At 36.9% G+C, this 106,650-nt stretch overlaps 7 protein-coding genes across 11 annotated transcripts; 6 read left to right on the plus strand and 1 right to left on the minus strand.

Moving 5' to 3' along the window:
* The first annotated feature begins 346 nt into the window (after positions 1 to 346).
* LOC137953299 (protein transport protein SEC23 D-like) lies at positions 347 to 19,887 on the plus strand. Of its 4 annotated transcripts, none has more exons than XM_068800631.1 (14): positions 347 to 749; positions 840 to 899; positions 1,983 to 2,036; positions 2,189 to 2,361; positions 2,489 to 2,675; positions 3,769 to 3,914; positions 4,016 to 4,170; positions 13,183 to 13,264; positions 13,366 to 13,481; positions 13,571 to 13,666; positions 17,021 to 17,144; positions 18,159 to 18,277; positions 18,380 to 18,594; positions 19,286 to 19,887. In XM_068800631.1, the coding sequence occupies exons 1-14, from the start codon at positions 422 to 424 to the stop codon at positions 19,495 to 19,497; spliced, it is 2,067 nt and encodes a 688-aa protein (XP_068656732.1). In that variant the 5' UTR covers positions 347 to 421; the 3' UTR covers positions 19,498 to 19,887. The 4 variants fall into 4 exon arrangements, with proteins under 4 accessions (XP_068656732.1, XP_068656731.1, XP_068656730.1 ...); XM_068800630.1 differs by having other exon boundaries at positions 348 to 749; positions 17,027 to 17,144; positions 18,003 to 18,277; XM_068800629.1 differs by having other exon boundaries at positions 350 to 749; positions 18,003 to 18,277.
* A 990-nt stretch (positions 19,888 to 20,877) lies between these two features.
* LOC137953078 (general transcription and DNA repair factor IIH helicase/translocase subunit XPB1-like) lies at positions 20,878 to 32,731 on the plus strand. Its single transcript, XM_068800286.1, has 21 exons — positions 20,878 to 21,385; positions 21,474 to 21,517; positions 21,600 to 21,672; positions 21,775 to 21,943; positions 22,030 to 22,252; positions 22,380 to 22,439; positions 22,978 to 23,124; positions 23,205 to 23,285; positions 23,382 to 23,469; positions 24,799 to 25,136; positions 25,711 to 25,786; positions 25,890 to 26,083; positions 26,872 to 27,035; positions 27,123 to 27,195; positions 27,468 to 27,581; positions 29,657 to 29,737; positions 30,249 to 30,308; positions 31,220 to 31,303; positions 31,388 to 31,530; positions 31,810 to 31,911; positions 32,060 to 32,731. The coding sequence occupies exons 1-20, from the start codon at positions 21,373 to 21,375 to the stop codon at positions 31,898 to 31,900; spliced, it is 2,316 nt and encodes a 771-aa protein (XP_068656387.1). The 5' UTR covers positions 20,878 to 21,372; the 3' UTR covers positions 31,901 to 31,911; positions 32,060 to 32,731.
* A 5,503-nt stretch (positions 32,732 to 38,234) lies between these two features.
* LOC137953549 (aspartic proteinase CDR1-like) lies at positions 38,235 to 40,678 on the plus strand. The gene is made up of 2 exons (XM_068800979.1): positions 38,235 to 38,343; positions 39,286 to 40,678. Exons 1-2 carry the CDS (start codon positions 38,235 to 38,237, stop codon positions 40,608 to 40,610), a joined length of 1,434 nt encoding a protein of 477 aa, XP_068657080.1. The 3' UTR covers positions 40,611 to 40,678.
* A 7,538-nt stretch (positions 40,679 to 48,216) lies between these two features.
* On the plus strand, positions 48,217 to 52,497 carry LOC137952946 (probable protein phosphatase 2C 78). Its single transcript, XM_068800077.1, has 4 exons — positions 48,217 to 48,679; positions 49,099 to 49,472; positions 51,572 to 51,808; positions 51,891 to 52,497. The coding sequence occupies exons 1-4, from the start codon at positions 48,424 to 48,426 to the stop codon at positions 52,143 to 52,145; spliced, it is 1,122 nt and encodes a 373-aa protein (XP_068656178.1). The 5' UTR covers positions 48,217 to 48,423; the 3' UTR covers positions 52,146 to 52,497.
* Positions 52,498 to 56,418: 3,921 nt separating this feature from the next.
* Positions 56,419 to 58,011, plus strand: LOC137952947 (probable esterase D14L). Its single transcript, XM_068800078.1, has 2 exons — positions 56,419 to 56,884; positions 57,419 to 58,011. The coding sequence occupies exons 1-2, from the start codon at positions 56,517 to 56,519 to the stop codon at positions 57,861 to 57,863; spliced, it is 813 nt and encodes a 270-aa protein (XP_068656179.1). The 5' UTR covers positions 56,419 to 56,516; the 3' UTR covers positions 57,864 to 58,011.
* Positions 58,012 to 61,781: 3,770 nt separating this feature from the next.
* Positions 61,782 to 69,561, plus strand: LOC137953439 (sm-like protein LSM4). Its single transcript, XM_068800858.1, has 8 exons — positions 61,782 to 62,094; positions 63,129 to 63,168; positions 63,693 to 63,734; positions 63,813 to 63,911; positions 63,989 to 64,066; positions 67,893 to 67,932; positions 68,040 to 68,207; positions 69,163 to 69,561. Exons 2-8 carry the CDS (start codon positions 63,166 to 63,168, stop codon positions 69,183 to 69,185), a joined length of 453 nt encoding a protein of 150 aa, XP_068656959.1. The 5' UTR covers positions 61,782 to 62,094; positions 63,129 to 63,165; the 3' UTR covers positions 69,186 to 69,561.
* A 496-nt stretch (positions 69,562 to 70,057) lies between these two features.
* On the minus strand, positions 70,058 to 106,194 carry LOC137952933 (suppressor of RPS4-RLD 1). 2 transcript variants are annotated; one of them, XM_068800055.1, is made up of 23 exons: positions 105,929 to 106,194; positions 105,738 to 105,847; positions 102,093 to 102,481; positions 101,698 to 101,742; positions 101,428 to 101,529; positions 101,269 to 101,349; positions 99,152 to 99,218; positions 98,868 to 98,968; positions 88,907 to 89,014; positions 88,658 to 88,728; positions 88,469 to 88,525; positions 80,417 to 80,525; positions 80,248 to 80,328; positions 77,719 to 77,802; positions 75,813 to 76,019; positions 72,629 to 72,942; positions 71,645 to 71,731; positions 71,366 to 71,465; positions 71,170 to 71,261; positions 70,947 to 70,985; positions 70,775 to 70,865; positions 70,576 to 70,673; positions 70,058 to 70,420 (listed from the first exon to the last, which is right to left on the minus strand). In XM_068800055.1, the coding sequence occupies exons 1-23, from the start codon at positions 106,048 to 106,050 to the stop codon at positions 70,135 to 70,137; spliced, it is 2,841 nt and encodes a 946-aa protein (XP_068656156.1). In that variant the 5' UTR covers positions 106,051 to 106,194; the 3' UTR covers positions 70,058 to 70,134. The 2 variants fall into 2 exon arrangements, with proteins under 2 accessions (XP_068656156.1, XP_068656154.1); XM_068800053.1 differs by having other exon boundaries at positions 77,719 to 77,805.
* Between the last annotated feature and the right edge of the window lie 456 nt (positions 106,195 to 106,650).

A 106,650-nucleotide genomic window follows, 5' to 3' on the forward strand; every position in this document is an offset into this window, starting at 1 on the left:
CTTGGGTTTTCCCAAATTTGACCTAAACTTGATGGAAATACCTTATTGATATTTTTTAAAAATTAAAATAACATATATATAAAAATTATCTATTATTTTTATTTTTACATTGTATAATAATTTTATGCATTGTATTCTTTAACTATTTTATATTTAAAAAATATTTTAATTGGAATGAGAGACAATGGATACTGTTCGGTTTCCGAGTTGGGGTTCGGGTTCTCAAAACCCGATCCATGCTTTCCCCTCTGAATTAAACCGCTTTTTCTTTGGCCGGACCAGCTCAAACGGCGTTTACTAGATCTCTGGTTTAGACGAATCGAGCCAAGCAGGGTAAGAAGTCTGTGTTTTTTTTCCTCCCTCATTATTTGGGTTTTTATCGACCTCGCGACTCTGCAACTCTGCTGCTGTCTTCTCGTCGATGGCGGTTAGGGCGACAGTATCTCGTTTCCCGACCGATCCCGATGCACAGGAAGCCTCCGGCCTTCCTTGGGGAGTCACCGTTACGCCATTTTCTCCAGTTGACGAGCTTGGTAACCCCCCTGTTTCCGGGTCCAACGGTAACCTTGTTCCTCGCTGCGATAATTGTTGGGCTTATTTCAATTCCTACTGCGAGCTTGAACAATGGGCATGGACTTGTTCTCTCTGTGGCACTCTTAATGGGTTAACGTCGGAAACAATCGCTCGTTACTCTCGACCGGAGTTATGTGCAGAGATGTGCTCTTCCTTCATAGATCTCGAGCTACCTGGTAGAGTTCCGTTTTATTATAATTGAAACCGAGTTTTACTAGATCATTTAGCTGTGAGAATTTAAGGCTAATAGCGTTTGATCTTACCAGACGACGGCGAGGAAGCTGTGAAGGCTCGGCCGGTTTATGTTGCAGCAGTGGATCTTGCATGTAAGATCCGATAGTCTTTGTGATCATACCCTTTATTTCATATGCGAACTTTGGTACATTTTATCTTTATCGATGTTACTACTGCATTTTACTTTTTTCGAAAGTGTTTATTAGTTCCTTATATAGAGTTTGTATTTCCTAGATCGAGGTGTAAATTGTAGGGGTGTCTTCTTTTGTTACTGTTAAATGTTTAACCATGGTTTACTGATAAGATGGCTCATGTATTGAGGTGATTATGTTGCTATGTTTGTATGTGTTTTCCTTGTCGAATCTGTATTGACTTGTACAATGGTACTAGTTATGCACTCGATGTATCTGAGTATTCAAATATTTTTATTTTATCATGTAAAATTTTTGATGGTAAACAGCGTTGGCAGGATTACATATTTATCCAGCCAAGATAAATGATGAATTCTTGATTCCCACTTTGGAGTGTTGTATCCAGACGGAGTAATGGTAACTTATGCAATTGATGAAACTAGTTTCAGTCAAGCTGCATTATGTCCAATCATTTCCTGTATTACGTTACCTGTTAGGAGCCAAATGTTGCATGAAGATTTATTGGGAGAAAAGATAATTGACATTCTTCTTTTTTCTTTTTTGGTATCATCAAGCATTAACAAATGGCTACTTCATTAAAGATACCGTTCATGTTTCAGGAACATTGTATAGTTCAATCACTTGAATGCTCATCCACTAAATATTTATGACCCTACATCCATTATGGTATTGCATTACAGTTCTTCTAACCTTTTTTATTTTTTCTAAATGGATCATAGTAAGCAAAACTTTCTCAAAGATGTCTCAAAAGCCCATCTAAAAGTTGTTTGCGGCTGTGATGCAAAAGCAAGATGATGAGGGTAATCTTGTGTTCATGGTTATCATTCATGGATATTACATGGAGGCGGAATTATAATCATAAATCTTGTCTTCTACAAGTTCAACATGATGAGTTGGCATGAGGCTCAAAACTGTATTGATTATTTTGCACATTTATTAGTGATATAAAAATTTTAAGTTCTCAACATGCTCTATCCCTTACATTGTGCTAGTTTTTTGTTGTACTTCTGAACATAAATGCAGCATCTGAGGAGTTTTTGGAGTTGATCAAAAGTGCACTACTGGCTGCTTTAGAAGGTGGGCAATTGTTTATCTCAGTATTGGCCTTCATAAGGTGATCAATATTTTAGAAGATCACCCTCAGCTTTTCACACATTTGTGGTTGCATTGGTAATTATTATTCTTGTTTATGATAATGTTTTAATACCAATTACCTTTTACATTTGCAGCACTTGGGCCGGGTTCTCTGTTTGGGCTTGTTACATTCAGTCATAAGATAGGCTTATACGATGTGCAAGGACCCATACCAGTTGTCAAAAATGTCTTCATTCCCCCAGATACAGATGCTTCATTGCCCTTTGAGCTTGAAGATGCCATGCCATTGTTTTCTTTCTTGGCTCCTGTATGTTTATGATGGACAATGTCAACATACCCTTGACTTCAAATTGTTAAAAAAAAAAGAATCTCTACCAACACTACAATCAATTGGAAAATGGATTTTAGTGAAGGTTTGGTTCATTCTCCAACAGGTAGATACTTGCAAAGACCGAATAGCTGCAGCCTTGGAAACACTGAAACCTACAACTTCATGGGAAAGAACTACAGCTGCTGGACAAGGACTTGATGGTATATTATTGGGTGGCAGAGGTTTTGGAGCTGCAATGGAGGCTCTAATTAACTACCTTGGATCAGAATACGGAAATACATTTGCACTGGGTATGGTAAAGTCCAATCCTTACTTCCCTGTGCTTCTTTTACATTATCATGGACCAAAATAAATTAACATATGTTTCTTTTATAGTCATCTTTGTTCTAACTATTTAGTGATGTTTGTTGAAAATCAAGTAAATGCATATTACCTGTAAATGGATTTACAGAATGACATTTTGTTTCTTAGGAAGTGGTCTTGAATTGCAAAGCCTCCATCCTTGGATGAGAAAAGGCTTCTTGTTCCCATTGAGGATGGAGCAGTGCTATGAGGAAATTTTGGTTAATCTTTCAACTTATTGACATCTGGTGGCACCAGATTTAGATCATCAAACATTCTTGCAGTTACTGCCACCAAAGTGTGTCATCCATGTTTGATGTCTTCCTCTTTTCCATGCACAAGATATATCTGGTTCTGTTTTCCTTATGAGTAGACTTATTCTTTCAACTAAAATCTATCATTAATTTTTTTCTAATAAAATCTTTTTCATTATTGAAAAAATGGCCTGTACCCCTTATTGCTGGATGCTCTCTCTTTAAAAAAGTTGAGTGTTTTCATTGTTCTTTTCCCATTGATGTTCATTAGTCATATGCATGCAACTTATTGTGAGGGATAAATCTGGAGAGTCATTCCTTGTTTTTCTATTCGTATTTTTGAAGATTTCTGCTTTGAATCTAGGATTGTCTTTATCCCTCACTATGAAAAGTATATGTTGCTTCTATTAATTATGTCTTGTGAAACCATAATGGCTGGAAATGAGCTAAATGTTGCCAATTGAAAGAATTGGTTTTTTAATGGTTGATTATCGGTTTCCTGGAAAAGCACTGGTCACAATTTTTTTGGATACTTCCTCTTACCAGGTAATAACATTGTTCTTTTCCTTGGGTGGAGTGTTTCCTCTCAAGGGCGACAATGGGGGCCTGGAAGAATATCTTGTCTCAATTTACCTTTCTGAATTTTGTTTTCTTAAAATTGACTGTACTAATTGCATTAGTATTTATAAACATTCGTTTATTGGTTATGTGGCTCCAAAATCGACTGCATTAGTGACTATCAGCATTTGTTTATTGGATATTTATGTGGGTCAAAAATTGATTGCAGCTAGGGTTTTTACATTTTTGTCTGGTCCTCCTGATTATGGAGCCGGTCAATTAGATACAAGGCGTTATGGTGAGCAATATGCCAGTAAAGGAGAGGATGCAGACTGTGCACTGCTTCCTGAGCAGACACCCTTCTACAAAGAACTGGTAAATTGCCTTATGCCTGTATATACACCAAGTGCTGAAATGGTTGAGTTTTGTAGAATCTACAGATCTTTGGAAAAATAACCCATGATGACTTTGCACAGGCAGCTGTTGCTGTTCAATCGGGGGTTTGTGTGGACATATTTGCTGTTACCAATGAATATACAGACTTGGCTTCATTAAAATTCCTTAGCATCGAGAGTGGCGGCTCACTGTTTCTGTACTCTAATACTGATGACTCTACACTTCCTCAGGACATGTAAGTTGATTTGCTTATATCCATCATTTTGAGGAATCATACTTTTTGTTTTTGTTTTGAATGAACGTGGAATCACTTTTTTTGAATGATTGAAGAATGACATTTTTTTTGAAATGATGGAGAATGACATTAACTGTTCATCTGCAATGAAGAGTAAAATTCACACTTAATTACTCAGAAAATATTTTTTTAATAGGGATCATTTTTTTGTAAATCGATTTTGGTGAGACGATTTGGCCTGCTCATTCGTTCATGGGGTGCCATACTGTGAAAAGATCATGCTTGTAATGTTAGAGCTTAGGTGTTGCATGGGTTCAGTTATGCAGTGGAAAGTTGAATTTACTTACCTGTGTCGGCCTAGTTGCGTCCTTGGGATAACCCACACTAGTCAACCTCCCTTGTATACAAATAGTTGGCACACAATAAACCTTTTCTCATATACACAAATCTGTCTACATACAAGATATTCGTGCGCTCCTTTGAGTCTCTATGTCAATGTCTGATTGATTGGCACTTATCCAGCCCCCCCCTATATATAGTTGGGGAAATTGCTGGCCACATGCCCCTTCGAATGGTCATGTGCTTCTTGGCGCATGCCTCCTCATGTACAACCGCCCCAGCTAACACCCCATCTCCCACGTGACTAGAAACCGTTTAGGAACCATTATAAGCTGAATTTTGATGGTAGCGCCTTTGGGAACCTGGGTTTGGATGGTTTTGGCGGGGTGATTTTTTATCCGGGCGGCACTGCCATACTCTCGTACTGTGGCCCTCTCGGAATTGCTGACTCGACCATTGCTGAGCTCTCTGGTCTCCTTCACGGCTTGTGTATTTTTAAGGATCGCTTTCGTGGTCTCCTTATCATGGAGGGAGACTCCAAGGTCGTCATCGGATGGTGCTCCACCTCATCCTTCCCCCCGTGGTGTCACTGGCAGATTTTTCTTGATATTTTGGACATTGTATCCACCATTTCTTGTACTTCGTCTCATATACTTAGATCAACCATTTCGGTTGCTGATTTGTGTGCCTAGGTCCCCCCTTCAATCTCTTGTTGTTAGGGGAGGTCTCCCTTGATGTATCTTCCCTTTCTTTGAAATAAGTTTATCATCATTAAAAAAAAAAGTTGGCTGCCACTAATCTGACTTGCCTCCATGCCTTGGTGTTCAAGCACTAGTCCGTATGTGCCCAGCCTATACGTGCAGTGCCTAGGGGTGGCATCGAGTCGAGTCGAGCCAAGTTTGAATCTGCATATGTTCAAGCTGGGCTTGATTTAAATACTAAGAACTCAAGCTAGAGCCGAGCCCAGCCTTAAGCTTAAAATTGGAATTGAGCTTGAGCAGGGTTCAAGCGCCAACCTACATTTAAAACTTTGCATAAAATACAAGTCAAATAAATTGTGCATAAAATTATGCATAAATTTTACTTAAAATTGGGCATGACCGTTGTACATAAACTCTGCATAAAATTGTTTATAAACACTGCATAATATTATGCCAATGTGACTTGTATAAAAACATGACCTATATACAAAATGTGACTTTTATATACATTTCCCACTCTCTTGAGCCTAGCCAAACTCGAACCTATATATGTTCGAGCTTTGCTTGATTTGAATACTTTGAACTAGAGTTCGAGCTCAAGCTTAGCTTTGAGTCTAAAATTGGAATCGAGCTCAAGCCCAAGAATTTTAACCAAATTTGAACTCAAGCTCGAGTCGGGTTTGAACTTAACCTACATTTAAAAATTTCCATAAAATACATATTTAATATTAAGTTCAAAGAATCCTAAAAGTATGGAAAACAAATAGAGATAATCTTGCATATCAGAGTTATTAAGAAACGAAATATGACTAGATCTATAACTCATAAAGGATCTCAAAATAATTTGTATTGCATAAATTTTGTACTACATTGCATGGAGAGAATAAGGATGAAGGAGATCAAATGGGAGAAATGAGCTTACCTGTGGCTGACATATATTCCGTGACTTTCGTCTGCAACGCCCAGGTCAGCAATGCCTAAATGCTGTTGTGCGATGAAGAGATTGAAAGCGTTGATGATGGAACATGGCGGAAATAGGTTGAGGAAGGACTGAAATACGAAACTTCCCTAAAAATCTGAGCATGCATATTACCTGTGGTTGGTAATATGCATGCTCTCTTTTCTTTTCTTTTCCATTTTTTTTGTGCATCCATACAAGAGAAACCACATTTCTCTTTTTTTTCTCTCTTATTTTTCATGGGCATCCGAACAAGAGAATCGATCTTTTAGTCCCATTCCTTGTCTTGGGTAAATCTTCCTCAATGTACGTCATTTCTGAATAATTGGTGCGCCCAACACTGTCAATGATACCATACGGTTTGACATTGTGCACAGCCCCTTTAGGGAAAAACCTCGCAGAAGGGAGCCAGTCCTGGTTATGAAAAAGCTGAGTCTCGTCCCGCTCCGACCACTGCTTGTAGCCTCCAGAAAACTGAGACCTGTTAGCCAAAGCCTTCAACTGCTTGTCGGCTTTGATGGAAAAGAGAGTTGGGGCTCGCTCAACAAACCTCCCACGGTCGCTCAAGCTCAGAAACTGCGGCTCTAAGTTCCGCCCTCTGCCTCATTTTGTAAATCTGGCACTCACGGCAAAGACGGGCCTTTAGGAGCTGTTTGGCTTTTTTGGCCTGCATTTGCTTCCACTGCCATTTTGAGACTCCGCCGAGTTAGGTACAAGGCCCCCCATCCAGTTTGTCACGAGGTCAGATGAGCCTAAACTCACTTAGGCTAGCGGAACTCCAACTCCCGTGATGGCCTACCTTCAATCCGTCAAAGGTAGTACAACCTCTCGCCCCTTAGATCAACATTGCAAACTCCTTCCTCTCAAATGAAGCACGAGCAATGAAAAGATAGAAAGACAATGGAATAGGAAGAGAAAGTAACCTTGTATTAATACTAGAGAAGATTACAAGAAGTGGTCGTCCAAGGTGGAAGGCCAACACTCTACAAAAACTCTCCCTCTCGTCTATGCTGAATGAATCTACAAGGGTTGAATGCCTTGGTATTTATAGGCTTCAATCCCTCCCTTCTCTCATGAATTCGTAAGCCCCTTATCTGGTTACACAAGTAGTCTTCCCCTCGTCTCCTTCAGTAATCCGGACTTGGTAATAACCACTTCGCAAATCCAATTTGGAGAAAACTTGCGCCTCTTTCAACTGATCAAAGAGATCTGCAATAAGAGGAATAGGGTACTTATTCTTTATAGTTACCTTGTTGAGCGCCCTACAATCGATGCACAATCTCATACTTCCATCCTTCTTAGTTTGAAGTAGTATAGGGGCCCCATAAGGTGCTTTGCTTGGCCTTATGAACCCAGCGTCGAGCAGCTCACTGAGTTGTCTTTGCAGTTCGTCCAACTCTTTGGGCGCCATTTGGTATGGTGCTTGTGCTGGCTTTCTTGCTCCGGGTTCAAGCTCTATGCGATGGTCCACCCCTCTCCTAGGTGGTAACCTCGCTGGAAGTTGTTCAGGCATGACATCTCTATATTCATGCAGTACAACTTGTATCTCTTTAGGAGTAGGCATGACCTCTACCTGCTCTATAGCACAAATAGAAGCAATGTAAGTAGAACGGCCCTGCTTAAGACCTTTCTTAAGCTGGAGGGCTGATAGCATTAAGTCCTTTTTTGTTACATCTTTGTTGTCAAGTTCAGAAATAGTACAAGGATTTTGCTCGTCCATAATCCCCACTACTCCAACATGCGGCATTACAAATGCCTTACAAACTGTGAAAAACTCCATTCCCAAAATCACATTGAAATCTTCCATGACAACAATAGTAAAATTCAGAAATCCAACCCACGTGCCTATCTCCACCGGGATGTTCTTGGCAATGCCTTGGACTTCACGAGCAGCAGAATTTACAGCTTTCATTTTGCTCCCATCTTTCTCTCCTCGTATATTTAGGTGCCTAGCCTCCTCCTCCGAAAGAAAGTTGTGGGTGGCGCCAATGTCCACCACTGCTCTAACAGTACGTCCAACAAGTGTTAGAGTGATAAAAAGAAGTTTTCTTAAGGGTCTTACCGGAAGTGGAGCAGCCTTCTCCTCCTTTGAACAGACAACAACATGGAGAAGTGTTAAAGAGCCCAACCTAGGCTCAATCCCTCCATCGTTCACCTCAGTTTGAGCAGCATTGAGGAACCTCTTTCTAAGACAATCCCTCACATATGAAACAATGGACCTTCTTTTTCTGTTTGTCCCCTCATTTCTTCTCTTCCGGCCTAGCCTTGGCGTCCTTTGCCCATGACTTCTTCTCCCCTTTCTCCTTCTTCTTAAAATTCGTTTTACCATTGTTATTTTCCTTAGATACTTTGTGAGCCGAATAATTCTTTCTCTCATATTCGGTTAACTTTTCAGCAGTAGATAAAGCTGAAGTTAATGTCTTTACTTCCCGTGGGCTGAACAAGAATTGAGAAGACGGAAAGTAAAACAATCTGTCTAATAAATTGGATATCGAATCCATCTCAAAAAATCATTGAGTGGTTTATAATTAACCACTAATCGAGGAACACCTCGTTCCTTCTCTGCATTTTTATTGACATAAAAAGCAGTACAACTCCATGGGGAGTAAGATTTTCTAATTAATTTCTTTTCCAAAAGAGTTTGGATTTCCTTTTTGCATAGGTCCAATAAAGCATGTTTCATTTGACTAGGCCTTGCTTTTGTAGGAATGGTTCTTTCATTGAACCCATCAATATATGGTAAAGACACAATATATATATGTCTATCCCAAAAAGCTGTAGGAATTTCACTACAAATTTCTTGGGAAAATACTTTCTGAAGAGAACTAATTTTTTCTTTCATAGCCGTAGTTTCCAGCTGCTGTTCAAGTGTAAAAAATTGTATTTCTTTATGCAGGAAACTAAGATGATGTACTTTGACATTTCTCAATTCTGAAATCTCATTGATGAAGCTAATTTGAGGTGGAGATTTGAAAGAGAAATATATAGGTTTATTATTAACCTCACCAAGAATTCCATGGTTATCAATGCCTTTGATTGTTATGATTTTCTCCAAAAACGGAGTGCCTAATATGACTTGCTGGGTCATAATCTTGACTAACAGAAAATCTGTCATGATGCATTGGTCCCTAGGGCATATGGAGGCATTGTTTAATTTATACTTAAATTTTTATTTTGTGTGGTTTTCTCAAAGTACTGGGTTGGAATTAACCCTTTCTGGATGCAGTTTAAATCTGCTCCACTATCAATCAGAGCTGTCAATTTGGGAATGACAGAGTTCTGATCAATAACCAAATTAATAACAGTATGCCATCTTTGATGGATGACTTTGGTGATTTGATTAAGAAATGACTCATCAGATTTCTCATCAAATTTCTTTTCTTGATTGTCATATTTTTGTTCAAGCTTTTTATACAAGGATTTTAATTCAAGCTTGATTTCTTTAATCTCTCCTTGTAATGAGGAGATGGATACTGGTTGTTTTGAAGAAGAATTGGTTTCTTCATAACGACCAATAATTTCCTTCAAAGTATAAGGTTACTCCTTGAATGGGAGGTGTCTTTGATTAAATATCTTTGGGTTTGAGGATCTTCCTCTTGATCAATGTTCTTAAGCACAAGTTGTTGTTCATTCATAAGAACATTAATCTGATGCATTTGTGCCATAGATTGTAGATGAGAACAGCTACAATCTTGGTCTTCTTCTGATTGGCTGGATGAGGCATAATCAATATCATCCCTAGAATTAGAGTTTAAGAGAATTTTGGCCAACTGAATTCTTAATCCTTCATCAATCTGAAGTTGGTTAAGTTTCTCTTTAGTTTTGCATCTATTTGAATAGTGGCCTAATTTACCACATTTGTAACAGACAATTTTCTTTTTGTCTGGAGGATTTCTTCTAGGAGGTGGTCTCTGACGAGGAGGAGGTCTCCTAGATTCATGACGAGTCTTTTGATGAGACTGTCTTTTTGGATATCTCCTACTCTGGTGTGAATAGGGTTCATGTCTCTTAGAGTGAGAGACTTTACCTTTTCCCTTCCTTTGATTGGAAGGTGATGGACCTGTGTCACAAGCAAATTGTTCACAAAATTCACCAAGTTTACGCTTTCCAGTAAAATTTTGTTTCTTAAGCTGAGCTTGAAGCTTTAAATCATTACATAAGGTCAGCCCTTCTTGGATGATAGCACTGGTAAGGAGACCATATGTATATTGATGGTAGTTTATAATTCCTACCTCATTACCTAACCTTTTTCTTACCTTGCTGGCAAAAAGAGTTGGTAAACCATCAATAAATTTTGCTTTCCAATATTCATTATTGGCATCTGGTCTTTGCATAACCTTAGTGAGGAAAACATCTTTATACCAGCGAAACTGGCTAAGTGTTCGACACCTAAGATTTTGCAAAACCTCTCTTCCCTTATCTGATTGGGAAGTCAGATTTCCAATGAAATGATGAACAATACAGGAAATCAAGGTATAAATTGCATCGTCCTCACCTAGGTAGGCTTGGCCAGGTTCAGTTTTGATAACCTTCTTTGAATTATAAATTTCTTGATGTTGTTTAGGGGTGAGGATATTATCCCACCAACCTTTGAGAGTTCCAGAAAACCCTGCAGTAAGCATTTCTGCAATTCCTTGATCGGAATTCTTATGTTGCCGACAAATTGTACAATACATAACCATTCGGTGACAATGTTCCAATATCTGATATTCAGATAATCCATCTATATTCCATTCATAAAAGGATTTGCCATCATAAGCTTTTTGATCTAAATAAACATTCTCTTCATACAATAGGTCTTGAGGTGTAGGCCTATGGTAATAAAATTTGTTAGGTAGATCCCATTTCCGAGTAGACTTTTTCTCATAATCCAATTTTTGGATACTCGGATCTTGTATAATGTCTTGAAGAATTTCTTCAGTCTGATTGACATTGGTTAAACCTAAATCTTTTTGGTTAAACCTAAATCTTTGAGATTAGAGTTTTGACCAATATCAGAATTAGAATATGCTGAAGGAGTTAAATCCTCAGAATTTTGAGATGAAAAATCTTCATTTAGATCTTCGTGAGATTCTAATGTTTGAATACTTTTCAGAATCTCCACAGCTTTTGCTTCTTTGGCTTGTTTTAGTTGCTCTTTAGAAAGATTCAATCTTCCAAGCCGAGATAATAATTCATCAACAACTTCTGAATTATTATCCAATTTAAAGTTCTTAATAGGAACGGGTGGTTTGATGAGCGGTTTATTGTTCATCAACAAAGGTAATTTTCGAGAAGATAAGTCATAAGGATTTTGACAATATTTCTCTGGATTACCTTTTTCCAACAAATCTTCAATACGAATTAGCTGTTGGCCAATTGTTTTGAGATTTAAATTGGTAAAATTGTTTTGTCTCCTGATTTGACTCATAGGATTAAGAGTGGAGAGAGAGAGAGAGAGAGAGAGAGATGCTCGTGCTTGTCAGCCAACCAGATGATTATTGTCGGAGAGTAGACAATTAATGACCCTATGTGCTCTCTTTCCAAACCATGAGGTCAACAACCTGTCCTAAGAATGTATCTGTTCTCAAGGTGGTTAAGAAGGTTTCTTGCCTCATCCATCCCAGTGTTGGTCAAAGCACGCCTCTGATTAAGGTCTCAAGGACAAAATGTACCACTGTGATGAAGGGAATTTTGGACCTTAATTTGAGTGTGTTTGGCATATGCATGTAGACCTCTGACCCAGGATCAAGCAAACATCTGGTGAAGTTATCTTTCTGGACATCAATTCGTAGTCCACTAAAAAAACTGAGTGAGCTTGCAGATGGATTTCATAGCACTAAATGCAGAGTGAGGGAGGGGATGTGGAGGAAACCATGAGACTGTTCAAGCATTGTGGCCTCTGCTTCATGGTTTGAGGCTGTCTAGAGATTGCTTTTTCATCTTGCTTAGACTTGAAGGAGCCTCTTCAAATGTCACCTAGTGGGCTTAGGCTAGATCCCTCCATTTTGGAAGCTCTCACATATGTTTAAGGAGATCGATGACAAGTTCTTTTAAAAAAAAGTTCTCTTGCTGTTTCTTGGGTATGCACCCCTTGCTCAGCAATTCTCCAAGATATTTCTTTCGTTGGGAGTGGCTACAGCAGTCAATCCTATCATGGGTGATTGCATTCCCCTTGTATAGATGGACTGGCGATGATGGGCTCCTTGCAGTCATCTAATGTTTTTAGTAGCCAGCTCATGTATCTATTTCTCTACTATCTAAAATAAAAATGACAGAGAGAAGGAAAAGGAAGTGCTGTGCAGTGATGGGGAAGATGCAGTCATTAGATTTTGTTGGTTCTCTTATAAATGTTTCTTGGGAAGGGGCTTAGAAGCTCTGTCTGTGCACCAATTGGTGTATTGGTCTCTGTTTCACCCTTATGATGTTATTTGTGGTTGTGATTTGGAGCTTGGATGCAGGTGGTATGAAGCTGAAAGCTGCTTAGCCTTTGCATGCATCCGCTCTTTGCCTTTGATTTCTCATAGTGGAAGACATAAAGGCAGATTATGTTGTTGTTTTTCTATTGAATTTCTTTAATATTACATAAAAAATTTATGGGAGGGGAAGGGAGGAGGGGAAATTAACAGATTAGTGTCTGGAGTGCCAAAAAATGTAAAAAAGGGCTTGTTGTCTTTGCTGCCTGCCACAATGGCAATGAGGCTCTGTGCTTTCATGGACATTTTGATTGTGTGGTCACTACCTTCTCCATTGATTACATGAAAATTTTGCGTTATCTTTATTCTTCAATAAAACATCTATGAGTAAGCTGATTGGTATTGAGTGCTAGATTACCCTCAAACTGGTTTGTTTGACTGTTTTATTAATTGAAAGAGGTTGAAGCTTTATTCCGATATTACATGTATGACTCAACACAAGTATATGACTCATAATGGGCAAGGATAAGCTATAGTCCACTACTTTCTATATTTTGACAGTTTCATGGGTCTGTGGCTTAATCTAAGTTCATTTTTGAAAATATAATTGATGTTTCAGGTACCGGATGCTTAGCCGTTCATATGCCTTTCGATGCATACTAAGATTGAGAACATCCTCTGATTTCCAGCCAGGACGCTCGGTATGGTCTTGGAGATCTTCAAAAACATTAAGTTTTGCTTCTGATTCATATCTAACTAAGAGCTGCTCTTCTGTGGTCTGATTTACTTTTTTCTTCTATAGTATGGTCATTTCTTTGCAGATCCTCAGTATGAGAACGTTCAGCACATTATATGTTGCGACTCTTATGCCACTTATGGTTATGACTTTGATTTTTCTAATTCTGTGGGATTCTCGAGGTATTCAGATCCTGTCTTGATGTCATATACTGAGAAGTATGGGTCTTTATTTTAGAAATATGAAACAATATGTCTTAAATCATGTACAGACACACAGAGCCTCCTGTGATACAAATTGCTTTCCAGTATACTGTCATTGTGCCACCTGAGGAATCTTCAGTTTCAGGATCGAGTGCTGAAAACAAGTACGTATAACCAGTTGCCATGTGCTAGGAAGTCTTTGTCTTTTCATTTGTGGTCATTCTGTGTTTTAATTGACTCTAAAATTTATAATTGCTCTTACCTACAGTTAAAGTTGTGTAAACATCAAAGTTTTTTTAATCCAGAATCATATGTATTTTAGGTTTCTTGTACTATGTCATCACAAGGATTTCTCTGGTTTTTCATATTATATTGTAATTAGTATTATAGAAGCAGTGTATGGAGATCAGAACTTGGTCTAATATTAGAGTTTCTTGGGAAGAGGAGTAATAAGCTGTTCTCTATCTCTCTTTTTTCTTTTTTTTGTATAAAAGCGAGATAGTAATTTATTAGTAGAGAGAGGTACAAGATGTTAAAAGCAAACTTTAAAAGCATACAACTGAATAGTTATTAGAGGACATTAAAGAAAACAAATACAATAGCACAACCAATCTATTACAATGTTAAGCAATGGGAAGGGAATCTCCCACAATGAGTTGTTGTTCCAAGAAATCAGTTAGATGATTCACATCCCCATAGAGTGGCATCCAACTCCTCCATCAAATGCCTATAAAGGTCTACAATTTTCTCAAAAATCAGAATTAAGCATCAAGGTGAGGACTTCCCTGAACATCCTGCTTGAAACAACAGCCAAATCACCTCAATGATGGCAGGATTAGAAAAAAGAGTTGGTAAACACTCTTAAGGCCTATGAGGAGGATCAAAAACTCTGCCTCAATGGGTCACATTGCATCCACCAGCTAGGCTATGATTGCTCTGAGATCAAAATTGTGCTTTTACCACCTATTCTATGGTGGTGTCTACTCCTTGATTGTCTCCATTCTAGCAGTTAAATGTGAGGCAATCAGCTTTCTGTTTCTCTCTGAATGGATCCAAGGAGATGAAAAAGGTCAGGAATTTCACTGGACCAAAATTTTATGTAGTTCTAAATCTTAGTTGATTAGTCAATTTGGGAGGTCCACTCCTCAACCTGTAGACCTTACTGTTTTCAAGCCTAAACTTATCGGGACTTATTCTTCTCTCTCTGACCGGACCTAACATCTTATACTAAGATGAAGACTATCTTGGCAACTAATTCAACTCTAGCCCTCATAGAGCAATAAACAACACTGTTATGCTGGAAATTTGCTGCCATTTTCATCATTACTTTGTTTCTCTTATTCATTCAAATCTTTTTTTAGGGGATTGTTTGACTTTCTTCAAGCATCTTCTAGGGGGTTTTGTTGGCAAAGAAATGAGTTTTGCCAGCCTCAACCGGCAGTTGCAGCATTTGATAATTACTCTTTGCTTTGGTCAATGCTCTTGTTAAAGTCACGAAAAAAATCTTGGTCATTGTTATTGTAAAATAATCAGATATGAGAAAGATGAAGTTTTGGAGTGAAGAATAGCCAATTCTGGGAAGTCTCACTTTGCGTCAACATTGATCAACCCCTATAAAGATGTCATTGAGTTGATGTGCAGAGCAAACATACCATGTTATAATCTTGCCACTCATAATTGCATCGTGAATGAAATGACAATTTGCTTCAATGTATTTAGTTCTCTCATGAAATATTGGATTGTTAACAATAAAACTAACAACCTAATTATCACAAAATATTGCCATAAGTTTTCAATTGGGAACCCAAACTCTATTGCTAAAGACTTAATCCACATTATTTCACAAGCTGCATAAGCTTGACCTTGCTAGTATAGTTTGTTTTGGTACTTTTTCTAGGTCACAAGGTTATTGCTCATAAATGTGCAATAACCACTTACTGAGGTTCTACTAATTTTAGACTTTACGTTGTCAACATTTTGAAAACCTGATTATTTCTAGATTATGGTGTGGTTTATGAAACAATCCCTGTCCACATTTTAAATACCTTAATATCTGTTTCACAACTTCAACTCCTTGGGTTTTCCATAAACTGACTGACAACACCATCAACATAGGAAATATTAGGTTGAGTCTTAAATCAGCTTACCAACAAGTCTTGTAGTATTGGGTCTTATCTTTAGGTATTGGAGTCTGACATTATCAACATAGGAAATGTTAGGTTGAATCATTGGATCGTTAATCAGTTTGCTAACAAGTTGTCTATACTAGGTCTTATCTTTAAATATTGGGTTTTGTTCATCATGCAAATTTGCATTTGTTTGCATCAGATTCTTTGTTGACTTTGCTCCAAATAAACCTCTCTCAGCTTATCTCAGTCTACATATCAGTTGTATATTTCCTTTGTGTTCGTATAATTCTCTCCTTGGTTCGTGCAACATCAATATTGAGGAAGTAATTCAGGTGTCTTAATTCCTTGGTTTGAAAATGTTGTTTGATATTCTCACTTTCTTGTTGTGTAGTCATCTACATAGACTATTAAGATAACAATATTTTTGTCCCTCTGGAGAACAAAGATAAAGTGGTATGAATGGCTCTTTTTAGACCCCAAGCCTATCATCGTTTGACTGAATTTATCAAACCAAACTCTTGGTTCGGTTTTAGACCATATATTGCCTTTCCAATCTACAAGCCCTATATTTCTCCCCTTGAGCAACATATCTAGGATATTGCTTGATATAGGCCTTTACAATAATATCTTCACAACAAAAAGACACTTTTAATGTCCTACCCTTTATTAACAGTAATAGAATTGGATGAAATTTAATTTGACATCAGGAGAGAATGTTTCATAAAAACCCAGTGACAACTACAACGATGTGGCTCTGATACCATTAAAATAATCAGAATTAGGAAAGATGAAATTTTGGAGTAAAGAATAGCCAACTACAGGAATTCTCTCTTTGCGTTAATATGAGATTAGGATATATATCGAACCTTCATCCCTTAATAAATTTGTCTAATGAGCTTTTACAAGATGAGACTAAAATACCTGTGAGTAAAAGCCTACCTGTCACTCAGAATAAGTTGAGGGACTGAAATACCATTACCTTAAAAAGTATGCTCTAAGCATAAACCACAATAACAAGAATGCCCCTGAATTATAAGAAACACCTGTCCACAGTTGTTAAGAAAATCTTATTTGCCTTTTAGAAAGAAAAAAATATGAACATTGATGTTAACAATATTTTGTGGAATTGGATTCTTTTGACTGATGATTGATAGGTACTATTATTTAATTACTCGAGGAAAGAAAATTTTGAAACTGTTTTTTTTTTTTTTAATTCAAAGATGTTTGTTGGTAACTAATCCATGAAAAACTATCTCATATATTGTTCCACTCATAAAGAGGAGTGTTTTGGCCTTTTTCATTGTTGAAATGTAGTTGTCAATGCCTTCCCCTAACTGTCAACATTCTTCTCACTGCATTTTTTATGGCATAACAATGTACTTTCTTTAGGTCCAGATACTCCCTTAAGCGGCACTTAAGGATAAGGACATTTCAATATGCTACAGCTGCAAATATGAATGAACTTTACGACAGCGTTGATCCTGAAGTTGTGTTGTCAATCCTTGTTCATAAGGTTGTTTCGTATCAAATTTTTTTTGCTGTATTTTATTATTAGATTTCATTTATTTCTTAGTGTAGAACAAGCTAGTTTTATTGAGAGTTTGGAATATCTTGGTTGAGTAAGACACTTCTGTATTTGAGAGGCCTGATATGCATCACCATTCTGAATGGCTTTTTGAGCATTGGCGGGAAATTTGGTTTAAGGCAACAATCTATACCTGAAGCTCATCTAAACGTTTTGGGTCCAAAACAGTTAGTGTTGTTGGATTAAAAATTTGGACCATGGGTTATGGATGTAATAGAGTAAAGTAAACTCTTAAAATGGCAGGTTGAACTCAAGTACACATGAGCATTATCTAGGTAAAAGGGGTGTTACATCTTTTAGGTCAGCTAGAGATTGATGCATTGGTGCCTTTTCCGTGTGATACATTCTGTAAATTGTCACTGTTGATGAGTGTGTGTGTGTAGATATATATATTTGGTTTTGTTTTCTTGTTAGCAATTTTTTTCTTTGTATGCATTTAATAATATGGAATTGACCATTTCAGAAAAAAAAGGGAATTTGTCAAATGCTTAGTTATCTGCAGAATTTTTTGGACTTGATTGTGGTAATATGGTTTGTGAACATGATTTCTCTGCCATTGATGTTGAATCATAAATTTCCTGTGCCAAATATGCCTTCTGGTTTACTATACTTCTTAAAGTTCCATCACATGTGGAGAAGGGAAAAAGAAGGAAAACTGTTGTGTTTTCGAGTCAATTAAACTAGTCAAAAACATTAAGGTCAGTCCTGACTGGAGACTTGAGTACCACAATCTACTTTATATTGATCCTTCCTGCTCATTTGCCCTTGTTTGCCACAAATTTTCAGGTAATTTCAGCTTCTTTGGAGCAAGGAATTAGGGAGGGTAGGATTTTGCTTCAGGATTGGCTTGTTATTCTCACAGCACAGTATAATGAAGCCTATAAACTTGTTCAACATGGAAATGAATCTTTACTTTCTCGCGTTGATGTGGCATTTTCTCAGTGCCCTCAGCTGCAGCCTCTGTCTCGACTTGTGTTTGCTCTGCTTAGAAGCCCACTTCTCCGCTTGCATGAAGAAGGTGTTCATCCCGATTATCGCATATATCTTCAATGCCTGTTCAGGTACTTACTGGATATATTTGACTGTTTCTATGATTTTTTCTTCCACTCGAAGTTAAACAAAATTCTGCTTGACAATTTTGTTAACTGAATGTGTTGATGCAGTGCACTAGAGCCAGGTTCCCTCCACCGAGCTATATATCCAGTATTGACATCATATACCACTCCTGACAAACAAGCATATCCACGTCACTCATTGAGCCGTGCAGCACTAATAACAAGTGGAAGTCCAATCTTCTTTCTCGATGCTTTCACAAATTTAATTGTATATTATTCCTCAACAGCAGATCCGGCACTCCCCTTTCCTCCTCCACAAGACTGTAAGTTATTTCCTTTTTGGTTCTTCAAATACTGATGCTAGGAGGAAGGCATAAAATTTGGGTTTACATTCCAGGTTTTGGAATTTGATTCCTACCTGTAGAGGTTGCTATCATATTCCTGTAGTTAGGATTTAAAAAATCCTTTAGTTGTTAAGTTTGATTGTGAGCTCATAAATATTTAACTAAGTTATTCTAACTGCACTGTCACAAGAAATGTGTTTCCTTTTTGTGGTTCATCAAGTAATCATACCAGGAGAAGGCCCTAAAATTTAAACATAAGATTTGGGGGTTAGAATCCAGTCATTCTGTTTGTCAAGTCCCGTAAGGATGTTGTGTGACATCCTTGTGCAGAAACAGATCGATATATGTGATCTTAACTGGGGTCATTTTCTTGCAATCACGTGTTAAATAGATTATGTTTGTTGAGTCTAATGGTGGGTTTGGAAATATTTAGCTCAAATGCTGCAGGGTTACAAGAAAGTAATCCTGACATGATGGGGCCTCCGAGTGGAAATCTAGGATCATCTGATTGCTCATTTTTCTTGGATTATATGCATAATCTTTTTGGAATGACCAGCCAGATGGACCCTACTCTCTCCTTTGGGTTCCAAACCTTTTTTAGTTAACGATTTCAATAACAGTGTTTAGATTGTTTTGCTTCACCTTCTAATACTAATGTTATTTGGTGCAGGCCTCTTGCGAACAACAATTAACAAACTGAAACAAGACAGAAGTATCACTCCAAAGCTCACATTTATTCGAGGGGGACAGGACGATGCCACTGTGTTCGAAAACTATCTCATAGAAGAGCAGGATGTTGATGGTAATGGTTTAACAAGTGTGGTAGGCTTTGTATCCTTCTTGGATGAAGTGACTCAGCGGGTGGCCGAGTATCTTGCATAATCTGTCCTCAGAACTACAGCCAGTTGAGGAAAATTGCTAAAATCTTTGATAGTGGTGCTGCCAGTGTAGTCAACTGAGAGGTTATAAGTTAGCAAATATTCTTCTCTATTTTTTTATACTTTTTGTAAATTATAGCAGTACTGGAGGTGCTACTTGTTTTGTGATGATAAAGAGTTCCTTGCAAGTGAAATAGGTGTTACTATCTTGTGTAGGAATTGTTTTAAAGAGGTCGGCTCCTAAGTCCTAAACTATAACCAAGACATGGTAATCATTAAGCAAATCATTTAGCACAGAGTTGCTTACTTCACTGTAAACTCCTGGATGGGTTGGGACCCTTGTTTTATTGTGAAATTAATGATTGATTTTTGGTTGTGTTTGGTTCCCTTTTTTTGTACTAGCCTTCTTGAAAGACTGGAAGAATTTTTTCCAAGAAGATCATTTTAGGAGATGAAGTGTTATTTGGCTAAGATTGCATGTCAAAAAAAAAAAAAAAATCTTCTATAAAGTTTAGTTATAACTATATAATATATAAGATTGGTAATTCCCTTTAGGCCACTCACTGGAAACCCATGAATTTGTCTTAAATCATAGACTAAGGTAGGGTTGAGAGATGACAAAAAATATTTTAAAAATGACAAAAATGACTTTATTTGTACCTCAGGTTGTATGATAAATTGAACATAGTCAATTAAGTAACCAACTTAAAGGCTAGAATACAGACCTTGTAGGTCCCATGTCACAAGTGTAGACCTATGTTAAGTAGTCCAAAATAAATTATAAAAAAAATACCCTTAGTTGTTGGTTAAGTTTTATAATAAAATAAATGTAAGAGATTACAAAATATGTTTAAAGGTAAATTATTTTAAAAAAATATTTTTATCCTAGTTTTATAACAAAATTGAAAATAATAAAATTTACAACCAATTTAAAGGTTAGATACAAGCCGATCAATTCGTAATTCGTAGGATTAGTGGTTCCTATGTCCCTTGTGTATAACCTATTTTGTGCATAATTTGTTTGATGGGGGGGGGGGGGATTTTTTTAATATTATATTGGCATTTATCAAATAAATATTTATTTTCTTCTATTTTAAAAGAAAAAAACCTCTTTGGATATGTGCTTAATGATGATCAGTTCTTCTCTATTAAGGGTAAGACAAAGCATCAATTATGGCTTGAATTTGTGATTTGCTGACTAAGCATGCCACGGAAGTGTCTGGTTATCCGTGGAGGGATTCGTAAATATACGGGGCAAGTTGGGGACGTCGTTGGTACTTCATAGATAGATAGATAGATAATATGTAGATAGATAAATGTTCTTGCTGTACCAAATCACGCTTTGTGTCAAAACCCATGGAGCAGCCTTTGATATCGGATTGGTATTCTGCTTCCTCATCTTTTAGTTTCGGCTCTTTCCAGAGGCGGTAGTCAGAAGGGACGACGAACGAGTCGTCCACCCCTGTAATCACTTTCGAGTGAAGAAAGAAATATTGATATCGGATTGGTATTCTGCTTCTCATCTTTTAGTTTCTGCTATTTCCAGAGGCGGTAGTCAGAAGGGGGGACGAACGAGTCGTCCACCCCTGTAATCACTTTCGAGTGAAGAAAGAAATATTGATATCGCATTGGTATTCTGCTTCCTCATCTTTTAGTTTCTGCTCTTTCCAGAAGCGGTAGTCAGAAGGGGCGACGAACGAGTCGTCCACCCCTGTAATCACTTTAGAGTGAAGAAAGAAATAGGTCCCTCTTCTGTAGAGTGAGCGACAGAGAACTAATTAGAATCGAGAATACTGAAACCGAAAAGTATTTCTTCCCTTTTTAGAAGCAACTCGTTCGTTTTGACGGTTACTACGTCGAACTGTGGGACTCATAAAATATGGCTGGACATGGTACTACTTTCTTTCTTTCTCCTAATTATTCAATCCTATGGTTCAATTCTCTGCGAGCTGAAATGTTTTCATGTCTCTTCATTTGCAGGGGAAAAAGGTCGGCCTAGTAAAAAGCTCAGGACTTCCACTAAGGTTTTATAATTTTGAAAACCCCAACTCTCGTTCTGTATTTGGTTGCTCTCCTGTTCTTCCCCTGATTGTTTTTTCTTGGCAGGAGGATTATCGAATTGCTGTTGTTGATGATGATGTTGATTATGCTGAAGATTTTGATGAGGATCGTCGTGAAGGTATTACTTTTGTTCGTTTTTTCGTTTTGTTTTAGCTTTTTGTTTTTAGTTTACTTTAGGTGCTTGAATTGTGTTTATGGGTACGGAATATGGATTATGAAGATGAAAGCGAACCGACGAAGAGGGATTTTTCTAAACTCGAATTAAAGCCTGATCATGCAAACCGCCCTTTATGGGCTTGCGCTGATGGCCAGATCTTTCTTGAGACATTCTCACCGTTGTATAAGCAAGCCTATGATTTCCTCATTGCAATTGCTGAGCCCGTTTGCCGGTATTTAAGATGTCCTTCTATTTTCTTCTACTTAAAAACTCTGTGTGGTTGCTCATTTTCATTTTTGTTGGAAAAATGTTGTGCAGGCCAGAGTCTATGCATGAGTATAACTTGACGCCTCATTCCTTATATGCTGCTGTTTCTGTTGGGCTCGAGACTGAAACAATAATTACTGTTTTGAACAAGCTATCAAAGACTAAGCTCCCTAAAGAAATGATTGATTTCATTTATGCTTCAACTTCTAATTATGGGAAAGTAAAACTTGTACTTAAGAAGAACAGGTACTTTGTGGAGTCCCCTTTCCCGGAGGTGCGAATTTGGTCTCGTATTCTGACACAAGTGGTTTATTATTATTATTGATGTTTTTATTATCATTATTATTATTCTTATGGTGATGAGGGGAATTTGGAACTTATGCTTTACATGATACTTGCAGGTGCTGAAGACTTTGCTGAAGGACGAGGTTATATCTAAAGCGAGAATTTATTCCAATGAGGTAATTTATTTTGCTGTTATTTTCTTCATGCATGTCCACTATATTTTTCGGAGGTGTTATTCTGAGTTGTGCCTTTTTATATTTAGTCTTTTCTCTTATCTTTTTGGCGAGTGACAGAAAATTTACATAGGAGTTTCTATGGATTCATCTATATGCCTATTCTTTACATATTTTACTATTATTCAAAATGGTTGCATTTACCATTTAAATCATGAAGTTGTTTGCTTGTTACAGTGGAAGAAAACAACTTCTGCTCTTTTTCTTTTTCATAGAAGGGAAGTGGAGTTTGAACATCTCTTTTGAAAAAAAAAAACTGTGCTGTTAAATAATTTAATCATTTTTTGCTTGCATAGTGAATCAAAACTCATTTTGAATTGAAATTATGAAATCATCTCCAAAGCCACTATCACACTGCAGCATGGAGAAATTATTTGTCACTATGGCTAAACCTTCAGATAAATGGTTAAATTTCTATGATAGATCATGAGAACTCTGACACAATTCTGATGGTGATGCAAACACTTGATCTACTGTTTAGGGTTCACAAGGAAGTGATGTATTTACAGTTAGCAAAGCTTTGAGTGAAATGGATGGTGGTGGTCATCAGGAGTTGTTCACTGGTGCTGATGTGGCAGCAGTAGCTGAAGAGAAAGAAACCCATTCTTTTGAAATAGATCCTGCTCAGGTAGGGTGGTCTATGAATGATGATGTATATTTAAGTGATTAGTGGTTATAATTTTTTTGACCTAACTTAAACATTTACAGGTTGAAAGTGTCAAGCAAAGGTGCTTACCAAATGCATTAAATTATCCCATGTTGGAGGAGTATGACTTCAGAAATGATACAGTAAGCTTTATTTCTTACAAATGCTTGATGTTCTGCCTGTTTTGTTCCTTGCCACACATCATGGGTATGCTGTTGACTTGATGTTGCTTACTGCAGGTGAACCCTGACTTAAACATGGAATTGAAGCCTCAGGCTCAGCCACGCCCATACCAGGAAAAGAGTCTCAGTAAAATGTTTGGAAATGGTGAGGCCTATTGTAAGACAATATTTTCATGTCAATATAACTCTCCAGCAAAATAGTTGAGACTGTTGAAGACATTGTGTAGAATTCTCAGAGAGGCTACATTGGCTAGTGCACTAGAACTGGATATTACACACATTGGTTATCCATGATTTCATCCAATTTCATGTATAATCTTACTTCATCTTGGTAATGTGATTATACTGATTGTCACATAGGCCAAACATAATCATGCTTACCAGTGGACATCTCCATCATGATAGGTGCAATTTCAACTGATTTTTCTATTACAAAAAATTTAAAGAATCATGTAGTTGGAAGTAGGCTGCTCTCTTTTGTAGTGTGGAATACCAAATGTCTGACATGGTCTATTTAAAGTAACTTATCAGGAACTTTGGTGGTGATGCTATTGGATGAAAAAATTTAAATGTCAGAACTTCCGTTGTGGTTGCCAGTCATTTGGAGTTGTTGTACTGACATAGTGCTTGGTGATATCTTATATCGTGATCTATATCATATAAGATTCTATATCAAGAATATGTTAACGAAGCATAATATTATCATATCCATTCTTGATAATCCTTTTCTACATTTGCTTTCATTTTTCTCCTATCAAATAGTCTGGCTGTTCCATGTATTTCTTAATAAATTCTTTCTTTTTTCTTGTTGTCATTGAAAAAAAATTCTTGTTGTGCCTTGGTTTTTGTGTTTTCTGCCACAAATTAGTTGAGCTGCATTTTACTGATTGGTGTTCTGCATATTGTCCAAGCATATTGATTTGTTGTACGTTTATATTTGAACTTTTCTTCTTATATTACTTGACCTTGTAGATGCAATGTCGAGAACCTGTGTGGCTCGATTATTTGCTATTTTGTCAGCTTTGGATGTACCACCCAAGAGGTGGCCTAGAGTTGGTTGGTCAATGCTACCACATGCTTGCACTTGCAAAGACATCATGCTGCTGAGTTATGTAGGAGTTTGTCCTATGTAGAGGATTGAATAATGTGGCAATGATGAGGCTGTCAATTTGCTCTAACATGAGCGAGCCTCTTCATGGTATGAGCCCTCAATTGGTGGGTGCAAGCTGTCGATTGTCTGTTACTTGTTAGAAATAATGTTGGTTTTGAAGAAGACCACCTTGGATGTGTATACCCTGAGGCTTTCATTTAAGAAGTGATCTCTTAAATAGGATGCTAGGTTCACACCTTTCTTTAAACATTTGTGTCTTAAAGTTGAGATTTGATTATTTTCTTTACTTCTCTGTATAGCTTGGTCTTTTCTGTTTCGATTATAGATGTTTCAGCATGAGGGTGAACTTGTAGTAAATTGCAGGAAGAGCAAGATCTGGAATTATAGTTCTTCCTTGTGGGGCCGGGAAGTCTCTTGTCGGTGTCTCTGCAGCCTGTCGAATACGAAAGAGCTGCCTCTGTTTAGCAACAAATGCTGTTTCTGTAGACCAGTGGGCCTTCCAATTCAAGTTGTGGTCTACTATTCGAGATGATCAGATATGTCGTTTCACTTCTGATAGTAAAGAGAGATTTCGTGGTAATGCTGGTGTGGTTGTGACAACTTATAACATGGTTGCTTTTGGCGGGAAAAGGTCTGAAGAGTCTGAGAAGATAATTGAGGAGATAAGAAATCGAGAATGGGGTTTGCTTCTCATGGATGAGGTACATTTCTTGTGTAAAGCTATATTTTAGTTATGTGTGTATGCTTTGGAATTATAGTAGGTGTTTAATGGAAGAAAGGAAAAATTGATGTCAATGGCAAAAAGCTACATAAAATATGAAATAGAGTATGGGCTATGATCCAAAAATCTCACCTATTAGATAATTTTAGTTGTTAGACCATGAGGGAAAACTATTTTGAACTATGACCTAGACCCTCTTGCTGAGTACAGGTTCTTAAGTGGATGATTTTCGGAGCAACTGCTTCAGCGTAGCTAAGTTGTTTGTTGTATATATAAAGTGCATTTATGCAGCATCATTTCTTGATCATTTTGGTTAGCGAATTGTGTGTTGTCACTATTACGTGGATTGCACACAAGGCTTGTGAGGTTAAGCAGTTCCTGACATGGATATATGATCTTGGTGCTCTTAAATAAAGATTTCACTAAATTTAAACTCTTTCACACTGTTGATTTACACATTCTTTACTTTGGAGATTATCTACCTGCTTCCTGTGCTTTCTAACTGAATTTTTCTTACTGTTTCCTTTTATTTGGGTTTCAAACGGTGTTTTCAGGTACATGTTGTCCCTGCACATATGTTTCGGAAGGTCATTAGTATCACTAAATCTCATTGTAAACTTGGGCTAACTGGTCAGTATTGGTATTTGATGGATTTTGGATCTGCCCTTCTTAAAGAATGTTGTCTTCACTCTTCATATTTGCTGGGAACTGACTTTCGAACTTCATACCACAGCAACCCTCGTGAGAGAGGATGAACGTATCACAGATTTGAACTTCCTTATTGGCCCTAAATTATATGAAGCGAACTGGTTGGATCTTGTAAAAGGAGGGTTCATTGCAAATGTCCAGTGTGCTGAAGTATGGTGTCCAATGACAAAAGAGTTTTTTGCAGAATATTTGAAGAAAGAAAATTCTAAAAAAAAACAGGTTAGTTACACATGCTCTCTGCACTCATTTGTATTTTCACCTTTCTAGATTATTCATAAATTTGGTTATGTAAAAAAACAGTTTCTGATTTTGATTGCCTTAACTATAAAATATGTTATGTCCTATATTTCTTATTGACAGCTGTTATGCATTGTGAGAGCTTGTGCCTCTTAGCATTTAGTATTTTTACATCTTTAATTGTATATCAATTGACAATGCAATTTTTAGTGACATTACATTTTTCCAACAATTTCGAGGTGTTAATAGTCCTGGTTCCTAGACTAATTTAAGTGAATTGCCATTTTAAAATGACTAGCTAAATATACTTTATTTTTTCAAGTGGATGGGTTTATTAATTTAATCTGCATGAAGCTGACTTCGTTAATGAATTGCCCATAGTGTTGAAGTAACTTGATTTTGACTTCAACCAATTTAGATCTCTCTTTTGTTAGGAGTCGGCATATGTAGAAGTTCACCTTTCAGATGAGTATGTCATGATTTTGGTATTGAACAAGTACAATCTTTGCAGTTTTATTTGTTGTACTGGGGAATTTCACACTGAAATCATGGAAATGCACCGTCATAAACTGATTGGATTGTTATTAAAAAATACATTGATACTGTGTTTATGTCATCATGCTCTTATTTTTAGGATGTTAACAGTCTGTGTCACCCAAAGCGTATTTCTATTAGTTACTCTTCTTTCCTGTTTAACTGTTCTTATATTTTATTTTCTGAATAAAATTGTGGTCTTATTTATCTCTTTGCAACGGTCTTTGTTCTTTCAGGCTTTATATGTAATGAACCCAAATAAATTCAGGGCATGTGAGTTTCTTATCCGGTTTCATGAACAACAGCGTGGTGATAAGATCATTGTGTTTGCTGATAATCTTTTTGCACTTACTGAGTATGCTATGAAGCTCAAAAAACCAATGATCTATGGTGCAACCAGGTTTGTCTTATAATATTCCAAATCATTATTCTTCCACTATTATATTTTGCACGTATCCTACTGAATGGTTTTTCTTTTCATTCATAGCCACAATGAGAGGACAAGAATCTTGTATGCATTCAAGCATAGCCCTGATGTAAACACTGTTTTTCTCTCTAAGGTAAGTCTGCACAAATGTTGGATGCAACTCTAGATCATCTGCCAATTAGATCTCCAAATGAGGTTTCTGTTCAATTGAGGACATTATTTTCCAAGTGCTTATATTACTTGTATCTTTTTTTCTTTTTATCTTTTCATGTTTGTCAACCAAAGCTTCAAATAATCGTTCTTCTTGAGCTTAAAAAACTGCAATTTATGGTGGGCCAAGTGGTCCTTCAACAGTATTTGGTTTGTGTATGTTTGAGATTAATATGCTTATTCTGGTGCTTTCAGGTTGGTGATAACTCAATCGATATTCCTGAGGCTAATGTAATTATCCAGATCTCATCACATGCTGGATCAAGGCGTCAAGAAGCCCAGCGACTTGGACGTATTCTGAGAGCAAAAGTGGGTATTTTTATCATTTGCTTTTGTACTTGGAGTGCTTAATGATACTTGTGGTTGGTAATAGAAAACTCATCATCATTGTTGTTGTCGTTGTTATCGTTGTCTTTGTCATCATTGTCATCACTATGACAAGGATTAGTTGCAACCATGTGCTACTTCTGTAATGTCTCAAGCTTTTCTCATCTCTGTCCATGCATTTTTTGGCCTATGATCCAGCATGCTTGTATCTGAATTGAAGTCATGATCTGAGTGGAGGCTTTATTTTTATACTGGCTGTCAACCAACCTAAAGCACTTGAAATTGGCAACGTAACAGGCAATGTTGTTTAAGGTATTTTGCACTTGTCGCCCTTTAGCGCCATCTGTCTTAATATAGCCTCTCTGTTAAAATCTAGTGGACAAATATGATCCAACTGTTACTGTGACTTGAAGAAGTTAAGGACCAAAATGACTAAATTACATTAAAGTTTTAAAAAATTATAGTTGAGAGAGAGTTTATCTGAGGGAGAGCTGACTCTTCTTCATTTCCCTAGATAGAAAAAGGGGAGTGCCAACACTCTTTCCCTTACCCACGCGTGGAGGGTTTCTTCTGCATGGTGAGCAGGTGAGGAGAGGGCTGTCACTTTCTCCTCTTCATTCCTAATTTATTACAGCCAACAGAGAGGCAGGGTGTCATTTTATGTGTTTCTTCACGGAAGGAGAAGTTTTTTCTCAAAATATGTAAGTTGTTAGAATTGAAAAGAGATAAATAGACTAAATCTAAAGATTAGTTTGTCTCATCTTGATACGTGAGTTCTACTCCATCTTTATTAATATAGGGACAAAATAGTGCAAACATTATACAATGAGCCAGGTTTACTATTCTATTTTAAATTATTCTTTAGATTTTTTTCTTAATGGTTCCAGATCAAATGTGAGATAAATGTTCTGTCTCAGCTTATTTTGCTCATAACAGCCGAAACATCCTGGATTTGAGGATACTCAAGACAGTATCTGAGACTGAGTTGGTAAACCCTGACATTTGGAATTAGGTCACATTTAGATATAAGGCATTTAGTGGCTATATTGGCAGGAAAAAAAAGGTTTCTTTGAGTGCTGTATTTGGAGATTTCCTTATTGTTTATTGAGTAACAGCTAAATGACAATCTCATCATCAATGGTTAAAACTACCCATTTTGGTTACAGCCTAAACATTTTTATTTGTAACCCTATCCTTTAAAGTGCAAAACTGAACTGGAAACCGGAGCAGAGTCGACCTTAAAATTATTCTTTAGATTTTTTTCTTAATGGTTTCAGATCAAATGTGAGATAAATGTTCTGTCTCAGCTTATTTGGCTCATAACAGCCGAAACATCCTGGATTTGAGGATACTCAAGACAGTATCTGAGACTGAGTTGGTAAACCCTGACATTTGGAATTAGGTCACATTTAGATATAAGGCATTTAGTGGCTATATTGGCAGGAAAAAAAAAGTTTCTTTGAGTGCTGTATTTGGAGATTTCCTTATTGTTTATTGAGTAACAGCTAAATGACAATCTCATCATCAATGGTTAAAACTACCCATTTTGGTTACAGCCTAAACATTTTTATTTGTAACCCTATCCTTTAAAGTGCAAAACTGAACTGAAAACCGGAGCAGAGTCGACCTTAAAATTGGAACCTTTGCTACTTAAATTTGTCTTCGGCAAACCCCTTGTTTTGGAGCCCATGCATTGTTGACATGTTTATTACCTTTTTCTTTTTAAACCTTAAAAGAGCAACTTATCTTGGACAATAGTCAAAGGAGATTACCCAAAGTTGACCTCCTTTTATCAAGTTCAGCAATATCCAGTGGATGTTTTTGAAAGATTATATTATGACCTGCATATATTTAATAAGCTATAAAAATTTACAACACTCACCTTTCAAAGAAAAAAAACATTAACAAACAAAGGGAAAAAACAACTCTATGCTACTGATGTTGTCAACATCATTACATCACAATCTGCAATCTTTTCCATTGGCATCATTTGGGCTTGTCTTCCTTTTAGTATTGGGAGATATCATGATATGTGCTGATACTGTTCTGACTGACAGGGTCGACTTCAAGATAGAATGGCAGGAGGTAAAGAGGAATATAATGCTTTCTTCTACTCTCTTGTATCTACTGATACTCAGGTGTGGTGAGAGATCCTCTCTCAAATTCTTTCACTGTGTTACAGCATATGAGTTCTTAAAACATCTTTTGTATGTGTTAGTAAGTATCTTTTCGGACCTTAATGGAGTTCTGTTCCTTTGTGTCCCTTTTTTTTCTGTGGCACACTGTTAGTACTACCAAGCCAACTGGTTAAGGCAACATGGGTGCTGTCTTTGTTGCTAGACCTTTTTTCCTTTTTAACATACCATCGTTGATGCGAACAAAGGCTGGTTTTACTCTGCCGTGGTTCGTATCAATCGTTGTCATGAGAAGACTCAGCTTCTCTGACCCCAATTCGAATTGCCATTTTTTATGGCAAAGGAATCCCTCTTTTATAACAGCACAATATGCATGTGGGGTCTCACCTGATCATATCATTAACCCTTATGGTACAAGGGGCTTGCATTAAATTGTTGAGCTTGTTAAGGATTTTCTACTACATCTATTTCTTCTACGGTTTATCTCAAGATTCTTGCTTCCCTGACGGTGCAGGAGATGTATTACTCAACCAAAAGGCAACAGTTCTTGATTGATCAAGGTTATAGCTTTAAGGTATTCTTCTTTTATGTGTTGTCAGCTTTTTAATGCAATCCGACTAGGCACCATTGGGTACCTTAATAAGTCATGAAATCAAGTGACCAAGAAGACGTAATAGTTTCTGGATAAGTTTTTCACTGAAATTGTTCAGTGAATTGAAATTCTGCTATGCTTATCTTTTATTTTAAATGTAAGGAGAAATTTATCCTGTACAAGCCTGAAGTGACATGTAAGCCTTGATGTATAAACGAATTATAATGAAAATATGGGTACATGTTTAGCAACTGCAGATCCAAAAATAGTAGGTCTAACTTGATTTGCCCTAGATGCTTGAGCTGGTTTCGTTTCTGAATGTAGTGTTTTTTGCTTACACGGTGAAAAGTCCCTTTACTATATCCACAATGACCTTTTGACCCACCTTCTCCACAGTATCCTTGAACTGGAGCTAGAAAAATAAATCCAGTGTTTGAACTTTCCTATAACTGGGCATGTATTCACATCAACTGGGAGAAGACAATATAATCTGTGTATTGACTGGATGAAGGAAGGGTTTCAAGTGAGTGAGAGAGCTAAGATTTAAAAATCAGTTCTTCCTGCTTCTTTATCATGTCAGCTGCATAAGAAGTTTATGACTTTCTCCCTAAGGATAATCTGTTTTGCTATTGTTGTCTTTTCTTTTATTATGGGTGCATGATATTTACATGTAAGGATAAAAGTGCCCTTGCAAATATGAAGAATGACAGAAAAAGCCTACTTGTCTTAGGTCCATAATGTAGTGAACAAATTACAGAAAAAGTACATGGCATTTGTTGAACTTTAGTAAGCGCTGGGTATGGTTGAGATTCTGATCCTGACACATGGTTATTTTTCCATCTCAAAAGTATATTTTCTAATTTTAGAAGTATGTGAATTAAAAAAACTTGTAGATCATTACAAGCTTGCCTCCACCTGATTCGGGGCCTGAACTTAACTATCATCGTCTTGACGAACAACTTGCACTTCTCACCAAGGTTTGTCTTTTCCACCATTCTGCTTTTATTCTACTATTGTAGCAACATGGAGAGGTTGCTGATTTGGCGATCGTGTTGCAACAGGTTTTGAATGCCGGTGATGATGCAGTAGGTTTGGAACAATTGGAAGAAGATGCTGATGATATCACTCTCCTGAAAGCTCGTCGATCTGTGGGCTCAATGAGTGCAATGTCTGGTGCAAAGGGCATGGTCTACATGGAATACAAGTATGGCCTATTCTCTTTTGCCCCTTAAAATTGGAGCGATTTCTCTCATTATTTCTGCTAGGCTAGTTCCATTGTCCTTTTATGTCACCAGTACCACTTCATTGAGAAGAGTATTGGAGCCTTTACCTGTGCAAGATTGGTACATATGGTCTTATGAAGTCATATCCTCTTGAAATTTAGAAAGGCTCCACAACCAGGGCATCCAATCTTTTTATTTTCCTTTAGAAATCATTTTTGCTAGCTCTTAATCTATGAGAACTGGGGTTTCCTCTTTGGCAGCTCTGGACGGGGTAAGCAGGTTGGTCAGCTCAAAAGTAAACCGAAAGATCCCTCCAAGCGGCATCAATTGTTTAAGAAGCGATATGGTTAAGGTCTTGGATGGTATGTGATACTGATTATCCTTGTTGCTTCTCTAAGGCCAATTTTATTCTTTCTTGGATTGTTAAACTTGTGAATTTTACACTTTTGAGTGTTCTCACCGAAGGATTAAGTTCCCTGGTTTTTTTTTTTTTTTTTTACTTTCTTATAGAGATCAGTTCTAATACCAATCAGGAGAATTCAGTACATCTCCAGAAAGAAAGAAAAAGGAGTACTGCAACGTAGGTGTTTTCTGCCAAGTCTTCTGTTAGCATCACTTTGAAGGCCTCTTTGACTACTGTGACATGAATTTTGAGGAGGCATTGGAAGGATGGTGGGGATACTGTGAGCTGTTCTCCCTGTCTGCTCGCACTACTGTAAGGGTGGAAATTTGTGCTATCTTTAAGCACGACTGTAAAAAACATGTTTTATACGTGTATCATATGTGACAAATTACAAAGAAGGGTTCTGAAACGAAGGTGCTGTTTTGATCCTCTTAGAGGTTATTGGCTACAAGGCACACAAGAAAGGGAATGACCAGTATTTAACGAGAATAAAAAGGAAAGAAATTAGAAAAAAATGAAGAGAACGGAAGAGAAAATAAAAGAAACATTATACGATCGAGAAGACAAAGAAATTGAACCTGTAAAGGGCAAGAAAGAAACTCTGCATTTGGCGAGAAAAAACAAAGCATGAAACAGATGAAAATAAAAAAAAAATGGAAAGAAGAACGAAAGATATTGAGATCGACAGAAAAAGAACGGAGACAGAGAAACGGAAGATTGGCGAAGACTTAAAAAAAGAGACTCACCACCATAGCAGTTATGGGTTTCTGGAGAAGGAGGCGGAACGATTTCTTGCGACGCCTACATCATGCTTCCATGCGAAGAGGGTGAATTGCTACCCTCGTGTTAAAAAAGATCGAATAGAGAAGAACCAAAGAGTAATAAGAGAACGAAAAGAGAATCAAATGGACTGAAAGAGAAATCCATGGACGTAAAGTATTGGGGGAGTTCAACACCTGGCACCAACCACTTCCTTGTCCAGAAGTTTTTTTACCAAAGCAGTTGTGGCCTTCTGGAGAAGGAGGTGACCGGCGCAAGGTGTTGAGCCCTATATCTCGGTGGCTTCAGAGTCTTCTAGCAGGTGGCCGAGGGGAAGAAAGAATACTCGGTTACGAGTTCCGGACTTGATACTGTCACTCGGATCCCATTAATAGTACCGGTTAGATTTAGGTCGTTCAAAAATACCTCTATAAAGGCCAACCCTACCCCCATCTCTGCTAAAAGAAGAAAAACAAAAACAAACAAACCATGAGTTCATTTATTTTTCTTCATAATAAACACGATAAGATACTAGTTCATTTTCTACCATTGAAACTCATATGAAACCTAGGCAGCTCTTGTTATATGTTTGTTGATTTCTTCCATCAACTACAACAACTAGTATAGATGCATGAAGAGATTTGTGAATTTTCGTAAGCACCATTTTAAAATTGTTGGTTGAGAGTTTCCATTGTATTGTTCGAGTGTTTGGAGATTGATTTTCCAACTAATCTTTGGAATCTTCCCACATCTACCCTAACCCCTTCTTCAATGTGCAATTTTGCATTGGGAGGTGAATCAAGTGGTTTCAAGCTTAAAATACTTGTTTCTTCCGATATATCTAACACATATTTCCTTTATGATAAAATGATGTCATGTCTAGATTGTAAAACCTTTTGTTCAATTTATGAAAAAAAGAAATACTTCATTGACTTATTATAATCAGAGTACATGAACTTCTATTTATAATAGAGGAAGGTAGTAGAGTCCAATTACAAATAAACTACATTTGTCCCAATTACACACAAACTCTAACACTTAAAGATAAGTCTTAGCATAATTAAATAACCCAACATAAATAAAATACATTTAAACCAAAACTCTTTTGTGAGACATGCTTTTATAATAATTCTGGTTCTGTAAGACTTCTTATTGTGTAGGACACCTCATGCCACCTCACGTGATCATGGTGGGTCCATATCTTATGGGTTTGGGCCCATATTCCAACACCTTTATTCTAAGAAAATATTTCAGCAATCCCAAGTTCTAGGTTTGGAATATTTGATGAGTGCTTTAATCTTTAGAATTTCATATTTATCACTTCCAATCAAGATAATGTCATCCACTTAAATAACCATAAGTATTCTACCAAATCTAGTATATTTGATAAATACTGAATGATCATTTTCACAACTTTTGAATTTGGGGCTAATGACTACCTTTGTGAAATTTGTCAAACCATACTTGAGGAGATTGTTTTAAGCCATAGATAGGATTTTGAAGTTTACACACTTTCTCTCCCTCAACCACAAAATCGGATGGTTGTAACATGTAAATTTCTTCTTGGAGATATCCATTTTAAAAAGACATTCTTAATATTGAGTTGATGGAGATCTCGTTGAAAATTTGCAACAAGGGAAATAAGAACATGTATTGAGTTAAGTTTAGCAATCGATGAAATGGTTGCTTCATAATCAATTCTGCAGGATTAAGTGTAACCCTTTTCAATAAACTTGACTTTGAGACAAGTTATACTTCTATCCACATTATGTTTGATAGTAAAAACTCACTTACATCCAACAAGCTCTTTCTTAGATGGTAAAATACTAAGATCCCAAGTGTGGTTGGTATTGACAGCGGCTAGCCAATACAACCTAACAGACAGATTTATTAGGTGCGGAAAGCTACCGCCTACAAGAGTGAACGAAACCACTTTGACACGCACCCTGCCCATTTTTTTTTACCACCTCTCACGGGATTCGAACGCGGGACGTGGTGTGCTCAGCTCTGATATCATGACAACGACTAGCCAATACACCTTAATAGACCAATCTATTAGGTGCAGAAAGCTACCGCCTACAAGAGAGAACGGAACCACTCTGACACCCACCCCGCCCATTCTTGACCGCCTCTCATGGGATTCGAACGCGGGACGTGGCGTGCCCAGCTTTGATACCATGACAACGGCTAGCCAATACAACGCAACAGACCGATATGTTAGGTGCGGAAAGCTACTGCTTACAAGAGTGGACAGAACCACTCTGACAGGTATGAATGGTAGTCATTTCTTCCTCCATAGCAACTTCCCATCAGCTTATTGATAATCTTTAGTAAGAGAGATGGAGGAAATGGCTGCCGAGAGGTTTGACAGCTGGGAGATAATTTGTGAGTTAAGAGAAAATTGAAAAAAAAAGGATGGGAAGTAATGGGTCGTGGAGTGACACATGAGTGAGGTTCTTTTCGAGGAGTTATGGAACGAGTGTCACAGTGAGTACCAAAAGGGATAAAAGGACTAGGAGAAGAACCTACCTCATAATCAGTAGACTCACATGTGACTAGTGAGCTAGAGGAGGAGAAGTGTCTTCATTATCAGGATCAAGTATTTGTCCATCTTGTGGCGCTTGAGGTCTAGGTAATTGCAAGGGGGTAAGACGTGCAAAAGAGGAGTATTGACGAGGATAGAAAGGTTGATCTTACAAAAAGGTTACATCAACATATATAAAGGTATGATGTAATTCTGGGTGTCAATATAGATATCCTTTTTTTTTATTTTTTGTATACCCAAGAAAGATACATTTGAAGGCCCATGTATCAAAATGAATCAAAGAAAAGGGATTACTACGTGAGTCATTTTGGCGAGAAGTAAAAACACTTATTTGATGTTTACTTAATTGATAAAAGTCACATGATAATTGTTTAATTGAATGTAAGGTTGGAATAAGAGATTGTGAAGTAGGTAGAGAAGGATGACCTAGCCTATTGTGCCATTGGACAAGTTGTTGTTCCATTGTGACAAGGGCTGAGATGAGCTTAGTGTCAATGTAGTAAGGTCTTTTTTTTTTCTCATGGCTTCCACCAATCACCTGTTTGGTTTGAATATCCTGAAAAGACACAAAAAATGGTAGAAAAAGTTACAACATATCCAAATTCTTAGTAAGTTTACAAACTAAGATGAGACTCAAAGGAAATTGTGGAACAAAGAGAAAATAGATAAAGGTAAGGAAGAAAAGAGGTTTGAAACACCTATCTCGTGGACTTATATTTGTGATCCATTGGCAATGTAGACAAAACATGGAGTAAGACAAGGGAAGAGTTTAGAAAGGTTATCAATCTTCCCATTAGGATACTCAGAAGCTCCAGAATAAATAATCTAGGACGGAGAAGAGTCACATAAGAGGGCAGATGACATACCTGAGGTGGCAATGGTGGTTGAAGAGGTGCTAGGAAGGGTGATGAGCATACTCTTCAATCTATGAAGGATTTCATAATCTTCTCCAGTCAGTGTTTTGTTTTTTTAAGAATCAACCTCTTTTTGTTCACTCACTTGATTCATATTTGTCGATCAACCATGGACCTTCCAACATTTGTCTTGTTCATGATTGAATAAATCATTGTAAGTGCAAGAACGAGAATTTGAGGAATCAAATATACCTCCCCCTTTGCTAGAATTACCATGACTTTTTCCCTCACTACCTTGAACATGGCAGATGTTTCTGTGTGGCTAAATCTTGGACTTTGAATTTTTCTTTAACTAGAACACGGCGCATGGTAGTGCATATGTCATTAAAGGATAGTTTGTCTATGGAGGTGAGATATTGAGATTTCGCTACCTCAATATATGACTTCTATTAGTAAAACAAATTGCTCCAACCAACTCTTCTCGTCGTTTTTTTTCTTGAATGGCCAAAATAGTGGTGTAGGGTTGTGCCAATTTCCAATCTCTTAAGTAATCTTGGAATTTTTCAAAAAAAAAAAAACAGTAAGATTGCCTTCTTCTATGGCTTGGAGAATATTATAGTCTTTGAAGACTATCAGTAGTAAAGCATATCTTAGCACATGTATCCCAAATAATTTCGATCATATCCAAGTGCATAACATTATTGGACGCACTTTCTTCCATGCTATTCATTAGCCAATTTTATGACTAAGGTATATTCTTTGACCCATCTTTTATAATTAGCATCTTCCTAATTAACGGTGGAGAAGATGTGATAAGGTGATTAACAAGATCTTTTGTGAGAAAGAATCTTTTAACCGATAGGGTCCAAGAAAGGTAATTTGATACCCTCTTTAGAGAGGTTGGAGTTATTTTAAGAAAATCATTTTTCCTAGATCTAAATAAGAAAAATGACTATTTTCAGCCATAGAAAACCTTTTAGAGGGATTGGAGTTATTTTAAGACAATCAATTTTTCCTAGATCTAAATAAGAAAAATGACTATTTTCAGCCATAGAAAACCTTTTAGAGAGATTGGAGTTATTTTAAGACAATCAATTTTTCCTAGATTGAAGCAATTCCTTAATTACGATTGAAGGAAAAACTAAAAAATGAAACAACTTAATTGAAGCTATCAAAGGAAGCAATTCCATCTTTGTGAAATCCAGCAATATCACAAAAAGAAAATCAGCCATGTTAAGAGATCTTTTGTTTTCATTTAAACAAAAAAAATTAAATTGAAAGAGTGGCTGAAAACTAGTGCATGAGAAGGCTAAGTAATGAAAAAAACAAAGTTGTTTTCTCAAGTTTTAGAATGCATGCATGAAAAGAAACAAGCAACAAGAATCAAAGCTTGAATTTGAATAAAGAAAGACTACCAACTGATCATCCTTTACCAAAAACTCAACCAACCAAAAGATTCAAATGGAGTAGAAACTTATCTTTAAGAGGAATACACTAGCCACAAAAAATCTTCCATGATTAGACATGAACTTTCTTCTCAAAGTGCTCTTTCTTCAACCGAGAGAAAAAATTATGAGCAGCTTTCACTCAAGACCCTAGAACATCTGCTCTGTTACCATGTTAACTTCTAAAGCCTTCCCACATAATTACAAATGTATAAAAAGAAGAAGAGAACAAGAACAGTTAGGGACCATGTAGAACACAACTAAGAGTAGTTATGTCCTTTGTTTTTTGCTCTTGGGCATAACTAAGAACAATTGAAGATGTTACATAAATGATTGATTTAAACTCCTTTTGATATTTAAAGATTGATGTGCACAATCCACTAGTATCTCCATTTTGCTTTTTCTTCCCTTCTTCATCTCTTTCCCCCCTTCTCCTAATTGAACCTCAATAGTGTTTGAATCGTTAGAGGAGCCTTTCTCTCAAATAAATTGAAATAATTCTTTAGATTATGTTTTTATCAATAAGAAATCATATAAAAAAATTACAAATACAAAATTTTCAGTTCGACCAAAATTATATATAGGTTTTAGGGGATGAGAAAAAAATTTCAACAATTTCTTCTATCTTGAAAAATGTCACAAGAGATTGAAAAATGAGTTCCTATTGTTCCAATAACAAATGGTCCCTAAGCCAATACTTCACCTCTATAAACCTTATATAGTCGTAGTTCCTTTATCGGTTAGGCATCAGTTTTCTCTCCTCTCTGCTATCGGTCTAGAGTTTTTTGGTTATTATTATTTTACTTTGGCTCTACCCAATGATATGAGATAGGGACATATTTATACTAATCCTTAAGGGTATAATTTAACTAAGATATTATACTAAAATATAATTATTTATAATATTTTGTGTTTCTAGTAAAAATTCAAATATTATAGTAACTTTTTAGTCATTTCTTATTGTAACATAAATGCAAAGAAAAAAAAAACATCAATGAGAATTTTTTCTAATAGGGAACATTTTAATAAAAAATTGTTCAAAACCCTGTCACGATTCCTTAAAATAAACACATTTTAATGAGAACTATGATAATTAAAATAAACACAACATACCAAAGATGAATACAGATTGATTTCATTTGTAAAAATCATAGTATATAATGAAAGCATTTCCAATTCTAGAGTTCATAGGAAGTAAATAAAAACGAATTAGCATCTTCTTCCTTTTCGGAGCATCGTCTTTGATCAGTTCAGAAATTTATAGTATGATGAACACCTGTTGAGAAAGCCGGTAAAATCCATGGAACGTATTTACACCGGTTCATGCACAGATACGAAACGACTAACTCGGATGCGTTTCATAATCCTAATCGCTTTCCACGCTCTATTTTAGTAGTTATTGCGACGAATACAGCCTGTGTAATCTCTTCAATCTTCTATCTTCATTTATCCAATGCAGTTTGAATCACCCAATCTTTACTTATACACGTCTCAATTGCACCTCGTGCCTGTATAATCTGATTCGCTTGCTGTTTTTCTTTTATGGCTTCGTCTGATTGAGGAAAATGATTCATGCCCCAGATTCTTCTCCGTTCAAGTTGGTTGGACTCCCCGTCTTTGGAAGTAATTACAGAGAAAATCTCTTTGATTGCGTTCATCTTGCGCGGGCTGTGTATTCTCTGTATCTCTGCTTTTCCCTTCTTTAAATACTCGTCTGTTGATTCTGCAAGAATCACACAGTCACGTCATGGCGGTTCGTCTTCTTCTTTCTCTGGCTTTGGCCGTCTTCTTCTTCGCTGCGTGTGGTGTTGAAGCGGGGACGGTTGGGTTCAGTGTGGAACTCGTTCGCAGGGATTCTCCCCGTTCTCCTTTCTACAATCCACTCGAATCATCGTCTGCTCGAATCGCCAGAGCTGTAAAACGATCGAAGGATCGTGTGGATTATTTCTTGAGAAGGTCCGCCAAGTCTTCGTTGTCTGATCAGTCTCCACAAGCTGCGGAATCCTCGGTGCTTCCAAACGGTGGGGACTACCTGATGACCCTCGCTCTGGGGACTCCGCCGGTGAAGATCCTCGCCATCGCCGACACCGGCAGCGATCTCATCTGGACCCAGTGCAAGCCCTGTGAGAATTGCTACAAGCAAGACGATCCCCTCTTCGACCCAGAAAGCTCTTCCTCCTACCGTAACGTTTCCTGCCAATCGGCTCCTTGCCAAGGCCTCCGGTCCTCCTGCTCTAGCGGAAGCTGCCAGTACCAATACTCTTACGGCGACCAGTCGTACACGATCGGGACTCTGGCGACGGAGACTTTCACGTTCGACTCCACGAGCGGGTCCAAGGTGAAGTTCCCCAAGAGTGTTTTCGGCTGCGGACATGAGAATCAAGGCACGTTCACCAGCAGAGGAGCCGGTCTGGTTGGCCTGGGCGGTGGGTCGCTCTCCCTCATCCGCCGTCTGGGTTCTTCCATCGACGGAAAATTTTCTTACTGCTTGGTACCCTTAACAGACGACTCCGCCAGCAGCGTTCTCAGTTTCGGCAGAGACGCCATTGTTTCTGGCCAAGGCGCAGTCTCCACTCCCCTGGTGAAAGCTGACCCAGACACATTCTACTACCTGTCTCTGGAGAAGATCACAGTCGGGAAGAAGGTGATCGAGTTCCCAAACCCGGAAGGCAACATCATCATCGATTCCGGCACCACTCTCACCTACCTCATCTCCTCCGTATTCGATGAATTGACCTCCGCTGTATCATCAGTCATCGACCTGACCCCAGTTAAGGATCCCCAGCAGCTGTTCCAGTTATGTTACAGAGCTAAAGCCGACGCAAAGCTTCCATACTTGAACTTCGGATTCTCAGGGGCCAATCTCAGGCTGGCGCCATTGAATACATTCATCGAGGTAGAAGAAGGGATCATCTGCCTGGCCGTGTTGCCTAGCGACGGGCTAATGATCTTTGGAAACGTGGCGCAGCAGAACTACAAGGTTGGCTATGATCTGGCGGAGGGAACCGTCTCCTTTGCTAGCAAAGACTGCGCTGCTTCTTCTGGCCGTTACTAGTTCTTATTTATAAGCCTTACAGATGGCTATGATTGTTCTTGTTTTTTTATGATTTTTAGTTGTTTAAGAGTAGCTTCAATCTTCAGTTATCTCTATCATTAATATAAATGAATTAATTAGACTTACGATTTATCATAAGCCACATTCATCTTATTGTAAGGCTAAATTTGTCACCAATATTGGGATGTGCCTAAGACATTTGTTCACCCACATACAACATATGGGTAAAAATTAGTAAAAATAGTTTAATTAAATTTTTTTATTAAATATAGTGACTCAATTTGTAATATTTATCTAAAATTGATCTAATGTATCTGTGAAGCGTCACTATCGTATCTCTTATTTGGTCCTTTGATTCGATTTTGATTGGAGCATTAGTATTAGAACTCCCTTCATTGGTGTTTCATAAGAAGATTTGATCCCGTATTACATGTAGCAAATCGAAGGATAGCGGCAAAGTAATCATGAAGATAATTATTTGTTACTACTTGTGCTTATGTGAGGATTCTATTTGAGTTGGGATCTAAGCCTTACAAAGATGCCATGTTTCATCGATGTACCACCTCCTTTACTTGGTTGGAATTCTCTTCCAACACCATTGTCACCATGAGCCACCATTGACACTTAGGTGTCATTATCTTCTAATTCGATTCATGGTGACTTTGTACAGTTTTATTTTATATTGACTATTGATTACAATTTGATATTAATTATCGTTCTTGACTTATTTTGACCAAAACTATAATTGTAATGATCTTATTGTTTAATAAAACTTTTATGGTTTGACTATTGAGATCTTTAACTTTGACCATTTCTCAAAGTATGACTTTTATGATTAAATTTCTATATCTACATGTATATATTTAAAAATAAATAAATGACATCATATTATTGGATAAGCTTGTTACGATTACATATTTAATGAACAATAATTTCTTACAATTTTAATTTACCCTTTTACCTATGGATAATTGGGTAATTAAAGGACAATGGAGTACCGACCTTTCCAACTAAAGGTAAAAGAAGGAGAAGGAGGATATGTCCTTGATCTAAATAGTATTAAGGAAAAAAAATGAGAGAAAGCGGGACACAAGAGTGGTTTGGGAATAATAATGGTCAAATTCTCATTTATTTTTTTCTTTTCTTTCTCCGTGGAGTTCTAAACAGAAACCCCCTTAACCTTCTCTTAACCCCTACTCTTTTTTTCTTACGAAGATTAAACTACCCTCTTAAGCTATTCCTAGTAAGATGATAAAAAAGAGAGAAAACAGCTTTAACTCATCTCACTATATGAGAGTAGGATCTGCTCTCCAACAACACCTCTTTATGCAATAGCTCTGAGACATTCTTGGCCACATCTTTGAAAAAGTTTTGAGAACCATTTCATTTGTAACTTGAAACGTTTTCATTAACTACCCATCTCAAAAAACCCTAAGTCTGTGCAGTTAGGGTTGGTTTTTACTCGTCACTCTAAACAGAGATAAACAACCATTGTTGTTTCTCACAAACTTATACTGATAAAAAAACAGAAATATTGGGATATTTCCAGGACTGTCGATGATTTCCAATATAAAAAGTGGGAAAAAATCTACATCTCAGAGATAATATGCTTGGCCTGTCATAATTTTATCTCCCATTTTCATGTCGTGATCTGGAAAATACGCCTACTTTATCTGAAATTTTGAATTAGAGAAGACTGGTTAGCTGCTTGTTGAGGAAAGTTCATATTCAAATTTTGGACTCTCCGTTGCGACAAAAAGATCGATGTCGATGTAGTCTCCAATCGGTCTCATGTCTCTCGCTGAGAGGGTCACGCTGGATTACGTAACTTGCCCAGCTTCTTCGTCCACTAGAAAACATCGTCGCTTCTTCGGGACACTGTCGACGGGCAGCAACTGTTTTTGCTCAAAGATGAAGACTGATCAATGGCCAGTGCAGTCAAACTCCTCGATCTCAAGCACCTAGAAATGGTAGAAAGATTTTTTGAGAGAGCAAAAGAAAAACAAAAAAATGGTAAATAGATTTCATAGAATCGAGTTCAATATTTATGGAATTTTTGGTGCCCTAGAATTACTTAATTAAATATTTTGAATAAATAATAATAAATAGTTATTTCATGCTCTATTACCGGATGACCTGATACTGTAATAGAGTAAATTATATAATTTTTTAATAATTAAAAATAGTTAAATGTTGTCAGAGTGGTTCCGTCCACTCTTGTAGGCGGTATCTTTCCGCACCTAACAAATCGGTTTATTGAGTTGTATTGGCTAGCCGCTGTCATGGTATCAGAGCTGGGCACGCCACGTCCCGTGTTCGAATCCCATGAGAAACGGTCAAGAATGGGTGGGGTGGGTGTCAGAGTGGTTCTATCCACTTTTGTAAACGATAGCTTTCCGCACCTAACAAATCGGTCTGTTGGGTAGTATTGGCTAGTCGCTGTCATGGTATCAGAGCTGGGCACGCCACATCCCGTGTTCGAATCCCGTGAGAGGCGGTCAAGAATGGGCGGGGTGGGTGTCAGAGTGGTTCTGTCCACTGTTGTAGGTGGCAGCTTTCCGCACCTAACAGATCGGTCTCTTAATTTGTATTGGCTAGTCGTTGTCATGGTATTAGAGTTGGGCACACCACGTCCCGCGTTTGAATCCCGTGAGAGGCGGTCAAGAATGGGCAAGGTGGGTGTCAGAGTGGTTCTGTCCACTCTTGTAGGCGGTAGCTTTCCGCACCTAATAGATCGGTCTGTTGGGTAGTATTGGCTAGCCGCTGTCATGGTATCAGAGTTGGGCACGCCATATCCCGCATTTGAATCCCGTGAGAAGTGGTCAAGAATGGGCGGGGTGGGTGTCAGAGTGGTTCCGTCCGCTCTTGTAAGTGGTAGCTTTTCGCACCTAACAGATCGGTCTCTTGGGTTGTATTGGCTAGTCGTTGTCATGGTATCAGAGTTGGGCACGCCACGTCCCGTGTTCGAATCCCGTGAGAGGCGGTCAAGAATGGGCAGGGTGGGGTGTTAGAGTGATTTTGTCTACTCTTGTAGGCGGTAGCTTTCCGCACCTAACAGATCGGTCTGTTGGGTTGTATTGGCTGGCTGCTGTCAAATATACCTAACTATTCTCTCCTTTATGGCCTGTTTGGAACCGACATAAAAGAAAAAAAAAAGAATCATTCAAGAAAAAAAGAAGAAGTAAAGTCATTTTCTCTTGCAAAATGATGGAATTTAGGGGAGAAAGGAAAAGAGATAGAAACTTGAGAGAAAATTTAAATCGTTAAAATTTAAAAATAATAATAATTTATTTTCTTTTCCATTTTTCCCGTGTATCCAAACAAGAGAAATTATATTTATTTTCTATTTTCTCTCTCATTTTTGGTGGGCATCCAGATAAGAGAAAGGAATCCTCTTTCCTTTTCTTGCTCTTTTTCTTCTCTTTCCTTTTCTTTTCTCTCCACTTTCTATGTTTCAAACACAACCTTAGAAGTAACGGTTTGATTCTCTCCTTCTTGACATTAATTTTATTTATTATTTATATTTTATTCAATCAGCCACGGATTACTAAGCGGGTACATTAACCATAAATAGAATTGTTTATCCCATTTCGTTTTTATACAGTTTATACCTCTAACATGCAAAGCTTGGATTAAAAAATGATCAGTTATCTAGTTAAGGTTAAATATTGTAAAATAGACTAATTGTAACTATGTCTATAAGGTTGGTGATTCTTTCTTGGATTGTTGATATACACAAAAAAAAAAAGGTTAATTAATTACTAATCTTACCCACCTGAAAATTGATAAAATTCCTCATAATAATCTTTAAATTTATCAACTTAATTTGGTGAGAGAGAGAAAGAGAGAGGAGCTCAGCTATGCTTTCTCTCCCCCAACTTGTTTTTCTATTTTTGGAGAGAAGGTCCCCCCATGAAGAAAAAGAGGAGGACAAAGAAGATATTATTTTAGTCCTTACTTTAATACAATCTACTAATTAACATTGTTTACTAAATAATCAAAATATTTAAAGTGGCCTAATTCTTTTTTTAAAGGTAAAAATGACCTAACTGTTTAAATTAAATACAAAATAAATTCATTTTAAAATCATTCAAACCATAAATTATAAATAAATACCATCTCCCACTTTTATTTATTTTTTGAGCATTGTCTATTTATTGGAGGTGAGAAATTTTTGTATGAAATTTGTATTAATGGGTTCTTTGATAATTTAACAATGTCAAATGATGCATTTTATTATTTGGTAAACAAAGGTTAATAAAAATATTTTTATTTTTTAGTGTATTTTTAAAAATAAAATTTCCCCTGTGAGCTTTTTAAATATGTAATTTCTATAAATAGGCTTAATAAATATTTTCTCTTTTGCTTATGAAATGCAAATTGCATAAACATATTTTAAACCTAGAAGCACATGTTTGTTCCCTTAATTGGGATAGTGAGTACAATCATTTCAAAGATAAGTATTTCTCTTGTTTTAAAGGATCTATTTTCTTAAACCTTCACAATGATCAATTATGACAACAAGGTGGGTTTCATGGAATTCGCTCTTGCCTCCCCCACTAAATGCAGGGATAGGGTTTTGACGTATATATATAGGCGTGATCCAATACGAAAGCTCCTTATGTGTGAAACTTACAAAAATGAGATTCTTCTATAGACACTTTTGTATTGGATCATGCATATATATATATATATAAATAGAGAGAGAAAGAGAGAGACAGAGTCAAAAAAATTATTTATATTTTAATTTTTGTATACTTTTATATGTAAACAAATATGGGAAGCAAATTAGGGACAATATTGAAAATCTGTTATAGGGTAAGATGGGTTTGTAAGGCAATATAAAGATAAAAAAAAACCAGCCCCATTATGGGACAAGGCAGAGACAAGGTTATGAGTTATGGTTACAAGTTAGGGTTAGGTTTCTTATAATCTATCCTAAACAAACCCCAATAAGACAATTTTTTTCTCTCTATTCATATCAAATCCGAAGGGCCTTTACAGAAAGATTAAATAATTAGATTTGGTTTTCTTTCCAGAAGTTGAAATTGACAAACCTCCATTAGAGCGGGCAGCAATATGGTAAGAAACTGTGCCTCCCAAAACAACCTTCTAAATTGGGGTGGCATCCGTCCTCTTCTTCGTCTCTATACCATAAAAATGTTCATCCGCCATTAATTGACTGCAGAAGGCCGAGATCCAACATATGCTACCGCTGTAGGAGAAGAATCAAGGAATGCCCAGAAACCCCGCCTGCTTTTTCCACTTTCGACCATCGAACATGACTTACTTTGATCACATGTGGAAGAAAGGGATCGTGAAGAGTTTTTCATGTCAAAAGAAACCGTCCAGGAAGCCAAACTGAAAGTGTCTCTGGTATTTGTCAAACGCAGAAGATCAGATCTCCACCGAAAGCCTCATTTACTCCGGGTCATGTGATTCACATCAGGACATGAAGGATGGAGCTCCTTCATGTTCCAACCATCCTGGAGTCGAATTTTTGAAGATAAAAAAATTCGTCTCTTGCATGCCAAAATACTATTAATCATTGGGAAAAAAAAAACCGGATAAGTGTTCATATATATTTTTTTGTTAATTAGATTTTTCACCTGAATTCAGAGTCATAGTTCATAAACAAAGGAAAAAGGAGCCAACTCTGTCCCTTTCCCTCTCTTTCAAACCAAACCACCATCGTCTTTAATATATGAAAATATTCATCCCCACTTGAGGATTATATTATATTACAGGCTCTGATCATGACCCAATCTCTTTGCATTTACACCAAACCAAACTGGTTCCTCTCCTGGTCTCACTTTGAACGAGATGTAACGTAAAAGGGACTTTAATTTCCACAATCCCATCCAAGAACAAAAACACGACGACTCTGCACCTTGACGCTACCATTTAAAAGCCATGGAAACGCCTGCGCTTGGCTGGTTTTCCTTTGGAAGAAACAGTCAAAAGTCAAGCCTGTTTCTTCTGGTTTTTTAGTGGAAAGTGGAGCTTGTTGGACTTGAAGAAGAAGAACGGAAACATAACGTATGAAATGGGGAAAGAGTTTGATTTGTTCTTGTTGCTTTCATGGAAATTTCTTGTTTAGGTCGGAAGAAGTTGACTTCTCTGTATCCCCATAGTTTTCATCCAAGTATGTTCAAACTCAGTATCTCATGCAATCACGGCAGAAAATGACTATATTTATTCACTTTTTCATCCACTTGTTTTCATTTTTATCAAAATTATTTGGACTCATTAGATGAGGCTCTTTGCTTGTAAAGAATAGAAAACCTAGATTGGGATAGGAAGGGTTCTTGGTTATATTTTACCAATTTTAGTTAATATTAATTGATTGAAGGATAATAAGTAATAAGATAAATAAAATGGATAAAATATTTGCAAAAAAGACTTGGAAAAAAGCTAATATTTTCATTTTTTTACTCCTCTTTTTAACCCAATTAAGTGATGATTTTCTTAATTATGAAGGAAAACTAACAACAATGTATAACCCTTGAAAAAAATTTCCTTTTCATGAATCGCCCCAGAGGTTAGAATAGATTTTTTTCATCGAATTATATATCTATGAAAAAATACCGATAAAATATCCTTCATTTTCACCTTTTATGTTCAAGTGCAAAAAAAAAAATAGTTATCAATTTTTTAAAAATTTTCATGAATTACTAAATATATAAATAATGTAATTATTCGTCTATAAAATGACATTAAAAGGTATTAATCCTTTTCAAAATTTGTAAATATCTCTAGCATTATTTTTATATAGTATTTATATTTATATTTAGTATACGATATTATCAGTATGTTGAATACCATATTTTATATACCATTTATTTATTTATTTTTCAAATGGTAGAACGGATAATTGGGTAAATAAATAGAATAACAATAAAAAACTTATAAATTTATAAAAAAATAAAATGTTTAAACAATCATATTATCATATTCACATAAGCCAGTCTAGAACAATGTCATTCTACTGTATAAAAGATCATTTAAATAATATTACACAATCCTTCGGAAAAAAAACATTTGAATCATATTTTTATCTTAAACATACATTTACTCATATAGAAATTTATCGAATTATTTTTATACATAATCAGGTATTCTAAGGTAAATTTTTATTTTATTTAATAAATAATAAATAAATACCAAATTGAGTGGTAAAATTGACACCCCTAATGAGTACAAAAGAATAACAATTAGGGACATAATATCATGTAATTTCTCCTGATTAAACTAAAAATTCCTATAGTTATCAAATTTATTCATCAATTTGAATTTATTTTTAAACTAAAAATGGTGTCTAATTTTTTGCTCCATGGAGATGTGGAAGGTTTGGACTAGAGAAATGGACTAGGTGAAGCTCCGCAGGCGCGTCTCACAGAAGCTAGATTCTCTTGCAGTGTCAAGTGGAAATGTCACTGAACAATGGAACCACCAATCCCATCGCGTCCTTCTCATATAACGTCTCTTACCGGCTTCTCACGCAAGTTTGTCTCACGGTATCAAACCGACTAAAACGTTAAAAATGAAAACAATTAAAAAGAGAAAGGGAGAGAGAGAAAGGGGAGAAAACTGAAAAGGAGGAAAAAAGGAACTCACGCGTAGAAGAAGTGCTCTCTATCCGGTCTTCCTCCCCATTCCAACGCGGCATCGACTCGACTTTCTGATCCTTGGAGACTCCCTCCTCGTCAAATCCCCTTGCCTTGTTCGTTTCTCGCGGTACCCATTAAGCCACAGGAATTGTAGAGCGAGAGACGGGGGGATTTTTGAGAGAGATAGAAACTGGTGGAGAAGAATGTTGCATACGATATGCAGGCCTTTGAGCCGATGCTTTGGCCGCCGGAATGGCGACGGACTCATGTGGCATATGGACTTGAAGCCGCATGCGTCAGGCGACTTCTCGATTGCAGTCGTTCAGGCCAATTCGAATCTGGAAGATCAGAGCCAGGTGCTCACGTCTCCTTTAGGGACATATATTGGCGTTTATGACGGGCATGGTGGACCGGAGGCTTCCCGTTTTGTGAACAACAATCTATTCTCCCATCTCCACAGTTGAGTTCGTGAGCCTGGAAGTTCATCCTCGCGTTCAATCGTTTTTTTTTTTAAAGAAAATTCTTTGTGTCTCTGCTTTTTCTGAAGTTTTTTATTGTTAAATCTATTTCGGTTTTATTTTTACGTCATCGCCTGTTGATTTTGTAGCCCTCTTGATTCTGTTTAACTTTTTTTTAAATCCTTCTGATTTACGTTGTGCTGAAATAGAGTCTGTATGGTACCATTTCTTAATGTTTTGATTTTGCGAATATAGGTTTTTTTTTTTGTTTTGTTTTTTATCTTCTCCTTTTTGCGGTTTCATCCCTGAAATTTGAGATTTATATGTATCTATATTTGAAACTGTTTCTGCAAGTTTTCTGTTTTTTTATTGAATGCATTTCAGCAAACCTGATTATCTTCTTTCATTTGATTATGCCAGAATTGGCTTCCGAACAGGGGGAATTGTCTGCTGACGTCATAAAGAAAGCCATTGGCGCCACAGAAGAGGACTTTTTGCATTTTGTGAAGAATACATGGCCTAAACGCCCTGGAATAGCCTCTGTTGGGTCCTGTTGTCTTGTAGGGGCAATCTCTGGTGATGTTTTGTATGTTGCAAATTTAGGGGATTCACGGGCGGTGCTTGGTCGGCGAGATTCAAGCAAGCTTGGTCAACCAGTAATTGCAGAACGTTTGTCAAGAGATCATAATGTTGCGGAGGAAGACGTCAGGAAGGAGCTTGTAGCGCTTCATCCTGATGATGCTCATATTGTTGTCTACACACGTGGAGTTTGGCGGATAAAGGGTATAATACAGGTATTGATACTGTTTTAATATTTGGAACCATTTTAACTTGGTTTCTGGATCGTTTATTTTGTCAGTCTTAATGGGGAATTGGAACATTGCAGCAAACCCAGAAATGTTAGTTTTATGAAACTGACACACTTTAGGCAAGCTGTAGAGTTCAAATTTCAATTTGAAAATTCACTTATTCGTAGGATTAATCTCAGCTTACCAGTTCGATAGTAAATTTTGATGCTATTGAGTGTTTGTTTATTGTGATTTATAAGTAAAGGACAAATCTACAGTGTTAAATGAAGTAAATTCTCTGTCAGTGGTGGTGTTGTGGTTGAATTTATATTGGAAAATCTTTGGCTTGCTTGTTGGGTTTAAGATTTAATATAGTGTGAACTGCTGGTTTCTCGTTCGAAGATATTCAAATATCAAATAAGGTTTGTGAGACAACAGGATCAAGAGTGTATACTCTTCAAAGAGCTCACTTTATTTTGTTTTCTGGGAAAAAATAAAACCAAATTTAAGAGGTTTTCAATCAAGTTAGAAATGCATTATATGTCCTGAAATAATTTAAAGTGCTAACGACTACTATCAAAATTTTCTGGTGCTATTCTTCTGTACAATGGTCTGCCTGGCAATGGACTTTTATATGACTGTGAACATACATTGAATAGTTTCATTTTTTATTCACAAAAGAGTTTCTTCATTTTTTTTAAAGAGTTTCTTAAGTCAAAGATATATGTACTCGCTTTAGTTTGACAAAGCGATGTACAGAAGGGATTTGCTATAGGTGCTATCTTTCAAGGTTCATTAAGAAAAAGAATGAGAAGGATGTTTTCGTATACCAATATGTATTCATAATATAAGCAGGTCAGGACATTGAAAGCCTATTCAAATACTTGAGTTGGTACCAAAACTTAAAACCAGGAATTGGTTGGAATGCTGTGGGATGATTATGGTGCTATCTATTAATGGCATATCAAGCAATTTATTCATGGAAATTTCTTCTGAGGAACCAACTACTCTTTTAGAATTTTATAAGAATATATTGACCAGTTTACTATGTTGGTCTTCATCATCGATGATCTTAATGAATCACAGACCCCAAAGAGGCATCCATATCTTGTTTTTCTCGTTCAATACTTAATCCTGTCATGAATTTAGTTCAAGTTTGAAGTTATCCATTTCTGGAAGGTCATTGTGGTTGAGTACTGATATTTTGAAGGTTCAGCTCTTTATTTCCAACCTAATACTGGAATCATTTATGGAACAATGCATAAGTTGAAGCATGTTTCTCATTCTGAAATACAGTGGGGAAGTTTATTATTCCCCTTTAATGCAAATCCTGTGGCAGGTCAATTTTTTAAAACGTGGATAGTCTTACAATCAGCTAATTCCAGCTATTCAAAAGAAATTAACACAAAAAATGTTTGCCTAGATCTTGTTTCACTAACATGATCTCTATTTGATTGTGTCTAGAAATCAGAATTTGTGCATGTATACCTTCTCGCATGGACACCTGCTGCTTTGTACTGTCTTCTCTACTACTCTATTCAGCATGTGGTTTTCTTCCTCATTTGATGCCTTCCTTTTCTCTGGACATGTTGGACTCTATTTACCTTTCATACGCTAGTTTTGGTGGCAGTTATCAGACGAGGGTCCAACTACTTTATTTTAGCTGTCATCAGCCTTGTCCTACTCTCATTTATCTCCTTCATGTCCTGTTGTTTCTGTATTGGACTGATGGTTTTGTTATCAAATGGATGTTGAATATTTCAGCCAGTTACCATGAAGATAATTTCTGTTTAATTTTTGTTTCTTTCTTCTTCTTCTTTTTTATGAATGTTTACGTTTTCGTTAGTCATCTGAAAATTCAATTTGCAACAAGGATATGTAATAGAAATAGCAATACTGTTGCCTGTTTATAACTGTGAAATTGTTAAAACTGTTATAATCTTTGTGCCTTTTGAGATCCGGCATTTGACAACATTAGTTATATTTACTGTTCATGCATTTTTTGTCCATATGTTTGTTTAATAAAAGGGAGTTTCTGTTGTTGGTCCACTGATCTTCTTTTCTCTTTCAAAAGTTGAGTTCAAACCTGACATTTTATTTCCTAGGTGTCAAGATCTATCGGAGATGTCTATCTAAAGAAACCAGAGTTCAGTAGGGATCCATTATTCCAGCAGTTTGGAGCTCCAATTCCTCTCAAGAGACCTGTTATGACTGCAGAGCCATCAATTCACATTAGAAAGCTCAGAACACAAGATATGTTCTTGATATTTGCATCAGATGGATTATGGGAGCAATTAAGTGACCAAGCAGCTGTCGAGATTGTCTTCCAGAACCCAAGAGCTGTAAGTCATCGCCCTCTCCTGTCATTATTCAGGAACTTGTACCTCTTTTACGAACATCCAGTTCATTGGCAAACTTTTTCAGGGAATAGCCAAGAAATTAGTCAGAGCTGCCCTCAATGAGGCTGCAAAGAAAAGGGAAATGAGATATGATGACATTAAAAAAATTGAGAAGGGTATCAGACGGCACTTCCATGATGATATTACTGTTATCGTCATCTATCTCGATCACCCCCAAGGCACAAGATTGCGAGGAAGTGATGTCGACTGCACAAGTTCACCCAGCGACATCTTCTCTTACAACTCGGACGAACCAGACCCAATTCAATCCTTGGCCTAAATTGATACCGGAAGAAGAAGCCCAATAGAGGGCACGCGGACTGCTTGTGAATGATGAAAGGTATTAACTAAGAGTAGATATAAATCTCTGGAACACGCTTATGAAATATTTGCAGAGCAGATATGGAGAGCTGATGATAGAAGAGTTTCGAGTAAGAGAGCGGAAGTGGTGTACATAATGTGGACTTGCTAGAGAAAAGAATCTGATATATCAAAGCTGCGGCCCAATTTAAATTGGGTATCGTTCTTTCACCATTTTTCTTTCCTGCTGCTGCTTGCAGACTAATTCATGTTCTTTCATTCTTTCATTCATTTGAGTGTTTTTTTTTTTTTTTTTTTTCTGATGAGGAATTAAAACTCTTGTAGCACTTTTTCACCATTTTGAATCGATTTGGTTTTCTGTGATTTCATGTTTTAGCTCTTCGAGTGATTGTTAGGATTACCAGAAAGTGTATCGGTGGCTTTTCCTTCCTGTTTTCTTTTCTTTTTTATGAGGTTTTTGGAAGGGCTTCTCTGGTATTGGTTTTCCTTCTTCCTCCTAAGGCCTGTCTTGGTTGTTCTGGCAAAGACAGAATTTGTCCTTCGTTCATACCGTGTTGGCCTGCTACGAAACATTGGAGACAGGCCTGGTTCTAAAGTGCGCCATCGACGGAATTGGAACCCACCAGCGGCCTATTTGTTATGGGTGGGCCATATCGGTTGTTCCCTCAACGTCGGAGGTAGTCCGCAGGAGTACTGAAATACGTTAACCTTCACTCTAATCGATATTGCCTTTGCTATATTTTAAGCGGTTTTAGGGATCGTTTGGGTCACAAGGAAGAATTTTATTTTCATTTTATTATATTTTTTTATTAAAATACTCTTGTGTTTTACTATCATAGGAATAATGAAAAATAATATAAAGTATTTATGGTTACTTAAAATAAATAAATATATTTTTAATAAATTTAAATGAATTATTAAAATACATAATTGAGTGATTTATGTAAAATTATATATTATTTTTAAATAAATAAATAAAATTAATCCATATTTTACATACATTATTATTTTATCTATTAATTTAGTTAACAATAAATATTATATTAAAATTTAAAACCTCAAAGTTTATAATTTTTTTTAAAAGACAAGAAATAGCCTCACTCTCTCCATAGGAAAACTTTTCTCCCTCTTATTGTTCTTCATCGTCCTTTGAAATTTGTTTTCCCTTGCCCTCACCTGAACTTACTGCCCACCCCCTCTTGATCGGTGGGAGCGGAATAAAGGGGAATAAATGATGGAAAATAAAATTCACCATTCACAGTAGAATTCGACATACCATTATTCTATAAAGAAACAGGGTAATTCACATTTTTTGGGAAAAATGAATTTCAACCTAATATTTCACATACCTTAACACAATTTTATCACTTAAAATGGGTTGAATTCACATTCCACTTCAACTTTCCATTTATTTTTCCCATGGTATCGCGGTGGAGTAATAGGAAACTGATTTTTTTATCCTCAGAATTAAACCAAAAACTTTTGTCAAACTAGTAGACAATTTTTTTCTAGTCATTCTTCTTACGATTCTCTAGTGGTACAAACACACCCTGATTCAAGATTTCTAGAATGTAGCAAAGTAAAATTAACCCGTTTTATCTCCATTAGAACATCCTAAAGCGAACCGCCAAAAAGAGTTAAAAATGGGATTGGTGACAGGAAAGAAAGAATATAGTAAAAAGAATTCAATCGTGCATTCTATTATTGAAAAGAGGCGAGCGAAATTTTTACTTAATAGAAACACTTTATACAAGAATTTGTGGGTGGAGTTCACACGATATTTGGTAATTGATTGCTAGGTATTTGGTCATGATTTCCCACATCAAGTAGAAATATGTTAGTTGGCAAAAAACAATTTTACGAATTACTAATGTTTGAAAATTGAACTCCATTTGAAAGGAAATATGTTTTGGATTTACATGGTCACAAACATTTCAATAGACTAAGGACACTTTAGTCCGTTATGTCTTCAAGTTACACTAAGAGCATCCGATTATTATGTCTTTTTGACTAGTTGTTGGGGATGGTGGGTCTCTCACCCCTCTTGTCTCCTTCCATGATTTGACATCACTTGTAATTTGTGGCGAAACATCATTTTTTTTTAAAGTCATTTTCTTTTCTAGTAAATGTTAACTAGATATTTAAAATTATCGACTCGAGTATTAATGCCCCTTTCATGTTTTAGTGTTTTGCACCACAACTAAAGATCATGTGGTCCATCAATTATGTAACTTGATGCAGATAGACTCTCTTAATTGTGGAATCTATCAACTAATTGGATTCAAGGTTAAGTTTTATCACTTGACTCAACTTATTCCCTCAAAAATATAAATCAACCCACAATAGTTGGAGTCAACTTTTAGTTCTTAAATAAGAACAAACACTTTCACTTCCTTTATCTAAACTGAATCTCTTAATTTTTTAGAACTTTGTTTGAGACATGTCGTTTTTTTAGTTTTGAAAATTGAATTAGTTGTTTTACTTTCTTTATCTTAAGTTTTTTTTTTTCCTTTTTTATGTTGAAAGTATTTTTCGGGCAAGAAAATTCTTAAGATTTTTGTATTTTGAAGTAAAATATAAATTGATACAGGGACAAAAAATTGCTACCAATGAAAGCAGCTTATGTTTCTTATTTATGTCTAAATTAAAGAAAATAAAATAGAAATTTTGTGAAATATTTAAATGCAACATTATCGATTATTACTCAATAAGCTCTATCAGTATATTCAGACATTTCTTATATATTTTGCATATTTTTAAATACTTAATAGAAAAACATTCAAGGGCAATGTGGATTTGAAGATGAAGTAAATAAGAATCTAGACACGATTAATAAGTTTGTTCCTTTCTTCATTGTCCGAAAAGTTGTCATCTATACCTCCAGTGTTTAAACCAAAAATTGTGCAGAAAAAGTCCCTTAAGTATAAGATGACTTAGCAAAATATAACTTAACCACAAAGCATTGTTAAGGGTCAGTATCACGTTAAAAGGAGTTAACAAAACGATAGCAGAATAAGAGAAACAATAAAAAAATAACATCAACTAAGTTGTCGACAAATCATCTAAGCAACATATATTACCTAATGAATCGATAAGTAAAATTTACGTTATCTAAAGTTGGTAAATATTTTCTTTTCGCGTAATAAATAATTAATAATATTTTTATGTAGTGACATTACAATAATTGGTTTGGTAGATGTCATATCATAAAAGTTGACATAGAAACAAATAACTTAAGATTAAACATAATTTCTAAATATTTAGATTTTTGTTTATATTTTATACTCAAATTGGATCTTTATGTGCATGTAATGTGTCAAAGTTAACATGTAATTTGGTGAATAATGTTGCTTGAAAGGATATGGTGAAAACAAGAGAAGGCAATAGAGATAGAAGATGATGTCGAAGTAATATTTTACATTTTATGATATTTTTAATTGTGACAAGTAAATATATTTATCGGTATTTAATCAACTTGGGTGGGATGGAATTCAACATAAAAAAATGAGCAAAAAATATAATAAATATTATACCAAAATAATTATTTTTGACAGTGAATCGGGCGACAATTTAGTATTTTTGTGAGAGAATTCTACCAAAAGAAGTGGGTATATATAAAATTTACATTTCATTTTAATAAAAATTTAATACATTAAATTTAATATGTATTAAATTTAAGTTAGGTGTATATGATTGCATTATCTCAATTTAAAATTCATTAAAAATAATGATATAAATGAAAGGATATGACAATAATATTATATGATTATTTTTTTATTTTTTTATGGCAAATGTCTAAGTGGAATGGAATCTTAATTCTAAAATTCCTTTTTTTTTTTTTTTCCTAGTCAAAGAAGTTTCTCTTTAGATTTGTTATCTTCCCGGATGTGGTAACTGATTCTGGTTTTTGTTTTTGTTTTTGTTTTTGTTTATAAAGGGAGGAGGAGATTCCAGTCCGTGGGGGCTGATCACAGCTTAGAGGAAGTAAATGAAGGCAGCGGGGATCACATGGTATTGGGACCCTTTATCTAGCAGTGGTCCATCTTTCCCTCCGTCCTTGTCGCAGTTACAGTCATGGATGAATGGACAGATAGATCAGTCGGCCGTGATCGCAGACCTTGCCATTATCCAAGGGCAGCAACGCGTGGCGGTAGTCAAGCCACTTAGAGACTTTCACATATATATCCAGATACACATGCTATCCATTTGATAAAAATCTCCAGAGAGGAAAAAGAACTAAAAAATCTTTCGCTCTGGGTGAGGAGAGACTGATTGCTAGTCTGGTCGCTCGCCGGAGGCGGAGAAGAGAGAGAAGAGAGAGAAGAGAGAGATGGGAATCGTGGAGGAAGCGCATAACGTGCGGGTGTTGGGAGCGGGAGAGCAGATAATCGTGTTGGCTCACGGGTTTGGGACGGACCAGTCGGTGTGGAAGCACCTGGTGCCGCACCTGGTGGACCAGTACCGGGTGGTGCTGTTCGATAACATGGGCTCCGGACCGACCAACCCTGACTACTTCGATTTCGATCGCTACGCCTCGCTCGAGGGCTACGTTTATGACCTCCTTGCGATCTTGGAAGAGCTGCAGATAACGTCGTGCATCTACGTCGGGCATTCGGTCTCCGCCGTTATAGGCGCCCTTGCCTCCATCTCCCGCCCTGATCTCTTCACCAAGCTTGTCATGATTGCCGCCTCTCCCAGGTAGCCATCTGCCCTCCTCTCCCTTCCTCCTTGATTTCTTCTCTCCCCCATCAAATATTTAATTCTCTGGACCAATGGCCATGTAAATATGTAATTCGATCTGTTCGCAGACGTTCGCGCTTCAGCTTTTTTTTTTTTTTTTTTTTTTTTGTGCGTGTGTATTTTTCGCCCCATTTCCAACCGGCAATTTTACATAATTGCTTGAAAGAATCAGGAGACTGTCCATAGGGAAAAGATTCTAGGGATTACTTTTTTTTCCCTGGAATGGTGGAAGCTGAAAACTTTTTATCTTGTTTCTGTGAGATGGGAATCGGAATAAAGAAATAAATACAGAGATAATTTTTTTCTGGATTAGCTGCTTTCATGTTGCACTGGTTCCTTCAGCAGTGAGCTAAAAATCTCGCAAATGTAAGAATTGATAAAGTTGATGTGGAAACAAAGAACCATTTCTTCTTGGTGTTGAAATTCCCTCAAGACCTCCAGCCGTTCTGCCATGAATCGAGCTGCTTTTGATTTCGTTTATTCCAAGTGTAGGTACCTGAACGATGTGCACTACTATGGCGGGTTTGAGCAGGAAGAACTAGAGCAGCTCTTTGTGGCTATGAGATCCAATTACAAAGCCTGGGTCTCCGGGTTCGCACCCTTGGCCGTCGGCGGCGACATGGAATCCATCGCAGTCCAAGAGTTCAGTCGGACGCTCTTCAACATCCGTCCGGACATTGCTTTGAGCGTCGCGCAGACCATCTTCCAGAGCGATGTGAGAGAGTACCTTGGGCTGGTGACAGTGCCTTGCCACATTCTGCAGAGTAGCAAGGATCTGGCGGTTCCCGTTGTAGTGTCCGAGTTCCTCCACCAGCATCTGGCTGGCGATTCGATCGTCGAGGTGATGACCTCCGAGGGTCATCTCCCCCAGCTGAGCTCCCCCGACACCGTCATCCCCCTTCTGCTAAGGCACATCCGTTACGACATCGCAGCTTGAAACGCACATCCCCCTTCTTGTTGTTTTCAGTTTCAAGCTACTGCCTGTTTGGCGGGTTCGATCGATTTGAGCTGTTGCAGAGAACAAAAAAAGAAAAAAAAGGGGAGGAATTCATCTTTTTCGTTTCTCATTGCAGCTGTTCCATTCATGATTGATTCTTATAAACACCCATAACAGATAATCGCTTAACCTACCATACCCGCTTCTGATTTAATTTTTGACACTGAAATTGAACGAGAGAGGAGGGAGAGAACTGAGTTCAGTCGTTCTTCAAGGAAGATTAGCAAAATATTGGAGAAATAAAAAAATAAGGTACGTCAACAGGATCTGATACTTCTTGTCTCATCTACGGAAACAATCCTGATTGATGCTTCATGAACGATTCGGTCGAGCAAAGTAAACAAAATTTTCTGTACTAACCTGTCACATGGAGCTTGTCAAAGTACCGATGATAGAATCCCCATACGATACAGAAGCAGAGACAGTGAAATGACAACAACAGCAGGCCATGGCATGATCAGGGAAGCTCTAGTAACAACTCCATACTGTGCAGTGCTGGGCAGTTCAAGATGGACAAGCTCATTAATGGAAGAAAAAAATGGTATTACAATAAGTAAATTAAATAGGCATAGTTTTATATTGCTTTATTAAACTGACAAATCCCTATCTTGTAATTTTTTAAAAATGTTTCAGTTTAGTGGAAGGTTTATATCACCAACAAAAGCATCACATATTTTGTTTGTTTTACCTCTAGAGGTGACAATTCACTTATAATTTGAGAGGAAAAGGGGGTCTCCAAAATGGGATAACTCATACATAAAAAAACAAACGAAAATGAATGATAAGGCTACAAATCTGTAGTTATCAAAATAGGGAAACTACTAAAGGATTACTTGACTTAGTTAACACAAAGAGTAGACCACAAACAAATGAGAGGTTGATTGAAATGATAAATTTTCCTTTTGACCAAAATTTCTATTAATAAAACAACGAACAAACCAAAAGAATTATTCGGTCGTATCTTCAAAACGAATATAGAGGACGGGTTCCTATCATATCGATGAGAAACAAAGAAAACAAATTGACTCATTTGAATTCCATGCTCTGGACAACGAACAAACCAAAAGAATTATTCGGTCATATCCTTCCTACTGTATTTCAAACTGAACAAATTGCTAAAAACAAGCATCAAGAAACTTTTTCTCAAAGAAAAAAATTCTCCTTGAAAGTGTTATCTTACCTCTATAAGCAAATTGTGTATGTTCAAAGTGTAAATTTTTAAGAATGATTTTTTACTTAAAATTGTTCTTGAGTTTTACACAATGCCTATGTCGCTATTGTTTTATCCATAGCACATCTTATGTTGGATTGTGACATGCAACCACTTGGTATGAGAAAACAAATTGAGTTTCACACGACACTAGGAAGCAAGTTGAGAAACTGAAGTGTGAGGCATGGATGTACACAAAAGCCATCAAATTTGGTTAGTCGTTGGAATTTACTAAGAAGTCTATTCATTAGATAAATACTTCAAACTCACATAATGTTGGTTGACTTTGACTTGTACCACAATTGGTTGATAGTTGTCGAGGGTTGTCACAAGATAAGGGGGTGGCAATGGCTCAGGTTAGGTTTATTCAAAACTAATGTTGTTAAATAAGTTACTAAACTTGAGGCATTTGCTGATTAGATTACTAAAGTCAACATTAATTTATAATTGTTGTTGTTGTTGTTTTCTCTTAACGATTCTACAAGCCTAATATAACAAGGAAACGTCTAACTCATGTTTGATAAATTAAAAAAAATATGCTTAGTGATATTGAGAAGAGTTGCTTTAATAGCATGACTATAAATTATGAACTTTGAATTGCCAAATTGTACACAAGTAGGATGAAGGAACATAAGGAGCAATTGCTTCTAACTCATTATTCTTAACATTCTTAAGATGGAAAAAGGCTTATGTTCTTTAGTTAATTAGTTGCTCCTAATGGGATGCAAACAATCCAAGTGTGAAAGTAAGGAGGGTTTTCTTTCAAAATATCCTCATTGTTAAAAAAAAAAAAAAAAAAAAAGGGTGTTAAGAGAGATTTGTTTTATACCTGTGGATAAAATAATGTGCGTGAATTTAAAGAGGAATGAGTAAAAAAAATTATAATTTCACTAAAGTGAAGAGATGTCCGGGATAATTTCTTTATATGCTCCTTTAAATTAATCTATGTCAATGATTTTGTTGTTCTCATGGTAAGACAATAGTGCTAAAAATTCCTGCATCTCTCTCTCTCTCTCTCTCTCTGGGTTGAGGATGATCCAAACTGCTATATTAATGAAAGGCTTTTTGTGCTCATAATGCCAATATAAAAATATATATATTTAATTGTGTATATGTAAGATGGGTGGATGGAACATAGTGAACGTTTTGCCAAACAAGAACACAAGAGCAAGGGCATAAGAGAAGAATATGACCCATATAATCTCAACCATACTAAAAAAGAAGAAGCTAAAATGAAGCTAGAGATAGACCCATTTTGTTTTTTTGTCAAAAAATTTCCATTTCTTACTTAAACGAAAAAGCTTTTAATACGAAGGAGTAACGAGATTGGCTCAAAGCCTTGTAAATAAAATCATGAGGACCATATAATGAAATATTTATTGTATTCAAATGATGAAAAAATAGACATACTAAAAGGGTGAATTTCCAAAAAAAATATTATTTTAAAAAAAGATAATTTTTTAGGTAATTAACTAATAATTTCAAAAAACAAATAATTAATTCCATCATTTGTCCATAAAAAATGAGTTGTGGATTAGTTGTGCATAAGATGTTTGACTAAGTAGTTGACATATGTGTCATTTCGTTTGGAAGATGTAGTATGCTGATACTAATGATTTTCCTTCATTTTGCTTGAACATTTATGTCTTTGTTGTTGTTGTTGTTATTGGTTAAAAATCACGATTAGAAAAAATAAAAAATAAAAATATTTTAATTGATAATTTTCCCATTTGTAGAATAATTAGTTTTTATCTCAATTATTATTTGTCGTGAAAAATATCTATTTTATGAGGTATTTATAGAAAAACTAGGGCCGCAAGTAGATCTCCATCAAACATGATCCAATCCATAAGTTAACGAGTTGACCTAGATTGTGGATTTTTTTTTATTCGTGTATCACAAAGAAAACTCATCTCATCTACTTGATAGGACCTCCACTCACCCTTGCAAACACATTTTATTTGTCATGAGAGAACTTTGGAAAGTATACTTATCGTGGCAACTAGAGTTGGTCGAGTCAACTCAAGTTATCATGCTTCAAACTTCTAGTAAAATCCTTGATTTCTCCCCATATAACAACCACACTAACTCTTATTTTAAAATTTAATTAATAATTTAATTTTTTTTGAAGATGGTGCAAATCATTAGTTTGAAGTTTCATTCTACCTCTCACAACCACTTATTTGGCAAATCTTTACTATTTTTTATGTCGATCTCTCATTGTAAAAAGTTCATATTGATGAGATAATTGTTGCATCAAAAAGTAAATTAGGAACTATAAGACATCAAGTTCGAGTTCAACGTCAAACCTGAAATTGAACTCAAGCTCGAGCAGGTTCGAGTTCAATATACATTTAAAACTACAAAAATAAAAGAATGACAAAATTAAATAGAGAGAATTTGATGATAAGTTCAATACTATTAAATTGCACGCTATTGTAGAAGAGTCTAAGACTTTGCAACAAAGCATTCTAATAGACATAGTCAGCTTAATAGACCTACCAGAAAGAACAAACTTTTCCATAAATAGTGTTTATTTCATTGATAAGTAGCAATATCTGATGTTGAGGGATCTGAAAGGGTTGAACAACGATCATCTTTGATATTTGATGTAAAAAAGAGCAATCATCAACCAACTAAAAAGGGAATTGACGAGTTTTTTTCTAGTCGAGCTTGAGCAACTTGCTCAGTGCCACCCCTCCAAAATTTGCGTATCGCGATACGGCAGACGGACGATACCAAGATAAAGAGCGAATTTTTGTCGGATCGCATCGGGACAGTTACGACTGTATCGCTGGCTCTGTGCCTGAATTTATTAGCAGTGACTATTCTCTTGAGAGCCCTAGAGTAAGGCTGTTTTTCTCAAGGTCTCCGTTACTGTTTGGATTTTTGGACTTCCAAGCAGCTATAGGAAGTCGAAATCGGCTGGTCTAGGGACAGGAAGAGATCCGCCTATATCTGGTTTGTGCTATGATCATGGTCCTCTCTTTACAATATTTTACCCTTATATTTTCTCTCCTTTTTATATAACAACGTGTAATGTAATCACTGTTTTATCGTCTTTCTATTTGAGAGATTTCTGCCCTTTTTAATTGCGATCTCTTAAGGTTTTTTTGTCATGTGTATGGGTTTCTACTGGATTTCTTTCTTCCCGTTCTCAGGTTTTTGGGTATTGTCCTGATTATTTCTCTTCAGCTTTATGGTTGGAAGGGTTTTTAGTCTGTCACCCAAAATTTTGCCTCGGGATCTTTTGGTGTATGTTTTGAATGCTTTTGGGGTATTCGGCACTACTACTTTTGATTTTGGTGAAATGTGTATTTGGAACACTTAAGGTTAGGGTTTCCTATTGAGACTTTCATATGATGTTAATATATTTATGGTTGTGGTGCTTGTGCGATTCGACTGGTCGGAGTTGTTAGATTCGGCATTTGGTTTTCTGGTGCTCGATTTGGAACTTGACATATTTTTTGTTGTTGACTTTGTATAACACCTATTTAACGGTGCCTTTTATTTCAAATAGGAATCATTACTGTTGGATAGACTTCGACGAGGTAGTGCAACATGGACATTATTGTGCTCCATTGTATGCTTATGGGTTCTTTTTTTACCCCTATCACTCCTATCAATATGTTCCTGCTTCTTGCACTGTAGACTTCTCCTTAGCTTAGATACTTTCTCCTCCTCTTGCCGTATGCAAGTCATCAGTGCAATTATTTGCTGTAAAAGAATAAATAGCATCAATACATTTACTATCTCTCTATTTCTTTTTTTCCCCCCCTGAAACTGTCCTCATGATCCTTGTGATGATTCTCATAAGTTAAGTCGTTTAATTGTGTTCATGATGGATTTCCAGTGTCTAAAATGTAAGTTACGCCAATTCCCAGCTAGGCAGAAATGGAAAAAAAATGCTATGTTTTCTGTTAGCTTCATTACTTGGACCTTTAGGGCTGTCAAGCTGTTTTTTAGATTAAAAGTTTGTGTTTTTGTGGTTTCAGGTAGCTACTGCTTAGATTTCTCCTCAGCTCTGATAAAATGGTATGTTGCTCTTTGACTTAATCTGAATAATCTGGTTGAAATGCTTGTTCTTTGATTTATTACTTTTCCTACACTCTTTCCATTATCTATTTGAATCCTCCCCTTTCATTCTGCTTTATCATTGCTGGTTTCATCCCCAGGCTGGCTTGTTCGACATTATCTTCTCACCATTTCCATCTGTGTTAGTTTCGGCTTTTCCATGTTTTTTGTCTGTCCTCTACTTCTTGACAGAATCATTTGAACTGTTCACTATATGGGCATGTTCTATTAATCATGTCAATGGACTGCCAGAAATAGAGGAATACTGAAGATGACATGGGTGAAAATAATGTGAGAAGGCTAGCAAATAGTAAAACACAATTGAGGATGAAGATTCATGTATTCGTCTCCAACATGGTTGGGCAATGTTCTCGAGATGATGATATTGTTTATAAGTCGTCCATTTCAATTTGTTGGACTGGCTTTCATTTCTTGGTGATTGTAATTGTATTCATTCTTACCATTTGTGCTCTTGCATTTACCAGCTTCCACTGTCTCTGCTGAAGACAGCTCAAGGTCATCCTATGGTGAGAATTTTACTTGTATGATGATCTTACACCATTTCTTTCATTTTCTACAATTAATCTTTGGAATATGTATTTCAGTTGGTGGAGCTGAAGAATGGAGAAACTTACAATGGGCACTTAGTGAATTGTGACACCTGGATGAACATTCATCTCCGAGAAGTCATTTGCACTTCCAAAGTAAATACTTATAATGCTTGTATACAAATGTGGATACTTTCCTTGAAACTAATAATGAACATGGGGATTTTCTGTAGGATGGAGACAGGTTTTGGCGGATGCCTGAGTGTTATATTCGTGGAAATACAATTAAGTATCTTCGAGTCCCTGATGAGGTATGCTTGAAAATCTCCATATGTATTAGAACCGTTTTCTGCATGCCTTATTTCTAGAGAAACTTCTACTTTTTCTTTTCTTAAAGCTCCTCTTTATTAGTTGTAAACCTGTAGATTGTTTTTCTTGCTTGAGGTATTTGAGCTAATTTTGACTGTTAATTGTGCCTGAACTAGATTGTTTGCATATGCCATTCCAATAAGGGTACAAATGGGCTCCCTTATCAATCAAAATATTGGGAGGGGAAGGTTTACAAAAAGGTTGTGGTATGTGGAAGATGAAAAAAGAGTTGACAATCAACTCGTTTCCTGGCTAATGAATCAGCAATATGTATAGTGGATCTAGGGCAATGAGACAAGAGATTTCGAGGCCATGAACGAGTTGTGCCACAGCCACCATTAGGTCTCTCTAATGACTCAGCAATACAATTAGCAGAGCTAGGGGAGTGAGACCAAGTAATTTTAGTGCTATGTAATTTCTTGAATTTCCTCAAAGATGTGCCAGAATCACCTTGAGGGTTCAGTATTTTGCTTGCACCAGCTGGTAACTACTTTGGAATGACTGTGAACTTCAAGCATGGCTGAGCATCACTCTTTAGGCATGGAGTATGTGTGAGTCAGTTGGTTAGCCATTCTTGTTATCGTAATTTATGATGTAAGACTGGATGTAAATTTTCACATCTCTTGAGATGCAGATTGACTGGTAGAACTTTACATCTGATTAGTTTAATAGTAGTTTGAAAGAATTATTGAGGCCCTATTGGTGAGGTAGCTCAGATCATGCAATTTTATTTTTTATTTTTTCAAATGCTTTATGGATACATGCATGTTCTTACTGGTTAACTTGTAAAACCTAGCATGATTGTAGTTCAACATTTTGGTGATGAATAGGCTAAAGCTTACTGCTTCTGAAGGCACTGAATAAAATATTACCAGACAATATGCAGTGAAATATACCATAAAATGTATTTGTCTCATATCATGCACTTCAAGTAATTGTTTGTTCAGTTCATTCTTTACCTTTTCGATTTTGTGAACTTCCTAGTCAGACACATCCATGATTTCATGACCTGTAGTGGAACCAAATCTGCATTCTGAAAATCTGATCCAGCTTGGCCGAAACCCCAAGACAGACTTGGACCCAAATTGAGTCAGAAGGAACAGACCAATGCTGACTTTGATGTCTACGGTTCAAGTTTTAATTCAAGTCTGCCTGAGTCTGGTTGAGTCATTGGATTCTGACCATGTATATTGCAAGTTATGCTCGAGACTTGTTCCTGCCCCCAAATTGCCCTCTTCGAAAACTAAGTTGACTCGCCTGGTGTGCAAGTCAACTGAGCAGCTCGACAAAAAAAAAAATTATTATTATTACTATACTTATTCCTGGTTTCCATTCTTCTGGGTTATTGAGATTTTGCTAATGTGTAACTAAAACAGAAGAAGTATATCTAGGTCAGTCAGATATGTTCATGGTATACAATACCTTCAAATCTTGTGAACTTAGGTATTTTGTTTTTGTTATTGCATGCTTTAAGCTTTTTACAAACACATTTTAGTATGTTAGCTTAGTGACTTCACAAAATTTTCCATTGCCCTGTCTATTGCAAATTAGTTTGTCTGGATATCAGCTTTGGAAATGAAGGGATGATGCAAATTAGCCAAATCAGAGATGCAAGTGCTCCTTGAGGCTTCTTCTATATTAGCTCAAACAATGGCAATGTTTTCATTGAGTATATCTGGTGCTCTTTGTAGAACACTGGGTTTGGCTTGTTATGAGAAGCCTTGAGTTGAAGTGCTTATCTTGTTGATGATATCATTGAGATAGGTTGCATGCTGACCCTCATTTTTTTATTTTTTATTTTTATTTTTTTGGAGAGTCCTTACTGTCCCTCATTTTTTCTTGAATTTTTTGGTGAAACACTTGAAGTGACATCATTTTGGTGTTAAAGTGGATGCTTACTTGGCAAAAATGGACTATATTTCCGGATGTGGATTTGGCTGCATGGGAGGGTTTCTAGTGTCAGGTCCTGAGTCCAAGTCCTCACTAGGAGAAAGGGGTGTAGGGTGTATAATCAGCAATAAAAAAAAAGGTTTCCAAATGAAAAGCCGACCTGTGGATGGCCTGCTACGGAAGCATCCTACCATCTGAACGACTTTGATAAGGTGCAGAACTGAATGGCCACAGGCACAATCCTTGGCTAACAGTTCAAGTCCACCTAGTTCATACCTCTGGTTTTGTAGAAACTTTTACTTGGGGATTGTTTTCATTGTTCAATTGTGTTTGTGTGGCACATATTACAACTAGATTTTGTTAGTTGAATGAAAACTAATATCCAGGTGGGTTTCTATTCAACTTCCAGTGACCAATAGTACTCTGTCGGAATTGTGATAGCAGTTGCAACTTCGTCTAGGGGTATTTAGGTTGAGCCTGTGACTTGGTCGCTAGTGCTGTAAACATTATATAAATGGAACAGAATAAGCTATTCCATATATCATACTATTTATCGGATGATAGAACAGCTTTGGGTAAGTAAAAATGTAATAATGACAATGACAACTTATAAATTTATAAAACCATACAAATTATAAAAAATCATATTATCACATACACAAAATCTGAAGAACAATGCTATTCTAATGTACAATAATATTCTTAAAAGAATATTACAAAATCCTTTAAAAAAAGACACTTGAATCATATTTTATCTCAAACATACATTTACTCAAATAAAAATTTACTGAATTATTCTTATAAATAATTAGATAAATGTTTAATCAGATATGGAATAGTTCTTATCTATTTTTTTCCATCTAATAAATGGTAAGTTAATAATCAGATAAAATTATCTAAATACCCAACTGGGTAAGAATTTTTGTTCTGTTTTCATTCCATTTAATAAATTGGTGAACAGAAAATCAGGTAAAACAGTAAGATTGACACCTATTCGTGGCTAGTTGACGAGTGCATGTCTAAAAGTTGATAAGTTAATTCTTGGAATGATCAATGATTATTATTGTACAACTTTCTACCTATCACCTTTCTAGCTCATTATAGATCAATGATTAGAGCTGCCTGCTCTCGTAGAAATAGTGAGATCTGTATGAGTTTCCGTCATTTGGTGGTGGGAGGCTTTTAAAAATTTTATATACAAAGAACACCTGTATTTTGCTGCTGCTGAGTGGGAAAAAATCCCACATTAAAAAATGAGAAGAAAAGTTAATGGGTTTTGAGGTTGAGTAGTAGGACTCCTATGTCGCTAGTCATTTTGGGATGGAATCAATTTCAACCAAAAAAACTCAACATGGTATCGGAGTAGGTTGTGTGTGGGGGTTAAGGCCTAGTTTGTGGGGGGGTTCCCTAACAATGAGGGATTGGAGGGAGGCCCGAGCTTTAGCAAGTCTTTTGGCATATGAGTTAGCCGATCTAATTACATGATTCCAATAGTAAGATATTACAGAATAAGCCAGTGGTGCCAAGAGGGAGATGTTATCAAGGACCTCAATGATGCCGAGATCTCAGATGAGAAGGATGCCCCCCCCCGACAAGCCGATAACATCCACTTTTAACCAACCAAAATTGTGAGAGGGGCATGGGTCTTTAACTGTGGCTTCAGAAAGGGAAGAGACTTTGATCTCTTGAAGAATAGCAATATTAGCTTTGGCAGATGAGAAAAGACTTCGAATGGTAGCTCGACGCAGGGAAGAGCTTGACCCAGTAAAATTTGTTTTGTTTGTTTCTTTTAATATGGTTCAGTTAATATTGTCTGCCTTGCAATTTAAACCATTGTTGCTTTGGTTGACATTTGACATGGGCAGATTTGCTTTGCAGGTGATTGATAAAGTACAGGAAGAAACTAAAAGCCGCTCAGGTACTCAAACACAGTCTTGTTTACTTTTTTCTATGGAAACTTCTGAGTGCCTTAAATGATCATTTCCTCCTCATGTGAAATCTTTTAACATCTATGCTTCTGTTCAGATAGGAAGCCACCTGGTGTAGGGCGTGGAAGGGGAAGAGGTAGAGAAGATGGAACAAGTGGCAGACCTTCTAAAGGAGGTATTGGGCGTGGTCAGGATGATGGTATGAAAGGAATGGGTGGTGGCCGAGGTCGAGGAGGTTCTGGCAGTAGAGGTGCTGGTAATAGAGGTATGAATACTGTTATCTATTTTCCTACTTGAATATTGGTATTTTTATTGTGGAAATGGCATAAGATGCATATATTAGGAAGAAAAAAAAAGGAACAAGAGCCCCTAGCTTTAAGGGCTATTAGTGAGACTGAACATTACTGTTGATATGAATTTATTTTTTCCGTAGTCTTTACCTGAAAAATGTCTGCTGCTTTTATGTGCTTCCAAAATTCATGATTTGTTATGTGGTCCTGCTTACTTGTTTTATGCAAAATCTTAGTGTTCTTTATTTGAATGAAATTTATTTGAATCTAGAAAAATGCATTGCATATTTATGGCAGACATTTTGATTGAACCTATAAATGGTAATTTCTAGTTTCGATCTGTTAAGTGTTTCAGTCATCTCAAATTCAATTTTGTATTTAAAGTCAAGGCTTCAGTAATAGGGAAGATTTGTATGCATCTTTTATCAAGTGTAATTAGAATGGCATTTTCTAGTCTTTTTATATTTATGTAGCGTTATTATTTCTAATTAAAAATTAAATCGATATAAATTGAATTTTAGTTGGAAATCTATAGCGTTTGATTTCCAGATTTTTCACCAGTAATGGGACAGTATCGTATTATATAAATCCATACTTGAAGCTAGCAAATTATATGCCCATTCCCAATTCAGCTACCCATAGATATTTTATGGTATAATATTGCATAAAAAAAGATACTTTGGTATTCCTATAAAAATACAGTTTTAGTAGCCCTTTGTTAATCTTCTTTGATACAATTCATTCTCAAAGACTCTTGTGAACATTTCAAATATCTGCAACCTGGACAGTGGAGAATTTTTTACTGAGCTTGATGGTCCCATTCACCAATAGATTAGGAGCTTCTGGTTCATCAAGGCACATGGACGCTAAACTGGAGTGTCTAACTCTGTGGCTTATTTGTTTTTCTGTTCTTTCTGACGACTATAACAGGTGGTGGGCGTGGTCGTGGCTGACACAGTGTAGAGCTGGAGTGTGTGACAAGTAAGAGAGACGAAGTGTGCCACTTTTTACGGCAATTCCCTCACCAGAGACGATGGTGTAAAATCTAGGGAAGTATTATTTGTGGGTGTTGGGTTCTTTTGTTTTAGTAGTGATGGGAAGAGCCTGGTTTTATATTGGCTGGTGTCTTTTGTAGAAAATGAAAGGGGAATCAAGTGTTGGTGCTATAGTATTGTCCAATTTCAGTTTTTTGTCCAACGAGAGCAATATGATTGTGCTCTAAACTTGTTTACATGAATGGCTATCAAGGAAATTTAAACTTGGTTCCAAGTATTGATATTGAATTTTCAAAATATATAGCAAATACTTTTTAGTGATGGAAGAACTAAGGGAAAAGCAAGTATTGCTTTATTTTTAGTGAAAAGAAGGATTTCTCTGATTCAATGCAAATGATTCGTTTCATTTTTTCCTTTATTAGCAGTTCGAAGCAATTCTGGAAGAAGCTAAGACTCGTTGGTCAGTGAAAGTCTGATATGGTTACTGTGCTTGATCCGGTTAAATTAACCAAACCAACATAGCAAGCAAATTCATTAACAAGATCCTTTTTCTCAGTTAGTGGAATTGGCCAGCTCAGTTGATTTTATCAGAAAAAGGGTAGAATGGTTGTTCAATAAATATTATAATTGAAGAATGCAGTTATAAGTGGGGCTTGGTCATTGTAAAGAAGGCCTATCCATCTCCTAATTGAATTTCAGGCAAGACCACAATTTTGTTTAGAACAGCAAATCCATTTCTATCCAATTGATCGTGTTCAGACAACCTTCTTACTAAAACGAACAAAGTCATCATTCCAATTAGAAATGAAGAATACTATTTATGATCAGAATTTGTGAGTTAACATATATAACAAAAGGTTCTTAATAATACAGGACATAATATTGTAAGGTTAGCAAGTTGGTAAAATCAGTCATTGTAAGTGCTTAAAGCTGCAACAACGGATCCTACTGTGTTGAACGTTGAAGCTACATCAGGATAACTTCTCCATGATTTATTCAATTTGACAGATGGGTATAGCCAAGTTTTCACAGATTGCAAGAAGTCAGGATTTGGAGACAGAATGGCTTCCCAGTCTACCTGAACACCCGTAGGGATGCTCCCTGTCACCTCCATATTGGCTGCAAGAAATAATCCAAGCAAGACTACGTATCCCACTACTGCAGACCCTCGAGATAGGGGCATGAAGTTGTACCTGAAAATAGTGAAGGTTCACAGGATCAAATACCTGAATCAGAGCATTAACTTTCTTGACTCAGTAAAGCTACAAGACAAAACTCATGCTTTCAGCTGAAATGAGCTGAGCTCGTAATGCTGAAGACTACTGTAGACAAAAAGGTATGTTTATACCAGTAATAAGTCATTCTAAGAATTGCATCCCGCACATTCTCAAGTGCTGTCATATCAGTTGACCCATAGGCATCACCACTGTAGCTTTTACATATCGCCTGCAAGCAAACTACAGAAGTTAACACTGGCAGTAGGGTCATAAGATTCCTTGAGAAACCAAACAGCACATCCCCAGATGTTGAGTTCTAGTGAAGCAAACCTCCCAGCTTAGTGCCATTTCAGTGTCATAATCATCCCATCTAGCAGGTGTGCAAGGTGTTCTGATTGCAAAATCATATCCTCTTTCACCCCTGTTCATAAAATTTGTTTTGAGAATGTAAAATTACAAACAATACTGGAAGAACTAGCATAGGTTAGATTTGTAGAGATACATTTTCTGCAGTGTGATCCTTGTCCCTTCCAAAATCCTCCTGAAATGTAAAATGAACCTCCTTAGTAAATATTTAATTAATAATTTCTTTTGTAACATTATCAAGGGAGGAGATTCAAGAAACAAATGATAGACCAAACCTCTGTAAGGCTCTGAAGAAATAGATGAGGGGATAATAGTAGAATGTCACTTTCACAAACAATAGAGATAGCCGAGATACTTACTCCTCAAATGCTGTACTGTAGCAAGAGGTAGATACCCAGAAGTCCTCACCCACTATTGTGTACAGATCAGAGCAGGATCCTGCATTCTTTATCTGTAGGTTGCATACATTTATGTGAGAAATTTCTTGGGTGTCCAACATACATGTCTAGTTATAGACAAGCAATAACAAGGAGTGTCTAAGCTAGCAAACTCCACCTTGTGTATTTTCCCATCTCTGGATAGATCAATTGCTTCATCTGAAGCGCTATTGACAAACCTTTTCTCTCCTATAATAGTCTTAGCAAGATCAAGTGTCCTGCACATGAGGTGTTATACATGGGAGAATGCTTTCAGTAATTAAGGGATGAAATTGGAACACACTATTGTTGTGCGAGTCAGAAACAGTATTAAACTTTTCATGATTAAATAGGAACTTAATTCATATTGGCCCCACAAAATATATATATATATATATATATAGATAAAAGGATGTACCTGTGGTAATTTTCAAAATAGCGAACAACTTTGGCTTGTCCAAGAATCATTGACGTATGAGATCCAAATCCAGAATTAAACTCTTCACTGAAATGAAGACATATAATCAGAAGAAATACCCACAAGTGTTGCCAGTATCACCCACAAGCGTCATGTATTGGGCAAAGACAACTATTCTATCACATTTTATTATTTTTTATTATTTGGTATTTTTGAGACAAGACCCAATAGAGCAAAAATATGTGAAGCATATTGGAGTACTGTTTCAGATTTTAAGGGTCCTGATACAGTACCTGATACCAATACAAGCACCCCTGAGCCAGAAGATGAAGCAGATAGGCTGAAGGACAGATAAATAATGTGAACCTATTGTTACTCATTTCAGAGATTTTTCCCTTTTTCTCTAAGGAAATGCAGTACGATCTAAGAGAACAATAGAGAATGAGTCATGTACGTACGATCTAATGATAACAATAGAGAGGCCATCCATGACAAAGTATTTTCTGCTTGTAGGGGAGGGGAAAGTAGATTTTCTCCCAGAGTCCAGGATAAGCTAAAAACAAAGCAATAAATAAATAGATAGATATAAAGAACATAACAATATAAGAGAACACCTTTTTTTTAACAGCAATTTGAGAAGAAAACAATCTTGAATCTTTGTTACTCACAACAATTTGCTTTCTCATGTAACATGAGCTAGGAGTAGCAGCTCATTGCCTCAAAGTAAAAATAACGAGATTAAATATTAGATAAAAAGAGAATGTCTTGCATGCAAACTCCTGAAAGCTGTAGAAAAAGTTTATCTCCCAACTTCAGCCGACATCGTTAGATAACAAAAATTTATTTAAAGGATTTCTGAACTGAAGTAGGAGAAAGTACAAAAACACAGAAACAGAAAAAGACAGTTATGGCAAAGACAGCTTGAGATGAGACAATAGAAACACAGGAGGAAAAATTGTAGTATTTTCACTGGAAATCAATTACCTTAGCTTGTTGACCCAAACAACAGCATCGCAAGGTTCAGATATCTGTCTCCACTTCACAGCTATAGAGTAAATATCTCTCCAAGACATTGTAAAATGATTGGATGTGAATCTATCTTCACCAAAACCATGAGAAGTTGATGTTTCCAATGAGCTGCTTGTACTACAACAAGCACCACCCCTATTCTGAACTGGCAAATTGAAATTTTCATTTCTCCTCGTTTTTTTGCCATTTTTTGTCACATTTTTACTTGCACGCCAGGCCTTTGAGACCTTCTGGGCAATCTCAATTGCAGCTAAACCTGCCATACGATACTGGAAGATCCTTTTTGTTAATAAGAAATTCATTTAGTGATAGAACAAGTTTAAATGACTGACTATAGTATCAATAGGGCACTGAATGAAATAAGTTCATACAGAAAGAATTATCTACTTTTGTGGCAATAAGGAGCCTCCCTGGTGGCATAAAAATATTTTCATTGAAATTAACTTGCTTATAATGTTGTTTTCCCATTGGAATCATTTTTACTGATCTCCAAACGATATTGCAGACTCCAATCTCTTGTCACTGAGGACCCCCTAATTGATGCTTTCTATTTGCATTGTTGTTACTTGGCCTCTTTAGCCTTAATAAGTCAATCACCAGTCCAAAGAAAAGGAATAAACCTGCTGTTGGACTAAGCACCCAACCTATTCAGGCAATTGCTGCTTGCTCATTCTCTTTTAAGAGACTAATACTTTGGATGCTTCACAGGCCAATAGCTATAAGGAACATGATAGCCAGCAATGTTTCTGGAAGTGCTTCTGCGCTTGGGGGCGTCCTTGATACTATGACAAGGAGCCCTCGGGAGCCTTCAATGTCCAAAGTATTTTTTTTGAAAAATATGAATTCATTAAGCCCAACGGCAAGTATTACAAAACAGGGGGATCCCTAAAAATGAGGGTTGAAGGAAATTCCCTTCTCTAGCTAGAGAGTCAGCCAAACTATTGGCTACTCTAGAAACATGATTCCAGCTATAAAGAAAAGAATTTACAAGATCCATAATTAAAAAATAACATGACCAGTGACGCCAAGGAGACTATTTCACTCCAGAACACCAATCAATTACACATTTTGAATCACCCTCAATGAGGAGAGGACCTTGAAACTTGTTTTTATAAATTTGAAGACCATCATGTAAGGCTTAAAGCTCAGCTGTTACAGAATCAGAAACACTAAGGGGTCCAGCATATGTCGCCAAAATTGCACCTGAAGAATTTCTAGAAACACCACCAAATCCAGTAGGTTCTGGATTACCATGCACTACAAAGTCTGGATCTCATATTCTCCAACTATCACATGAATTCCCTTACTTCTCAATTTTCTTGATACTTAAGGTTCTAACTTAAGTCTTGTTGCCAAAGGGTATACACAAACATATGGGGTGGATGTTTTTTATACTTTTTCTCCAGTTGCTCGCTTGTCCTCTGTTCGTATACTTATTTCTATTGCTGTCCATCATAATTGGTCTCTGTTCCAGCTAGATATTAAAAACGCCTTCTTACATGGTGACCTTAAGGAAGAAATCCATATAGAGCAACCTCCAGGGTATATTGCTCAAGGGAAAACTCATAAGGTATGTCGACTAAAGAAGGCTCTTTATGGCTTAAAACAGAGTCTGCCAGCTTGGTTTGAAAATTTTAGTCAAGTGGTTCTATCCATGGGATTTCGTAGAAGTTATAGTAATCACTCATTATTTATTCTGAAATGACCGTGGAATTATTATCTTACTGGTATGTGTAGATGATATCATCCTATCTGGGAGTGACAAATCCGATATTGAAACAGTTAAATCCCATTGGGCAAACCACTTTCAGACTAAAGATCTGGGCCAGTTGAAATATTTTCTAGGTATTGAGGTAGCAGAAGCAAAGAAGGAATAGCATTGACTCAGAGGAAATAGGTTACTGATATGCTTCAAGAATATGGTCATCTGGGGGTTAAACCTACAGATACACCTATGGAGGAAGGACGTGATCTTCATGATGATCAAAGTTTAAAACTGAAAGATAAAACAATGTATCGAATACGCAAACTCATCTATGCTACAGTTACTAGACCAGATATTTCATTTGCAGTGAGTGTAATAAGCCAGTTCATGGAGCATCCATGTAAGATTCACCTAGAGGTTGCACAAAGAATCTTGAGATATCTAAAGGGAGCACAAGGAAAAGGTCTTCTTTCCAAACCTAATAATCACTTGAGGATTGAGGCTTGCTCTGATGTTGACTATACAAAGTCCAAGATTGACAGAAAATCAACCACTTGATGTCGTGTATTTTTGGAAGGAAATTTAGTAAGCTGAAAAAGTAAAAAGCAGAATGTTGTTGCTTGGACCAGTGCAAAAGCTGAATATAAAGCAATGGCCCACACTGTTAGTGAGCTAATGTGGATAAAATTTGTTGTCTAGGAATTTGGTCTTGATCAGAAGGATCCAATGACTATGTATTGTGATAACCAACCCACAATCTTCATTGCAAACAATTCAGTCTTTCATGAAAGAACAAAACATATAGAGGCAGATTGTCACTTCATCCGAGATGCAGTAATGAGGAAAGAGGCAACTACTCCATATGTTCGGTCTAGTGATCAACTCGACGATATCCTAACTAAAGCACAGGGAATAAGTGAATACCTAAACTTACGCGGCAAGCTGGGATTGTTTGACATATACTCTCCAGCTGGAGGGAGAGTGTTGAAAAGCAAGAACAGATGCATTTTGGATATTTTACCTTGTTATTTTTTATTTTTTTTATGTAATCTTGATCTACATGTCAAAGTATGTCTATAGACCAAATTTCATGTAAAGGGGACACATAGGATAGGAGATATAAAGAATTAGGGTTTTTCACTAAATGCAGGGGCAATGTTGTAAATTGTACTCAACCCACTCAACCCTAAACTATAAATAGAAGCTGGGGGGGCCCATCTTAGTTTCTTTGTCAATTTACTCTTCTCCACTTTCTCTCCCTCTCATTCTCTCTTCAACCTTCTTTCTTCTTACTTTTTACAATATATATATATATTGAATACAAATATTTGGAGGTTTAAGATGCCAAATTCAAGAAATTATTTATTTATTTTATAGATAAAAATAAAATCACGCATGAAAAAATGTTTCTGAATATTAAGACAAATTAAATACCTGGCGCTTATTGGGTAAGAAACCTGGAGAGCCATACTGGATCTTCTTCCCAATGTCATCTGCAGCCTCTAAAAGAATACTCTTGTGCTTGGTGACAGCCAAATCCTGCTTCCTAAGCTTACCTTTTCTATGAGATTCTCGTAAAGGAGGTTGCCTGAAAACCTTTTCGCAGACATTCTTTGGGTGCAATCTTTTGCACCAGTACTCCTGAAGCAAATGTTAGCAGAAATATAAGATTATAGAGAAAAATCGAAAGTTAATTAAAAAAGGAGAAAATTCAAATTTCTGTCAGCATTTTGTGAAACTCAAGCATCCTGATTTTTATTTATTTTTTAACTTATGTGTTGATTGTAATCATAAATTACACTCCATACTTCAGTGAGACTTGAAGTTCAGAACTCAATCTAGAAATCCCCGATGTGACCAATAAACAGAATTCACCAATAAATGAACACAGGCATGCATGAGAGTATTTAGTGATGTCATGTAAGTGCCAATACACATGGAGACAGAACATACATTTAATATGCACATGACACTACTCAGTGAAAGTAAATGCTAAAAATAGTAATAAAGAAAGAAAGAAACACACTCATTTGCTAATCACATAAACTATTTCGCACTTTCATTGGCTAATCACACGCCTACACTAAAACGTAGAATCTTTTTTCTCTGAATTCTTGTGTTTGTGATGTAAGTTACAGTCTACATAACCTTCTGAATGAGAAGGATCCTATTTCCTTGTTAGTTAGCTTGGTAGCCAAGCAGACAGCCCAAGGATTTATCGCAAAATTTTAAATTCTCAATTGTGAAATCTAGCAGAGCATTAAATTTGGAATATTATGAAAGGCAAAATGGACGGTCAAGCTGCTCTAGTAATCAATTTACACAAAATTAATCATAAGCATCATGATCCTTTAATCAAATTGTCATTGGTTCCTTGGGATCCCCCTTCCTCGACTGGGGAAAGTTCTTCTTTCAGCTTGTCTAGGCCACATCCTTTTGGGGCTCTGGAGGGAAAGGACAATCACTGTTTCAATTTCAGATTTACCAGCATCAATGAAGTTGCTATTAGCATTATTGGCCAGATCTCCACATGGATCCACAAAAAAAGGAGTTCATTCATCTTGGCAATGTCCCTCTTCGCAACAATTGGCGTTGAATTGCTCAGATGTCCGCTCCATTCGTCAGTCCCCCCCGCGCATGATTAGAGACCTCCACCTCTCCACGCTCATTTGCTAGAAGTTTCTAAGCAACCTCGAACCAGACGGCTATGAAGGAGCCATTTTTTATGGTACCGCTACCGCCCTCCTCTACTATTTTGGACCTTTAGGGACCTTGGACTCAACTTCTGTGGAGCTCATGGCCCTTCTCCAGGGTCATGTTTTATTTCAAGATCATATCTCGAGTCCCCCCATTGTGGAAGGTGACTCCAAAGTGGAGATCTCGTAGTGCTCCCCCCCTTTTTTAGCCCCCTTAGCACAACTGGAACAACTTTTACAATGTCAAGGACATCCCTTTTCTTTCTTGTGTATGGACTCATGTTTTGAGATCAACTAATTCTTTGACCGACTCCCTTGCTAGAAATGGTGTCTCCCTCCAATCTCTTATTGTAATGGGACCCTATTGCTGATTTTTTAGTTTGCTCTCTTGTACTTAATAAACCTCATTAGTTTCACAAAAAAAAAAAAAAAATCATAAACCTTGCATTTTTTTCTCCTGTGCTAGAGAAGCTATAGATTGTTTTTGCTTTTTATATATGGAAGACCTGGCCAATTTTTATCTAAGTTTCTGGAAAAAAAACAAAGATGCATGTTAGACAATGTCTCTATACTTTCACTTTACAGAATTCAACAAGCTTGTAATTAAATAAATGAAAAAGATAAGTGAGGGATCAAAAAGTTACTTTAAACAGGGGATCAAGATCAGCGTCTATATCAAACCAGCAGAATTCTCTATTGATCTTGGAAGCAGTGTACAGTGCAATTTCCTTCTGCAGAAAAACGTCAATGTCAATGAAACCAGGCTATAGTAAGAAAGATAAAATTAGATTGAAGAACAATATGTCATTGATGTAGAGCTAAAAGCATAACTAGGAGAAAACAAGCACACACAAAAAGGGAAAAAACAACAGCTACAACTAGTACATCACGGTACATTTATTAAACAGCAATATGGAAAATGTAACAAAAACTTGAAGAAATTGGGCTGTGTCCGTCCAAGATGACAAGCCAATGTTATGGGTCCTTTTCCAAACTTATAGGTGAAGATCTTCCAGATCACAACAGATGTGAGACTGTTACCCACTAATAATTGCTCAACCAGCCTGAGACTGAGAAAACAAATTCGGTTCCCAGAAGTATGGAACATTTTTGCAAAAGCACACCCTTTTACTTCCAATCTTGGATAGAAAAACTGACCTAAGACATGGATGATACATAGATGATTCACAAAGGAAAAACATAATATGCTTAGACTTATATCCATACCATGTTTTAAAGTTGGATCCAAGTCCATCCCAAAATGACAAGCCAGAGCTATGAGATTTTCTCCGATATTACTCCAAGATTTTCCAAACTTTGACCTCTGGGATTATTCATTTTTTTCCAGAGAAGGTATGTTTACAGTCTCCATGGGGAAATGAGTATGTTAGGATATAAGCCTATGGACAGTTAACTATGACTTAGCATGATATTGCATTTGCAGTTGAAATGGGAAATCAGCTTAAGGAGAATCAAAGACAAGTTCATTTTGAGGATGAATATCATATGAAGATTGCTTCTAAAAAAGGCAAAGCTTACAACTTTTATGGACATTGAGAGACTGGATTATTTTAGGTCTTGAGTGGCTAGGAAACCTATATTAAAGTTTTGCATAATTGTAAGAGGCAGCTTAGTTACATGGAAGATAAAAAGCAAATTGGTGATGAGGTCCATACGACTGGGAGCAGAGGTCCACATGCAGAACATGGTCATATTTGCAGTAGCTTGTTTGGCATTCTTGGCGACAACAGACGCCAGTTTGGATCATTACGAGCCTTGCAGCTTGCTGGAACTGCTTCTTATGATTGCAATGACAATTAATGATATTATGGGACAGCACCAGTGCAACTTGAGAGCAGAGCAAGTGGTGGTAGCTGTGTTCTTTGACTGGCAAGTCTTTGTAAAGCTGAGACAGGGCCACATCATTACTGGTTGTAAAGAAAACCCACCAGTTCTCTGTCTGACACCAAACTTGACAAGATCAAAGACTCAAGGTTGTTGTTGGTGCTGAGACAGACTCACCTCTCATTGCCCTGGTTGTGCTGAACTCCTATTCAAGATGTGGACATGTTTGATTCTTTCTCCTAAAATTGTCCCATTCCATCTTGAAATGAGAAAAGGTCCCACTTTTTCAGGAGAAATCAACTTTCTATGTTTTGCTTTAGAACACTTAGTTTTTGTTCGGGCTTTTAGATTCTGAATGGTTCAAACTATGATTGGAAAAATTTTCCTCATGCTTTGGGATATGATTGCATCAATCCTTAGTTCAAGTTCCTCTTGTTGGTCTTCTTATTGCGTTATAGTGGGACGTTTATTGTAGTCATTAAGTGGTTTTTAATGCTACTACTGGATCTATTTTAGCTCTTAACTGGCCCAAGTTGGGTTACTTTCCTTCACAGGCAATAAGTGGTTGAAATTGTTCTCACACGGTTTGATTTAAGTCTTTTTACTCAGTGAATATTTATTTTTTTCAAAATCATAGGTTGTATTGGCTTTGAAATATTCTTATTTGTCACCAGTAAATTGAGCCCTTTAGTCATGGTGTGAGAGTTCTCTTCATTTCTTTTTTCTCTCTTTGTTGTGTCAAATTGGATGTCTTGATGTAGTGTGCTATTCAAGGGGAGATGAAGAAGTCAAATGCTAAGAGGATTTGAAGTTTTTCTATTCTGTTCAAGTTGGGGCCCAATGGCATGTACTCCCCAGCTTGAGGGGGAGATATAGTATAATTGTGTTGGTTCTAAAGAAAGTTAGTCCAAAAAGTACCGTACAAGTGCAAATTCAAGAGTTGAAGCCACAAAGTGTAGATAAAGTTGAAGCCATATAGCAACGACAACCACACACTTAGCTGCGAATTCTTAAGACCAGTTGCGTGTATTTTGCTAATCATGCTTAGATGTTGAACAATGAGATTTTTTTTTAAATAATGAGAAACATATTAAGAGAAGAAAAGAACAGTAGAATATTTACAAGAAATGTGATGTATTTTGTGACAGGTAGAAGCCATACGCTCCTACTTGAGGGTGGTTGTTAGAAGTTGAAATTTGAGTTTATTTAGTTTTATGATTTATTTTTATTTTTTTTTACATGATAGTTTTATGAATTTTATAAGAAAGTAGTTTCTTTTGGAACCTTAATTTAAAAAAAAATCTAAAATATCAAGGTCAGCTAGAAACCTGATAAAAAGCCAAGCACTGAAGCACAAACTTTTCTATGGTATCTAGCTCCAAATCCAAAACAGCATCATAGTCTTTTATCTGTAAACACAAAAGCACAGTTACATATTAAAAGTTTGATAGGATTAAAAAACATCACCATTAAGTAAAGTAATAAATTATTCAGTACCGCATCGCCGTACTCTCCAATTGCATGGTAGCAAGAACCACGTAAGTAAAGACATTCAAGATTTGAGCTCTCAATACTTAGCCCCATAGACAAATACTTTATGGCAGTCCTGCAACATGTGGCAATAGTCATACAATTATTGGTCTAGAAATTAGCTTCAGCATTTTCTTGAAAAAAATATATATAGACTTCCACAATAAAGAGTAGATCAGAAGATATTTGATGTTTCCTGAAGTTAAGTATTCAATTAGCCTAGCACATTTTCCTTCTCAATTGAGAAAAGGCAAAAGCTGCAAACATCCCATCATGAATTGAAAAGGGAGGAATGATTCATTGAAACTAGTAGTAGGAAAATAGGAATAACCATTAGCCATAGACCCACAAAAGCAGAATATTTTCGGAAATAACTACAAGCAGAATACTTGCAAAAATAAATTCTGAGTCATTTAAAAAATGACCCACAAAATCACATCCAAAGGATTTCATTTATCCTTCCCTATACCAACAATGACCATTCCCTAAAGATACAAGTATATTCTACCAAAAAACTTCAACAAATTTTGGAAAGGGTAAATGATTTTGTTATTGGTCAGGGATATTTTTACTATAGGTGATTATGTTCTGAAGGTCTGATTAAATAGAGGTAGACTAGACATGTGCAATTTGTACGTTTTCCTATTACTGTTTGATGGCTGTAATTGAGTTATTTAGAATAGAGGCATTATGATCTTTTTACATTGTAATCACTTAAGTCATCAATAGAATGAATTAGGGATCAACCTGATCTACTACTACAGAATTTCTGTTCAACGTAAGTTGAGCCTCTTTCTTCTCCTCTCTTCCTTCTTTTCTCCTACTTTCTTCTTCCAAATTTTATTTTTTTCATTATTTTACATGTATCAGAGCATTTGATCTGATTTTTGTGGGTTTTTAAACAAGAATCATCTTCTCCTTAAGTCAACAAGCGTTCCAGGAAGGGGGATTTCACAAAGTTGTAGCTGATTGAGGGTACCTCTTTTACTTGGTCCCATGTTCTTAGATCAGCCAATTCGATTGTTGATTTATGTGCCAAATTGGGTCCCTCTCTACAATCTCTTGTTGTTAGGGGAGGCCTCCCTTGATGTACTCTTTTTCTTTCCTTCGTAATAAAATCATCATCATTTAAAAAAAAAAAAAAAGGTACTGGTCAAACCTTTTTTCTTTAAGGTTAATGGATAGTGCTATCATCTGAACAACTTTATGTGGTATTTGTGCTCCTAAAGAGTTGTTAGGGTTATTTTTACCCTATTCTTGCCATTGCACATAACCCAAGTGGTAAATTGTGTTGATTGCAATTCGGGTGCCCTAGTTATTCAGTAGTGTGTGGGACCCACCTTACCTGTTCAGGTTGAAACTGTGAAATTTTCAATTCTGAAGTTTGGATTGTATTCCAGCATGCAGTGTGGAGTTAATTGTTGGAATTTTGATTAATGGTCGACTCTGGTGAAATAGTTACTCCAAGAATCTCAGGAAATTCTGATTCCAAGGAATCGCATACCATGGTCACTTCTACTAAACTCAATGGACACAATTATATTAATTGGTCCAGGTTTTTTCAAATGTTTCTCAAGGCGAAAAGGAAGCTAAAGTTTCTAAGTGAGGTACACCCCTAATGATGATTGGGAAGTTGAAAATATTCAAGTTATGACTTAGCTAGTCAAAAGCATGGAGGAAAGTCCAAGTGATCAAAGTTATGAGCTGTAACACATCCAAAGAGCTCTAGGATACTATGAAGGTCATCCCAAGAAACTAATTTGTCAATAATATACCAGTTGTATGCAAAATTCTTTACTATGTCCAGCGGTGATAGAACAGTAACCCAATACTTTACAAAGATGAGAGGCATTCTGCAAGAGATTAGTACATTCCGTCCTCTTATTACTGATGCAACTGAGCTTTGAAGAGATACAAATCAGATTCAAGTTACTTGGTTCCTAGATGGTCTGGGACCAGAATATGATGCTATACAAGCACAACTACTGACCAATGTTGGTGATCATACACTGGAGAGAGTGTATAGAAGAATTCTTTGAGTTGAAGGGGCAGTGAAAAGTGGTAAAGTTACTGCTGGTTCTGAAGCGGCTCTTAATATCTCTTCTTCTATTTCTAAATCTGAATCTACTAGAGGTAGATGAAGAGGACTTGGAGGTAGAGGACAAGCCAGTGATAATGGAGGAGGAGGTTGAGGTCGTTCAAATGGAAAGTGTATGCAATGTGATAGATCTAATTATTTCTCAGAAAAATGTTGGGATAAATTTGGAAAGCCACCCAGGCAAATTCTAGTACTGCAAAAAGTGGAGAGGTGGTTAATACTGAGATTAGGTCCTCTAAGAGCACCAAAGAATACTACAACAGATATTACAGCAATTGGGTCAAGTAGCACTGACCACTACTCCAGCTTCGCAAGCACCTTTGAATCCTCCAATAGCCAATACCACATTGGCAAGCTCAGGTATGTTTGCACTTCATGTTTCTTCTCCATCTTATTGGGCGATAGACCTTGGGGCCTCCGACCACATGTTAAGTATGTCTTCCATTTTCTCAAATATGTCACCACTTCATCTCATAAATTAGTTACATTGGCTGATGGTTCTACTTCATCTGTTTGTGGTGAAGGATATGTACATTACCTTAAATTTTGTGTTGTATGTTGCCAAATTTCCTGTCAACTCAGTGTTGGTCAGTAAAATAACTCGATCACTTAAATGTTCAATCACATTTTTTCCATCTCATTGTGTGTTTCAGGACTTGTAAAACAAGGAGGCAAATTGGTTTGAGGCATGAAAGAGATGGGTTGTACTATCTTGATGTTGTTCCAGAAAAGAAGACATTTGTGTTAAAGGCTGCACCCTCACCTTACTTATGGCATTTGTGCTTTGGACATCCATCACTAATCAAACTCCATCAGTTTCTTCTTACTGTTGCTGTTGAGACTTCATTTGATTTTCAGTCATGTCAATTAGGGAAGCACCATCGCAGTTCGTTTCCTCTAAGTAGTTGATAGAGTTAGTGTCCTTTTTTGGTACATTCAAATGTATGGGACCCATGTCGGGTTTCTGGTTCTTTTGATTTCCAGTATTTCTTGACTTTTATAGATGATTATTGTTGGGCGACTTGGGTTAAAAGATAAAACAAAAGTATTTGATGTATTTCTCAAATTTTATACTAAAATAAAAACAATTTTTCTTTCAGTTAGATAAATGGCCTTCTGAAGTTCACCCACTTTACCAATCTCTCCCTGAGCAACATACCCTGGAGGTTGCCACCATCTACCTCTCAGCCTGCAAAGCCTATCCTCAGTGATCTTTTTTTTTTCAACAAACAGCAAAATACAAGGCAAGCTATAGGAGCACTCCCTTAACAACAGGAGATTGAAGAGAGGCTCCTTGCTTGGCAAGAGAGTCGGTGAAGGCATTTGTTGATCTCGGGATATGAGACCAATCACAAAGAAAAGAGGATACAATGTCAACAATTTCGTAGAAGATGGCTCAATGATGCCATGGGGGATCAACAAGGGAGTAGCACCACCCGATCACCACTTTAGAGTTGCCTTCAACAACTAGAAGACTGCTCAGATGGTCATGGAAGATGATGATCCCTGGGAGGAGAGCAAACAGTTCAGCAGAGGTAGCATCAAAGACCCCCATTGGGCCGGAGTAGGTAATGAGCAAAGTGCCAAGAGAGTGTCAAATGACTCCTCCATAACCAGCAATGCTCTAGTTGTCACGTGCACAATTATCAAATAGGAAGTTGAGAGTGCTCACTATAGGCGGCTTCCAAGCTTGACGATGGGGCAGCGAGTAAAGGCAGACATTTAGGCCATTGCTCGCCAATTGATGTGAAACGAAGAGTCTCTCAAACTAGGGAACTCCTTTCGATGGCCAACAATGCTGCTGGAGACGTCATCGGTACTTGCAAATTTGCAATTGAAGTGCACGATGTTCCTCTCCTTCAAAAGGCCCCATGGGATGTGCACTAGGCAAGTCAAGAGCATGATTTTTCCTATGTTCGGGATGTAAGTGATGAGAATCATCTGACTTGTTCCAAGGAGATCCTTAGGAAGGCAAAATTGGAGTCTGATGATTGAGTAGGTGGATCCATACCTTCCAATCATAGGGGTAATGGAGGAGCAAGTGGGGAACCGTCTCCTCAACATCGTTGCAGAGAGGGCATAGCATGCAAGGAGTTTGATTTCCCCGCTTTCTTAGATTGTCAACCGTTAGAATCTTATTTAGAAGAGTATAGCAGAAGAAGAATCTGACCTTTGTGGGAGTAGAGAGACACCAAACAGTAGCAGCTCCACAGGATTCAAAGGTGCCGGTCCATCATTGATGAGAGAGTAGGATGAGGAAACCGAAAAGTGACCTCTATCAGCATGGTCCAATTTTTTTTGCCATGGACGTGCTCATGGATTTTGATGGACTGAAGATCACAATGAGGTTGGAAACCAGTTGGGTTTCAGTGTCATTCAACTCACGCCAGAAGTGGAAGTTCTAGCTGGCATTGGGGCCCCAAGCTTCAGCAACGGTGACGGACTATCTTCTACTGATTCTTATCAAGGTGTCATAGCTATCACAAAGAGGACCATTGTCGTTTCACCAATCTTTCCAGAATCGAATCTTAGTTCCATCACCAATATAGAATTGAATTCCTTGGTCAAAGGTTGGGGGAAGGGGGGAAGGGGGGAAGAGGCTTTGATGTTGTCCACCAGCAATCTACCACGGTTCATGTCTTTAGAAAGCTGGATCCCCAGCCCACCAAGAAATTTAGGCTAGCAGACCTCATTCCAAGTGACCAGATGATACTTAAAGTCTCCACTCGAACCTCTCCAATGGAATCGTCTCCTTAGTGATTCAATTTGGTGGCAAATAGCAGTTGGGTAGGGCATAAAGGATAAGTAGTAGTTAAGGATTCCAGCAATACACGTTGAGGAGGCTGACCAGGCCAGCCTTCGAGAGAAGATGCCCACTCCATGTGGCTAGGTGTCTCTCAAGCTTTTCAGTCATTGGAGACCAAAGGTGCTTGTGTGGTCTGCTATCAAAGAGGCGGAGACCCAAGTATGTGGTGGGCAGAGAAGTAAGTGTACACCCCAAGTAAGAAACCATAGTGCAGAGTAGAGCAGAGTTCTTCATCATCAATGTGGTAACCCATTAAGAGTTTTCTTGTGCCAATTGATCTTTTGACCAGATTTGAGCTTGAATAACCTGAGGAGAGCTTTGATTTTCTTGATCTATTCGAAGGTGCCTTCTCCAAAGAAGAGTGTGTCATCTGCAAACTGGAAAAGAGGGATGCCAAATTCTGGTTGAGATGCGATAGACTTGAGCCATCCAACTTCCTTTGCCAAATAATTAGAGATGATAGATATTTAGCAATGATGTTGAAGAGTAAAGGTGATAGGGGGTCTCCCTGCAGGATTCCACAAGAGCTTCTGAAGTAATTGGACATTGTACCATTAAGGAGTAAGGAGTAGGAAGCAGAAGATACGCAGCTCCAACTCCAAAATCTCCATCGGTCTCCAAAGCCCATTCTCTCAAGTAGGTCATCAAGTAGTTTCCAATTGACACGGGCAAAAGCTTTCTCGAGGTCAAGTTTGAGCACAAATCTCAGTTTCATTGATCTCTTAAAGTGATCGAGGAGTTCGTGGGCAGCCATGGTGGAGTCTAGGATAGTCCACCCTTTTATTTTTTTTATTTTTTTAAATAGTGCTGAGTTATATTAACATGCTCAAAAGAGCAAGATTACAAGGCAGAAATATAGAATACGATTGCTGGGAGTAGTCCACCCTTTAATAAAGACACTCTGACCATTGTAGATCACCATGGCTAGGGAAGCTTTAAGCCTATGAGCAAGCAATTGGGAATAACTTTGTAGGGACTGGATATAAAGCCTATAGGCCGAAAGTCACGAGGATGTTCCACCAACTCTTTCTTGGGACCAGGGGAACTTAGCATTCTCCCTTGTAGCTCAACTTAGCATTGTTCGAATTTTAGTGTGTGCCGCTATCAATCAGGGTTGGTCTCTATACTGGCTGGACATTAAAAAAAAACTTGTTATATGGAAACTTGCTAGAGGAGGTGTATATAGAGCAACCTCTAAGGTATGTTACTCGGGGGGAGACCGGTAAAGTGTGCAAACTTCCAAAGGCCATTTATGGGTTGAAACAAAGCCCATGAACATGGTTTGAGACATTCAGTAAGGCGGTGATGTTGTTTGGGTTCATTAGAAGTCATGGTGATCATTCTCTATTTATCTTGCATAGGCAGACTGGACTTGTAGTCATAGTGGTGTATGTTGATGATATTGTGCTTACTGGAGACGATGAAGGTACCAAGAATGTGAAAAATCATCTCAAGCAGCATTTTAAAACTATGGACCTTGGTGCACTAAAATATTTTTGGAAATCGAAGTGGCGAGAAGTAAAGGGTATAATGTTATCTCAGAGGAAATATGTGATAGATATGTTGAATGCACATGGATTATTAGGTGTCAAATCTATTAACATTCCTATGGAAATGAACTCTTGTTTGCATGTTGAAAATAATCCAACACCTAATGATAAAACTATGTATCAGAGACTAGTTGGACAATTAATTTATGCATTGTTACAAAACCTGATATATCATTTGCAGTTGGAGTTGTAAGTCAATTTATGGATACTCCCAGAAAAGTGCATCTTGAGGCAACCCAAAAAATTTTGAAGTATTTAAAAGGGGCTCCTAAAAAGGGGATATATTATGAACCACATGGACACTTAAATATTGTAGATTTTTTACATGCTGATTATGCAGGATCAAAGTTAGACAGGAAATCTACTACAAGTTATTGTGTATTTGGGGGAGGTAATCTTATCAACTGGAAAAGTAGTTGCACGATCAAGTGCTGAAGTTGAATATCAAGCAATGGCAAGATACTATAAGTGAGCTGATGTGGGTAAAATTTGTGCTGCAAGAATTTGGTTTAGCAAAGAGTGGTCCCATGGAACTAAAGCTTGACAACCAAGCAGTAATATTTTTTTTTGAAATATAGTGTTTCATGAGCGGACTAAACATATTGAGGTGGATTGTCATTTTATTCGTGATGTAGTGCTAAGCGTTAAGCTGAGTACTCCATATGTAAGAACTATTGGTCAAGTTAGAGATCTATTTATCAAAGCCCTTGGAAAACGTTCATTCACTGATTTTTGTTCCAAACTAGGATTAGTGGATATATATGCTCCAACTTGAGGGAGAGTGTTAAATATGGTATTTAGGTAATTTTATGATAGGTGATTGAGCTCTAAAAATCTAATTAGACATGTTCACCAATGTAAGTTTTATGTTTTCTTATTACTGTTTGATGGCTGTAATTGAGTTATTCAAAATTGGGGCATTATGATCCTTTTACATTGTAATCACTTACGTTATCAATAAAAGAAGTTAGGGATCAACCTGACCACTACTACAAAATTTCTGTTCCACGAGAATTGCTCCTCTCTCTTCTCCTATCTTCCTTTTTTTTCCTACTTTCTTCTTCCAAAAGTCCTTCCTTTTCATTATTTTATATATTTCATTACTGTAATACGCAATACAGTTTTTTTTATGTATTTCATTACCGTAATAGGCAACGCAGTACATCAGGAAGGGTGCCGGATGCCCTCAAACCCCAGAGGCAAAGATGCCCTTTCAACAATGCAAAAAACTCTGACATTGAAACTAACATGCACAAAAGAGTATATGGGGGTTGAAAGTGCATTGGAATAACCGCTTCTTTCAATATGATAGATTCCCTGACACTATCTCATAAGTACTATAATTATTTCATAAGTACCATAAATCGTAGACATTATGATTGAGAATGCCCACAACTCCCCTGTATTTTTTTGACTCCTTAACTTAGTTCTCATTATTTCCTTCTAGCATATTGCGTTGTTCTTTTCTAAAACAATAAAAATAAGATTTTATGAAGAAAACAAACCAGTAGAGCACATTTACTGACAGTTCTATGTTCGAAATTTACCAGAAGGAAGTTCAATACCTGTGTGCACCTATTCCATGGTGAACTAACCCATGCAAGTGATATGCCTTTACGCACCTGGAAGAAAGCCAGGAGAGCCATAGAATTGTACTTAGTTCAAATATATGATACAGAAAACCTAGCTAGGTCCAACTTGAAAAATAGCTGGTCTGGTCTAGGGTACAGTAGGCAGCAACTTTGCATCATTACCTTCCATCAATAGCAACGAGTTGTTTAAGGCAATCAAAAGCCTTCTGCGTATTCACTAACTCTTGGTAAAGCTGCAAAACTATAGACATGTTAATACCACTTGGTGAATAATCTTAAAGTTCAACAAAAACAAGTTACAGGACTTCTTTTGACAATGTGAAATGTTTTAGAAGTTAGAAAAACAGGATAAGTAATAAATAGAAACATTGAGTTCAACACCAAATTGCAGTATAAGTAACAGATGCCTGCCTGCGCTAGATGAGCCCAGCCATCAATGAAACATGGATCAAGTTGAATAGCTTTCAGATGTGCTTCTTCAGCTCTTTTATGCTCACCAATTGATGCTAAAGCCAAACCCTACAAAACAACCATATTAGCTTTCATTCCTTCCTTTCATTATAAATTGTTGTCAGATATAAATCCTTTTCATCTGATCTTGTCCAAGTAGCAAAAGATTTCACAAATAGTAAGCTACTGAAGACCCTCAAATGTCCACCTAAGGCACTATCAATGTTACATTTTATCTTTTATCACATATATCGCATAAATTTTCTACTTCCATTTTTCAAAAGACCGATTTTGCTGGTATAGTTTGCGGATTTTCTACTTCCGCTAGTTCTAAGGCAAACTGCCATACTTAACTTCTTCTTTTTTCCCACCCAACCGCTCACATGCCATGTTCTTGATTTCCAAATGTTGAGTGGGAAAAGCCTTACACTGATAAATGTTAAAAAAACTTATTGGGTTATAAGGTTGACCATATAGGACTTTTAAGTGGCTAACCATTTTAGGATGGAATTGTCTCAATCCAACAAGTAGTATTAAAGCAAGATGTCTATGTGGTTTGAGGCCCAGTTTGTGCTCCATTAGGAGTTTGTGCCCATGTCTCATGCCTATTATGTGTAAGTTTGGGTGTGATAAGGACCGTTGAGTAAGAAAAAACCCCACATTAAGAAAGCTTATTGGATTATAGGGTTGAGCAATAGTTTTCCTAATTGGCTAATTACTTTGGGATGGAATTGGGCTCAAAGCAACACTAACCAAACCCAACTAAGCTTGTTGTTGATTATGGTCTGCATGACATATCTCCTTTGCCAAATGAAAAGGAGAAGATGAGGGCATCCTATCATAAAGGGGCTAGAAGAAAATTTTATTAAGTGTACAGTATCACCATCCATTCCAAAACAATGGCAATGTTTTGATTCATTCAAGGTCCATCACATCCCAATTGACTAACACTCTTTTTCGAAGAATGAGTAAAGGATTTCATGGTGAAAAGAAATATAAGAAACACCATGGAAGCAAGTTAACAAAATAAAAAGAAGAGAAAACGACAACAAGCTCAATCAAGCAACAGATACAAGCATTTAAACAAAAGGAAGGAAACTCCCACAACAAGGTCTAGTGATTTGGAAAAGTCAAGTGGAATTTTGTTGTTTAGTATAACATACAAGACCAATATCAACAAGCAATGGCCCAAGTCACTGGTGAAATTGTTTGGAGACATGGGCTGCAGGCTGATTTTGCTATTAAGGTTGATAAGCTTATTCCTCCCTACTATGATAACCAAGAAAAGTGATATATTGATCATGAAAGGACAAAGCATATTAAGGCAAATTGACATTTATTTCAAGAAAATATTGAAGCCAAAGAAATCTCAACTCCATATATGTCATGCAAAAGCCAATTAAGGGGGATAGTTGAGACAACATATAAGAAGCTAGTTTCAGTTTAAAGATTCTTATGCAATTAGTGACAAGCAAGGATTATTAGCATTTATAAGTACATAGTGTCATTATTTAATTTAGTATGCAAAACAACGGCAGAATTGTCCATGTATGTGTGATTAGAAACATATTTATAAAAGTTTAATCGAGCTAAAAGCCCAAGTTTGATGAAAATATTTGAAACCCTTTTTGTTGTGAAGCACTATTGATCTCAAATATCTTTTTTTCCTAAAAACTAATTTTCAAGTCATCACAAGGGTGAAGCGTCCTTTCAATTATATCAGCAAAAGAATTTCCCCTAAAAAATGTACTGGTTCAAATATTCAGTTCTTCTAAGACACTCCAAGTGACATGATGCTATCAAAAGGTATATGTGCCAGTAAAACCACCTCCAGAAAAACCTTCTCAAGTTCCTGCAATTCATCACCATCATGGCAAGCTATATGTGCTGGAATTAATTATTATCGAAGGTGGTCAGCTTGGGTCTCCATGCTGGAAAAACGGTGAAGTTATTGGAACACATTTGGATTGGGAACAGCCTCTAATGGCTGAGTTTCCCTCTGTTTGTAACATGACCAGTGAAGTGAAGCAAGGATTATGGTCAATAACTCCAAAATAGATACAGGATGGGACCTTAATCTCAATGACTCTTGGCTGGCCACAATGGTTCCACCACCCATTCGGAGCATAAAGCTAAACTTTGATGAAATTTCCAAAAGCAATCCGTGGCTCGGCGGAGTAGAGGATGCAATTTGTGGCAGATCCCTCCGGTGAGGTTGATTCTGTAGAGGCTGAGGTGGGAGCCCTTCTAAAAGGCTTATCCTTTTAAGACACAACTTTGCTCTCCCTGTGCTCATGGAGGGAGAGGAGGGAGGGGGGGAGTTCCTGTTCGGTTACCTCATAGGCAATGAGAGTAGCCGATCCCCATGAATATTCAAGACAATTTTTACACATTTCAGATTTAGCTAATTCGTCACAGATCACAAGGCAGCATGTTCTCAGGATGGCCGATTATCTGGCTGATTCCTTGGCCAAGGCCGGATCTTCATATCAACATGTTATTGCCAAAGGCAGTCTTCACTCTTAATCATGGTTTTCATTTTCTGTTGTTAGCTTTGTTTCATTCTTGTTCTTTTTCTTGCATAGCTTCATTTGGCTTTTTTCTTTTAAAATAAAAATGTAACCAATTCATTTGGCATTTTTTGAAGTTTGAATGAAAAGGAACCAGACACTTTGGATTTGAAGAGATCTTGACAGTATCAAACTCCGCGATGCAGCAATAAAACCTAAGCTACGCAATCAGTGCACAAGTGAAGATTGACTGCAAGAGTAAGTGTAGATCATCCACAAAAAGATTCAGATCCAGGCATCTCTTTTCTACGTGCATATTAGAAATTGTGTCTATATTTAATGTTATTATCCCAACAAGTCGGGGATCAAATCATGGACATAAAATGGAGAACAATTTTTTCACTGCTATTCAAGGGTTGGCAATGGATTTAATAACATTGATGACAACACCAACTTCATCAAATGGTGTGGAAAAGTCATGGAAGAAGAGCTGACAGGTCTGCACGTTCCTCTCAGTATGACTCTGATAGATTAAATATTTCAGTTTAAATATTTTTCTTATAAGCATTTATAAGTACATAGTGTAAATATTTAATTTCAGTTAAAATAGTTTTCTTAGTTTTCTAGGATTTTTTTTTTTTATTTGAATCCCATTTCCTTGAGAATAAGGGAAAGCAGAGGGCTGTATTGTAATTCTTTGTTTAGTTTTACCTAATGGCTATTTAAGAGGGAGAGAGGGATCATCCAAATGGAACGCTAGAATATCTCTCCCATACTATTTTTCACATAAAATCTATTCTCTCGCAACTCACATTCTTTCTTTCTTCTTTCTGATTCTCTCTTCTTCCTCCTATGGTTTTGCAATTCCACAAACACAATCAATTCAGATCGAGATACAGATAAAACCTCCAATGGTACACATGCTAAAGAAAGAGAAGATGAAGAGACAATTGAGTGTAAGAGGAAGAATATCTGCATCTTAAAACCAGTTCCAGACCAGCTGATCAAACCAGTTCAACTGGTACCGCATAGCCATATCCAATTCCTCTATAGCAGTCAACTAGTTTTGTATGAAGTACCCAGTCAGGTTGATCATTTCAATAGGACCCAGCTGACCCAACCCGAACAGGTCTGGAACCTGACTAGTTACTTGAAGCCAAAATGAGAACAAGGGGATCCGAAGACGTGAATTAAATCCTTCTGTTTCAAGAAAGAACCATGTCAAAGTTGGGTCTAGTTATATCCCAAAATGACTAGTTGAAGTTAAGAGGTCGTTTCCCAACTCGTAACAATATAACTTTTCTTACCACTTACCTATGTGGGGCAATTCCCACTACAGCCCCCCTCACATCCAACCTTACACAAAAGGACAAAGGTTTAAGACAGACACAAAACAAACCAAATATAAACTAAATAGGGCATAAATTGGGGTCAATAAGTAGACATCCTACTCTGATAACTAAGGAGTTAAAAGGAAAAAAGAAGAAGAAGAAGAAGAAGAAGAAGAAGAAGGAAAGAAGAGAAAGAGGAGAACAGCTATGAAATGAGGCAAGACTCCATTAGGGGTTTAAACATGACGCATAACCTGTTTTTATTATCACTTAAGTGAAGACTAATATGGTCCTCGTTCCATGCGCGAGTTAAATATATCATTCTTATGGACATAAAACTCTGTAAAAAGGACCAACTACCCCTATAATGAACTTGAGACTTCCTAGACTAACGAGAGGCTGATTACATAGCATCAAATTACATAACTACCTCTGACATTATATTTTCTAACACTGCCCCTCAAACTGGAGCATAAATATAAAAAAGGCTCTCCCTGTTAGTTGTTACAAAAATTCACAGCCTCACGCTTCCCAAGAGCTTTTGTAAAACTTCTCCAAGTTGGTCTAATTATTTCACAAAGAGTGTAATAATCTTCGCTCGCATTACAACATGTCAATTGAAGTGGAAATCTACTTCAATGTGCTTGATTCTTTCATCGAAAATTGGATTGCTTGCTATAAAGATAGTTCCTTGATTGTCACACTTCATGACCATAGGACCCTTGATAAGAAAGCCTAACTCTTCAAGAATTGACTTTATCCATATATGCTCACTAAGTGTGTGTGGTATTACTTTGTATTCCACCTCACGCTCAATCTTGCTCTACTTTTCCAGTAAAACATATTACCTCCTGCAAAGCAGCCATACCCAGATGTGGATTTCCAATACAATTTAAATCCTACATAATCAACATCTAAATATCCCAGCACTTCTACTTTTTGTGAGACTTGGCTAACCCTTTTCCAGGTGCCTCCTTCAAATACCTTAGAATTTTAAATGTTTCCTCTTAAGTGTAACGTGCATGGATTTTCCATGAACTAGCCGATACACCCATTGCAAAAGAAATGTTAAGCCTCATGACTATGTAAATCAGTTTTCCAACCAACCATTTATATTGTGTATTTGTCCTTGAGTTCAGGACTCTAGTCATCATGAAGATTGGCATTAACCTCCATAGAAGCATCCCTTAGTCTAGTTCCTAATAGTTCATACTTTTGAAACATATCCATCACATAATTCCTCTGAGAAAGCACCACACCTATCACTTTTGGTCACCTCAATCCCAAGAAAATATTTTAGCTGCCTGAAATTCTTAATCTAGAAATTCTTCTTCAATACCCATTCACCTCTTCAATCTAGTGTCGCTCCCAAAAAGAACAATATCATCCACATGCACAACCAATATTGCTATCCTGATTGCCTCTATGAAAACATCGAAGTCATCAAAAAGGCACTTAGTGTTTCTTTTGGCCCTCAAAAACACAGGAGACCTCAACCGGTTCAGATAGTTCTACCCATTTAATTTAACAAAGGTAATCTGAATACAGTGAGAGTCATTAATGTCAGAACTCTCTACAGGCTTAGATGGGGTCACAAGCTCTCTTGAATCATCCAGACTCTCAACAAAAAACAATAGACAGCAACCAATGAAACACAAAACAGTGCTAACAAAAATTTCACCCTTCTACCAATAACTCAAACTGCACAGGTGGTTGATTGGATGATCTGGCTACATGATGACAGCGGGCGTTTCACTTCTAGGGCCACACCATAAAAAAATCTAGGGCACATGCAAACACTGCTAATAACAGCAACCACCAACATAGCACCAATTCAAACAGAACGGACAGAAATCATACCAGATACTAAAATTAGCAGGTTGCACAAGCAATATGCAAGCATAGAAATGTCTGTGCAGGTACAGATCTAAGCTTAGACCAGGAAAACACCAGAAGATAACCCTCTGGGGCCTCAGAAACACATAACAGCTGTGCAACAGGCAGTGCAAGCCATCAACCAATTAGCTATGGCACAAGAAAAGGGAAAATATCTACCATTAGACAGTCAGCAGAGGAAATTTGAAGTATTCCTTTAGAAGGGACCGCAAGCTTGAGAAAGATGACAAAGAATAGTTAAAATTCTTTCAAGTTTGGATCTTATTGCTCTAGTACAGGGTAGAAATTGATAATTAAGGAGTTAAAGGAGAGAAGAAAAAGTAAGGAGAGAAGAGAGAGAAGAACTGCTGCTAGATGAGGCAGACTTTTTTAGGGGTTAAAACACGACCACTAACTTGCTTTTATCATCACTTAGATTAAAGCAACAAACTCCCCTATTTGGAAAGCCATGTTCCATCTGCTCTCCACTTTCCGTGCTGCCATCCAGTTTTTTGTTGGTGACAGTACCAGCTTATGTTTTTGGACGGACCGGTGGTTGGGTGATGGTTCTCTTGCCTCATCCTTCCCACCGCTTCTCCAATTCACCACTTGAAGTGATCTTTTTGTCTCTGATGCGTGGGGAAATGGCTCCAAGGATCTTTGTCTGAGGCACGGTCTTGCTAATGAGGAGGCCATTTCTGTTTGTGACTTGATTGACGATCTTGGTTGTGTTAAGATTCGCCCCCAGGTGGTTGACCGGATGATCCGGCTACATGATGACAGTTGGTGTTTCTCGATCTCCTCAGCTTATCGTCATCTTATGGGTTAGACCCAGCCTCCCGCCTCTCACTCAGCCGCCATTGTTTGGCGTCTCTTGACTCCTCCCAAGGTGAAATTCTTTCTCTGGAGTGTCTGCCACAACAAGATTCTCACAGCCAACAACCTTATTAGACATGGCAACACTGCTCCTGATCCCCTATGCCCCTTCTATGGGTTGGAGGCTGAGACTATTAGCCACCTTCTCCTTCACTGTAATTTCACCTGGCAGGTCTAGACTTCTATGATTGACAGCATGAGCCTCAGTTTTTGCATCCCCCCTAACCTAAGCACCTTGTGCCATTACCCCTCTGGGGTTCGCCTTCCCAGTCTCGGCAAATTCCTATTAGCTGTTTGCATAACTTACATCCCTTGGTGCCTCTGGAAAGAGAGGAACAGTAGATTGTTCGATTGTGCTTTTGCTCCACTACTGAGGTGATTTTTACTACTACGGGCCTCATCTCTTCCTGGATCCGCACTTGGAAAGAATTTGCTTGTCTCTCATGTGCTCCTACCTGCACCAACTGGAAGATTATTGCTCAGATGTTCGTTCCTTTTGTGCCCCACTGGGTGGCTGTTTTGTCGCCTCCTCCCACTGGATACTTTAAGTTTAACTTTGATGGCGGCGCCTTTGGGAATCCGGGTTTGGCTGGTTTTGGTGGGGTAATTTTTTATCCCAGAGGCTCGGCTATTATATCATATTCTGGTCCTCTCAGCGATGCAGAGCTCTAGGGCCTTCTTCACGGCCTCCGCATTTTTCAGGATTGCAAAGGTCCGCTTATTGTAGAAGGAGACTCCAAAGTTGTCATCGGATGGTGCTCCACTGCCCTCCTTCCCTCCCTGGAGTCAATGGCAGTTTTATCTTGATATTATGAATATTGTATCATCTATTACTTGTACTTGGTCTCATGTACTTAAATCAGCCAACACAACTGCTGATTTGTGTTCTAAATTGGGTCCCTCCCTTCAATCTCTTGTTCTAAAGGGAGGTCTCTCTTGATGTATTTTCTTGTTTTGCTTTGAAATAAAATCATCACTGTTTCAAAAAAAAAAAAAAAAAGATTAAAAAAACAAACTCACATGTCCCTCATTACATTGTGAGTTAAAAATGTCCTTCCTATGGTTGTAAAACGCTCTAAAAAGGAACAGTGACTCTCATAATGAACTCAAGACTTCCCAAACTAATGAGGGACTGGTTACATAGTGTTAATGATGTGGGACAGCAAGGATTTCAGGTTTTGGGGCTCTAATAGGTGGTGAATTAGGTCACAAGGGGCTGACTATATAAATCAGATAATAAGGTAGATTAATTGCACGCTCACACTATAAAAAAAATAACTAAACAATGAAAATATGTTAAAGTCACTACAAACATGCATAACAAGCACTAACTAAAGAAACATACCTTAGGGATGGAAGTTCTTAACAAATCTATAAACATACATAACAAGCATTAACTAAAGAAACATACCTTAGGGACGAAAGTTCTTAACAAATCTGGGAGGATAAAGGAAAATAAAGCTCAACAGGGCTCAAAACAGGTTTGGAAAAGGAAAAGAAGCATTTTTTCCAGGTCTGCCATACTCTGATTTGGGTAATCTAAACAACGGAAAAGCAAATTTTGATGAAAGAACTACAAGTGAACATGAAGAATAATAAAGAGATACTATAATTGAAGCAAATAATCTTGAAATTGAAGAAAAAATACTGAAATTTGAAAGAAAGATTGCCAAAAGAAAGAGGGGGAAAAACAACTTAAGGGTTTGCTCAAGTACATTCAGTAAAAATGAAAAAATGACTTCTTTCTTGCTGAAATAGAACTGGAATGTACAGTCAGAAAAGGATGTTTTTCTTAAGGAAAAAATTAGGAGAATAACAAAGAAAGAAAGAGAAAGAAAGGCATCACGACTGATTTTTGGAATTCACTTCCAAGAGTGATATAGCTTCACACTCAAGCAACATAATTCTAAAATTTTATTTATTAAGTGCCAATCACAGGACTCTGGTGGCTTTAAATAGCCACAACCCTAAAATTTAACAGCCCAGATTAAAACATCTTATGACCGAGACTAAGGGTTAAGATTAAAACTTAAAAGAACCCTAATGGACCTTAAACCAACACTAAAAGGCTAATTGAACTAAAAAACGAAAATTACAAATAAAACAAATTAATTCTTATGGGTCAAGACAAAGCAGAACTAATACATAACCCAATGAAACTAAAAAAGAAATTACAACCAAAACCCGCCCAATGTCCTAAACCTACTATAACAAAACTCGAATCTTAGGCTTCTCAATAAGCCAAATAGTCACATTTCTCCTTTTTGTTTTTTTCCTTGAACTCGTTACGACTCTTGATCTTCATCAGTAAAATTGCATAATTACACCTGACACTACTTTCTAACAAACCATCTAGCTACGCCCTATTAGTTACTACCATGACATGCAACTCAGTTAATATAATTTTTTTATAAGAACTCGGTATGCCCTTCATTCAAAGGATTTGTTCATCTCTCATGACAATAATGCACATTGTTGGTAGTAGCTGGAAACCTTTTGTTAAGCAACTTAATTTTTTTGAATATTAATTACACACGCTAACTAACCCCAAATCCCTAATGAAACTAGAACCCAAGATCTCACACCTGAAATCCTCCCATGCAGCCATTGAACCAAAGATACAATAACAAATATTGTTGTACCATATTCCAAAAGGTCTAAATATATGTTCAACTTAGTTATAAAACTAAGTGCCATGTGTTTTTCTTAATTTTTGGAGCCTTTCTGGCAGACTAGTAATCTTCAATTTGAACTAATATTCTGACTGTAGCATCAATATATTTATATATTGTTGTATTAGCTTTCCAGTAATTAGTTGCAAACCCCCAGCCAAAAGGGAGCCCCAATCTCTCTCTTCTCTCTCACATTAATAAAATCTTCTCACTTCTAAAGAAAGAAAAAAAACAAATACATTTTTTTAATGTGATTTTTTTTTTTTTTGAGGAAAGATGATTTTATTTAGTGAAAATAAATATTTTAATGAGTAAATAAATGTAATGACTGGAAGGTAAATATAGATCATACTCCCATCACCCTATATTTTACAAGTATATTTCTATGCAAGTGATGCATACTTGTTAGCATACACCTTTGTGTGGCACATCAATTGAATCATCACATCAACAGATTGAACTGGTTCTAGTGGCCTTACTGGGTTGGGTTCTATAACATTAATGTGCAGTTCCATCAAAAAAATTATGTGCACAAAATTTCCACAACAAGAAAAGACAGATGTAAAGGAAAGCCACAATTCAAGAGATGTGATTCTGCCAATTAGAGGGTATCAGGAAAGATTTTGTAAACCCAAATGCAAGTTCACAAGTAACTTACTAAGTATGTATATGCAGATTTGTTATCTTTATCAAGCTTTACACACGATGACAAGTCTTCTATTGCAGCATTGTAATCCTTGAATTTAAAGTTCACAATTCCTGCAAAAATTGAACCATCATTTTCACTTCTATGATGCCCCTGATAAATATAATGATGAAAATAGTGGTAACCTACAATGATTTTAATAGTCATGTTTTAGATATATACAATTGTAGCAACATCCATCACATAAGGATTAAAGAGAACAAAGGGAAGCAAACCTAGGAAGTTTTAGAACTTACCCTTTTCATGTAAGATGTCTGATGAGTGGGGCTCAAACTCTAATGCCTTTGTTAAATCTTTTATAGCCTGGATGCAGTCAAGGGATTACAGAAAGTAAATCAGCTCACATGTACATGTCTATTTACAAAGTTTGGAAACCACGGAGCTGAGGATTTTTATTTTTTTTAGAAAGAGATGAATTCATTAAACCAGAAACAAAAACAAGATTAGGCAGGCCTCCCCCTTACAAGAGGAGCATGGAGGGAGGCCCCCTGCTTAGCACAACCATTTAAAACATAATTTGCAGATCGGGGAACATGGGACCAAATACTTCCAGCAATTATAAGTTCAAAGTTTAAGTATGATGCAAGTCCAGCAACACTTCCAACAACCATAGCAAGGTCTACAAGCTCTCTCATTTCATGTAAAAAAAAATGATTCTTCCCTTTTCATACGGTGATCAAACCAAGTTAACACCATAATTTAAAACTCTCAAACATATCGTTTGACTTCCCTACTCAATGGATAAGGAGGCCCTGAAAATACATGGAAGTTATCATGCCACCAAATTCATACTTACGGAAGAGTGGAATCAGAAGAGAGAGGAAAAGGAAACCACAAAAAGGAAAGGTCCAAGATAAACAGCAAGAAATAAGCACATTGGACAAAAAAATTAATATTTAAAAAAAAAACACATTGGACACAAAACATACAGCAATAAAGCCCAATCAATATAATCGAGGAATCTCTCAAACATTCAGTTTTCAGGTGAGGGGTAGGATACCCATGTTTAATGATCAGACAATAATATATGTTCAAAACCATTTTATCTTTTGGTTATTTTATTATCTTTAAAACGTCACAATATATTACTAATTAAATGTATTTCTCATGCTACTACAACATCATAATCTATAAAATAGGTCATAGAGAAAAACCACCAGTTTGTATTTTTATAGAAAATCCATATTATGAACTTTCTCTAATTCTTCTTATTTTTTGGTTCCGGAAGATTTGAAGGTCACAGAGCTCCAAGTCCAGGTACTTCCTTTTAAAGGTAAAGCATTCGCTCCTTGTTGAACTATTTTTTTCTCTCACATAATAACCCTGCAATTTCTTTTGTCTCTGAGATTGATATATGCTTAATCCTCAACTCATCTTTTTAAATACTGATGCCAACAAACCTATTATGGTCTGAGTACCCAAACTAAATAGTAACAAATCAAAAAATTATGGTCTTGTTTTTATTACGAAGAGAGTCCTTTGAAAGAACTCCCAAGTAACAGCTGTTAAAAGATATGCAGGGGTATTTTGGTAACTTTCAGTAACGTATATATTGTTGATGTTAGTAGTAGACTATATGCGTTATTAGGAACCTATGGCTCAATTTGATTGAAATCTGATATTTTTACATGAAGTTATATGAGTGAGAGCTATGAGGGGTATTTTTGTAAACTTACTCTTGCAATCACTCTCTCCCCACATCTCCTTATCTTTTCGTCATTCTTTCTTCCTCAATTTCTTCCTTTTTACAACAGCACTGCTCAAAAGAAATAAACCTATTCACCTTCCTATGTTCGAAGTTCAAGTTCTATTTCTTTCTCAAAAACAAACTTCAAGTTCCATTCCGCTCGAGAAGGTAAATTATGCTAACATTAAGATCTACACAGAATCAGTGTCTGCTTTGAACAAAGACCAAATTAGGCTGTTTCACTGGCTAAATCTAACTATGTGCTTGCTGGAACTTGCATTTAGTCATCTGAAGTTACCCAATGTGTTCTCTAGTTGGAGAATTGGATTCTTATAATGAAAATTTTAGATGGGATGGATCCAGATTATATCAGAATATCCAAATTCCACATTTCATATTCAAAAAGTATTCATCAGATACCATTGGTAGACAGACCTACTGAAATGTCCTGAATGCAATTGAATTGCCAAGACTATCATAAAAAGGATAAAAGGTCACCTCAAGCCAAAGAGATTAAGTTCAGCATGCTTCTTTACATATGAAAAATCAAAATAGAGTCTAAAACTTGACGGCATGAGAAACACAAAATTAATTAATTAATTAATTAAAATTTTAAATTTTTAAAAATAAATAAGCCTGTATCAAAATGCAGTGTGCAAGCCTTGCCTCTGCAGATTCTCCCAGAGCAGCACGAGCTTGGCCTCTGCGCTTCCATGCCTCTCCAGCTAATGAGTTTGATTGTATAGCCTAAGCACATAAAATAAACAAACAGATAAAAATAATAAATTTCTCTGTAAGTAAACAAGCCAGCCAAAACACAACTACCTTAGTAAAGTCTGCAATCGCAGATTCAAGCTCTCTTTGGAATGCATAAGCTGTGCCCCTTCCAATCAATGCCTCAGAATAAGTAGGATTATCTCTCAGTATCTGTATTTTCCAAAATGATCAAAGGCAAGTGCAGAAAGAAGAGGTTATTAACAATCATCACCAACTTGACCATTCTGATTACAAAAACATATGACAAAGTGCCAATGAAGAGGTGTCTAGAAAAATCAAAGAGTTATTTGATACGAAAAACCTAGTAGTCGGGATAACCTGGTCAAAGATGGAGATGGCCTGATCATACTTCCCTTCATTTACCTGAATTATGAAAAAAAATTGAGAAAACTGAAATATGGAAATCTTAACTACTAAAAAAGGACACCCACTAAACAGAGATTAAAAGTCCAATTAGAACAAGTGGGGAAGTTTCAATATGTAAAGTTGATCAGATCTTGAACTAGTTCCATTCAATAAAAGGATCTGCAAGTGATCATGAATCTCTTTTTTTCACACATGTTCACAGAATACATGTCAGCCAGGTGTCACAGACCAACTTTAAGGACAATCAGAAAAACATGTGAAGCACCATGCCATCAGAGAATAAGTTAATCTTCACTGGACATTGGATCACAAACAGCACGCATACATGTGGCACATAGATTAAATACCTTTGCAATTCCTCTTGATAATCGAAAATCTAAACTTATTGACTTGCTCTTTGATGTTACTGAAGAAAAAATCTTTTGGTTCCCCAGACCACCATTAGGTTTGCCGTGTACTACAGATCCATCTTTGAGCTTATTATGGATGTCATTTGTATCAATTGTCTCAAGCTGACTTTCAGACCCAGAATCAGAAGCAGATGTAACTGTGCTGGTTGGCTCCTCAGAGGTCTCCCCACAGGAATTATTCATACTGGTCTGCTTCTCACCATTTAGTAGCTCTTCCAACTCCAGCAATTGCTTCAAGTCTGCTGATTGACGAATGGCAAGTTCATGGCCTTTCTCCCATGCATGGACAGCATCCTCTTTTTTCCCCAAAGCTGAAAGTGATTGACCTAAAATATTGACAGATCGGCACAGAAAGCAAACCTTTTTCACTTCAGAGAAGACATTAATTTTTCGAAAATGCATAAATCACAAATATAACATAAAAATTCACAGAAATCTGTTTTTAGAGAATGAATAAACATGCTGGGACTGACAAGCCGAAGTAGGAGAATCTGCATGTTATTTTTTATAAGTTTTGAAGGCAACACAAGTAGGAAAGAAATAGGTAACTTTTGCTCTTATGCCCATGTCATCTAGCAAATTTCGTTCTAACAAAGAACATATATGAGTCATCTAACGAATCTCAGTCTTTTGATAAGAATCCTGAACCGAATGACAGAAATTAAAATCAATCTAAATACCACAGTTAATCATAATAGCAAAAGACTCAAGGTTAGTAGATCAAACTATTAAAGGTAAACAGTGTTGAAACTTGGGGATTACGTGTGGATGGACCTGCCTAACAAAAGAAGATTACACTCTTGACAGACCAATCCCCTTGACAGATTTCATGATGATTTACATAGAGATAATCACGATCATATCATGTTCTTGCATATTAAATAATTATTTATTTATTTATTTTTAAAAAATCATAATTTGTTGTTTATTGTGATCACCTTGGCAACCCTGCAACACAACTGACTGCATGATAATCACCAAGACAAAGGCAACACTTGTACTTTACCAGTCATCCTGTGGGCCCACTTCAATGTAACTAATTGTATATAGTGGTGATGAATTTCCCAAAAAAAAAAAAAAACATGAACATAATGTTGTTGAGAAATTCCTCCCCTTGCAAGTGAATCAACTTGAGCAACAGTTTGATCCCTCTACAAGATTCAAAATTAAATGCTAGTGTAGGCATCTTTAATTGTCAAGGAAGTGATCCTTCAATTTGTGCCACAGGCCAAATTTAATGTATCCTTGATAGGCTTCTATCATTTTTAGACATCATCAGATAGGAAAAGGAAGAAAAGAAAGTAATGAATCAATGGATAAGATCATGATATTGACCATTAATATCCTTAAACTGCATCATGATAGTGGAAGAATATTTAAGTGCGATAGTCCTTGAAAGAATGAGCATTCATATTCTTGAGGAAATACATTAAGTATCAATGTGCTTGAGAGAAGCTAATTTCAGCAAGCTCAGGATCCATCTAAGCGTGCAACTTCCTTCTCAGAGTCCTTATCTTAGTTCTACTCATGCAGCCTTCCAAAAACTGTGCAAATTCTATGGAGAGTTGCCATGGCTGTTGTTCCATGGTTCCTCTAAAAATAACATAATAAAAGGACATCGACAAGGGTTCGTTGTAATAAATAACAGATAGGTAATTTGGTTATTTCACTATATGGGTAGTTTAGGGATTTTTCTTATTATGATCCCTCTATCTTTAGGATATTATTCTGTCTTAGTCTGCTGTTATTTATATGAGCAAGTGATTATATATGTAATAAAGGAGTAGAGAGGTATTGATGCCATTTTCCAAGATTTTAGTTAATGAAGTAATTAAAAGAGTATCAAGGGTCGACCTGATCCCTAACATGACACTCTCTCTTTTGTCACAACTGCCAAGCTTATTCTCCTCTTCTCCTCTCTTCTTCTCCTTCAGTCACTTATTTTTCCCTTTCTACAGGTTCCATCTCAGTGAGTCGCATCATTGAGGGCATAATGCAGACCTTCTGTTATGGGCCCACACCCACAAAGGACTCCCACCCTTCCCCATTTCAATCATTAGGAAGCAATGGAAGTTGGTCTCTACCTTCAAAGCTCATCCACCACCTAAACTCTCACATTCAATCTTTCCCCCATTATTATGTTGACATAAGCTTAACTTCAACAAATGTTGGTTTGGTAATTTGGGACAGCTGGAATTGGCGGTGGTGGTATTAGAGATCATGAAGGGTGGCATCTTCTCCAGTACTCAGGGCCCTTAGGTGTATGTGAATCTGCAGAAGCAGAAACAAGAGCTCTTCTGAAAGGAACCAAGTTACTCTTTCAGAAATTTAACTCACCAGTACAATCAAAGGAGAACCAGTCATAGATATTAGTTAGATGCAGGAAAACTACCCACCTCCTTGGAGGCTTACATTTTTTAGGAAATAATAGATCAATGTAATTAGTTTGTTATTTCTTGGCAGTATAATCTTCGAGCTGCCAATAGTATCTCACAGATACCTTGCTAAAGATGGTGTTTCCCGTCAATCTCTGCTTGCTGAAGACACCTTTCCTATTGCAGTTTGAGGGTGGAGGAATTCCTCTCCCTCACAATTGTATTGGTTCATTTTTAATCAGTAAAAAGCCCATGAAAAAAAAAAAAAAAACTTGCCTAAACACCATTGGTTCGGGAGTTAAAAGGTAAAAGCAAACAGCACTGCAATGAGGAACAAAATTAAACCCTGTCCCCGGCTGAAGTAATTATAGCCTCACAATCTATTCACATTCTTTCTCAGACCTAAGACAGTTTTAACCAAGAAACTTATACTGTTTTTAAGTATATTGTGGAGTCTTTGAAAAGAGTGTTAAGATAATCATATTTCTTTTCCTCTTACATATAAAACTATTTTGAGACATGCCAATTCCATTTTTCCCTTGCTTTGTCTTCATCCCCATTTTACGCAAACCCAGGGCTTGCAAATAAAACCCAGAACTTGTGGCACTCATTGATTTTGTTATCTTGCATTGTTTGTGGTCAACTGTTTACCTTGGGTAAAGGAATTAACTAGTCATTCAGATTTACTTTATACTTTGAACAGTCCAAAGATACACTTCAAGCATCAAAATTTCTTCCTGTGAAAGCATTCTACTTTAACATACTCTTCAAGCTTCAGGACAGAAATAGTGTAGTGTTTTGCATTCGCTCTACCATTATCAAACTAGTATTTGCTCAGAAAGAAGGAAAATGATGTCTAATTTCCTATCTGACACACAACTTTTAACGAGTATGACCAAGCGTTCAGTGCCTGGCAGATAAAGTCAGCAGGGATATCTTTTCAATCTAAATGGACTAAATCCAAATGGACGACGTATAAAAGTTGAATTTAGCAATTAAACCACATAAAACTGCACAGATGGCTTCAAAGAATAGTTAACACTAGGAATAATTTAAGACAACTACGACAGAGCTATTTCTGAAGTTAACTAGTTCATTGAAGTCTTTCAGCTTTTTCTAGTTGAACCTACGCAAAAGTAGAACAGTAAGCAACAGAAATGAACAAGAGAACATCCTGTAGCAATCACAATTCTATCATAATACAGACCTTTGAGGATGTAGGCCTGGAGAAGGGTGGAGTTCATCTGCAGAGCCTTGTCACAATCCTTGATCACATGCTTGTGGAGCTCAAGCTGGCTATAACAATAAGCTCGGTTGCTGAAACCAAGCAAATATATTTTAAGATTCAATTGGCAAGGCAAGACAGAGGAGGAAACCAAAAGGGAAGAGAGCCGATACCAAATGTCTTGGACCGAGCAAGACTGGGAGAGGAGAGAATCGAGAATGCGAATGGCCTTAGACCAGTCCCGCGAGGCGCAGAGCCTTGCCAGCGCTTGTCGTTCAGAGACTGACGAAACCATTTTGGCGCTCGAACTGATCAATGGAAAGAGGAAGATTGCAGTCAGGCTTCGCACTCAATCATCGTAAATGGGGGAACCCATTTGAGTTCGAAGGCCCCGAGGTAAAAATAACTGGGAATTTGGGGAAACGGGTGAGAGAGGTTCGCCACTTCGAAGAAGAGCTGCTAATTTAATCTCTTCGAACGCTTTTCTGGCTCTCCTTTATCTTTCTCGCGTACTAGAGATAGCTCGGCTTCGATTTGTATGTATTACTCTATTCTGATACATACTCATACCCCCCTCTACCCCAATCTCTACTCGCATCAAAACGAGTGGCATTTCCCTTCTCGATTTTTGTTTCCAAGGAATAAAAACCAACGAAATCAACTCGTGGTTAGCTTATTAAGGGTATGGAAAATAAATAAAAATAAAATAAAATTTTGACCATTATTATTTCCCAAAATAGTCAATAAAAACGAGAATTTAATCATTATTTTATTTTCACTAATTATTTTTAAAACAAAATATGCGAACTCTCTCTCTCTCTCTCTCCTATTTTCCTACAAATAGCTTATCTTTTTTTATATAGAGAAGAAACAAGGAGTGAGACCCATTTTTAAT

Source organism: Aristolochia californica, unplaced genomic scaffold (genome assembly GCF_029961685.1).
Source record: "Aristolochia californica isolate CCGP_79_NKW_82.1479 unplaced genomic scaffold, dmAriCali1.0.hap1 SCAF_16, whole genome shotgun sequence".
NCBI lineage: Eukaryota > Viridiplantae > Streptophyta > Magnoliopsida > Piperales > Aristolochiaceae > Aristolochia > Aristolochia californica.

Coding starts and splice junctions, on each gene's coding strand:
- LOC137953299 (XM_068800629.1), top strand. CDS start 422: ATGGCGGTTAGGGCGACAGTATCTCGTTTCCCGACCGATCCCGATGCA. Junction 2,676..3,768: donor CGGAAATACATTTGCACTGG/GTATGGTAAAGT, acceptor AATTGATTGCAG/CTAGGGTTTTTACATTTTTG. Junction 13,667..17,020: donor GGATCGAGTGCTGAAAACAA/GTACGTATAACC, acceptor TACTTTCTTTAG/GTCCAGATACTCCCTTAAGC.
- LOC137953078 (XM_068800286.1), top strand. Junction 21,673..21,774: donor TGATGAGGATCGTCGTGAAG/GTATTACTTTTG, acceptor TGGATTATGAAG/ATGAAAGCGAACCGACGAAG. Junction 26,084..26,871: donor AAAATTCTAAAAAAAAACAG/GTTAGTTACACA, acceptor TTGTTCTTTCAG/GCTTTATATGTAATGAACCC.
- LOC137953549 (XM_068800979.1), top strand. CDS start 38,235: ATGGTCCCTAAGCCAATACTTCACCTCTATAAACCTTATATAGTCGTA. Junction 38,344..39,285: donor TATCGGTCTAGAGTTTTTTG/GTTATTATTATT, acceptor TGATTCTGCAAG/AATCACACAGTCACGTCATG.
- LOC137952946 (XM_068800077.1), top strand. CDS start 48,424: ATGTTGCATACGATATGCAGGCCTTTGAGCCGATGCTTTGGCCGCCGG. Junction 48,680..49,098: donor TCTATTCTCCCATCTCCACA/GTTGAGTTCGTG, acceptor TGATTATGCCAG/AATTGGCTTCCGAACAGGGG. Junction 49,473..51,571: donor GGATAAAGGGTATAATACAG/GTATTGATACTG, acceptor TTTATTTCCTAG/GTGTCAAGATCTATCGGAGA.
- LOC137952947 (XM_068800078.1), top strand. CDS start 56,517: ATGGGAATCGTGGAGGAAGCGCATAACGTGCGGGTGTTGGGAGCGGGA. Junction 56,885..57,418: donor ATGATTGCCGCCTCTCCCAG/GTAGCCATCTGC, acceptor TTCCAAGTGTAG/GTACCTGAACGATGTGCACT.
- LOC137953439 (XM_068800858.1), top strand. Junction 63,912..63,988: donor AAGTCATTTGCACTTCCAAA/GTAAATACTTAT, acceptor GATTTTCTGTAG/GATGGAGACAGGTTTTGGCG. Junction 67,933..68,039: donor AGAAACTAAAAGCCGCTCAG/GTACTCAAACAC, acceptor GCTTCTGTTCAG/ATAGGAAGCCACCTGGTGTA.
- LOC137952933 (XM_068800053.1), bottom strand. CDS start 106,050: ATGGTTTCGTCAGTCTCTGAACGACAAGCGCTGGCAAGGCTCTGCGCC. Junction 99,219..101,268: donor CTCTGGGAGAATCTGCAGAG/GCAAGGCTTGCA, acceptor GACTGCATCCAG/GCTATAAAAGATTTAACAAA. Junction 70,421..70,575: donor CTTAGAATGACTTATTACTG/GTATAAACATAC, acceptor CACTATTTTCAG/GTACAACTTCATGCCCCTAT.